This window comes from Anolis sagrei, chromosome 5 (genome assembly GCF_037176765.1).
Source record: "Anolis sagrei isolate rAnoSag1 chromosome 5, rAnoSag1.mat, whole genome shotgun sequence".
Taxonomy (NCBI): Eukaryota; Metazoa; Chordata; class Lepidosauria; order Squamata; family Dactyloidae; genus Anolis; species Anolis sagrei.
This window is the reverse complement of record NC_090025.1, coordinates 160,492,202-160,613,624: the sequence shown is the minus strand read 5'-3', so window position 1 is coordinate 160,613,624 and position 121,423 is coordinate 160,492,202. Positions and strand designations below refer to the sequence as shown.

Here is a 121,423-nt window from a genome sequence, read left to right as displayed (position 1 = left end):
ATATATATAGAGAGAGAGAGAGAGAGAGAGAGAGAGAGAGTACCTATAAGGGCCCTTCCAAATAGCCTATATCCCAGAATATCAAGGCAGAAAAATCCCAGAATACCTGCTTTGATCTGGGATATCTGAGTGCACACTCAGGGTGCATTGAAACAGCCCATTTATTGTGGTAACTCTCACAATAAAGAAGGAGCTGTCCAGATGGTGTCCTGGACAATCCCGAATTAATTTGCTGTAAACCAGGAAAACCCTGGTGTTCTGTCGCACGTTGGGCCTGTAATAGCTGTCGTTTAAGCCCAGCAGGAAGCCAGGGGGCCTCAAAGAGAGATTCTCGGGATTTTTCTGAAGTCTTTAGAGTCTTTAATGATACAACAAAGTCTTTATTATGGAACAAACAACAAATCTTCAATGGTTCAAACAACACTTCAAGGTTTTCTTAGTCTAGTCCTCAATGGACTGGTATCTGACTTTGATTAACTGTACTTTCTCTGTAAGAAAAAAAACCCCTATTTAACCTCTCCCAGGCTGTTTACCATCTATGCCTCATCTGTGTGGGTCCTACTACCAATTCCAAATGCAATTGGGTATCAAGTAGACCTACCAGCCGAGGCTTGTAGATATTTTAGCTGGAGTTCCATGGATGTGTAATGCTGTCCTCCCTCCGAGAATTCTTTGAAAACTTCAGGGCTGTTTTCCCTCTGATTGCTGTGAGGCTGAGAGGCTGTGGGCTCTCAGCCAGAGCCTTGAGACCTTTCCCCTGGAATTTCTGTTTCTGTTTCCCTGGATGTTCTTGAGAAAAGAAGCTTTTCTATGGGACAAGCTGGTCTACGTCCTATAGTTTAGCTTCCTTATGTGAAACTAACCAAAAATGGCTCCTTTCCTTCCCAGAGCCCTGAAGAAGGGGCGGAACCAAAGCTGGCCTGCCCTATGACTGCAAACAGATAACAGAAAGAAAATAAAGTTGGAGCTCCTGGTACAGCCATACCAGCACACCTGGTTTCTGGCAAATTAATTATTGGATTTATTCTGCACCTTCTTGGAAAGTGCAGGATAAACCCACTATTTCCAGTGTCTGGACTGCAGTCCAGACACCATTCTCACAGAGGGTGGGAATAACCACTCTCTCCCCCAAATCCCCCAACCCCTTTTAAAAGTAAATAAAACTTACCTGCCTCCAGTACACTGTTGCAGCCTCTCTCCTGGTGTGTAGAAATGACGTGCCAGGAGAGCGGGGGGGGGGGGGTGTGAGCAATTTTCCTCCCCCCTCCTCCCATCCCCCGCTGTCCGAGCATATAATTTCTACACACCAGGAGAGTGGCTGCAACAGTGTATTGGAGGTTGGGTAAGTTTTCTTTACTTTTAAAAGGTGGTTGGGGGCTTTGGGGGAGAGGGGAGGGTCCCCCTGATGTTCTGCTGGGCTAGTCCCGGCAGAACATGTGGACACCTGTTGGCCCCAATATAGTAGGCAACCCCTGGCAGTGAGACCAGGAAGAAATCTGTGGCAGAAACCCAGACAAGTGATAAGCCTGAGCTGCCCCTTTTTTGTGAGTCCCTGCTGTGGCAAGCATACAGATCACCCCCAATTAAAATTATCCAACAGCAAGGTGAGAAGGTAAGTTCAGCCAAGGAAGATTTTATTATCTGCAGATAAGATCCTAGCTTGTGATACATTCACAAAGAAGCTAGAATAACAAATCTCTTTTTATCCACAATAATTTCAAATTTCCTACCGCAGCAACATCAGCTGTAGCAAAGCCTATTGGATGAGTCTCCCAATTCTGACCAATCACAGAAAGGGGGCTTGGCTGAGCAGTCGGCTTGTGAAGTGACAAAGGGCATTGAGTGGCAGTGAATAGGTTTCCCTTTATTCAACAGGAAAGATAATAAAAATGATTGAGGGCACTTAGCCCTACCCAGGAAAAGTTTATTGTGTGCAGGATGGTCATGGCAGAGCCCCATCAGGGGGCCAACCCAGTGGCAGTGGTTCTGGATCATGGTAGCTCAAAACAGAACATACTGGCACAATCATACAAATGGTAGAAGAGAAGGTTACACATTGCAAGGATGGGAACAGATAAGGAAAATAACTTTAGAACATGTGAGTATTCAGCTGGTAAAGAGTTCTTTTTAACAGCAGTCCTGGGAGACATAGTTTCTCAGGCTTGGAAAACATAGTTTTCAGAATCCCTGGGTTGAGTTAGGTCCCAAAAGAGGCCAGAGAGTGTGCTCTGAGACAGGGAGGGTGGCAGGAGAGAAATATAAGAGAGCTTAAACTATCAAAGGCTTTCTAATGGGGAAACCAGCTATCTGGAAAAAGAAGCAAAGAGAAAAGGCTGAATTGCAGCAAAGAGAGGTATATGATGGCTGGGAAAGATACATTACAGCAAGGACAGGCAAGAGAAGCACAGAGTTCAGGGTACCCAGTTTATTAAGGGATTATAGGCAGTCTATAGCTAGTTTCCTGATTGTCTGAACATGCGCAGAACCAAACAAGTATACCTTTAATGCCTGTGGTCTTTGGAACTCCCTGCTGCAGGTGCAAAGGAAACAAATAATAATTTTGTCCTGGGGGTTTTATGCAAGACACCCACCCCAGAAAGCGTGCGCTTTCTGGGGTGGGTGTAGACAGCCTCCAAGGAGCATCCGCATTTTTAAAACATGAATGATCCTGGGATATAGGGCTGTCTGAAACTGCCCTCAGATAATGTGGGATTTTCTGCCTTGATATTCTGGGATATAGGGCTGTGTGGAAGGGCCCTGAGTCAGTACCTAATTATTTCTATCTATATACTGCCATCTTGTGGTTGCATCTGAGAACTACATACATTTTTAAGGTCTTGGGATGGCTTTTATTTGTAGTTGAATCTCCCAATTATTTTAGGTTGGCAGGGTAAAACCACCCACAATGGAGGGACAGTTCCTGTAATATGTCTTTTTATAAAATGAAATCACAGCTGTTAATTCAAAATGTTATAGATACAAGTGAGGATGAGCTCGCAGGCCCCTGCTTTCAATCTGATTTAAACCGCAGCAGGGAGTTCCACAGTTCCTGAGCATCTGGACTGAATGAAGACACAGGGGCTGCGGCTCCAGCACCAGCTCCAACAGCAGAGACCATTTTCCTTTCCTCCTTTCTCACTGAACTGAGCTCCCCCGTTTCAATGTAACAACCCTTAATAAAGAAGTATCTTTTATTCCTAACTTTTCCTCTCCATAGTGATACATTGTGTCCCTTTACTGGCTCAAATACTAACTAACACAAACCTTCCCCTTCCCGAGCCACAGATCCCTGCTGGCTTGCCTAGGATGCTCTTACAGCATCCCGGGGAGGCCGAAACTGCATTCCTCTGAACCACAGATACGGAGACCCATTGGGCCTCCGTATCCGTGGATCAATGGAGCAGCTCCAGACCAGTGCCATCTTTTTTCTAGACTAATTTTAAGACTAACTGCTATCTTACTTTTTTGCATAAAGGACCCCTGCACTTCGGGAAAACCATTTTTGTTCCAAAGACCTTATGTGGGAACCAGCTGGCCTCAATCCATGGCTCCATGCTGCAACAATGTTTGGGCCTCCATTTCATGTGCATCCAGAAGCCTGTCGACCCCAGGGAGTCCACTGTGGTCATCCCGTGGGACCCCCGGATGGCTGACAGGCTGTTTTGCCCTTATGAAATTGGATCTGTAGTTTCCCTTTTCCTTTTATGAATGGACTCTGACTTCCCAGTGCTCCCATTGACTTCAGTATGCACTTCATGGACTTTTATGAACTTCTCAAGAACTTTTGGGAACTTTCCCCAACTCTCATGAACTTTTTAGGAACTTCTATCAACTTTTAAAGGACTTTTAGAACTCTTAGGAACTGTTCCCCAAATCTCTATGGACTTTTTAATGATTTTCACCAACCTTTATGAATTTGATGGACTTTGGAGGGAGGGGGGCTGACATGATTTCCCCTTAGACCCTGCATAATTTCCCCTTATGAATCATTGTATATTCCCCTACCCCATTGACTATTTCCTATATGTGTGTGTCAATATTTTTAAAATTGAAGGAAAAAGCCACTTTTTCATGAAACCAGCACTTCATGGCTCCTGAAAGTTTCTCAATTTCTTAAGCCTGTAAATCCCTAGACAAAGGACACAACCAAAACTCATTTGCGTGAACAATAAATAAATGGTTCTTATCTGACCAGATCTCGGAGGGCAAAGCTAGGCCATTTGGAATGATGGGACCTATGGACATTTAAATCACTCAACACAAAGGTATCTTATCTTCCTATCTACGACGAACCAGGAATTTGGCTAGAGAACTGAAGCGGGGCAAGTGCTCTGATTGGACAGAGCACAGCCTAGCTGAACATGCCTCCCAGCCAGCTGATGACTCCAATCAATCAGCACAAAGCCGGCTCAGGGGATGGCCACAGGAAATTTGGATTTAACAGCTCTGTATTTCCTATAAAAACTGTGTTATTTTCCCCAACGAGTCATATCAGCTACTAGGCAAATGATTGCAGCCGTTATCCTTTCTAGCTGGAATGAAATAAAACAACTCGGTGGCTTTCCTTCAACTTGGTGAGATTTATTGGGAAAATTAGGGAAAATCCTTCTGGGTGTCTTCTGTCTCGCCAAGTGTCCAGAGCCTCTTTTGGGTCTGGCCGGTCTCTGCCTTGGCAGCACCTTCCAAATTCGTGTTCGACATCACAAGTAAGATTGTCTGATGCTTTTAGAGAACTAAAGACTTAATTAATAGAGAGAACTGAATTTCATGAATAGGGTTTTAAAAACAGATGCTAGAATTCACACTGAGAACATAATCTCCCTGTTCTTCAAGTGATTTCCAACTTTTAGCGACCTTTTAGCAAACGCATGATTAAGTTTTCTTGGTTTGAAGGAGGGATGCCTTTGCCTTCCTCTGAGGGGGAGGGCCATTCTACACAGACCTATAACCCAGAATATCAAGATAGGTAATCCAACATTATCTGCTTTGAACTATATGGCAGTGTGGACTCAGATAACCCAGTTCAAAGCAGATATTATGGGATTTTCTGCCTTGATATTCTGGGATATAGGGCTGTATGGAAGGAGAGATACTAAATTGAAGTATCTGATTACAGTCTTCTTTTTCTTCTATTTCTTTTCTTTACTTGAGAGCAAGGGAAATAGTTACAAAAAGGATATTGTCTTAATTGTCTTCTTGTGGTCATAGCATAATCAATTGTTTTTCCAAGGTGAAAGCATGGTTCATCAGAAAAGCAGGCCACAAGTAGCATGTGGCTTGACAAAAAAGCATGCTTCTCCTTGCCACTCTTGTAGGAGAGATTAGGAAGGACTCTTCACAAGGTAGATCTGCTGCCTTGCAATATTTTGTTGCTCTCGTTATTCTCCCTCACAAAGGATGGGAAGGAAAGAAATAAGAAAATATACCTTGGAGAAATCTTCTATTGAGAAGGAAAAGGAAAGGTCAGAGGGGGTCCTGAGAAGAGCAAACTACAGACCACCTGCTGCAATGCAACCTGAGCCCTGCTACATGCACAATGGAGGACCTTCTTGCGGCAACACTAGAGGCACTCCAAGTGGCCAGATACTGGTCAAAGGACATTTAAATAACTACCAAGCTTGCAAACGTTGTGTTTTGTCTGTCTGTCTGTCTGTTTGTTTGTTAAAAATGCAATACAACTGTTTGGTTGCTCCTGATATGATAAATAAATAAGGCAGAAAATCCCACAATATATGCTTCGAACTGGCTTATCTGTGTCCACACTTAGGGCCCATCCAGACAGTACCTTTATTGTGGTAACTCCCACTATAAAGAAGGGGCTGTCCAGACAACGTCCTGGACAGTTCTGAATTAATTCGCTACAAACCAGGAAAAACCTCCAGAAGCGACCAGAAGTGCAGGATAAATCCACTATTTAGGTGTCTGGACTGCAGACTAGACATCATTCCCACAGTTTTCTGGACTAAATTAGTCCAGAAAACTGCGGGAATACCCACCCCTCCCCCAAAGCCCACAAATTTCTTTGAAAAGTAAAATAAACTTACCCAGCATACAGTGCACTCTCAGAGCACTTCTCCTGGTGCGTCATTTCTAGGCACCAGGAGAGCTGCTCCGAGAGTGTACTGGAGGCCGGGTAGGTTTATTTCACTTTTCAAAGGGGTCTGGGGGCTTCAGGGGAGGTGAGTAGGGCCTCCAGATGTTCCCACGGGCCAGTCCTGTGAGAGCATCTGGACACCCACTCCAGAAAGCGTGTGCATTAAACATCATGTGCAGTCACCGCTTGTTCAAAATCAAAAGCTTAAAAAAAACCAACATCCCACAGACAAGTAGTTAATGCAATTCCAATAGCACAATTTTAGAGGGAAATTTATTACACTTGACTTGTATTAGGATTCTTCCACACCACCATATAACCCAGAATATTAAGGCAAATAATCCACAATATCTGCTCTGAACTAGATTATCTGAGTCCACACTGTCATATAATCCAGTTCAATGTGGATTGTATACAGCTGTGTGAAAGGGGCCTTAGTAGTAGTAGGAGTAGATTTATACCCCGCTTCCTCTCTCACGAAGGAGACACAAAGTGGTTAACACTAGAAGTCAAACTCTTCAATTGTACAGATTGAGTATCCCTTATCTGAAATGCTTTGGACCAGGCATGTTTCAAATTTTGGAATACTATGTCTGTATTTGCATATTTGTACATAATGAAAAATCTTGAAGACGTAACCCAAATCCAAACACAAAATATATTTAAGTTTCATTTATGCTTTACAATGAAAGTAATTTTACACACTAGTAGTTTTGTCCATGAAACTATTGGGAAGCAAAAGTGCCACAATCTCAGGCTGGATGTACATTGCAATATAATCCAGTTCAAGGCAGACAATCTGGATTTAGAAACTGGATCATATGGGAATGTATATGGAGCCTCAGACCACCCATGTGGACAATATGGGATTTTGTAATGTTTTGGAATTTGGAATTCTGCAAAAGTGGTGCTCAACCTGTATAATAAGTGATATTCCACCTGTGTAAAAATTGAGAAACTACTCTCCAGTTATGCAACTGTATAAGGTGTTGCATTTCTCTGATTTCGAAAAATCTAGGTCACTAGAAACTCCTCCTTGTTCCCTAGAGACAAAGGGTAGAGCTGACATTACGTGCGTCAACTCTCCTTTAAGAACATCTTAAACTATCGTTTAAACAACATCTGAAGCAAGATGCAGTTCTGAACACAAACACTCTCTCTTCTTGCCCTTTATGTGATTTTAACATCTCTACTTGATAAAGTTATCACCATGACCAGGCCAGTAGACAGGATTTTGATTTGGGGGGGGGGGGGGGGCTGAGTCTGCGTGAAAGAGGGTCTACCCTAGCACCTAGCAAACCTTTTGTATCATTACCCCAATACTCCCATGCATATGAGATATATTGAGCATGATGATCAGATCATGATATGAATAAACATAACTGTTTAAATAATGTACCAGTAAGGCCTTTTTGCAGACCACCATGAGAATTTGGGGGGGGGGGGGGTTAAACCACCCAAGCCCCCCCCCCCCCCCCGGCTACATGCCTGACCATGACGTTATTGTGGTTTTGTTGAACTTTTCTTCATGCCCAACTTAGCTCCCACCCAATAACCCTATTTTGAATGACAATTGTGTACTTCTTTTGCAGTATGAAAGGCGCTTTATGTATCTACTTAGCTGCTTACATAAACTTAAATTGCAAAGTGTAGATGAATTGATAGGAATAGAAGACAACAGTCATGATGAGCAAACACATAACACAGGAAGAATCAATATTGTGAAGTTAATGAAACATTAGCAGTTACAGTTAAATGTTTGCCAAATTTTTACCTTTTTCTTTTAAAACATCTTTAAGCATCAGTTTGTATAAGGGGTCTCTTCAAAACATATCACATAAACTCACATCACTTCTGATTATTCACCATGCAGACTGGGGATAACGGGAATTGCAACCCACTAGCACTAGTGGCTCTGAGGTTGGGGAAAGGTTAAAGGAAATTTTAAAGTAAGACATCATATTAACAAGCTTTGTATCCAAATTTAAACCTCACTATCCTGACTAAAAACACACACACTGCAGCCTTCCAGATGTTGCAGTATCACAATTCTATTCAACTCTAGTCCTGATGTCTAATGATAAGGAATACAGAAGTCCAGCAGCTGGAGGACCAGATTAAATAAAGTGGGATCAGGCAACTTAGTAGCTGACTCAGCATCTGAAAAACTTGAATATTAGGGAAGTCAACAAGAAATTAGGGGAAGAGTTGATCCCCCACAAATCCCCCTCCCCCCAAGATACAATAAATTCACCACACTAGATTATTTTCTGGTGGGGAATAATAATTTTCTTCCCATAAATGTCCTAACAGTGGGAGGACAGTGGCTAGGGGACCATGGCCCCTTGTACCTAAAATTAGTATTTGACATCCAAAGACCAGAAAGAAAATGGAAATGTAAGCCATTAGTTACTCCAAAAGATGATGATAAAAAAGGTCAATGGGAAGAAATAAACTACTATTTCAGATTGAACAGAATGCCAGAATTAAAGAAAACATAATCTGTGGTGCCTTTAAGGCAGTCATCAGAGAAATGCATCTCAAAGCAAAGTGGGATTAGGAAAAAAATGAAGAGGAAATTAGAGATTATAAAACAGGAGGGGGGTAAATATTCCAGTAATTCCAAAAGAACTGAACAGGAAAAAACCCAAAAATATTGTGGGAGATGAAAATGCAAATAGAATATTTAGAGAGCATTGAAGTAACAAAAATACATGTTTGTTAAGAACAATCTCTATATAAATTCTACCAACAATTCTAAGAAATTGGGAAGATATCTTTAAAAAAGAAAGGTTGCAATAGAATAGTAAAATGGTCAACCAAGATATATAAAGGGAAAATAACTATTGAGAAAATCAATGAGGTAACCAAGAATCTTAAACCAAATTCATCTCTCGGACCAGATGGTCTCACCACAAACTTCTATAAAACTTTTCAAGATGAAATTACTAATATTTTTCAATGAGATAATGATACACAAAATAATTCCTGAAAAATGTAAAAGATCAGAAATAATAACAATATTAAAACCAAAAAAAGAAGGAAGATCACCCCAATTGATATTGACCAATTACATTATGCAATGTAGATTATAAAATCTTTACAAAAATATTAGCTAACAGACTGAAAGAGGTTATTCCAAATTTAATTGAAGAAGGCCAATATGGATTCATTTTTTTAAAAAAGGATGCTGGCTGACCCAATTGGGAGCATAAAAATGTAATCAAGCAAGCAACATTAAAGAAAGAGAAATTAAAATAAAAACTGAATGTCTATAAAGGTTTTAACTCTGTAAATCATAAGTACCTATCCCAAGAACTATGAAAACATCAAATTGGGAAATAAATTTTGTGAGGTAATAACAGAATTGTATAAAAATAATCAGGCAGAAAAAATTGTCAATTGATCCAAATCAAGAACTATCAGGATCAAAAGTGGCACAAAACATGGTTGTCCTCTCTCCCCGAGTTTATTTGCTCTGGCAATAGAACCCTTAGTTAATTTAATTAGAAAGGAAAAGATAATAAAATGTTTGAAATTAGACAGGGAAGAAATCAAAATTGATTTATATGCTGACAACACTATGATAATATTAGGGTCACCAGAGGAATCCATAAGTGAAATATCAAATATAATTTAAAAATGTGAAGAGATCTTGCAATAATCTTTAAAAATCAGACATATTTCCTGGCAAGAGTTAAAGTAAATCCAAATAATCCTGGGAAATAACAAATAAGATCAAAATAATTAAGACGATGATTCTTCCAACATTTTTCTCTTCCAGGTGATCATTCAACATACCAAATAAAAAATAAAAAAAATGGGACACCTGAATAAAAACTTGGATGGTGGGAGCCAGAATAAAACAGAATATCCAATTTGTCATTTTATTCCCTGCAAGAAAATGGAGGATGGGGAGCTCCCAATCTACAAAGTTACTTTGAAGCATGCCAACTAATGAAACTATTAGAATTAGAGTTTGATGATGCAAAAAGATGGATAAAAATTGAGAAGTCAGTAAATGGGTGGAACCACTGATGAACAGTCAAGAAATAAAGAAAATAAAAAGAAGTCTGCTATCTTGAACATGAGAATGCTGGGAAAAATGGTGATATAAATTCCCATTGAAAAAAATAGGCAGACTCCCAATAGGAATATTAGATAATAAAATGACCATATGTATGAGGAAGTGATAATAACTTTAAATAAAAACAGTATAACAAAGATAGGGAATTTTATAAATTCAGATACAAAAATAAAAGACTGGGCGGTGTTAAGAGACAAATATGGGTCAAACAATTGGCTGTTATGGCATGGAATGTCACAAACGATTAGAGAATGGAAAAAGAACGAAGGTCCCGAGACAGATCTAGATCAACTATTACAATGGAAAACTGAGAAAGACAGTCCTCTATACAACAGTGAGACTTCTTCCCAAGCTGGACACCTTCTTTTAGCTGTTCCGAATGCTGTATTTGTAGTAACTATACACATCCCAGAAAGCTTCTGTCATCATCCCTTCAGCTTAGCAAAACTTTACAAAGAGCCAATATTAACATATTCTGTAGCCTGCTGCAACATGTCCATGGTATCTTAGAAAAAACCAGGGAGATGCGCACAAAATCTGTGAAAGAATTTCAGAAGATCTTTGACACAGCAAGATCAGTGGAGTGTATGGGTGGAAAAGTTATGCAGACTTGTCAAAGCAGCATTCAGGCGACATCGCCAACACCAATGGAATATTATAGGCTAAATGTGTACATCCCAATTCTGGACTTTTTCTGCAGTCAGCTTCAAGAAAGGTTTGCAAGGCACAAGGAAGTTGTTCAGGAACTACAAGTGTTCTTCCCTTTTAATTGTGGCCATTTAAAATCCTACTGGAACAAGTGCACCGAACTTTGCAATGAATGCCTTCAAGATACTGACACATTGATGGAAGGGTTTGACCTGTCGTGTAGAAAATGGAAAAAGATTACGCCTGCAGAAAAACCATCAAATGCACTGGAAACATATCTTGTCTGTAATAGACGCTTTCTTCGCAATATGAAGAAAGTGTCTTCCTGGAAAGAAGTGATGAGCGGAGTGCCGCAGGGTTCCATCCTGGGCCCGATCCTGTTCAACATCTTTATTAATGACTTAGATGAAGGGTTAGGAGGCATGATCATCAAGTTTGCAGATGACACCAAATTGGGAGGGATAGCCAATACTCCAGAGGACAGGAGCAGGATTCAAAATGATCTTGACAGATTAGAGAGATGGGCCAAAACTAACAAAATGAAGTTCAACAGTGACAAATGTAAGATACTCCACTTAGGCAGGAAAAACGAAATGCAAAGATACAGAATGGGAGACACCTGGCTCAAGAGCAGTACGTGTGAAAAAGATCTTGGAGTCCTCATGGACAGCAAGTTAAACATGAGCCAAAAATGTGATGTGGCAGCAAAAAAAGCCAATGGGATTTTGGCCTACATCAATAGGAGCATAGTGTCTAGATCTAGGGAAGTAATGCTACCCCTCTATTCCGCTTTGGTTAGACCACACCTGGAATATTGTGTCCAATTTTGGGCACCACAATTGAAGAAAGATATTGACAAACTGGAATATATCCAGAGGAGGGCAACTAAAATGATGAAGGGTCTGGAGAACAAGCCCTAGGAAGAGTGGCTTAAAGAGCTGGGCATGTTTAGCCTGAAGAAGGGAAGGCTGAGAGGAGACATGATAGCCATGTATAAATATGTGAGAGGATGTCACAGAGATGAGGGAGCAAGCTTGTTTTCTGCTTCCCTGGAGACTAGGACATGGAACAAGGGCTTCAAACTACAAGAGAGGAGATTCCATCTGAACACGAGGAAGAACATGACTATGAGAGCTGTTCAGCAGTGGAATTCTCTGCCCTGGAGTGTGGTGGAGGCTCCTTCTTTGGAGGCTTTTAAACAGAGGCTGGATGGCCATCTGTCAGGGGTGCTTTGAATGCAATATTCCTGCTTCTTGGCAGGGGGTTGGACTGGATGGCCCATGAGGTCTCTTCCAACTCTATGATTCTATGATTCTATGAAGAAATTTCTGCAGATTCCTGAAATATTGCTTGTGTCAACAGCTGCAAATGAAAGCTCGTTTTCAACTCTTAAATGTTTGAAAACATGCGTAAGAAGCACAATGAGAAAAGAAAGGCTGACTGGACTTGCATTCTTGAGTGTACCAAAGTTTATCGACAGAACATGATTTCTGTCAAAGTGTATTGACACAGTTTTCAAGTGATACCAACAGGAGTTGTGGTATTCTTTTGTAATTACTAGATTACCAATTAAGGGTAATTTTACGGTTTTTAGGCTTCAAACTTTGTCAAATAGAAATTTGATTTAATTAGGTCTACATAAAATATAGAATGAGTCATATAATTTAAATTATTTTGTGTTATGAACCTACTCTTCATGAGTCACCAAATTTTTTTTTCAACAACTCCCATTTTTTTCTGGCTATGGGCCTGAGTGTGATGCAGGAGCTAAAAATCAAATGGGATTTTGGGCTGCATCAAAAGGAGTGTAGTGTCTAGACCAAAGGAAGCCATAGTGCCTCTTTATTCTACTTTGGTCAGAACTCAGCTGGAATACAGTGTCCAATTCTGGGGCACCATGAAATTGGCAGGGGATTATGCTCATCTAGCTTTTCCTATATGAGGATCATTACATCGGTTCTTCATATTCACAGATTCTGCACCCATGTATTCAACCATCCAAAAATTCCAAAATGAAAATGTTGAATTTGCCATTTGATATAAAGAACACCATTTTACTTCATATAAAGGGCACTAATATATTTGGAGTATTAATTCTTTCCCAATGATAAGATTTGCAATTTCAATGGTACCTTCCCGAACTTGCTCAATGGATGTTTATGTAGATGAAATCTATATATGTACAAATCAAATAACCTATTAAATCTACAAAGGTGATTGAAAAATAAATCTCATAATTAGGCTTAATTCTCCTCCCACCAATAGGATTTAACTGTGTCTTTCCTAACTTGTTCATTTGATACTCTTATGTGGTCTACATATGTACAAATCACAATGTTGAGATTGCAAAATATCTGGCAACAGTAAAAGGTTTCTGACTGACACCTAGATATTTACATTTTGCACACCTGTAGTCTATATAGCCTGGCCACAATATACAGTATCAGTCCCTGATTTGACTCGAGGACCACAAAAAACACCATGGTGCCTCACCTCTGTTTATTGGTTGTATTTTTTTAAGACAGCATAGTTTCTCTCCTGAAGGGCATGAGTAAAATTAAGACTCAGCATAGTTTTTCTCCTGAAGGACGGAGTCATTCCGTTTCATTGGCAGAACACTCTGTCAGAAACATTTTATCAAGTCACTCAGCCAGGCACTCACTGGCTTTCTGCACTGCTGTTGGGGAATCGTCCACACCATAATTTGCCACAAATTCTTAATATTGCATTCTGTGTCAAGACAAACTTTATTTTGACACTGTTATAGATCTTTTGATTGGCAAAACTCTTGTCACAAAATGCATTCAGGCAAGTAGTGTCTGCACTGCTGCTTTGAGAATCGTCTCTCCCCCAAATCATACTTTATTATGCACTAGCCGTCTCCTGCCACGCGTTGCTGTGGCCCAGTCTGGTGATCTAGAAAATAAAGTAAGGTGAAAGTGTTGATTACTAATATATGTAATTTCTTTATGCATGTGGGTAAACAACAGTATTTTTGTTGTTTTTTAATCAGTGTGGATGTGGAGATTGTCTGATTTGCCTACTCTGGAACATGCAACATATAATTGTCCTTCTTTAGGGGTCACTTTCAAATCTATGATGCTATATCTCTCTGTGTGTGAATCATATCTATCTATCTATCTATCTATCTATATCTATGGTTGGTTGGCTCTTTGTCAGGAGGCCTTTAATTATGTTTTCTTGCCCTGGTGAAGTGAGTTGGACTGGATGACCTTAACTATTTTCTGTTGGTTATGGGGGTTACTGCAGACGCGGACTGCAGCCAGGAAATCAGGAGACACTTACTTCTTGGGAGGAGAGCAATGACCAATCTTGACAAAATAGTGAAGAGTAGAGACATCACAATGGCAACCAAGATCCGCATAGTTAAAGCAATGGTATTCCCCGTAGTAACCTACGGATGTGAGAGCTGAACTATAGGGAAGCTGAGCAAAGGAAGATAGATGCTTTTGAACTGTGGTGCTGGAAGAAAGTTCTGAAAGTGCCTCAGACTGCAAGAAGATCCAACCAGTCCATACCTCAGGAAATAAAGCCCGACTGCTCATTGGAGAGAAGGATAGTAGAGTCAAAGATAAAGTACTGCGGCCACATCATGAGAAGAAAGGAAAGCTTAGAGAAGACAATTATGCTGGGGAAAATGGAAGGAAAAAGGAAGAGGGGCTGAACAAGGGCAAGATTGATGGATGGTATCCTTGAAGTGACTGACTTGACCCTGAAGGAGCTGGGGGAGGTGATGGCTGATAGAGAACTCTGGCCTGGGCTGGTCCATGAGGTCATGAAGTGTTGGAAGCGACTGAATGAATAAACAACAACAATGGGGGTTCTGTGTGGGAAGTTTGCCCCAATTCTGTCATTGGTGGGGTTCAGAATGCTCTTTGATTGCAGGTGAACTATAAATTCCAGTAACTACAACTCCCAAATGTCAAGGTCTATTTCCCCCAAACTCCATCTGTGTTCATATTTGGGCATATGGAATATTCGTATCAAGTTTGGTCCAGATCCATCATTGAGTCCACAGTGCTCTCTGGATGTAGATGAACTCTAAAACTCAAGGTCAATGCCCACCAAACCCTTCTAGTGTTTTCTGTTGGTCATGGGAAAGTGCCTCAGACTGCAAGAAGATCCAACCAGTCCATACCTCAGGAAATAAAGCCCGACTGCTCATTGGAGAGAAGGATAGTAGCCACGTTTGGTTCAATTTCATCATTGGAGTTCAGAATTCTCTTTGATTGTAGGTTAACTATAAATCCCAGCAACTACACTTCCAAATGACAAAATCAAATTTTTGAGTGATTGTCTTTCCTTGGGTTAGTAGGTGTCTTGTGGCCAAATTAGGCAGTTTGTCCAGTCATTTTTGAGTTATGTTAATTCCACAAATGAACATTACATTTTTATTTATATAGATTGCAGCCAGGCAATAACTGGCTGCACTCCTGTTTGACAATTGTCTGCCACTCCACCAGTGTGAGTTACATTCATTATTTCATCAGTCAATTGTTCTCTTGATTTGATTCTATATTCTAGTATCACTCAACAAAACCCAATCTTTTAAACAAACTTTTAAACAGCAAGCAGTGAAATAGAAGTTCAGATTAGGCTCGCTTAATCCACCCCTTTCTTTTGCATCTTGTAGTACCTTAAATTCAATTCTTGGCTTCTTTCATTGCTTTATAAATTTAGATATATATATTTGCCATTTCTTAAATGGTTTGTCTCTTGCTATCACAGGTATTGTTTGGAAAAGGAGCAACAGTTTGGGCAATACATTTATTTTTATCACAGAGAGTCTTCCCAGAAGTGACAGTTGTATTTTATCCCATCTTAACAGCTCTTTTAAAATACTGATCCATAAGGTTTCATATTATTTTGTAACAGAAGATAGTTTTTATTTGTCAGAGTAATGCCTAGGCACTTTAACCTTTTTTCTATTTTGTAACCTGTTATATCTGAGTGTTTCCTGAGCTTTTATGTCTGTATTTTTAGTTATTTTTTGTTTTTTGACCCTTAATTTTAAATTCTGCCAAGCGCCAAAATCATTCAGCTTTCCCATCAAGGTTTCTACTGCCTTCAATGACTATTCTAAAGTATTTATTTATTTATTTATTTATTTATTTTCAGGATTTTATATCCCGTCCTCTCTCAACCTCCGCAGAGGGACTCAGGATGGCTAATTACCAAGTCACAGGCAAATACTCATAATTTATAATTTTCTTTTAAAATCCTTATTCCAGAAATCTTTTCCTCACTTCTTATGTCCCTTAACAATACTTTAAGAACTAGTATAAATAGAAGAGTTGAGAGTGGGCATCCCTGCCTAGTCCCTTTTTGAATTTCACATGGCTTAGTTAGGTTTCCATTTACAATCACTTGTGCCATCTATCTAGTGTAAACTGATGTTATCAATTTTATAAAATTATCACTTAAATCCATATGTTCTAATACCTTAAATGGCCAATTCCGTTTATGAAAGGCCTTTTCTGCATCTAAAAAGACTAAAGCTGCTTGTTTTTCATCATGTTTTTTCCAAATATTCCAAAATATCCAATACATTCCTTACTTTGTCTCGTATTTGTCTTTTGGAGAGAAATCCAGATTGGGGGCGGTGTTACTCCCAGGGGGTGTTAGTCCCAGGCTCGTCTCTCTGCCGAAATATAACTAATAAACCCTATAAATTCAACTTATAGCCATCTAAGAGATATCTACTAGCCTTTTTCGAAAGCTCAGTGCTGAAAGTTGGAAAGCTTTTGCAAGCTTTTCCCTGTGCTTAGAGCAAGATAGGCATAAATCAGCCAGGCACACTCCTGACTCCTGACACCATCATGCCAGAGCCATCATAAATCATCATGGATAAGGCAGGAGGAAACTCTCACACCCCAAAGAAGGTAATGTCTACGGATGACAAACTGGACTATTTAATGGCATTAATGAATGAAACAAATTCTTCTATTAAAAGTTTAGCATTGGAATTTGTAGAGATTAAAGCAACTCTGTCAGAAATTAAACAACATGCAGATAATAATGAATCAAGAATTGAGCATTTAGAAAAAGAGACAATGACTTTGACATCTAGATTGATTGATTCTGAGAATAGTCATCGCAGAAGAAATATTCATCTGAAGGGGGTGCTGGAACATATTAAGAACTTAAGCCAGTTTATGTTAGAACTGTGTCCTAATTATGGCACAAGCCTTACAGAAAATGATATTGAGAGAGCTCATAAATCCTTCCTCCCCCCCCCCCCCCCACCTCCAGTTCAAGAATTCTCAGGTTTCATCCCCAGCCCTCAGGGATATTATCGTGCTTTTGGCAGGGAGAAGACTAGAGATTTTGTCTTTAAAAAGTTAAGGACTATCTGGAACTTACATTACAAGGATTACAAAATATTTATTTACCCAGACTTGGCAAAAGAGATGAGGAAAGACTGAGAGGCTTTACGACTGATAACTAGATGTCTAAACAAGGCTGGAATTAGATTTATGTGTAGTTTCCCTGCCACAATACTGTTTTATACAGCCGTAAAATACACAGTTAAAACTTTGGGAGAAGGCTCTGAACTGCTCAAACAGCTAGATCTCTACCAAGACATGGCCAGCGACAGGACATTTGGCAGAGGTCCAGAAGATGGACGAGATGAGCTGAAGGACATCCCATGGGAGGAAAGAGGAGGAGGAGGAAGAGGAGAGCCAGGAAGTTAAAACCCCCCATAAAACTGGAAAGAAAGATCATCAATGACGTATCGTAACTAGACGCACAGTCAATCTGCCATAATTAACTTTTAAGTCTAAAGGGGCAGGAGAACTATGCCACCCAGTAACAGGTGTTTAAAGTGAGGAATGTGAATAATTATAAGGATTCACAATTAGGGGTGGCTGGGTCTGTATTCACAATACTGTTTGTGACTCTTGGTTTAGCATTTTGTAGTAAGTTTGGTATTATTTGATCATTTTGTGTGTCTAAGCTTTGTATTCACCTTATAAGTATGGAAGGGGAGGTGACTGTATTTGAGCTATTGGGAGTTATAATACTGGGAGGACAGTGCCCTTGAGCCTGAGATAAGAGATACATGGCATTGTTCTAAAATAAGTAAGGCAGGGAGGGGGTAGGGAAGACACCGGCCCTGAACAATCTGTCTGGAAAATGGCAAGAAGTAACTTTTTCTTTGCCATTCCTCCCATGGGTAGCAGGGAGGAATCGAAATCCAGATGGGGAGGGGGGGAGGAAAAGGAGGAGAGGAAGTGATGGGAAGGGAGGGAACAGTTACTCAGATTTATGATATAAGGGGAATGGAAAGCACAAAGATTTATAAAGTGAATTAATTAAATGTTGATGGCAGGATTACGAATTATGACGGTGAATATCAACGTTCTTAAATCAGAAATTTTAAAAGATAGACTACGCAAACTGCTAACGGAAAATCAGATAATGGTGGCTTTTTAAAAAGAGACCCACCATGAAAAGGGGAGATCAAAACTTTTAAACTTTACTAATTGGGGTGCTCAATATGAATCTAAGGGCACAAACAAATCTCAGGGAGTTGCCATTATAATAAAAAATGACCTTGATTTTGAAACTGGGAAAACAATTACAGATGGGGATGTGAGGTTTATAATGGTATGTGGGAATTTAAATAACTAAAGTTTCTTTTATTAGTGTTTATGGGCCCAACCAGGGGCAAAAAAGATTTATTAATAATTTGAAACAAACATTGGTAGAGATATGGAAAGAGGACCTAAATAACAATGATTCAGACATTGAATACTGAATCAATTCAATCAAAATATGAAGTATATAAGGATTAGAGAAACACAAAGGAAAATACTGACTAAATTGTTTGTTGTTGTTGTTCATTCGTTCAGTCGTTTCCGACTCTTTGTGACTTCAGGGACCAGTCCACGCTAGAGCTCCCTGTCGGCCATCACCACCCCCAGCTCCTTCAACGTCAATCCAGTCACTTCAAGGATGCCATCCATCCATCTTGCCTAAATGGTACAGAACCCCAATTAAACTAGAGCACATAACTAAAACAACAACAAAATTGTGTTGGCACAGATGTGGAAAAATTGGCTCCTATATACATATGTGGCGGGAATGCAACAGAGTACAAGATTTTTATAATAAAGTAATGAAGGAAATGGAAGAATTAATAGGGCATAAATTGGTTTTGAATAAAAAAGAAGTTTTCACCAAGAAATTAAACAAGAACAAAAACATCAAATCTTAGGGGGTAATTATAAAATACATGATAGTTGCTGCCCAAGCAACTATGGCCTTGGGGTGGAAAGACAATAGAAAGTGGGAAGTTAAAAAATGGTATGCTGCCCCAGTTATTAGCCTGGCTGCCTCTCATTGGACTATCTGAAGCTTCCAAACAGTCTTCAAAGGTAATCCCATGTAGAGGACTTAGCAGTAGTCTATCCTGGACATGGGGGAAGGGAAACATTCAGCCTATAGTAAACTAACTAAACTGTTCCTCATTGAGGTCTGGATACTTAGTCAGTGTTGGGCAATTGTTGGACAGTGTTGGGCAAACAGTGGAATTGTTCGGAAATTCCAACAATAACAAATTAATTTTTCCCCTCAACTGGAAAAATTCATTTAAAGAAAGGGTGTTGGCAGTTCTCAACTCTCCACCTATTTTATCTTACTTTTCACTAGTGAAAGGAGAGCTACCTTCAAGTTAATTACTCTGTCCCTACTCCATTGTGGTTTCCATTCTCTTCCAACATTCACCACACTGCTGTTTTAATTTCTCACTGGATAAGAATTAGAGCAATACAAAGCCTATAGAGCCCCCTGCACCTCATTTTGGCTGCAAAGGATGTAGTCAATCTGATTTTCTATTTTGGGTTAAATTTCCTTCAATCCAGTTCCTCAATTTGTATAATATGCAAAAGGTACATATAATGATGATGATGATCATTTAGTATTATTGGGAATGCCACATTTATGCTGCATGGAAAACAACATACATTATTGAACTTCATACTCAAACAAAGATTTCAGTAGTTATATCACTTAGGTCTGGAGGAGTGAATGAGGCCATAGTGTAACAAAAGAAATGTAGCAGCAGAAGGAACATGACATAGATGTGAAATAAGGGATAATGCTCCTTTAATTGAAGAGGAGAGCTGGTTTTAATCAACACAGTGACGACTGTGAGCATTGTTTCATGGTGTTTGGTATTTATGCCTTTCTTGCCATGGAATGTATTTAAGAAATCTTCTTGAACATCTTTAATCCATATTACACCTTACAGCCAGATTAATTCAATAGATTTGTAGCCATCTTTTAAAGATCACCCAGATAAATGACAACATGCTAATTCTTTTATGCTTCTTTCAACACAACACTGATAGAGTCCCCATATTTCTTCTATTCCAAGATGCCATAGATAGTAAAACACACCCTGATTTCATAACACTTGCACATACAGTTCTAATACACACACTTATTTCTGGAGATGTCTACATGAGGAAGTGGAGAGTATGTCAGAGTTAAAGAAACAGTAAAATGTAGAGAGGACAATAATTTGCCACCTTCCAAAGCTTTTGGATGAAGTGGCAGTGATTGTTTCTTAGCAATTAACATCTGAAAGGTGTTTATATCCTGTGACATCAAGGATTTACAGTCAGAGAGTTTCTGTGTAAGCTCTCTCTTTTCCTCTGAGGGTCAAATCAAACATAATGGCTATTGTGGCCCTTTAATAATAACATTTCTCCTTGTTTGTTTTTAATTTAATTACAAGCCTGTGAGGAGAATTGGGAATAGTAATGAAATGTGAAGACATGGAAAGAGTATCCCGTCTCTCCCCTGCATCTAGGCTATGAAGTTGCCTGTCAAGCAATGGTGAAAGTCTTTATGAGAGTCATGCCTATGCAGACACAGCTTTTATGGACACAATAAACATGATTCTTCACCCAACTCGAGCATCTGTGATGGGTGTGGTGCGTTTTCCTCAAGGGCACAGCAGAAGAAGGAAGGAAGGAAGGGCTGTCCTTTCTTGTTTTGCCCACCATCAATAGAGATTTAGGCTGCAATCCCCTCAAACAATTGTTTGGAAATAAAGTCAATTGATTCATTACTCAGAGCACTGCAATGTCAGAGGGATAATGCATGTGAACCAAACGTTTAGTCATTTTTCATCAACATGGAAAGCAACTGTTTCTAGATTTTAGATCTTCCTTGAATGCAGGTAACCCACCTTTAGATCCCATATAACCAGCTGTCCCCATCATAACAAATTTCATACATCAGATGTTCAATGTGCAAAAGTGGTTGTTGTTGTTCATTCGTTCAGTTGTTTCCGATTCTTCGTGACTTCTTGGGACGTAGAGCTCCCTGTCAGCCGTCACCACCCCCAGCTCCTTCAAGGTCAAGCCAGTCACTTCAAGGATCCCATCCATCCATCTTGCCCTTGGTCGGCCCCTCTTCCTTTTTCCTTCCATTTTCCCCAGCATCATTGTCTTCTCTAAGATTTCATTTTTCTCACGATGTGGCCAAAGTACTTCATATTTGCCTCTAATATCCCTCTCTCCAATGAGCAGTCAGGAATTATTTCTTGAAGTATGGACTGGTTGGATCTTCTTGCGGTCCAAGGCAATCTCAGAACTTTCCTCCAACACCATAGTTCAAAAACATCTATCTTCCTTCACTCAGCCTTCTCTATGGCCCAGCTCTCACATCTGTAGGTGACTATGGGGAATACCATTCCTTTAACTATGTGGATCTTCGTTGCCAGTGTGCTGTCTCGACTTTTCACTATTTTATCGAGATTGGACATTGCTCTCCTCACAAGAAGTAAGTGTCTCCTGATTTCCTGGCTGCAGTCTGCGTCTGCATTAATCTTTGCACCTAGAAATACAAAGTGGTACCTGCTGTCAATATTTTTGATAATTCTAATCACTGTTGGGGGGAAAGTAAAATAGAAGAGGGGAGGGGTCTATTGGATGGAACACATTATAAACACGGCATTCATTGCACATTCTTCTGGTGAAAAATTCCTTCAAGTTTAGATGCCAACAATGGAAAAATATTCATATTTTCAAATTCATTTTCCATAGTTCAACAGTGTCTGTCCTTAACCAGATACACATTTTAACTGTACCAATATCACCAGAGGACAAAGTCTCCTTTGTTACAATAAGCTGTGTGTTAGTTACATCTGATCTCAAAATGCTGGCATAGATTCAACTTATGGCTTATCTTACCTACCAATCAATCCCTGTTTCAGCCTACTTGTTAGAAGAACTAGTAGTAATGCTGGAAGAAGATTCCCACTACAGTGTGAACTCCTGTGTGAAGCTGGCATCTGCCGAGTGAGGTTGGTGTCTGTCCAAGTGGTCACACTAGGGTTGTTGTCATCCAGTGTGGTAACTTATTGTGTCATTCCCATGGATCCCTTCCCATTCCAAGACCTTACCCACAATTTTGTGGCTAAAACAAAAGTAATGCAAACAAGAGTGTGTATGTATAGTGCATGTAGACAAAAACACATGATTTGAAGCACCATTAATTAATCATAAAATCTCTGACAGGATCACATGCACATTAGAAGGTTCCAAATAAATTAGCATTGAGGTTTAGACTTGTAACCATATAAATATGAAATAAGTAAACTAAAGCTGGGATATTTTATGGTTTTTTTTTTTAAATCTGCCACAGAAAGCATTTATAGACTGTCATTTTGGTCCCACCCACCACCCCCACCCCCACCGCCATTGATGTCCCCCAGTGCTCTCCAATGCTAGACACTGGATTAAGTATGCTACTCCAAGGTCCTAAATGGGCATCCTGTTTTTGGGAAATACATCACTTGCCCACCTACATCAGATAGGATGCTGACTAAAGGGATGTGGGGAAGAGGTGTGTGCATGAACAAAGCATAAAAGAAAGCCAGATTTGCCAAAGATGAAACAAAACCCCTGAACACGCAGAAACAAATAATCATTCAAGTAAAATCTCTTCCTCGGTGCACTGGCTGGTGTCTAACAGACATCATGCTAATGTCAAACTAAATCAAATCAAACAATTGAACATAGGGAGAGTAGGAATACCTAAAGGGTAGGTGTCTGAATTTATCCTCGCTCAGTCTGAAAGTTTGCCACCAAAGATTTATCTTTCCCAGTGAGCAGATGCCTTGGGCACACCTCTAGTGCTCTGAATAGCCACACAAAGGCCAAGCCATGATACATCCCAGTCACTCACATGGTACAAACCAGGGCCCTCTGAGAACCAGGGACTGAGGAATATGAATGGAAATCCCTACGAGAATCCCTAACAACAATACTGCAATCAAGCAAAATAGAACATGTTTTATTTAACTAGAGGTATCAAAACAATGGAATAGTGTGTCTGTAAAAATGTATCATGTTTTGGAAAATGTGAATCTCCATAACTGTTTGGGAAATGGGATTCATAACTTTTTTGGAAAGTCACTGGTCACTGGAAAGGCATGACCTTGTTAGAAGTCACAGCCAAATTGAAAGTGATATTCACCAGAATTCATGCAAAGCAACTAGGTCTCTCAGCTGTTAAACTGATGGATCTAGGTATGTCTTTGAGCTGCCAGGGACAAAGATATGCCAATCCACAAAAACATATATTCAGCAGAATTTCAGAAGTGTTCTTTTAGTTGCCCAAAAACATCTACTCTCCCTTAAAATATATTTGCCTTTAAATCATGCTCTCAAGAGACAAAATAAACAGTCTTCTTTAAAAGTAACATAGGTGATTTACTCACAAAACTTCATGTATACAGCATACAGACAGTTTACTAATGAATCCAGTTACAATAGGAATTAAAGTAGTTTCTCTGTGTAGGTAATGCAGGGCATCTTCTTTAGAAACAATAGTCCATAGTCCAATAGAGACTAATGGCTTCTGTATAGCATACTGTTCCTTTTCGGAAGTGTAAACTGTTCTCACTGTACTCACTGCTTCTGATGCAAATAGATGGCTTCATGATTTTGAAGTGCTTGTGGGTTCGGATTTCATAGTAGCACAATCAGTGCACAAAACCCATTGGTTTTCTCCCTTTTCTTCACATTACTTTGGTTTCTTCCTTATGGAGTTATTTTGGCAAAACACCAGTCTATTGCTTGTGCACAAATTCACATAATAAAGATACAAAAACATAAGCAGACATACAGTATATGGGCATGATTAATAAATAGCAGTGAATACATTAATTAGCAAAATTAATTAGCTTCTGCCTTCTATAGATGCCCAGGAGAAAGATGAGTTATATCCAGTGTGTGAGCCTAGAACCTTGTGACCTGTCAATGAGCCCTAGCTCGTTTGATAGAGAATGAATTAGTGCTGGCATTGAATACTTCCCTTAATCTTTTAATGGCTATATGACTCCCAGGATACACCCTGGAAATTATGTTATTTATCTGCTTATTTAATTGTTCACTGGCAAATTATGTAAGATGAATGTTTGTGATGTAAAGTTATTTTCTGCCCCAATATCCTAATCCTTCATTATATTCGTTGGAGCAATCTTAGGGCATCAATTAGCCACAATTTCTATAGAAGCTTGGACTGCAGAGATTAAAATTTTAAGTCTCTTAGATCTTGGACAAAAAAATATCCATAAGTCCTCCTGCCAAAAGGCAATCATGCTGCAAATACTTTTGTTCACATATGTATATATGTGCCATCTTTGCTGAAATAGGCTGGAGATGGGTTAGATAAGATTAACTAATACGTTTCGACTTGATTGAACTATTATGACAGGTGACCCCTTTAAGGAAACAGAGCTAAGAGGACAAGCAGTACATTATGAGAATATTTCACACCTGTTTAAAGGGATATAACATTAGCCCCTTTATCAGACATATTTATTCCACCCACTCCCCCCCCCCCCCCAAAAAAAAATATACCAGCAATTTCAACTGCACTTTGCTAACTTCCTCATTTGATGCACACAGATGAATAAGCAATAAATGAGACCTATGCACTGGCAAAGTTAGCCTACACAGACCATGTCGAAGTTTCATAATTGCATGAGGGCCTCATGCAATCATTCCACCGTTGCATTGTTAAAGCACCTCTGTTGAGGCCACCCTATTAATAAAAGGCCACTGCAGCAAGAATCTGAAGCATAAGAGAAAGGGAAGTGTATAATGAACAGTCAAAGTTGGAACAAGTGCAATCTGCCCCACAACGATTGATAAGGAAAAATGTGGACTTCAGTGGTCGTGATCCCAACAGCGTTCTCTTGGCTGTGGAACCAGATCCGTTGGAACAACCTCACAATCTTGTTCATTTCTGTCACTCTGCTTGCTCTTGCCCTGCTGTTGGATTCTATGAAGCGGAGGAAGAGATGTAGTCGCTATCCTCCAGGACCTACCCCTCTGCCTTTCATTGGGAACTTGCTGGAGTTTGACAGAAGAAATCCACACAAATGCGTTCTAAGTGTAAGTATTGACTTACCCAATTTTCCAAGCAAGGCATCCTATGGAATGACTTAAGGAATTACTGTGTTTAAAAAAGCTCATGCAACATGTCTACAAAATAAAATAATAATTGTACTTCTATGATGCTACGTGTTTGTATGTTTTTTTATCTTTAATCCATTAGATTACCTCATCGTTATAAAGTCTACATGTGTGTATTTTTGTGTCTGTTAGAATAATATGTGGGTTGGACTTTTTTATTAGCTAACTCAAAAGCATCTCTTACTCCCCATTTATTTAATTTTATTATTTTATGAGTTATATTTAAATTGAAATACCCTGTTAAGATAGTTCCTCCTTCATAAAAAATTGGAGTTTCTGCATAAAATATGAACCCCTTCTGCCCTAGCGAAGCTTTGTAGTCTATTTTTTTTAACATTTGACACCAGTTTACGTTTAAAGATATTATCTTAATAATACTCATAATCATTTGGACCAAGTTTTATTTTGTGTACATGTGAGCTATTTTTATTTATCCTTTAGTAGTTTCCCCCTCCCCTATAAGGTAGAGACCTTGTGTTTGGGAGAAATTCTCCTGCCTCTCCTTGTACATTTGATTCCTGTGCTTTCGAAAGACCCCCCCCCCCCCGCGCTTTCTTAAACATTCATTATCAAACTATACACATTTTCAGCCCAGCCACCCAAACACTCTTTCCCTTTACTTCTGTCAAATTATACCAATAAATACTGATTACATGATTTATATCACAATTTAACATTTTTTACTCATTAAGTATTTCCCTTGAACCATCCTGCCAGCTCTCCCCCCCCCCCACCGCTTTTTTTAAAAAAAAATTGCAAAGCAAGTCCTTCCAGACTCTGAGAAGAGCCTTCTTCTGGATCCTCCTCCACCTCCATGCTGCTTTGATCTTGAGAGCTCATTCCTTTGGCAATTCCCAGCTGCACCATCAGTTTTTCTCCTTCTTCCAGATTCCTTGCTTTGTACCTCCTCCTGTCCTTGAAGATAATAATTGTTGAATGATAGCCCCAAGATAATCAAATTTCTTTTTTGAACAGTCTCTTAATGAAAGAAGCATTTTTCCTTTTTTAAAAAAACAGTCTCTGAAGAAAATTCTTGTTTCACTTTAATCTTACTGTCCTTAAACTTCAAGTCATTTATCTTCTTAAGCTCCCTGTAAATAAAGTCATTCATCCTCTCAGTTGTAAAAGCAACAATTATCTTTCTTGGATATCCAACACTCGCCCCAGTCTATAAATCCTGTGAGCCTGCTCAATGTCTGTCCCATTAATTGGTATATTTAAACTTGTAAGCCAACTTGCCAGATTTTCCCCCCAATGTCCTTTGCTTCCACATTCTCAGGAATTCCAGTTTCAGATTATGTCTCCTTAATCAGTCCTTCTGTTGAGCCAAATGTCTTTTCAGCTGATTTATTTTAGTTTCTTTTCCTCTGATTTCTTCTGGGCTGCAAGGGCAGGGTTTGTTTGTTTTTTTGCCACCCAAGTTTCCTCCTTTGTCTTCTCAATTTCATTCTGAAGCAATCGAATATCACTTCTAATATTCTTCTCTACCGAGGCTAGAGAGTCATTAATTTCCATGCTCAGTTAACAAAGACTACACATCATCTTTCTATCTTTTCAGGGCACCTGTTCAGATAGAGAGTCGTCTCATTCGAGTTATGGATCAGTCTCCTTCAGAAGTCTTGACCTTTCGGTGCCCTGCAATTAAGAATAGCAGAGTGACTTCTTATTTTGTCTTCTTAGCCTTCGGCTGAGCTGTAAATCTAATGTTTAGCAGAGAGGAATAATCAGGCATTTTGTTACTCCTTACGCATGTGCATGGGTCCTCCAAGTCATCCTATTATCAACTGTTCCACCTTCACCTTTACACTGTATCAATATTGCTCCTTGACATCAATCCTTTCTGAGGACACTTCTATATGTTGATTCCCCCCTTTCCCAGTTTACACTGTTAGATTATATTCTTTCTTATGCACATATAACCTAGTAGGATGTGTGTGTGAATAAATGGTTCAAATGTCCATACTATACTTCTAACACTAATACATGTAGAATTAGTCCACCAAAAACACATTGGAAGTTATAAATGTCTAATCACCATAGTTACGTAGCTACACAGCGATTCCTGGCCCAGCACTTCCAGTTCTCATTTACTGGGCAGCAAGATTCTCCAACTTCTAATTCTAACACTATCCAAAATCAGGGCACACATTTCCAAGAAAGTAAATTATTTCATAGATGTGGACATTACTCAAGCCAGAATTTAATGAGTTTTCATCTTTCCCAGAAAAAGAATTAGCACTCTGAGAATCGACTCCTAATCCAATATGCTGCCCATCCCATGATGTGCCTTTCAGTAGCTTCTTGTGTGCTGATGACACTGCTTTTGTCTTGTGCGTGGCTGCTTGGACCACTCATTCTTGCTTCCCTCGTGTATGAAATTCATGAGTGAACTTTCTCATACACGCACAAAACTGACTGCAGAGTGACCACATTTCTTCCATACTGTATGTTTGAAAGCTAAAAACTTATTCTTTTTTGTTTTTTACTGAAAGCTTGAGATCTCTGTCAAATGATGGTCCAAAATGGGCACCAGGTGACATGTTTAGAATGTGGGGCGAAATTCAGCTATTCAGGTGGGGGAAAAAACCCAACATAAGCTGAATTAGAAATGGAAATCATGCAGCTCTCCAAATGTTGTTGGGTTGCATTTAATTGTTGGGATGGATTTAGAGCATAGAGAGTAAATATGACTATCTAAATCAGTGGTTCCCAACTTTTTTAAGACCAGGACCCACTTGACCAGGCCCCACTTTGACCAGGACCTACTTGACCAGGCCCAATTTGACCAGGGGCCATTTGACAACATTAATACCAAAAGGGACAGGGCTGGTCAGGTCTGCAGAATGGAGTGGAAATAAAAGAAAGAAATAAAGAGGAAGGAGGTTATTCTCACGATTTTTGTTCATCAGTGGGCTGCAGACCACAGGTTAAGAATCACTGATCTAAATGAACTGGCCTCAGAAAGAGGAGATGTTACCTAATGAGGATTTAATTATTCTGTCATTTATAGGTTATTGATATCACTGCAGAGTTTCTGGATATAGTTGTCATCCAGAATGAGTTCCTCTGTCTTTCTCTATTGTTTTCCCCCCTTGTTTCCTCTTTTTGTAGTTGAGCGGGAAAGATAAATAGCAATGACTTTGCTGGTAGGGATAGGAAACTATGTGATTCAACAAGGGAACGTAGCTTTAGAAAAGGCAGATGACATTCTATGAAATTTCTGTCATTTCTCTTTAAATTAATATTGAAATTATCTTTGAAAAGGGATTCTAAGTTTAAAATATATTCTATCTTTTGTGTTTTACAATATACTGGTTTCAACTTCTCTGTGTTTTTCTTCTGTATTTTAAATTGATCCCCCACGGTTTTCTTTCTTTTTTTCTTTTTTTTTGTCACAGCTGGTGGAAAGATATGGACCAATCTTATCAGTCCAGGTTGGATGGAAAAAAATTGTGATACTTAGTGGGTTCCAGACAATAAAAGAGGCACTGGGACAAAAAACTGAGAACTTTGCAGAGCGATCATCAATACCCTTGCTGAGCATAATAGGCCGTGGAAAGAATTGTGAAGGTAAATCTTCCTTATGCTGTGATGGAATTAACTATATATGGTAAAGCAAAATGATTGACAAGTCCATAGCTAAAAATTGGTCTTTCCATAGCAATATTGGTAGGCACATAGGTGGTAACAAGGTGGCAACTGTCATCAGCAAGAGCAATATGACTTATAGCACAGGGAATGACAAGAGTTGATGCATGACTGCTGCTCTTGTTGACGCAAAAAATTAAGAGTTATCTCTAACCTGACATTTGGAATATTAGAACAAAAACACAGAGATGATTTTCAAGAAAATGTTCCCGAAATTATTTTATGTCTTTTAGGAATCCTTATGGCCACAAGTGACAATGGCTGGAGGGAGCAGAAACGATTCTGGGTCTCCAACCTGAAAAAACTTGGAATGGGGAAGAAAACACTTGAAAAGAGAGTGTGTGAAGAAGCTGGATATTTGTGTGCTGAGTTGAAATCTCAAGAAGGTACAACTTATTCTTGTGGACAAGGGGAATTTATTTATTTATTTATTGTGTCAGTAGCAGCCAGACAGTTGTATTACATTTTTAACAAAACAGACAAACAAACAGACAAAACACAAAGTTTGCAAGCTTGGTAGTTGATTCAATGTCCTTTGACCAGTAGCTGGCCACTTGGAGTGCCTCTGGTGTTGCTGCAAGGAGGTCCTCCATTGTGCATGTGGCAGGGCTCAGGTTGCATTGCAGCAGGTGGTCTGTAGTTTGCTCTTCTCCACACTCGCATGTCATGGATTCAACTTTGTAGCCCCATTTCTGAAGGTTGGCTCTGCATCTCGTGGTGCCAGAGCACAGTCTGTTCAGCGCCTTCCAAGTCGCCCAGTTTTCTGTGTGCCCGGGAGGGAGTCTCTCATTTGGTATCAGCCATTGATTGAGGTTCTGGGTTTGAACCTGCCACTTTTGGACTCTCGCTTGCTGAGGTGTTCCAGCGAGTGTCTCTGTAGATCTTAGAAAATTATTTCTTGATTTAAGTCGTTGACATGCTGGCTGATACCCAAACAAGGGATGAGCTGGAGATGTCTCTGCCTTGGTCCTTTCACTATTGGCTGCTACTTCCCGGCGGATGTCAGGTGGTGCAATACCGGCTAAACAGTGTAGTTTCTCCAGTGGTGTAGGGCGCAGATACCCCGTGATAATGCGGCATGTCTCATTAAGAGTCACATCTACTTTTTTAGTGTGGTGAGATGTGTTCCACACTGGGCATGCATACTCACCAGCAGAGTAGCATAGCGCAAGGGCAGATGTCTTCACTGTATCTGGTTGTGATCCCCAGGTTGTGCCAGTCAGCTTTCGCATGATATTGTTTCTAGCACCCACTTTTTGCTTGATATTCAGGCAGTGCTTCTTGTAGGTCAGAGCACGGTCCAGAGTGACTCCCAGGTATTTGGGTGTGCTGCAATGCTCCAGTGGGATTCCTTCCCAGGTGATCCTCAGAGCTCGGGATGCTTGTCTGTTCTTGAGATGAAAAGCACATGTCTGTGATTTAGATGGGTTAGAGATCAGCTGGTTTTCCCTGTAGTAGGCAGTAAGAGCACCTAGAGTTTCGGAGAGCTTCTGTTCTACCATCTCAAAGCTCCGTGCTTGAGCGGTGATGGCACGATCATCAGCAGAGATTAAACTCTCTGTCCCTTCTGGCAGTGGCTGGTCATTTGTGTAGATGTTGAACATGGATGGAGCAAGCACGCTCCCCTGAGGCAGGCCGTTCTTCTGTTTCCGCCATCTGCTTCTCTGGCCCTGGAACTCAACAAAAAAACTCCTGTTTTGTAGCAGATTTCCTATGAGGCAGCTGAGGTGGTAGTCCTTTGTGATATTATGCATTTTTCTCAGGAGGAGGCGGTGGTTCACAGTATCATAAGCTGCTGACAGGTCTATGAAGACAGCTCCTGTGATCTGCTGCATTTCAGAGCCATCTTCTATGTGCTGAGTCAGGTTCAGCACTTGCGATGTGCGGCTTTTGCCTTTCCTGAAGCCAGCTTGCTGTGGAATCAGACAAGGGGAAGATTTTGGGTGACTCTAAGAAAAAACATTGTTCTTATACCTATGCTAAAAATTAGGGAAGATAATTATGATTTTGAGTCATTGTGATGAGGAAGGATGCCACATATGCTAGATGGTATTGACAACAAAGGAAATTATGGAAAATGCTAAAATGAAGAGCTTCTTAAAGCTTTCCCCACAAAAAAGTGAATGTCTATGAAAGTTAATAATGGAATTGAGGTCCATGCTTCCTTGTTTGGATTTGTTGTTGGGATTATGCCTGAATAATACTTTGTTGTTGTGGAATCAGTTCACCAAAAACTCTTGGGAAGTGATAGCATAACTCGTATTTGTTGTTCTTTATCTCATATAGGTTTTCCTTTTGATCCACATGACTTCATCTACACTGCAGTTGGCAATATTACCTGTACATTAGTATTTGGTGATCCCTTTGACTATCACAGTAAAAGCTTCCTATCGCTTATGCATTTGACTGAAGAGATCATGCAGGGAGCAACCAAGATCTTGCCTCTGGTATTTTTCTGAGTTTAATTGATTAAAGGGGAGTGGCTACTTGAGATCTGGCTGAGGAACAAGCGAGACACCCGGGTCATCAAAGTGGCCTGTATGAATCAGTGTTTCACCACTGTCAATACATAGATACTAACTAGTTCTTTGGGAAAGATTCGGGGATTTATTTGTTTATTTACAGCATTTGTATTCCAACCTTCTCACCCCGAAAGGGACTCAGGACAGATCGCTCTCACACATGCACATACACGGCAAACATTCAATGCCATTTTAGACATACAGGACAGACAAACAGATAGAGGTATATTGGCATTTTCCAGCTTCGGCTCCTGGAAGTTATGCTCAATTCCGGTCACGGGGGAGGGGGGGGGTGTCGCTCCATCCGCAATGACAATGAGCTCTTTGATCACAGACTTTTTCCTCCTTGTTGTTTGATTGCTGGCATTTTATGGTGCTGTAAAATACCTCCCAGCTTAAGCAGTACCTAATTTCTCTACTCACCGCTCAGCTGTTTTCAAATTGCTTAGATGGACACCGAGCTGGACTGACGGTTGGGTGCTCACTATGACTCTGGCTTCAAACTGCCAACCTTCAGGCTGGCAATGATCTATTGCTGCTGGTGATTAACCAGCTGTGATAAAGTCTGGGATTCTGAGGACTTAGACACAAACAGGTAATGACTGTCATTACTGCGTGTCTCTCTGGCTGGATCTACATTGCCCTATATCCCAAGATCTGATCTACTTTGAACTGGATTATATGATAAACAGATAACCTGAGATCAGAACCTGAGAGACAAGGCAGCCTCTGTGGAGTCAGGAAACACAAGCATCAACGCTGACATTCATTCCAAGACAAGGGGCAATTTGAATGGGTGCTTTTGATCAGTTTTTTTTAAAAAAGTAGACACTTTATCTGGCTTTTTAATATAGTTTAGGCATTAGTATTGTCATACGAATACATTGTATCCTCCACCATATTTTAAACTAAATTGTATTCAGAGATAAAGAAAACATAGTAAACATAGTAAAAGAGAAGAAATACTATAACGCAAAAGAGCAGATTTTATAATATATGTTTATAGTCACTAAAAATAAACTGCTGTCTAACTAGCCATTACAGCAGAGCTTTCCAAACATTTAAGTTGGTGACACACTTTTTAGACATGCAGCATTTTGTGACATAGTAATTGAGTTTTACTAGCAAACCTGAGCTTAAACCAACCCCTTATAAAATATATGTACACATACATACATTTTGATAATGGAATTTATGGGAATAAGGTAAGCATCCCGAATCCCTCCAGGGAGATGTGGTGGGGTATAAATAAAGTTTAGTAGTAGTAGTAGTAGTAGTAGTATACAACATCTCTCATGAAAACCTTTTATTTACATTTGGAAAAATATATGATTGCTTATTTCACATAGATATTTACATATCTCACCTACACAATGCAGATGATACACAAATTGGTTGCAACATACAGTTTGGAACGCTCCGCATCACAGCCTATTACAAAACTAAAGCCCTTTCTACATTACCTTATACCACAGGATCTGATGCCAGATTAACTTATTCAAACAGGATTATAACAGTCTCTGCTACCAGATAATTTGAGATCAGATCCTGAGATATAGGGCACCGTGGAAGGGGCCTAAATCAAAGGCAACACACGAACCTAACACAAAACTACATTAATGTGCACATGCTAACCTACAAACAATTAGTTCTACCAACTGCTCTATCTCACCCTGAAGGGAACTCAGAGCATCTTACAATTTTGGCAATAATTCAATGTCACATTACAGTACCAATTTATTTATTGACCACACTTGTACCCCACCCTCCTCACCCCAAAGGGGACTCAGAGAGCCTTACAAAGGCAACAATTTGATGTCACATATACATATACATATTGATAAATAAACCAAGCAAACAAATACAACACATTTAGCATTAAAAACAAAATAAAAATATAAATACAATTAAAACTGCTGAAACATAGCAACTAATCCCACAATCTTCTCCATTCTGCTTTGCTTATGTTGATCCTTTAAATGAATAGCGCACTGTGGTTGTGCTACTCCCCAAATGTCTGGTTCCACAGCCAGGCCTTAACCTTTTTTTCTGAACACTAGGAGGGAGGAGGCCGATCTAATATTGCTGGGGATATTGTTGTAAAAAAGTAGTAACAGTAACAAATTAATAAAAGTAACAAATCCCAATCTTTCTTGAAGCCCATCAAAGATTACAGCTTAATCAGCATAATCAGTTTGTCCATCTCGACTAATCCACAGGTCTTGGTGAAATATTAATCTATGTGCAGAATCGTCTATGTGCAGTTCTCCCAATGGATAACTGTTCCATTCCATTTCTGCACATGATGATTCTCACTGCAGTTATCATATATTGTAGTAATCTTCCATGTTTTCTTTCTACTTGATTGTCCAACATTCCCAATAAATAATACTCTGGTTTCATCATGATTTTTACCTTAACAATTTTGTCCAGCATCCTTATGTATTTGAGTCCAGTATTTTTTACAGCATCCTATGTATTTAAGTCCAGCCTTTTTGCAAGACCACCACACATGTTAAAATGGCCCAATGTTTTTTTCACATTTCCACCATTTACTAGAACTGTCTTGTACATCTTAGAAAGTCTCTCTGATATGTGATCCTCCAGAACAACATTGATTATAATGACCTATGCTAGTGGAGATTGGGATGGAAACAGGGATAAAATAGGTCCTATGTCAAAAGTGTTACACAAATGCGTTATTATACAGATTGCCATAATCATCATTTACAATTGTAACGGTGGTGTGCTGAGGAAAAGAATGAGGAATGGGAATAAAATGTAGATAAAGATGCTCTGCAATAATGATGATGATGATGATGATGATGATGATGATGATGGATGATGATTTATTTATATTCCGCTCCATCTCCCCGAAGGGACTCAGGGCAGATAGTATGAAGTAGTAAATATTTAAAAACTTTCTCCCACCATGCAATGTATTTTCAGCAAAATATCTGATAAATATCCCATTTCAGGAAATACACTCATGTACTTTTTTTCCTTCTTTTCATTGATATATCAGTTTTTTATTTATACATCCTGGTTCTCGTATCTTCCTGGACCTCAACAAAAATTGAAGAAAGACTGGGATGATTTCAGTACAATTATAAAAGAGATTGTGAATGAACATAAGAAAACGAGAGACACCAACAATCCAAAAGATTTGATTGATGCGTTTTTGGAGGAGATCGAAAAGGTAGGAAAGTTTTTATGGAAAAGACTGTCCATCATTTGTATAACTTAAAAAAAACAGCAACCTATTGATAAAAGACTTGAATTATAGTGTCACAGTCAAAAAGTGAACATTATAACCAGAACAAGCAGGTGAGGAGGGGGAATAGTTTCTAGTGCTCTACTAAGAAGATTTATTTGATAATATGGGTTGCTGATTCACAAATATGGGTCACCCTGTACCTGTACCACATATTTGTGGAAATGTATAGAGCTAAACTATCCTCTTGGCAAGAATCCTGTTCTGCCATTGTCCATGCTTCAGTATGCTTCCCATTTAATTCAGTATGCTTCCCATTTAATTAATAAAGTGTTTTTATGTAATAATGGGGAGGAGAGAGGGTTGTACTGTTTTAATATTAATATATAATTGTATGCTGATGTTTTTAGGTTAAGCCGCTTTGAGTCTACTGTGGGAGAGATAAAGTGGGGTATAACAACAACAACAACAACAACAACAACAACAATAGTGTGACTTCATATATGATCTCTCAAAGAAGCAGTTACTGGGAGGCAACTCTTTCATCTCCCTAACTTCTATGACTCACACCTATAAGAGATTAGTGAGCTACTACATGCCTTTTATCTACTTATACATGTCTTATTTCATTATTATTATTATTATTGACACAAAAGCACAGTATGTCACAGCAAACGAGATCTATATGCTGGATTTCATATCACAAAATCACAAGTCGAACACTTCCCAAGCGTCTAGGACTGTGTGATGTATTTTCGAATGATGCACGCAGATTCAAGTAAGGTGGCCTTTTGCAGTTGACACATCATGATTTTGTCGATGTTTATTGTTTCCCAATGCCGGCTGAGATCTTTTGGCACGGCACCCAGTGCGCCAATGACCACTGGAACCACCTGTACTGGTTTATGCCAGAGCCTTTGCAGTTCGATTTTGAGGTCTTGATGACGACTGTCACCTGGTATGGCGACATCAAGAATACAGACTTCTTTCTTTCCACAATCGTGATGTCTGCTGTATTGTATTCCAAGACTTTGTCAGTCTGGATTCAAAAGTCCCACAGTATTTTTGCATATTCATTTTCCACAACCTTTGCAGGTTTATGATCCCACCAATTCTTTATTGCTGGCAGATGGAACTTGTGCCATAAGTTCCAGTGAATCATCTGGGCCACAGAGTTGTGTCTTTGTTTGTAGTCCGTCTGTGCAATTTTCTTGCAACAACTGAGGATATGATCCATGGTTTCATCAGCTTCCTTGCACAGTCTGCATTTTGGGTCATTCACTGATTTTTCAATCCTGGCCTTAATTGCATTGGTTCTGATGGCTTGCTCCTGGGCTGCAAGAATCAGGCCTTCTGTCTCCTTCTTCAGGGTTCCATTCATGAGTCATAACAAGATCTTCTCCTTGTCAGCTTTTCCTTCAATCTTTTCACGGCTTTGTTGTGCCAGCTGTCAGCTCTGGTTTGTAGTGCAGTTTTCTTGTACTGACTCTTTGTCTGCTGTGCTTTGAGAAGTTTCTGATTATTGACTTCAATTAAAGCAGGTTCTTGGCTTTCCTTGACATATTCTGCCAGAGCGTGTTTTTCTTCTTCAACTGCTTGTTAGACTTATAAAAGTCCTCTGCCACCATACTTTCTAGGCAGATAGAGCCAGTCAACATCACTGTGAGAATGTAATGAATTATGAATGGTCATGAGTTTTCTTGTTTTTCTGTCCAAATTGTCCAGTTCTGCCTGTGTCCAGTTTATGATGCCAGCAGTATATCTTATGACAGGTGTAATGGACTCGTACCTTTGCTGGCTAGGCCACAGCCTTCAAAGTCAGTAAGACGGCCTCCGTGTTAGTGAGGGAATACAATGAGAGTCAGATCAGCAGAGGGGAGGAGCTTAGCTATCCCAGGATTGGCTAGGACAGATGGGAGGAGCTGGAGCTGTGAGTGTAAAAAAGGCAGGCAGCTTCTGACAGAGAAAGAGATTGGATTTTTGATCTGAAGGGAGTGGGTGGATTTCGAGTTAGCTGAAGTTTTCCTGAGGGAGAGTGTTTGAAGGCAGGTGTGGCTATAGAAAGTGGCCTGGAGGGTCGATAGCCGCCTGTGAACTGGTGTGGGTATTAACACACTAGTTGTTTTTACTCTCTAAGGGACAGGGTATTCTAGGGAAGCTAGATACTCTGAGGGGACAGACAGGATTGGTCTGTCAGAGGAAATTTGCTCACGTTGAAGAAAAGATGCCCAGTTGGGGAGTCCAGCAAGCTTGTTAGGACTCAGAAACCGTTTGAGAAGATTGTGCTGTGAGAACCATATATGCTTGTGTAACTCTAAGAAGAATTTAGTTGTTTGTTCCAAATTCTCAAATCTATTTGAGTGGTGGCAGTAATTCTACCAATACACATTCACGTTTCCTCAACACACATTGAGCTTTGTGACAGGATTGTGTTGGTGTCCAGTTGGAGCCTTAGAAAATAAAATCCTTTACTCTGTGAGCAATATAACAGCTGAAGGAATGCGTGAGTGTGTGTGCTAGGGAATATATTAGTTATTATTCCCCTGGGCCCTGGCTTCGTTACATTTGGTGGCAGTGGTGGGATTGAAAGGTTCCCCCCTGTCACACATGTGTTAAGGGACCCCTCATTCCTTTAGACCTCGTTACAACAGGTATGGCCCAGGTGTTTATGGCCTTGATGGTATTGCCTCCATTGAGCTTGCTTTTGAGAATTTTTCTGACCCTTTGAATGTATTCCAACCAACTCATGTTGTTTCACAAGTCCAACATTTCATTGCTTACTTTTCTTTGATTAAAGCTATACTCAATAAATTTTCCCCATATTTTCCAAAACCCTGTTTGTTTCCATATTACCTTTTTAATTTTAATATTGCAAGTTAGCTTATCATTAATAGCTATATTCTAAATTTCCATATACCATTCTTCTAAATGAATTTCCTTTTCTTCCTTTCCATTTTTTTGCTATTAGCAATTTTACTGCCGATATCAAATTTGAAACCAATACTTTCCCCTCTTGTGAGGGAATTGTATTGTCATGCATAAGTAATAATGCTGATTTTGGTGTAATCTCTATTTCTATTTTTATTATTGCTCTTATTTCTTTAAATATCTTTTCCCAATTTTTTTGGTATAATTTTACAGGACCACCACATATGACAGCCTCTCCAACACTGATTTGAGTATTTTTTTTAATCAGTTTGATTTAATCTACTGGGAATTAGATACCATCTCCATACTGTTTTGTAGTAATTTTCCTTAAATCTTACAGACATATTTTTTAGTAATCTCATATTCCATATCTTTGCCCATTCTTGATTATTCACTCCCCCCCCCCCCCCAAGTCTGCTTACCATACTTCCTTCAAATGAACTTGCTCCTTTTCATCTATTAATAATAGTCAGGGGCGGCTCAACCCATTACGCAAAGTAAGCATTTGCAGTATAGTTTATTTTGTCCAGGGGCGCTCTTAAGGCGCTCTTGGGGGAAAATAGACCTTGACATATGCAAGTTGTAGTTACTGGGATGTATAGTTCACCTACAATCAAAGAGCATTCTGAACTCCACCAATGATGGAATTGAATCAAATATGGCACACAGAACTCCCACAACGAACAGAAAATATATATCAGTGATTGGTTGGGGGGGGGGGGGGACACCAAAATACTGTTTGCTAACCATTGAAAATTACCTAGGGCCACCTCTGATAATAGTTTATAGATATCACTAACTGTACCTTTTAATGATACATTATCTTCTTTAATCTCCCTTTGAGTTATCGTATTTTCTATTTTTGTATATTCCCTACTCACATTATACTTTTTTCTTTTTTCTTGACCATTTATCCAGTTGTAGATACTTGTACCAATCTAAGTCTCTTCCTCTTAATTCTTCTTTTATTCTTTCCATATTTACCATTTTCAAGTCCCAGTCTTTTACTTTCATTAAAACTCTTCCATTACATCCTGCTTCAAATTCTTCTTTTAGATTTGCTGGGAAGTTTTCTGTTATTAGAACTGGCATGATAGAAGAAATACCTGGCATTAGGGTTTTTTTATATCTCCCCCAAATCTCCAAAATATATACGATACAAAATGCCCATACACACACACTTACACACACACACTTATACACTTGTAGATTCAACCTGTTTTCACCTGTGTAAATAAAAAAATTATTATACGATTTCCTTTTACTCTTTCTTCTATTACCCCTATAAAAATATGTTGTAATTTCAATTTTAATTTTTTATCGTCTGTCTTCTTTCAACCACTCCAAGCTTTTTTGCTTTGCTAAGATTTCTACTATATATCTTATTTGATTGGAATGATAATATAGCTTGAGGTTTGGTAGTCCAAGACCTCCTTCTTTCTTTGGTTTATACCATAAGTTTTTATTTAGTCTAGCTTTTTTGTTCCCATTACAATAAAGATTTAACATGTTTTGCCAGTTTTTTATTACTTGATCTGAAATTTCTACAGGTAGCATTCTGAATTTTAAAAAATAATTTGGGAAATATCTTCATTTCAACTAATGCTATCCTATTGAACCATGATAATTGGAGTTTGTTGTATTCCGATAATTTCTTATTAATTTCCTTTCTTAATTTGGTTAATTTGTTTATTTCTAGGTTTTTTAAAAAACAATTCTTTAGTTATATTTTTTCCTAAATATTTAATTGTTTCTTTAATTTTTATTTTCCCCTCCTATTTTTATCTCTTTTTCCCGATAGTTAAAAAAATCATTTCTGATTTGTTCCGATTAATTTGTAAAACTGTTATTAATCCAAATTCTGTTATATGAGCATCCATTTTCTCCCATTGTTTTATTAGATGTTCTATTGATAAAAGTGTATCATCTACAAACAAATTTATTTTATATTTCTCTTTTATTCCTATTCCTTTTTTACTACTATCTTCTTTTATTACATTAGCTAATAGTTAAATTACAACTGCAAATAAAATTGGGGAAAGGGAACATCTCTGCCTTGTGCCTAGTGTTATATTTATTTTCCCCATTAAACCATCATTCACCATTACTTGGGCATAACTTTTTGAATATAATTATCAATTAGGTTCCTAAATTTTTCTCCAAATCCAAATTTTTCTAGTATCAATTTCATTGTCTGCCAGGATATACTGTCAAATGCCTTATAAATATCCCAAGCTAATACTCCAGCCACTAAACGTCTTTTTTGATACTATGAATTATGCCCTAATACTCTACCTATTAAATTTGACATTTACCTTCCTCCTATAAATACACACTTATCCTCCTTGATATCTTTATATATAAATTTATTCATCATTTTAGCCAGTATGGCCATTAATATTTTCACATCTTTGTTTATTAATGAGATGGGTCTGTACAATCCTGAGTCTGTAGGGTCTTTGTTGGGTTTTAAAATTAAAGTGATCAATGATTGTTCCCATGGTGGTGCATTTTTTCTCTTTTTATTATTCTATTATATAGATCCTTTAATTTAGGTATCAATACTGTTTTATATTTTTTTGTAATATTCTGGTCCCAACCTATCCATTCCTGGGGTCTTAAATTATCTATAATTTCCTCAATCTCTTTCTCTAATATTGCTTGATCCATAATTAATTTGTCTGTTTCTTGATTCTTTATTTTCCAATGTTATGCTCTTCAACTTTCTTTCTATGTCCTTCATTTGCTGTATATAGATCCTCCCAGGATTCTATATTAAATTTGTATTTTCCCCTCCAATTTGTTTATTTTTATTTCTAAAGTATTACTTATTCAGTATAAAGGTGAAAAATCTATTCAGATCTAGATCTATCTATCTATACCCAATTATCTTCATTGTTATTGTTACAATTCTAATCCTCCACTTTTTTTATCCAATTAATCAAATTATTCCTTTATATTTCTTGTTGTTATTATTGCTTTTTCTTTAAGTTTATTAATTAGGATCACTGTCCATACAGTGCTTATTTTCTTCGTGTTTTCTTTTTGTTTCTTCTTTTTGTCTTTTCTTCATTACTTCTTTGCTTAATCCTTTTGTTTCTCTTTATCTTGAGTTTCTTCCTTCTTTTCTCTCTCTTTTCCTTCTGCATTTCTCAACTTTCCATCCAGGGAGTATTGTGATTCTTCAAATAATTCTTCAAGTAGTTTCATTCCTTTTTCCATGGATGTTATATGTAGCTTTTCCCCATGTATCTAAATTTCAGGAAGATAGGGTATGCCCATTTGTACAATATACCCTTATCATGGAGGATTGTGGTACAAGGGTGCATTATCTTTCTCCAGCTCACTGTTTCTGGACATAAGTCCTGAAACATTTGTATTTTACTTTCTTGAATTGTTTATGAAGTGGATTGGTTCCTGGTAGCTTGCATGAATTGATCTTTGTAGTAGTAGCTTGAGAATCTTATTATAATGTCCCTTGGATTGGAGGTTGTTTTCCTGGGTCGAATACAGTCAAACTGAGACTGCTGCTAGTCCTCTTTCATTATTTGCTGAATCCATTTTATCATTGCTTCTTAGATTTTTGAAAATCTCTGCTTTGATTTCTTAGAAGTTTCTGATTCTGACATTCAATTGTCTGTCTCTATCTGCCATTGAAATAAAGCCTAAATCATGTCTGTGGGAAACAATTTGTAGCTGATTGTCGAAGGCTTTCATGGCTGGAATCACTAGGTTCTTGTGGGGTTTTTCGGGCTATAGAACCATGTTCTAGAGGCATTTCTCCTGACGTTTCGCCTGCATCTGTGGCAAGCATCCTCAGAGGTAGGATGCTTGCCATAGATGCAGGCAAAACGTCAGGAGAAATGCCTCTAGAACATGGCTCTATAGCCCGAAAAAACCCACAAGAACCTAATTTGTAGCTGATGTAGATCTTTAGTGTTGGTTGCCACCTGTTGTTCAACTGTTTCAATCTTTGATCCCAGGGAGTACGTCTGCCTTTCTAAAGAAGTTGTTTTGTCAGCCTGCTCAGCAACACCAGATTCTTAATCTTTAATGTGCTTTAAAGAATCATATTTTAATCATGACTTGTTTTCTTCTATTTGCTTTCCGCCAACAATCTTAGCAGAGTTGTTGTGATCCTGTCATATTTTGGAATCTTAACTCATTATATTTTCCACCCTCTGGAGCCAGTGAATTTAGTTGCCGTCCATAGAGAAGTGACTCTGGTCCTCATCTGTGCCAAGTTTTGATTTAATCAATGTTAAAAGATGAATTAAGCCATTTTAAAAGCATTCTCTCTCTCTCTCTCTCTCTCTCTCCCTTTACCACCCTTTTTCTATTCCTTTCTTTTGGCTCCTTTTCTTTCCTCAAGTATGCATTGCCACACCAATAAATACATAGCTGTATGTCACAAATATGAGCATTATGCAGCACTGTACCATTTACATTTTCATTGTCTATTTCTTTAATGTCCTTCAGGCTGAAGGGAACACAGAGACCAGTTTCAATGAACAAAACCTCATTCACCTTCTTCTTGACATATTTGCAGCAGGCATTGAAACCACAGCTGCCACCCTCACCTGGGGGATTCTTTTCATGGTCCTTCATCCTGAAGTTCAGAGTAAGTAACCATTCTCAACGGAAATGGGCATCCTACCTGACATATGGATAGATCAGTCATATAAAATATTATTTTCCCAAGAAATATATATATTCCTCTACTCAGAAATAAATCATACTGGTTTATAGAGTGGTTATTGTCACAAATATTAATAATTAATTAGATTTTTTTTTTACAATAATGTGAATCAAGCACTGAAAGAGCTAGTAGGTCAAAGCCTGTTAGAGTAAGTGGGCCAAAGCTAGCGTCGCCCTGAGGAGAGTGAGTAGGCTGATCTCCTACTCACTCTCCTGATCTCTGTGTGAGGAAGCATCTATGTGAGGTCTGTGTGAGTGACTTTGGTGAAAGAAGACTTAGGTTAAAGGCCTCGTTTGAACTGCTGTGTGTAAAGCTACTATGTGTTTGTTCATTCATGTTGTGGAAACCTTGTTATTGTAAATAATGCAACTATACTATTTTACTACAAAAAGCCTCATATGGAAGAGATAACATTGGTCAGTGTGTTTTGTTCTTTTTACCACTTTGGGCGACTGGTGCTGGGTCACGCTGGTGCTGCTGCTCGCGAATGAGTTGCTCTGCTGTACATTTATGGGGAGGGTCTTTTGTTATTAAGCCCTCTCACCCAACACTTGTTCCCAAATTATGGGGAATAGGATCATAGCCTAATAATGCTACATGAATTAACGTTTTTAGAAAAAGTCCATGAAGAAATTGATGCAAAGATTGGTGGAGTGAAATCAGTCGTGATGGAGGACCGGTCAAATCTACCATATACTACTGCCGTGATCCATGAAATTCAGCGTTATGCTGATATTGCACCAGTTACATTTCCTTATGTGGCCTGCAATGATACTGAAGTTGGCAGGTTTCTCATCCCTAAGGTATAGTCCTTGATTTTTATCTTTTTATTTTTTAAAATCACAGTTACAAAATCATAGTTTGATTAATGCTTGAGGCCTGTAATGAACCAGAAACAACATTCAACTACATTTCATGACAGCATTAAATAAAAATGCTAGAATTCATACAGGGATATTATATTTATGCATCCATTACAAAGGGAGTATGGCAACACTTAAATATCGACTGCCTTTGTAGTGTTATAGGACATTAGAAAAGCTTAATTAATGCAGAATTGCTTTTGACCAAGAAGTATCACTGAGAGCTTATATATTCGATTGATTGGTTTCTATACCCCCATTTCATGGGCTGTATTACATTTGCAGTGTAGCTTTACAGAATGCAGAAAGGTAAGTATAAAGTACAATGAAAACTCCAACTGCACCTGCTGGAGGACACTGGAATAAATGTGTTTCTTTTGAAAGGCCACAATGAAAGCTTCTTCTTCCTGGGGCCCAAATAGGAGTGAAAAAGAATGCACTTGGATCTGATAGTGGTCCCATCTACACTGGCATATAATGCAGTATGGTAATGCAATTTAACAGCACTGAGCTGCATTATATGCCAGTGTACAGTGTAATGTTCTGTTGTTGCTCATTTGTTCAGTCGTTTCCGACTCTACTTAACTTCATTGACCAGCCCACGCCAGAGCTCCCTGTCGGTCGTCACCACCCCCAGCTCCTTCAAGGTCAATCCAGTCACTTCAAGGATACCATCCATCTTGCCCTTGGTTGGCCCCTCTTCCTTTTTCCTTTCATTTTCCCCAGCAGCATAGTCTTCTCTAAGCTTTCCTTTCTTCTCATGTTGTTGCCAAAGTACTTCATCTTGGCCTCTACTATCCTTCCCTCCAATGAGCAGTCAGGTTTTATTTCTTGAAGTATGGACTGATTGGATCTTCTCGCTGTCCAAGGCACTCTCAATGAAATTAACCTGCATTATAAAACTGCATTATGAAGCTGCATTACATGGCAATCTCAATGTTCAATGTTCATTGTAAACTCACAGCATTAGTTTGTGTGTGTGGGTGGTTTACATGAGTGTGTGTTTTTTTGTTTTTGTTTTTGAGAAATAAAACACATATTTTGTCGATTTTGTGAATTTTGGCAAATCTGGCAGCCTCAACAGTTGGCCCAGGGCTTCACATGTTTCCCAAATGGCACACTCTCCATTCTTGATATCATATACTTTTTAAAAATGGTCAAGCTTTTCCCATGTGAAAAGCTACTATGTATTTGTTTATTCGTGTTGTGGAAACCTTGTTATTGTAAATAATGCAACTATACTATTTTACTACAAAAAGCCTCATATGGAAGAGATAACATTGGTCAGTGTGTTTTTGTTCTTTTTACCACTTTGAACGACTGGTGCTGGGTCACGCTGTGCTGCTGCTCGTGAATGATTTGCTCTGCTGTACATTTATGGGAAGGGTATTTTGTTATTAAGCCCACTCACCCAACACTTGTTCCCAAATTATGGAAAATAGGATCATAGCCTAATAATGCTACATGAATTAACATTTTTAGAAAAACTCCATGAATAAATTGATGAAGTGGTTCCCAAATGAAAGCATTCCTTGGGTGGTAGGTGTTTGGGGAAGACATAGGCAGGGGTTGGGCTACACATTCATGATGCTCACTATAACTGCAATGTCAGTTGAGGGAGTGCCTTTGGAGGCTTCTCAGCACTTGGAACTATAACTTGTTTGTGGAGGCCAGAGGCTGTCTGTGTAAGTGGACACCTCCATACACACATTTTCACTTTTATTATGTACTAGCTTGGGGACCCGGCGTTGCCCGGGTTATTAGAGAAAGTGGGTAATTGCGGTTCTGTATGCCAAGTTTGGTCTTGATTGGTCATTGGATAACGGCTGCATTATTTTCAGGAAGTGAGTGAAGGTACTTGAAGTCCCATCATCCATGGGCCATCCTCCTACAAACAGCAGCAGGATATAGAGTGGGTCATGGGGGCTCTGTATGCCAAGTTTGGTCTTTATCAGTCATTAGATGAGGGTGGCAGTGGTGTCAGTAAGTGAGTGAAGGTACTGCAAGTCCCATCATCCAAAGTCCATCCCCTTTCAAACTGCAGCAGGATGTAGAGTGGATCATGGGGGCTCTGTGTGCCAAGTTTGGTCTTGATTGGTCATTAGAAGAGGGTTGCAGCAATCTTTGGAAGGGAGTGGAGGTACTTGAAGTCCCATCATCCATGATCTGTCCTCCTCCAAACTGCACCAGGATGTAGAGTGGGTCATTGGAGCATGTGGCAAGTTTAGTCTTGATTAGTCATTGGCGAGGGTCTCAGTGGTGTCAGGAAGTGAGCAAAGGTACTGCAAGTCCCATCATCCATCTCCAAAGTTTTCCAAACAACACCAGGACATAAAGTGGGTCATGAGAGGTCTATGTGCCAAGTTTGGTCTTGATCCGTCATTGGATGAGGTTTGCAGAGGTCTCACAATGTGAGTGAAGGTACTGGAAGTTCCATCATCCATGGTCCACCCTTCTCCAAAACTGTAGCAGGATGTAGTGTGGGTCATGGGGGCTCTGTGTGCCAACGTTGGTCTTGATTGGTCATTAGATGAGTTTTGCAGCAGTCTTGGGTAGTGGAGGTACTTGAAGTCCCATCATCCATGGTCTGTCGTCCTCCAAACAGCTCCAGGATGTAGAGTGGGTCATTGAAGCTCCATGTGCCAAGTTTAGACTTGATGAGTCATTGGCGAGGGTCTCAGTGGTCTCAGGAAGTGCGTGAAGTGACTGCAAGTCCCATCATCCATTGTCAAATTCTTCCAAACCGCACCAGGATGTAGAGTGGGTCATGCTGGGTCTCTGTGTAAATTGTAGTCCTGATCCATCATTGTTAGCAGTTGTAATGGTCTTAGGAAGGGAGTGCAGGTATTGCAAGTCCCATCGTCCATGGTGCATCCTCCTTCAAACTGCACCTGGATGTAGAGTGCATCATGGAGACTCAGTGTGCCAAGTTTGGTATTTATTGGTAATTGGATGAGGGTTGCAGTGGTCTGAAGAACTGAGCAATGGTACTGCAAGTCCCATAATCCACGGTCCATCCCCGGCCAAACCACACCATGACGTAAAGTGGGTCATGAGAGGTCTATGTGCGAAGTTTGGTCCTCATCAGTCATTGGATAAGTTTAACAGCGGTCTCAGAATGTGAGTGATGGTACTGCAAGTCCCATCATCCATGGTTCATACTCCTCCAAACTGCAGTAGGATGTAGAGTGGGTGATGGGGGCTCTGTGTGCCTATTTCGGTCTGTATTGGGAGTGTTCTGACCCAGCCCCCGGCCTTTCCTTTCCTCTCTTTGTCATCTCGGAATGTTGGGTTTGAGGCTGGCCAATCAGAGACCATATGCAAATTTCCTTCTCATGACTCCGTTTCTGTCATGAACTCTTTTCTCCACCAGGGGCTCCTCTTGAAGCTGGCCAATCAGAGACCATATGCAAATAGCACCGCTGCCCAGCCAATCGGAATCTTTGAACTTTCAGGCTGGCCAATCAGAGACCACAGTGGCAGCCAATCAGAAAGCGAGCACATACACCGCCACACTTTTGCCCTCCGCATACAAGTTTTGACTTTTATTATATACTAGCTTGGGGACCCGGCGTTGCCCGGGTTATTAGAGAAAGTGGGTAATGGCGGTTCTGTATGCCAAGTTTGGTCTTTATTGGTCTTTGGATAACGGCTGCATTATTTTCAGGAAGTGAGTGAAGGTACTTGAAGTCCCATCATCCATGGGCCACCCTCCTACAAACAGCAGCAGGATATAGAGTGGGTCATGGGGGCTCTGTGTGCCAAGTTTGGTCTTTATCAGTCATTAGATGAGGGTGGCAGTGGTGTCAGTAAGTGAGTGAAGGTATTGCAAGTCCCATCATCCAAAGTCCATCCCCTTTCAAATTGCAGCAGGATGTAGAGTGGATCATGGGGGCTCTGTGTGCCAAGTGTGGTCTTGATTGGTCATTAGAAGAGGGTTGCAGCAATCTTTGGAAGGGAGTGGAGGTACTTGAAGTCCCATCATCCATGGTCTGTCCTCCTCCAAACTGCACCAGGATGTAGAGTGGGTCATTGGAGATCCATGTGGCAAGTTTAGTCTTGATTAGTCATTGGCGAGGGTCTCAGTGGTCTCAGGAAGTGAGCAAAGGTACTGCAAGTCCCATCATCCATCTCCAAAGTTTTCCAAATAACACCAGGACGTAAAGTGAGTCATGAGAGGTCTATGTGCCAAGTTTGGTGTTGATCCGTCATTGGATGAGGTTTGCAGAGGTCTCAGAATGTGAGTGAAGGTACTGGAAGTTCCATCATCCATGGTCCACCCTTCTCCAAAACTGCAGCAGGATGTAGAGTGGGTCATGGGGGCTCTGTGTGCCAACTTTCATCTTGATTGGTCATTAGATGAGTTTTGCAGCAGTCTTGGGTAGTGGAGGTACTTGAAGTCCCATCATCCATGGTCTGTCGTCCTCCAAACTGCTCCAGGATGTAGAGTGGGTCATTGAAGCTCCATGTGCCAAGTTTAGTCTTGATGAGTCATTGGCGTGGGTCTCAGTGGTCTCAGGAAGTGAGTGAAGTGACTGCAAGTCCCATCATCCATTGTCAAATTCTTCCAAACCGCACCAGGATGTAGAGTGAGTTATGCGGGCTCTCTGTGTAAATTGTGGTCCTGATCCATCATTGTTGGCAGTTATAATGGTCTTAGGAAGGGAGTGCAGGTATTGCAAGTCCCATCGTCCATGGTGCATCCTCCTTCAAACTGCACCTGGATGTAGAGTGCGTCATGGAGACTCAGTGTGCCAAGTTTGGTATTTTTTGGTAATTGGATGAGGGTTGCAGTGGTCTGAAGAATGAGCAATGGTACTGCAAGTCCCATAATCCACGGTCCATCCCCAGCCAAACCACACCAGGATGTAAAGTGGGTCATGAGAGGTCTCTGTGTGAAGTTTGGTCCTGATCAGTCATTGGATAAGGTTAACAGCGGTCTCAGAATGTGAGTGGTGGTACTGCAAGTCCCATCATCCATGGTTCATAGTCCTCCAAACTGCAGTAGGATGTAGAGTGGGTGATGGGGGCTCTGCCAAGTCTGCTCTGTATGGGTAGTGTTGTGACCCAGCCCCCGGCCTTTCCTTTCCTCTCTTTCTCATCTCGGAATGTTGGATTTGAGGCTGGCCAATCAGAGACCATATGCAAATTTCCTTCTGTCATGCCCCGTTTCTGTCATGAACCCTCTTCTCCACCAGGGGCTCCTATTGAAGCTGCCCAATCAGAGACCATATGCAAATAGCACCACAGCGGCAGCCAATCAGAACGCTGCCACATACACTTCCGCCCTCCACACTTCCTCTGTCCTTCCCATACAAACACTCTTCTTTATTATATATACAGATATAGAATATAGAATAAAAGATAGATGTTGACTGTTGTTTGACTTTGTACTGTATTTTAACATGTTTGAAGCCACTTTCTGTCCCCATTGTGGGAGAAGAGTGGCATATAAATAAAGATGATATTATTATTATTATTATTATTATTAGTATTATTATTATTATTTCCCAAGCCATTTCAGGTACAAGCTATTTGCCCTCCATTGTTTTCTGCTGATCCTCTGGCTCAAAGGAAAATAAACCTACCAACATAAAGCAGATGTCAAATCACTGAAAAAGTCTCTAGAACAGAGCTTCCCAAACATTTCATGCTGGTGCCAAACGTTTTAGACAGGAATCATTTCACAACACAGTCATTCAATTTTATTAGCAAATTAGAGGTTAAACCAACCCTTTATAAGAGATAGAGACACAAACATAAATCATGGGGGCCCAACATATCTCATGAAAACCTTTCATTTAATTTTGAAATAAAGGATTTATTGCTTATTTCACAGACTCAGAGGTGCCCTGTTATGTTCACGTAACACATCTACAAAGTGCAGGTGACACACTAAGGTGCAGCAACACACGATTTGGAAAGTTCTTCTCTAGAATAGCAAGTCATCAAGGCCATGTGTTTCTACTCCCTTCACAAACTGCTATTTAGAAGGACAATGTTTCCCAAAAACCTCTTGTATCAAAATGGTACTCTGGAAATAAAGACAGAGTACCATTTTTAATGTAATGTGTTGATTAGATTCCATTGTGACAAAAGAGACATCTGATATTATTACCACACAATTCTAACCTTTTCATTTCTATCCCATATTAGGACACTGTGGTCTTAAATCATTTGTCTTCTGTGCTGAAGGATGAAACCATGTGGGAGAAGCCACATGAATTTTACCCAGAGCATTTCCTCGATGCAAATGGACAATTTGTCAAGCGAGAAGCCTTCCTCCCTTTTTCTCTAGGTAAATTCAAAAGAAGAATATTTGAGATATAGAGAGGAAAAAATTAAATTGGTACTATGGTAGGTGGCCCACTTTCACAGGATTTAAATGTGAAGTAGGATGTGAAGCAGAAAAATGCAATATTAGTACCTGAGAAAATGCCTCTTTGGGAAATCACCCATAAAGTCACACTAGAAGACAGATTCCTATAGAAATGTTCTTTTTAAGGGCCCTTATACAAAAAACTGAGAGGAAACGGGTTAAAAGGGCAAGTGGCTAAATGATGTATAGCCAAAGTGCGGGAGGAATCAGGAGTCGGTAGAAAACAACTGTTTAAAAGGTGCCCTTTAAACCCGATTCTTCCTGGGAAACATACACTTTTCCATGTCTGTGTATCCCAGCAGTCATGGGAAACATGTGCTTTCCTATCCTCCCTCCCCCCCCCCCCCCCAGTGTGGAATCTTCTAGAGGACGTGCATTTCTGAAAAGCCCAAAACAGATAATCAGCTGATCAGCTATCAAACAGAGACACAGAGAAGGCTCAGGGAAGCACACATGGAAAGTAAATACAATTCTCTCAAATTCTATCTTTTACACTTTGCAATGTTAAACAAAGCTTGAATTAATACTTGGGGGAAGACAGAGATCTGAGGAAAGTTTCTTTTTAAAAAAATATTGCATTATGTGCTGGATCTCATATGTGCATATGGACATCCCTGGAGTGAATTTTTTTAAAGAAAATTCTGTTGGATGTCTCCCATATGCCCTCCCTCTTAATCTGCTTCAAAAAGCAGCTGTGGGGACAGTGGGGGACTATGCAGCAGGACTGACAGGTCTGAGTTTAGACTCCCTTTGAGGTCCCACATTTTAATAAACCACCTCTTTGTCCCATTTTTTGGCTCTGTCTGGAAGTACCCTCAGAATCCCTAGACCTCAAGCCCATCGTTGTGGTCAACTTTCAGTAGAAACTGTGCATAAAATCTCATTGCTGGGCTTGAGATTCCTAAAGAATCTATATTAATCAAATCTGCAATCAAGTACACAAAAGTTAAACTCACAGCAGAGAACCAATTGTATTGATTGCTGTTACAAAAGTTTTAAGATAGTGTTATTCAAATTATGAAATCCAGAATATTTTTTTTTCATGATTAGTTGCTTTGAGAAGAAAGTATCCTGTATACCATGGTGGTAAGATTGCATCTTGGAGGTGGCATGCGGCACCTGGACCCCACATTTGTGGCTTCAAAATATCCAAAATGAAACTAAGAGGGAGGATGGGAAATTGATTCTGTAATGTTCTTTGTTTTGTTCTCAGGCACATAATATTCCATTTCTATTTCTCATAGGTCGCCACGCTTGCTTTGGAGAACCTTTGGCTAAAATGGAGCTCTTCATCTTCTTCACCAACCTTATGCAACATTTTACTTTTTGCATTCCTGAAAACGCCCCTAGACCCTCAGAGGAAAGGATATTTAGATTGACAGTCTTTCCATTACCATTCCAGATCTTTGCATTTCCCAGATAATGGTCAAGATCCTGTGATGTTGCACATAACACAATATTTTGGCACATGGAATTGCCCTACAGCTTCCCCATCACCAGCCCTGAGACTCACCCTGCCATTCTGATAGACCTTCCCCCAGCTATTCCATTATTGGGGAAAAATGGGGAGGATCTGAGAAGCATTTGGCAACGTTCCTATTGCTAAATTCAAGGAAATCTTATGCTAAGCTCCGCAGGAGTTTTGTGGACCTTTGATGCAGATGATGTCATTAGTTTGCATCTGGCTATGGAAACAGGGTCAGATACTTCTCGGATCACCTCCAGTTTCCACCAGCAGTAGATAAGGATTGGTTTCAGAATAGCACAGTGAATCCTGTAGCGACTTTAATTGTTGCAGAGGGAGGAAGGGAATACCAATGACCTCTACATCGATCAAAGAACTACATACAAAAGTATAAGCTGTAGTTATTTATTTGTTGAAGTTAACAATATTAAAGATTGGTAAAATATGTGTGTAGTGGTTTTTCTAATAACTAACTTTAGAAAATACATGCTTTGGCAATGCTGTTTTTATATAATTTTATATGTTTACATACCCGGGGTTAAGCTGTATTGAGTGAAAAAGGGTTGCAAGTTGAAAAAATCCTGTCTATTTTGTTTGTCAATAATTGTTTCTATCTATTTACTGCTCTCTTGTGGTTGTATCTGAGTGCTGCATACATATATAATATATTGTTCCTATAAGTCAGTACCTAATTCTTTCTTTCTATCTATATACTGCCATCTCGTGGTTGCATCTGAACACTATATATATATATATAGTTGAAACTGCAGGAGCCCCCCGGTGGTGCAGTGGGTTAAACCCCTGTGCCTGCAGGACAGGTCGCAGGCTCGAATCCAGGGAGAGCGCAGAGATGAGCTCCTTCAATCAGCTCCAGCTCCTCATGCAGGGACATGAGAGAAGCCTTCCACAAGGATGGTAAAACATCAAAAAACATCTGGGCGTCCCCTGGGCAACGTCCTTGCAGACGGCCAATTCTCTCACACCAGAAGCAACTTGCAATTTCTCAAGTCACTCCTGGCACGACAAAAAAAAAAAAAAAAAAAACAGTTGAAACTCTCAATTATTTTAGCTTAGCAAGGTAAAATCACCCACAATAGAGAGCCAGTTTCTGTAATATATCTGTTTATGAAATGAAACTACCGTTGTTAACTCACAATTTTATAGATACAAGTAAGATTGCTTGATGCTCACAGAGAACTAAGGACGGAATTAATAGAGATAACTGAATTTCATGAATGGGGATTTAAAAGCAGAAGCTAGATTTCACATTGGGAATATAGTCTCCCTCTTGTTGTGTGCCTTCAAGTGATTTCCAACTTTTGGTGGCCTTACAGCAAACCCATAATTAAGATTTCTTGATTTGGGGAAGGGATGCCTTTGCCTTCCTCTGAGGCTGAGGGCCCTTCCACACAGCCATAATATCAAGGCAGATATGTTGGGCGAGAGGGATTTCAGTGCTTAACATGTTTTTGTAATTTAAAATACCAAGTTGTAAACTAGTTGTACTTGTGAACAAGGGAAAGAGTTACCAGAAAGGATATTTAAAAACAGTTTTCCCCCCTTCATTGTCTTGTGTTCATAATATAATCAATTGTTTTTCCAAGGCAAAAGCATGGTTCATCAAAAAAAAGCAGGCCACAAGAAGCATGTGGCTTAACAAAAAAAAGCATGCTTCTCCTTGCCACTCTTGTAGGAGAGATGAGGAAGGGCTCTTCCCAAGGCAGATCTGCTTCCTGTACAGTATTTTGTTGCTCTCATTATTCTCCTTCATAAAGGATGGGAAGGAAAGAAAGAAGGAAAAATACCTTGGAGAATTCTTCCATTGAGAAGGAAAAGGAAAGGTTAGAGGAAGAAGGGAAGTGCCAGCACCTTTTCAGATTACAAGGTTCATTTTAACATGAGTTTTTGTAGATTTCAGACTCAAATCTGCATTTACTGCTTAACCAATTTCATTTAAAAATCTTTATAATGTGCTAACAGCTGTTACTGTTCTTCTCTGAAAGAGGGATGAAACTGAATAGACCGGGAGCTGTGTCTGAATGCCTTAGGGTCCTTACACACAGTCCTATATTCCAGAATAAGAAGGCAGAAAATCCCACATTATCTGAGTGTGGATAACCCAGTTCAAAGCAAATATTGTGGGATTTTCTGCCTTGATATTCTGGGATATAGGGCTGTGTGGAAGGGCCATTAAACATAATGTGCAGCCACCACTTGTTCAATATGAAAAGCTCAAAAAACCCAACAACCCACAGATGAGTAGTTAATGCAACTCCAATGGCACAATGTTTCTAGAGAAATTTATTACACTTGAGTTGTATTATGGCCCTTCCACTCAGAATATCAACCCAGAATATCAAGGCAAATAACAACAACAACAACAACAACAACTTTATTTATACCCCGCCACCATCTCTCTGAAGGGACTCAGGGCGGCTAACATGAGACCAAGCCCAAGCAATTACAATAAAAAACATACAAAACAGACGATAACATCAAATAAAAATACTTAATAGTAACATAATAATGCAATAAAATAGTGACAATAACACAATAAACAAAGTATGAAATGACAGAAAGATTAAACAAGGGTGATCTAGGTCAGATGCGAAGGGTAAAAATTGTAAAACTCGTGGGTGAGATAGATAGATGGAATGCTGTGTCTAGTGAGAGACTCGGGTGGGACAAACAGAGGGGTGAGATAAAGTTCATCATTGAGGGGTGAGATAAAGTTCATCAGAAAGACAAATTGGCACTAGGACAGAACCTGGCATGGGAATTAGTTTCATTCTTCAAAAGCACACTGGAAAGCCCAAGTCTTTAAACTTTTCCTAAAGGCTGCTAGGGTGGGTGCTTGCCTAATTTCCCTGGGGAGTGAGTTCCAGAGCCGAGGGGGCACTATGGAGAAGGCCCTCTTCCTTGTCCCCACAAGCTGTGCTTGTGATTATTTATTTATTTATTTCGAGTACTTCTACCCCACCCTTCTCAACCACCGAGGGGGGACTCAGGGCAGCTTACAAAAAGGCACAATTTGATGCCTACACAAAATACACATACGTACAAAACAGCAGTTAAAACAATTATCACAGTTAAAAACAATCAGTATATAACACAATCAATAAAACTATTGATGGAGGCAGGAGCGAGAAGAGGGCCTCTCCTGAAGATCGAAGGGATCGCGCAGGTTCGTAGGAGGAAATGTGATCAAAAAGGTGATCCCAAACCGTTTAGGGCTGCACCTTGAATTGGGACCAGAAAATGAATGGCAGCCATTATGGAAAAAAATTCAAAAAGACATGGAAAAATGGAAATATGAAATATATCATTCCTTGGCCGTATAGCGATAGTTAAAATGACGATTCTTCCTCAATACTATTTGTATTCCAAACCTTGCCAGTGATCAGAAATATTTTTTTATTCAAAAAGTGGAACTCAGGTGTAACAAAATTTATATGGAAGAATAGAAAACCAAGAATAAGTTTAAAAATATTGACGGATGAAAGAAAAAGAGGCAGTTTGGAACTTCCAAATATTAAGGCTTACTACGAAGCCTGTAATCTAGTCGCGATAAAAGAATGGGCCTCTTAAATTTGGTCGGCTATTAGTAGTTGGTATGATGATATCTGATCTAATTAACATATCTTTAAAGTTTCTGGTGCGTTTGTATGCTATCATAGGTGCATTTTGGCAGACTGGAATGTCCTTGAGCAAATACCAGTGTTTCTTTACTATTTTAAAGATGTATTGTCGGAGGCTTTCATGGCTGGAATCACTAGGTTCTTGTGGGTTTTTTCGGGCTATAGGGCCATGTTCTAGAGGCATTTCTCCTGACGTTTCACCTGCATCTATGGCAAGCATCCTCACTACCTCTGAGGATGCTTGCCATAGATGCAGGCGAAATGTCAGGAGAAATGCCTCTAGAACATGGCCCTATAGCCCGAAAAAACCCACAAGAACCTATTTTAAAGATGTCTGAGGAGAGTTGTGTGAGTGTAAGGGGCCAAATTATCCACTAAAAGTCAAACACTTGAATTGTACATATTGACTATCCCTTATCTGAAATGTTTTGGACCAGACATGATTGTGCCTGTATTTGCATATATGTACATAATGAAATATCTTGAAGATAGAACCCAAGTCCAAACACAAAATGTTTGGACTTGGCATGCTATACATAGCATGAAAGTTATTTTTACACACTAGTTTTAGTCAGTCCATAAATCTATTGAAAAGCAAAGGTGTCACAATCTCAGGCGGGACATACATTGCCATATCATCTAGTTCAAAGCAGACAATCTGGATTCTTAAACTGGATTCTATGCCAGTGTAGATGGAGCCTCAGTCAGCCCAAGTGGACAATTTGGGATTTTGGAATATTTTGGAATTTTGAATTCTGCAAAAGTGGTGCTCAAGCTGTATAATAAGTGATATTCCACCTGTATAAAAATTGAGAAACAGCTATCCAGTTATGTAACAGTATAAGGTTAGCATGTAACAGTATAAGGTCACTAGAAACTCCTCTTTGTCCCCTAGAAACAAAAGGTGGAGCTGTCATTATTTGCATCAACTCTCCTTTAAGAACATCTTAAACTATAGTTTAAACAACATCTGAAGCAAGATGCAGTTCTGGACACAAACATTCTCTCTTCTTCCCTTTTATGTGATAAAGAGGTCTGTGAAACTTTCAATGCATGCATTGCACACATTTAGTTGGTAAAATAAAGTTATCACCATGACGTTGTTGGGATTTTTGTTGAACTATTCTCCAACTTAACTTAACTCCCACTCAATAATCCTATTTTGTACGTTCTTGTGGGTTTTTTCAGGCTATATGGCCATACCATATACCAACCTCACAGACAGACAACTCTCTGAAGACCAAATATCCATACTAGCGAAAGGAGGAAATTTTGCTGTAACTGCCACCAGGATCCCAGTAGAAAACATCATTGCCAATGTCGAATGGCATATAGCCTGAAAAAACCCACAAGAACTTAGTGATTCCAGCCATGAAAGCCTTTGACAATACAATCCTATTTTGAATGACAACTGTGTAATTCTTTGGCAATATGAAAGATGCTTTATGTATCTACTTTGTTGGTCACATGAACTTAAATTGCAAAACATAGATGAATTGATAGGAATAGAAGACAACACTCATGATGAGCAAACATATAATACAGGAACAATCAATATTGTGAAGTCAATGAAAAAATTACCAGTTACAGTTAAATTTTGACCAATTATTTACTTTTCTCTTTTAAAAAAATCTTTAAGCATCAGTTTCCATAAGGAGTCACTTTACAGCATATCATATAAACTCCAATCGCTTCTGATTATCCACAATTGGGATTGGGGAACAATGGGAATTGCAGCCAACCAGCACTAGTGGCTCTGAGGTTGGGGAAAGGTTAAAGGGAATTTTGAAGTCAGACACCATATTCACAAACCTTATATCTAAATTTAAACCCTACTATTCTGACTAAATAAAACACAACACACTCAGCCTTCCAGATGTTACAATATCATAACTTCCATCATCTCTAGTTCTGATGTGTAATGATGAAGAATACATGAGTCCAGCTTCTGGAGAGCCACATAAAATCACATGGAGGAAGGTCAGATTTAGCTTACAGGCCTGAGTTGGGATTAATTTCCCTCCAGATATTGTCTGAATTTGCCTGTTATTATTCACCTCCATAGTCTACTCTGAATTAGTCCAATGGAAGTAGCACATCTGGAAGGACACGAATCGCTTGTCCCTTCACCAAACCCTCCATTAGCAGCTGTATTCAGAGAGTAAACTAAAAGCTTATAACATAAGAAGAGTTAATCCTTTTAGCACTGTATAATAATGTGAAATTATCATCTGATTTGACAGTTAATCTTATTAACATGGAGATTACTGGAAGTATTTCTAGTTTGCTGCTATTATGATTACGATTATGATTATTATTTACCCACCAATCCTCATGGCTTAAAAGACATAAATGTATTTATATTGTTCTTCCCCAAGCTGTCATTCAACACATTTAGTAAATTATTAATCTCTTTATATTCTTTTAATCCAGAATACTTCTTGCTATATATCACAGGCTGACTGTTTGACTTTATTCATATAAGTGATTCTCTTCCCAAAGTTTGTCATCTCAGGGCCTTCCAGACAGGCTCAAAAATGTGGGACCTGTTGCACTTTTACCTAAGGCAGCCAAACATCTGTTAAGACCTGGATCTTAGGTAAGATACGGGTCTTACCAGCTGTGGGCCCTGTGTGGCTTGGGCCCGGGGACTGTGTCACGCGATCCCCAGGTCCAATCCACACAGCCATCTCAGTTCTTGGGGTTCCATATCCCTATTTTTTAGCCAGTGTCCTCTTTGCCAGTCTCCTAGCCTACTGAGCATGTTACTACACCATACTGGATCTCAGTCAAAACATACAGGTATCTAAATTCACACCTTCCCATCCCTTCCGCAATAAAGGGATACATTATATTCTCTGCCACTAATCATACAAAGATCACATTTTAATTATGTATATGGAGATAGTATACAATGATTCAATTGTGCAGAAAAATGTTCTGCATATAACTGAAGGCACTCAGGACATTCCTGATTAAGAATCCTCTGCCCTTGATTCACCTTTTGGCCACTAACATTGCTATGCATGAAGAGAACCAGTGTTGTCTACTAGGCTTGGTTGATCGTGTTCGTTAGTTTCGAATCTCGTTATGAATTCGTATTTAAATTAGCTTTCGATCCAATATTGAGCCATGCAGGAATAGTGTGAGGAGTAATTAAGAATCGAAACAATTTTTCCAATTTTCGTAATTATTTTCGTATGTATTATTATATTATATTATTATTATATGTTATAATTGTATGTTATTATATTATATTAATATAATTGTATATTATAGCACCCCTGACAGATGGCCATCTATTCTTAATAATAATAATATAATATAATATATAATAATAATAATAGTTTTAAGCTGCTGGGCCAGGAAGACGTTTAGCTGGGTTAAGACAAACCGTTTTAAAGCGTTTTAAAGACTGGATTCCTGTAAGTGCAGACTCCATTCTGACTTAGGATTGTTTTTGGCGGGACATCTCATTCTGACTTAATCTTCTGCTTTTGGACGTGCTATGGGCTTGGGACAGTTTTTTGATAATATAATATAATATATATAGTTGTTGTTAGTTTTATCACACCAACAGTCAACAACAGAGGGAGAGGGAAACTTCAGAAGTTCCCCCTGTCCCATTTGGAGGTTTTTTTCGCGTATTGCGCAATCGTGTCCGCCATTAACGAATCGATTCGTATATTTACAAAATTTCGTAAATATCGAAATTTTGAAATTTGAAATTTTGGAAATCCTCTCAGATTAGAAACGTGGGTGCCCCCCAGATATGAAACGAGTGTAGAACCAAATTTTTTCTTGATCAACCAAGCCTATTGTCTACATGAAATTAGCACATTGCTCCATATTACCTAACTTTTCCTTTAACATGGGTAGGTTGGTTCTTTTCCTAATGCCAGCTTGGATGCCCTTTCCCGATGTCAGCAAAAGTATCCATGCAACTAGGAGAAGGCAGGGGGAAGTCCCTCTCTCTTCTCCAAGGACTTCATCACATTGAAGGAGGGAAGTGTTTGGCAGAGTAGAGATCCGTTTTGAAATAAAACAAATGATTTCCTGACCTTCATCACACTGTTAAATTGATCAGTGTTACTTAGTAGTACTTAGAATTCTTTGAGTGTATTTGCCATCACGTTCTAAAGATTTGGCCCTGCCCGTCATTCCTCCCCATGTTCTTTGTTGGAAAAAAAAACCCTCCTCTCTTTGAAATGTCAACTGTTACATGTCTTCAATTATGGAAGCAAGGAGGCAGGGAAAGAGGGAAAGCGGCGATGGACTCTCCTCCCTCTCTCTCCCTCTTTCTCTCTGTCTCTCCTGCCCCACCTTGGGAAACTATAACTCCCAGTACTGCATAGTATGGAGCTATGGTAGTTAAAGTAAGGTCAAGCTGCATTCATTTCACAGTGTAGATGAACCCAGGGAAGGTTCATGGATCTCGGGAAACTGCAATTCCCAAGACCATCTCATGGAGACATGGCATTTAAAGTAATTGCATTCATTCCAGTGTAGATGCACCCAGAGAAGGGTATGGACCTTGGGAAACTATAACTCCCCGGAGGACTCCATCACATGGAGCCATGGCATTTGAAGTGGGTGCAAGGGCATTCATTTCATACTTTAAATGCACCAAGAGAAGGATTTGGACCTTATAATACTGGCATTTAGAATGTGTCCCGATTGCTTTTATTCTCCAGTGCAGATGCACCCAGACATTGGCTTGGCTCCTCCCACAATTTCCCCTCCCAGAAATTGGGGAAATGTTTCATTTTAAACCTGAGAGCAATGAATGCCATCACATTACAGAACTGGCCAAACGTCTAGATCAGTGGTTCTCAACCTGGAGGTCGCGAGGTTTGCCATTTGGGTTTGAGGTTTGCCATTTAGCTCCCCTGCCATCAAAGAGGACGCGGAGGGCTGCCCTCACAGCCTTGCCATTTGGGCAGCCTTTCTGCCCGGCCCCCGTGCCTTTCCGAGTTCGGAAAGGCACGGGGGGCAGGCAGAAAGGCTGCCCTCAAGGCAAGGCCGTGAGGGCAGCCCCCCGTGCCCTCTTTGATGGCAGGGGAGCTATACATCTCAGTAGCTACCAAATGCCAAGGTCTATTTTCCCCAAACTCCACTAGTATTCACATTTGGGCATATTGAGTATCCGTGCCAAGCTAGGTTCATATCCATCATTGTTTGAGTCCATAGTGCTTTCTGGAGGTAGGTGAACTACAACTCCAAAACTCAACGTCAATGCCCACCAAACCCTTCTAGTATTTTCTGTTGCTCATGGGGATTTTGTGTGCCACGTTTGGTCCAATTCCATCATTGGTGGAGTTCAGAAAGTGCTTCGATTGCAGGTGAACTATAAATCTCAGCAACTGCAACTCCCAAATGTCAAGATCTATTTTCCCCAAACTTCATCAGTGTTCACATTGGGGCATATTGAGTATCCGTGCCAAGTTTGGTCCAGATCCATAATTGTTTGAGTCTGCAATGCTCTCTGGATGCAGGTGAACTACAACTCCAAAACTCAAGGTCACCTTTCCAGTATTTTTCGTTGGTCGTGGGAGTTCTGTGTGCCAATTTTGGTACAATTCCATCATTGGTGGAGTTCAAAATGCTCTTTGATTGTAGGTGAACTATAAATCCCAGCAACTACAACTCCCAAATGACATAATCAATTCTCCCTCCAACCCCACCAGTATTCAAATTTGGGCATATTGGGTAAGGTAAGGTAAAAGTTTTCCCCTGATGTTAAGTCCAGTCATGTCCAACTCTGGGAGTTGGTGCTAAATTTCTAGGCCAAAGAGCCGGTGTTCTCCATAGACACCTCCAAGGTCATGTGGCTGACATGACGGCATGAAGCGCTGTTGTTGGGTATTTGTGCCAAATTTGGTCCAGTGAATGAAAATACATCCTGCATTTCAGATATTTATGATTCATAACATTAACACAATTACAATTAGGAAGTAGCAATAATAATAATTTTATGGTTGGGGGTCACCACAACGTGAGGCGCTGTATTAAGGGGTCACAGCATTAGGAAGGTTGAGAACCACTGGTCTAGATCATTACCAAAAATCCACTTTCCCACCACCTCCTGAAATGTTTGAAAAGAATGTTGTCCCCCATGCTTAAAATATGCAAAGAATGCTATAGCCAACATTTGAATGCAAACTAATGTGATGAACACAGTGGCTTACCACATTTTAAGTGTAGCACTCAGTGGAGTTTAGTAAATGTGATGAAGTTGCAAGTCATGCAATTGCCTTTGCTGCCATTGGTAGAAGAGCCAAATGATGGATAAGAGCTCTTTCAAACTCCGTAGTCAGCACTATGACAACAGAAAATGATACAAGTAAATACTGCCTCCTTTCACCATGTGGCCTACATGTGCATAAACCACAAATCTACATAGGCAACCCATATCACCTCCCAATTGGAATTAAATCTTAATCCAAGTGTAAAGGATTGTCACACCTGCAAGATCTTATTTACACTGGACCTCATTTACAGTATTAAAGCACACTTCTGAGACGCCCCGATTTACAGTGGCCGAACATTGCAGCAATAATTTGAAGCAGAAACAAAAAGGAATGGGAGTATAAAAAGGCACTAAAGGCTAAAACAAGTGCAAGAGAAATAGTAGTGAGGAAAGTCAAGTGGAAGGACGATGTTTACTCCAATGCCTGAGATCCCAGCTTCTGTCTCTTGGCTTTGGACTCAGGTCTCAACATGTTGGGAGAACCTGACAACAATGTCTCTTTGTCTCATACTATTTGCCCTGGCCTTGCTGCTGGATTACATGAAGCGGAAAAAGAAATGTAATCGCTGTCCACCGGGACCCGCCCCTCTGCCTTTCATTGGAAACATCCTCTGGTTTAATAGAAAAAATCCAAGTGCATCTTTCCTACAAGTAAGTAGTGGCTCCATCACTTCTGAAATCAAAGTGTGTTATAGATTACAGCATTAGCTAAGTTTTGGGAAGCAACAGATAAAGTTAAGTCTTAAAATGTAAAGGTAAAAGTTTCCCCTAACATTAAGTCTAATCATGTCCGACTCTAGTGCTCCTCTCCATTTCTAAGCCAAAGAGCCGATGTTGTCCATAGACACCTCCAAAGTCATGTGGCTAGCATGACTGCATGGAGCGCCGTTACCTTCCTGCCAAAGCAGAACCTATTGATCTACTCATATTTGCTTGTTTTCGAACTGTTAGGTTGGCAGAAGCTGGGACTAACAGTGGGAGCTCACCCAACTCCCCAGATTCAAAGCATCAGCCTTTCGGTCAGCATGTTCAGCAGCTCAGCAGTTTAACCTGCTGCACCACCAGAGGGTCCTAAAAGTTAAGTGTTACTGCACTAAAGTTTAGAAAGCTAATAATACATTTTTCACGACATAAAAATATTTCACTTGCCCCAGAAAGTAATAGCTAGTAAATACAGCAAAACATCTGTCAATAAACCTGTTAAATCAATATATCTCTCTCCCTCCCCCCTCTCTCTATTAGCTTTTGATTGGACTAGCTTTAAAAGTGGTAGCACAATGCAGATCCTGAGAAGTACTGTAGGCTTCTACTTCACAGGAGTCAGAGGTGCAGGATCCCCACAAACGAGAAAAGAATGCAGCTTTTAAAAAATCCAAGAGGAAATTCCTTTCGAAATCCTTTGACCTCATCAGGCAGGTTAACCAGATGTACTTCCAGTGGGGCTCTGTTTCACAAATGGAGAGGAACCGGCATATGCCACCACAGTGGCAATATGGGAGACCTCCCATGTTGAATAGGGATCAACAGGGGAAGCCAGGCAGCAGACACTTCCCCCCATGGGATGGAGTAAAGGTGAAGCCGGACGAAGCAGGGCATGGGGTGATGGGTTCCCCATGCCCCCTGGCAGGCATCACGAGATTCACCATGATGTGTGACAATTCCAGCAGCTAACATGATAGTTCTTTAGGTCCTTCAGTGTGATTCTATGTGAACTTAATCTTCTACCAGCTATCACCTCCAGTGTGGAACTGTGGTGGCGCAATGGGTTAAACCCTTGTGCTGGCTGAACTGCTGACCTAAAGGTTAGTGGTTCAAATCCACGAGATGGGGTGAACTCCCATCTGACAGCTCCAGCTTCTCATGTGAGGACATGAGAGAAGCCTCCCACAGGATGGTAAAACATCCAGGTGTTCCCTGGGCAATGTCCTTGCAGACAGCCAATTCTCTCATACCAGAAGCGACTTGCAGTTTCTCAAGTTGCTTCTGACACACACAAAAACCCAGGTTCTGTCACTACATCCATGTTTTTAGCAATGTCGTTCTCTCTCTTTTTTTCCACAGAAAAAAGGGTGTAACAAACTATATAATAACAAAAATAATGGACTATATTTTAACAATACAGTTTTATTTTTCTTTCCATAGCCAAACACTGTAACACACCAAACCAAAACAAAAAATAATAGACATTATTTTTGCTTCTCTACATTGCTATGTCATATCTTGATTTGCATTGTGAATGGATGACAAAACTGACAAAAACAGAATGGGAGATACCTAATATACAACATTGCTGATTCATATTTGAATTACCCTAATACTCATGGGTAATACTAATTACCCTAATACTCATTTCCAGGAGTTAGTGTGAGCATTGTACCGAATTTACCTTATTTAAAATGTACCTTATTTAAAAAAGAAGCCATCATCACAATTGTAAAAGACAAGAGCTTAGTCCATCCTGGAAGAACCTAACAAAAGCACTGATCCCCTCTACTCTCTCCACCGTGGTGCTGCTTCTGGCCTTTTTGAATACCTGGATGGGGAAATGGCAACAGCAGCCAGACACCATTGGCCCCCTGAGATGACATTAGTGGTTTCCCCTCTCCAATGAAGAAACCTCAACTTATCCACAGGTCATATCAAAATCTATTCACTTGGTACCAAAACCTGCCCTTGACTTATGCATGAGTATATATGGCAATTTTCCCTTGTACTTAGCCAGCGAGAATTATTTGCCCTCTGTAGAAATAAACATATCATCTTATCTCCACCACTTTTTGTCTGAGGACAAAGGATGCAAAGATCAGGATCCTACATGTCATGGAATTCTGCATACACAATGTAATACTTTCCCATCTTCCCTCTACCCTGCAACTGTCAAGCCCTTGGTGGTGGTGGTGGTGGGTGTTCCCCATCCATTGTCGCTTACTAGTGGAAGGAGATGAAGTGATTCAGACCATAGAAAAGCAGTTGGTCTCAGCTTGGTGCAAGGGACATAAACGAAAATTCTCTGTCAAATAGAGTAAATCCACTTTTTTACTTTCCCAGGACCCCATAGCAGCCAAATTATCATTGTCTAGCTCATCTCCCCAATTGCTCCTCTTTTGTCTAGTAAAAAGAAGCAGCAACAGGCTTGTACCCAACCTAGACAACTGAGATCCTGGACACTTTTTGTATGAAACACAAGGGCAAGAAAATAGCCCTCTGTGTATATCCCAAAAGGGACTTACAGTCTTTAACAGAATGCTGACCAAAAGGAGGAAGGCTACAAAATAAATTATGGTATATGAAACTTCCTAATGATGTGACCCCTTAATAGAGTTCCTCATGTTGTGGTGACCCCCAACCATAACATTATTTTTGTTGCTACTTCATAACTATAATTTTGCTACTTTTATCAATTGTAATGTAAATATCTGATATGCAGGATGTATTTTCATTCACTGGATGAAATTTGGCACAAATACCCAATATGCCCAAATTTGAATACCGGTGTAGTTGGGGGGAGGGTTGATTTGGGAGTTGTAGTTGCTGGGATTTATAGTTCACCTACAATCAAAGAGCATTCTGAACTCCACCAATGATGGAATTGAACTAAACTTGGCACATAGAACTCCCCTGACCAACAGAAAATACTGTTAGGGTTTGGTGGGCATTGACCTTGAGTTTTGAAGTTGTAGTTCACCTACATCCAGAGAGCACTGAGGACTCAAACAATTATGGATCTGGACCAAACCTGGCATAAACACTCAATATGCCCAAATGTGAATACTGGTGGAGTTTGGGGGAAATAGACCTTGATATTTGGGAGTTGTAGTTGCTAGGATTTATAGTTAACCTACAATCAAAGAGCATTCTGAACCCCACCAGTGATAGAATTGGGCCAAACTTCCCACACAAAACCCCCATGAACCACAGAAAATACTGTGTTTTCTGATGGTCTTTAGTAACCCCTGTTGTTTTTGTTGTTGTTCATTCGTTCAGTTGTCTCCGACTCTTTGTGACCTCATGGACCAGCCCACGCCAGAGCTCCCTGTCAGCCGTCACCACCCCCAGCTCCTTCAAGGTAAGTCCAGTCACTTCAAGGATGCCATCCATCCATATTGCCCTTGGTCGGCCCCTCTTCCTTTTGCCTTCCACTTTCCCCAGCATAATTGTCTTCTCTAGGCTTTGCTGTCTCCTCATGATGTGGCCAAAGTACTTCAACTTTGTCTCTACTTTCCTTCCTTCCAGTGAGCAGCCGGGCTTTATTTCCTGGAGGATGGACTGGTTGGATCTTCTCGCAGTCCAAGGCACTCTCAGAACTTTCCTCCAACACCACAGCCCTGTTGTTTACTATGCTTTAATTGTTTTAATTTGCTTAGGTTTTGTACTGTTATATTGTGTGTTGAGGCCTTGGCCTTTGTAAGCCGCATCGAGTCCTTCAGGAGATGCTAGCGGGGTACAAATAAAGTTAATAATAATAATAATAATAATAATAATAATAATAACCCCTCTGACACCACCCTTGTGACCCCCCCCCCAGGGTTCCCGACCCCCAGGTTGAGAAACACTGCTGTAAAGGAAGGATACAGTAATGAAGATGAGACTGAAATAATAGAGAAGGGGAAGATTAAGAAATACATTCACACATATTAGTAGGAAAATGTGTATGTCGCGTATTTTTTAAAAATAAAATCTGCTGGAAGGAGAGGAGGGAACTGGAACGAATGTTCAGCCAATGCCCAATGAGACACGTGATCTCCTGAAACACACTAAGCAGATAATGGATGCTATTACTTTTCTCTTATTTTAGAATATTTGTTAATGAGATGGAACAGAAGAAAGAACAACAGTTTAATTTCTTTGCAGGGATAGCGGCGCAGTGGAGGGAGTTGGCTCTCTAGAAAAAGGGGGTGCTATTTGGGGTCTTTTCTTTTTCTTTTAATTTAATCTTGACAAGTTAGTCCTTATAAAAGGACTTTAGGGCTGGTATTTATTTGGATTTTGTGTTATATATTTTGTTCATCGGATTTCCGTCTTTGCTTTATAATTTCTTCTTAATTCTAGACCCTCCCCATCCACTCGTTTTCTTATATATTGCAGGTGGAGAAAATGTTTGGACCCATCTTCTTAGTCCAGGCGGGCTGGCAAAACTTTGTTATAATAAATGGGTTCAAGTTAGTAAAGGAGGCACTGGGATCGAAAGCTGAGGACTTCATTGAGAGGCCGGCACTCCCATTATTATCTTTAGTAGGTCGTACAAAAAAGTATGAAGGTAAGTGGCTTATTTGATCCCTTGAAGTATTTAAACTTCCCAGTTCTTTTTTTTTTTTTTTTGAGAGAGCAAGAGAACTAGGAGAATAGTATAAGAACTGGCTTGTGAGTTTTCAGGCTGTATTGCCATGTTCCAGAAGAATTATCTCCTGACATAACCTCTGAGGATGCCTGCCATAGATGCAGGTGAAACGTCAAGAGAAAATGCTTCTGGAACATGGCCATACAGTCCAGAAAACTCACAACAACCCAGTGATTCCAGCCATGAAAGCCTTTGACAGTACAAGAACCCATCAGTGGAAGGAGGAAAAAAAAACTTAATTAAGCAGCTAGGAAAATGAGCCATGGTCCTAGATGTCTTTCTCTACACTAATGCATTAGGAATAAGCATGGTGGCCTTGTACAATATAACATAAAAAGCATCACTGAAACCTGGTGGGATAAGTCTCGCAACTGGAATGTAGTAATAGAGGGGTGTGATCTAATACAGAGAATTAAATAGGAAAAGAGGAGCAGTTGCATAATGTGTCAAGGATGTTTACACTTCTGAAGAAATCATGATTTAAATCCTGGGAGACAGGTTGAGAACATCTGGATAAAAGTTAATGGGGAGAGAAACAAAAAGGATCTCCTTGTGGGGCAGTGCTACAGACCTCCAAGCCAGACTGAGGACTTGCATGATACCTTCTTGGAACACGTGACCACACATTCAGAAAGGAGAGGTGTGGTAATGGGAGATTTTGTCAATGACCTGTACAAGGAATCCCTGCCACAGCTGCCAGTCATCTATCTCAATGTCAGTCATTCTAGGGTCATACACATTAATCAGTTCTGCAGAGGCAAAGCACAAAAATAGTCAAAGTTCAGCCCAGGGTTCAAACCAAGCAATATCAACTAATCCAAAGATTCCAAGGCGTAGTCAATCCAGCAAGAGTGACAGTTCAAGGCAAAAGTTCACCATCAGGGATTCCGACTGTGCAGTTCAAGAAAACTTGCTGCCAACAAAGAACCAGTCCAGCCTTCAGCTCTTTATAGCACTTTCCCAAGTGCTCTCACTGGTTGATCCAACCAACAAGATCTTCATTGTCCAGAAGGATGAAGGGGTGACAAAGGGATCGGCTATTTTAGATCTGATCCTAACCAATCATGATGACCTAGTTAAGGGATGGTGAGTTCCTTAGATGGGAGTGATTATGTTCTCCTATGGAAGTTGTGGTGGAATGAAAATCACTTGTAGTTCACGTTTTTACCAATCCACACACTGTCTTGCTAGAGAAAAGATATGTCATGCAGATAACCAGTGAAGAATAAAGTGTTTACTCTTTGTTATGCAGAGCAACATATATACAACATATGTGAACAGTTGCATTGGCTCACACATGCTCCAACAGAAGTCAAGGATGCCAGACACACATTCTAGAAAATGGTTCTCAATCTTTGGGACCCCATGTGCTTTGGCCTACAACTCCCAGAAATCCTAGCCAGTTTACCAGCTCTTAGGATTTCTGGGAGTTGAAGACCAAAACATCTGGGAACCCACAGGCTGAGAACCACTGTTCTAGACTTTAAGAAGACTGATTTGTGGTTTTTAACTTTGAATGTGTTTTAATAGTTTTTAACTGTGTTTTTTAAATAGCAGTTATATTTAATTCTGTTTTAATGTTTGCACATTTGTATATTTTAAATTGTTTGCTAATGTTTTTATGTTAAACGACTTTGAATCTCCTTCGGATACATGATACATGATGATGATGTTTCAGCAAACTTAGGGAAATACTGTGTAAGGAATGCTACAAGTGAAGAAAGATCATGATGGTTGAAAGTTTCTTAAAAGGGAGATATTGAAAGTACAATTTCAAACAGCTTCGATGTGGGGGGAAATGGAGGTGTCTAAAGACCTCACCAAATGGGCTAAAATCAAATACACTGGTTCCTCTCATTTTGCCACATGGAGCCCACCGGCTCCCATCCCATGACTTAGAGCTACTTCCAGTGGGGCTCCATGATGCAAATTGAGAGGAACCAGCGCATGATACTGCCACGGCAACACACAAGACTTCCTATGTTGCATAGGGATCAACAGGGAGAAGCCAGACAATGGATACCCCCCCCCTCCCTATGGAATCAGGTAAGGGGGAAGCAGAGCATGGGGTGATGGGTTTTTTGAAATGATAATAAAAGTTGGATGGATTACAGCCATAAAGTAATTAGTTTATTTACATTATATACATGAACATAGCACACAGCAAGCACATCCGTACTCAAGCAGGAACATTGCGGAAAGATGGCGATTGCAGTCTCTTCTTATCAGTAAAGGCACACCTCTCAAATTCCATTCTGATTATTTAAGTCCATTCTCATCAGAGGAAACAGAAAAACATTATACTGTCCTTCTAGGATAACCTAAACCTCTGTGGTCTGTTAACTCTACACATGCTAGGCAGCTTTACAAAACACTTAGTCACAGCTTTAAAACATACACTTTGAAATCTCCCAATAAATCAAAACACAGACTAACAGGGTTTCCCCCCCCCCCCCCCCACCCCATGCCAGGCACTGCCGGATTTGCCACAATCCAATGTGAAGAAGTCAAGATTGGTGTCTCAAGAACTTTAAACTGAGCTAAGAATTGAAACGTTATGCTCAAAAATGAGGAAAGGGAAAAATCATGAGGAACTGAAATGAATAGCCAGCACAAGAGGAAAAGTCAAAACGTGCAAGATGAGCTCAACCTTGCTAGAGAGGTTGAAAACAATTAAAATACTTTTTTGTTAAGGAAAAATAAGGAAATGATAGGGTACTGTATGGTGAAGATGTTGGGTTGCCAACAGGGAACAGAGAAAAAGTAAAACACCTCAACACCTTCTTTGCCCTTGCTTTCTTCCTGAAGGAAGAAAGCAAGGGCAACAGCTAAACTGGGTTGTTGTAAGTTTTTCGGGCTGTATGGCCATGTTCCAGAAGCACCCTTTCCTGACATTTCACCTGCATCTGTGGCAGGCATCCTCAGAGGCAGGCATCCTCTTTTGACCTCACAACCTCTGAGAATGCCTGCCACAGATGCAGGCGAAATGTCAGGAGAGAATGCTTTTAGAACATGGCCATACAGCCCAAAAAACTAACAACAACCCAGTGCTTCCAGCCATGAAAGCCTTCGACAATACATTCAACAGCAAAACTGCTCACGGGAATTCCATTCAGATACTAGTTCTTAAGGAATTGCACTGGCTGCCTGAGAACTTATTGGTGGGACCAAACTGTTTTCATCAGGGCTGTGCATATTTTATGGCTGTAATATGCAAGTTTCAACCAGTTTTAAATCATTTATTTTTAAGAGGGAAACTAATTAATGTATTCTAAATGCAACTTTCTAATTATTTGTGAGAGGAATTAAGAGCTGAATAATGAAGAGCTCAATAAAGAATTTTTAAAATATCGTTTAGGCATCATTTTGGCAACTTCGCACAGTGGCTGGAAGGAGCAAAAGAGATTTTGTGTTTCCGCTCTTAAAAACTTTGGAATGGGGAAGAAAACACTTGAGAAGAAAGTGTGTGAAGAAGCTTGGTATTTGTGCTCTGAGCTGAAATCTAAAGAAGGTATGTCTCATTCCTGAGGATCAAGTAAAGGCTGAGGACAATGATAGTGTTGTGCTTGGTATTGAGGGGAAATAATTCTGCTTCTTATTCCAGTCTATTGCGATATAAAGATACAAGGTATGTGAAAATGTCTTGATAACAAGTAAACTAAGTAACACTGAGACATTGGCCTAAGTTCTATTGTTTATCCCAACTACAGTAGTCAAATGAAATCAATGGTTAGGTGGTAGGTCAACATTATGTCATTTCTATTGATCCATGTATTTGATCTAACTACAATTTAACAATCTATATATCTGTCTGTCTTCTTTAGTACAGTGGCCTATCTTTCCCTCCACTGTGTATATTGAATGTGGGCTGCTCAGGATGAGTTATGTCACATGGGCCACCAGAATCGCCATGTGGCATGGTGAATCATGATGATGATGATGATGATGATGATGATAAAATTCTAATATAGTTGTCATTCTTGGCTCTTCTACAGGCTCTCCTTTTGACCCCAAAATTGCAATCTTTAAGGCAACTGGCAATATTATTAGCACATTAGCATTTGGCGATCGCTTTGAATACCATGATGAAAACTTCCTGAAGCTGATCCACGGGACAGAAGAAATACTGAAGGGTATAATGAGGATGGTGCCTGAGGTATCTTTCTGAGTTTGACCAGGGACATCTGGATTTTCAGTGCAAACAAGTGAATAAATGAATGAAAGAGACTTTATTTCTATGCCGCCGTATCTCTCCAGTGAGGACTCCAGGCGGCTTACAACATATAGAGAGGCAAACAATAAATGCCGTATAACAATACAAAATAATATAAGCCAAAAGATAAAACTCAATTTACATATGCAACAAAGTCAATCAGACAATTGAATACAGACTAACAATTATTATTTATTTATTTATTTATTTATTTATACCCCGTCCTATCTCCTCATGAGGGACTCAGGGCAGCTTCCAAGATAGTAACAGGCAAACATTCAATTCAAACAAAATACCATAAAATTTTAAACAAAAGGTAATACTAAACATTGTTTAATGAGTAAAAATAAACAATTACATTAAATAACTATAATTAAAATGATTTTAAAAAACAGCAGTGGTAAAGTGTCATATCAGTTCCCTTTCGTCTTCTCTCAGGCTTCTCCTGTTGAAGCAGCCTAGAATGGCAATGGCCTTTTCAGCTGCAGCATCACACTGTTGGCTCATGTTTGGCTTGTGGTCAACTAAGACTCTTTTCATAGAAACCTCTAAAGGCCATCTTGTCCAACCCCCTTCTGCCTTCATGCTGGGAAAGCACAATCAAAGCATCCCTGACAGAAGGTCATCCAGCCTCAACAAGAACAACAACAAAAACAGAGTTGGAAGAGACAAAAAGAATAGAGTTGGAAGAGACAAAAGCACAATTAAATCTCCCCCCCCCCCCCCCCGGTCTTGACCTTGCCTTCACTTCCGCAGCCTCCTCCTTGGCCGCGTCCATTTCATATTTAACAGATTTTTTTTAAAAAAAATTAGAGTTTAAACATTAAATTAGAAACATTTGAAAGCCAAATCTATATTCCACTTCTTCTAGTCCATTTGTGCAAAGTATTTCAAGTGGAAAAGGACTTTCTGGTCCCTTTTTCCACTTACCAGACACGCTCACCAGGAAGGCCTGCCTGAGGTAGCCTCCTATCAATCTTCAGAATCAGCTAACACCTTACTTTCTTAAAAAGGGATTTGGATTTCTGAAGCTGTGGCACTGATATTCAGTTTTTATTAAAGCATGAAAATGTGTCATTCTTATAATCTATTTGTCTATTTTGAATGGACTATGTTGCTGTGTATGTTGTGTGTTGTCTTGAAAATCAGAACTGGTAGAAAGGTAGGGCTTGAATTATTTCTGGAATTAAAATGCACTTGGCACCTGAGAAAGTAAAGCATGAAAGTGGTGAAATGGACAGCAGAATGCAGACCTCTGCTTCCTATATATCAGTGGTTCTCAGCCTGTAGGTCCCCAGATGTTTTGGCCTTCAACTCCCAGAAATCCAACAGCTGGTAAACTGACTGGGATTTCTGGTAGTTGTAGGCTAAAACACCTGGGGACCCACAGGTTGAGAACCACTGATATATATACTAACAGTATTAAAATTGATTTGTTACACTAAATGGGCCCTGAATCCCACCAGTGGGCTTCTCTATCCAGAGGCAAAAAATGAACAATTTCTAAATCAAGGATGCACCTGAGAGGGTGGTCATCAGAAAGCAGTTAAAAATTAAATCAAAAGGAGACACAAATTTTAAAAAGACATTCCCTATATGAATGTGAAGAGGAAAGTAGTTGAGAACTTTCCATTACAAAGCAACTTAATTTCACGTGAACTATCTGGAAAAAAATGCTATTGTTCTATTCTAAAAGATATTCATTCGTTTCTTTTCCTTCTGTTATTCCAGTTTGTGTTTGTAAGACCATGGTTCTCGTATCTCCCTGGACCTCATCAGAAAATCAAGAAAGGTTATGATAGTTTCACCACTGTCTTAAAAAATATGGTGGATGAACATAAGAAAACCAGAGATCCCGCTTTTCCCAGAGACCTAATTGATGCGTTTTTGGAGGAGATAGAAAAGGTAGAAACTAAGCTATTTGTGCAAACAAGTTTTCTGAATTTATTTACCATTTCTTTAAAACTGATTACTGATGAAATTATTTTTGCTATTCTGTGTAATGTTTCTAGAACAACAGCTAGCTACGTTGTGTTAGCAGGCCACAGTTATGGTGTTTGTTGTGTGCTGTTATTTCCAATATATTATGACTGTAAAATGGACCTATTACAGAGTTTTTTTAGCAAGATTTACTGAGGGAGGGTTTGATGCTGTTTCCTCAGATACTGAAAGAGGATGAACATTATCACACCGTAGTGTTATATTGTCATTGCAATGAATTATTCCCACTTATGCCTCATTCAGTCTTCATTTCTCTTCCAGCATTGTTGCATTGAAAATGTGTGTGTTTTTTCACACTGGAAATAATCTTATAATGACTCCCTTTTCAGACAACAATTTGGTTGACTGTTTAATGGAGGGTCCTGAATGGATCTATTTGAGTGCTTAAATGGTAGAGTTTTATGGTTTAGATTTATGGGGAAAAAAATGATAAGCATTAGTGAGTTCTCAAATATACATATGCATTGATTTTATATACAGGATGACTATCCCATATCCTAAATGCTTGGGATCAGGAGTGTTTTGGATTTTAGATTTTTTTTATTTTGGACTACCTATATTTGCATATATGTACATAATGAGGTGTCTTAGAGATGGAACTGAAGTCTAAATACAAAATTTATTTATTTATTTATTTATTTATTTATTTATTATTCGAACTTATATGCCGCCACTCCCCTGGGGCTCGGAGCAGCTTACAAGAATGGCTAAAATCTAACACAATTTAAAAACAATTTAAAATAACTTAAAAACAGCAATATCAAAAATGAAAGTCCTGTCGAAACAGGTATATCTTACATGCCCTGTGGAAAGCTGATAGGTCCCGCAAGGCACGGACTTCAGGTGGCAGAGTATTCCAGAGTGATGGTGCCACTGCTGTAAAGGCTCTGCGTCTGGTTGCTGTTAGATGCAAGGTCTTGACACTGGGAATTTCCAATAGATCTTGGTCCTCAGAACGGAGGGATCTCTGGGGTTGGTAGGGGGTAAGGCGGTCCCTCAGGTACATCGGCCCCAGACCATGCAAGGCCTTAAATGTGAGTATCATCACTTTGAAAGTGATCCAGTGCTCAATTGGTAACCAATGCAGCTGTAGGAAGATTGGTGTTATGTGGCATCTCATCGGAATTCCCGCAAGAAGCCGACCAGCTGCATTTTGTACCAACTTGAGCTTCCGGATCACTGACAGAGGAAGGCCAATGTCGAGGGTGTTACAGTAGTCCAGTCTTGAGATGACCATAGCCTGGATTACCGTAGGTAGGTCGTCCTTGGACAGGGAGGGGGCCAGCCGTCTAGCCTACCACAGGTGAAAAAAGGTGGTTCTGCTAACGGCGGAGACCTGGGCCTCCATCGTCAGCAGAGGGTCCAAAAGGACTCCCAGACTCTTTACCAATGATGACGGGCAAAGCGCCTCGCCATCCAGGGTAGGCAGCTGGATATCCCCACTGCCCAGTTGACCCAGCCATAGGATCTCCGTCTTTGCTGGATTCACCCTCAACCTGCTGGTATGCAGCCATCTAGTAACTGCCTAGAGGCACTGATGAAAATAATTGGGTACAGAGTCTGGTCTGCCCTCCATCTTCAGCACCAGCTCAGCATTATCGGCGTACTGATAACACTCAAGCCCAAAACCTCGAACCAGCTGAGCAAGTGGTCGCATATAGATGTTAAACAACAGAGGGGAGAGAATGGCCCCCTGAGGAACCCCACAAGATAGAGGGGATCTCTCAGAGACCAGGCCTCCCCTCTCCGCTCGCTGTCCACAGTTGTGAAGAAAGGAGGACAGCCAATTTAAAGCTGTCCCCCTGACTCCAACAGCAGCAAGGCAGTGGGTCAAAAGATTGTGGTCGACTGTGTCAAATGCTGCTGTGAGATCCAATAACACAAGCAGCGCTGACCCGCCCTGGTCAAGCTGGCATCGAAGGTGATCCGTGATGGAGACCAGCAGAGTCTCTGTCCCATGCCCCGCACAGAAGCCGGACTGGAAGGGATCTAGTCCGGCTGTGTCGTCTAGGAATTGCTGCAACTGCTCCGCTGCTGCCCTCTCAATCACCTTGCCCAGGAACGAGAGATTTGAAATTGGGCAGTAACTGGAGGGAACCGAACAATCTAAGTCTGGTTTCTTCAGCAAAGGAGAGACCACCGCCTCTTTTAAACCCTCTGGAAAAACTCCTTGCTCAAGGGAGCTGTTTATGATCTTCAACAGAGGGTCATGTAATCCCTCCAAGCAGGATTTTACCAAACAAGAGGGACACGGATCGAGGGAGCAAATGGTTGGTCTAGCTGCAGCTATGAGCCTATCGACAGCCTCTGCGTCCAGCGGGATGAACCGGTCGAGGACCGGGATTCCTGGGAGTTGCAGGCCAAAACACCTGGGGACCTACAGGTTGAGAACCACTGTGTTAGGCCAAGGTCATCAGTGTATGAAAAGCTCCTTGTGAGTGGTAGTTGTGGCTGATCGTTAATAAAGATGTTAAACAAGGCCAGTTGAAGAATGCTGCTTTGGGATAAATCATTATTTTGCCTCATCCATCTACTTGAAAGATCTCTCCAGCTACAACAACAACAACAACAACAACATTTTATTATGGTCCAAAGACCATCATTGCACCGTAGGTTGTTAATCTCATTACCTGCATACTTTGTACACTTACGCAGCTGCTACAAAGATAATCACCTGAAGCCTAACCCTTGCCAAGATATAAGTGTGTGCTTTCAATCTACATAATCATGAAACCAACAGAAAGCTGAAGGTTACCTGGGAAGGCCAAGAGTTTGAACACTGTTCCCACCCTAAATATCTCAGTGTCACCTTAGACCAAATGCTAACATTTAGGAAATACTGTGCAAACACCAAGCACAAAGTAGCTGTACAGGATAACATCCTGCAGAAACTTACTAATTAATAAGAACATCATTCCTGCCCTTGTCTTACTCAACTGCTGAGTATGCCTATTCCATCTGGCATAAATCTGCTCACATGAAGCAGTTGAATATAGCAGTAAATGAGATATGTGGAATAATAACAGGACGTCTTAAACCTACGCCTGTTGATAGACTCTATAAGTTAGCTGACATCCCCCCCTCCCTCCGATGTGCAGTGGGAAGTTGCTGCCAATTGTGAGAGAAATAAGGTTGAACACTGTGAAAGCCACCCACTATATGGCTATCAGCCTTCTCCCAGTAGACTTAAATCAAAGAAAAGTTTCATGGAAACCACCAACCCTCTAAATGTTCCTCCAGCACTTTATTTTAATTTGTCACTGGGGGGAGGAGTAAGCAAACACTTGGAGGGGAGAGAGCAAGCAACTTTGGACCACATTTAATCATTTTATCTTTGTTTATTAATTTAAAAGTGATGTCTTTTAAATTACCAGCTTACCTATCCAAATGTATCTCTCCTTATGAACCACCTAGGAATCTAAGATCGTCTGGGAAGGCCCTGCTCTTGATCCTGCCTTCCTTGCAAGTGCATCTGGCGGGGACGAGAGACAGGACTTTCTCAGTGGTGGCCCCTTGGCTGTGGAACTCCCGCCCTAGGGATATTAGATCAGCCTCCTCCCTCCTGACCTTCAGAAAGAGAGTAAAAACTTGGCTCTTTGAACAAACGTTTGGAAATGCAACAGAATAAATAATTATGAATTAGGAAGAATGAACACAGAATGACTAGACGATGCTGTTGGATAATGATTTAACAGGATGACACTGGGGATGATATGTTTTAATGGTTTTAATGGTTTATATCAGGGGTCCTCAAACTAAGGCCCGAGGGCCAGATACGACCCTCCAAGGTCATTTACCCAGCCCTCGCTCAGTCTCAACAATCAACCTAAGTCTGAAACGAAAGCATACTACAACAACAATCCTATCTCATCAGCCAAAAGCAGGCCCACACTTCCCACTGAAATATGAATAAGTTTATATTTGTTTAAATTGTTCTTCATTTTAATTATTGTATTGTTTTAAAGTTTTTTTGTACTACAATAATATATATGCAGTGTGCATAGGAATTCATTCATGCTTTTTTTTTTTCAAATTATATTCTGGCCCTCCAACAGTTTGAGGGACTGTGACCTGGCCCTCTGTTTAAAAAGTTTGAGGACCCCTGGTTTATATGGTCTTTATAATATTAGGTTGGAGGTTTTTAACTGTATTTTATAAACGTATGGCATCAAATTCTGCCAAATTCTGTAAGCTGCCTTGAGTCGCTGTAAGACTGAGAAAGGCGGGCTACAAATGCCATAAATAAATAAATAAATAATTGCCTTACTAACAATCAACATAAATTAATGTCCATCATTTTCAATTTAATGGCTATCAGTATTTACTATTTAGTAGTAGTGTTGATACTAATGTTTCCAAGCTCCAGCTGTATAATCAATGTGTATATATAATTATATAAATACGTCTCATAAGCACTGCTTTCTTCTTTTGTTTGCTCTGTTATGTCTTGGAACTATCACAAATGCCACTATATTGCAATCATGATGCAACATTGTGCCATTGACAAACACATTGCTATTTTGTTTAACCTCCTTCAGGCCAAGGGCAATCCAGAGACCACTTTCAGTGAAGAAAACCTTATTCATCTTATGATTGACCTGTTTGCGGCAGGCACTGACACAACATCTGTCACCCTACTTTGGGGGCTTCTAAAGATGATCCTCCATCCTGAAGTTCAGAGTAAGTCGTCGTCATTGAGAAATATGGTGACTGTGGTAGGACGCCAAAGCTATCCCACGTAGGTTTCCTTTTCTGTAACTCTGAACAAGTTTGAGTAGACATGTGAAGGCTGGGAGTGGAGGATGAAGACAGAAAAATTAGGGGAGAAAATCCTTTTTATTGTTCTTATGATTTTGAAGTATTTTTCCCCAGAAAAATTTAAATAATAGATGGTAAGATTCTTTCTTTTAGTTGTGATTGAAATATAGGACTTGTACAGAGGTGATGAAGAATAGGATCACAAGCTAATAATACAAAATAAATTAACATTTCCAGAAAGAGTTCAAGAAGAAATTGATATGGTGATTGGCCGAATAAAATCACCCACGATGGAGGACCAGTCAAAACTGCCTTATACCAATGCTGTGATCCATGAAATTCAGCGTTGTGCCGATATTGCACCAGCTTCAGTTCCTTATATGACATACAGAGATACTGAAGTTGCCAATTTTGTCATACCCAAGGTACAGTCCCTGAAAAAAAATGTTTTAATAAATGAGATCACAGTTGCTAAATCACAATTTCATTGATCATATAAGGCGGTTTCATGCTCATTGTGAACTAGAGAACTAAATTTTGTGAATAGGTTTTTAAAAATGGGAATATATGCCACCTGGACATCTATTGCAAGTGTTTATGTTCAGGATGAGTCAGTAAGAGCTCACATTTTGCTTGCTTGTTTAATATTTTCTGTGGTTTACTGACAGTTGACAAAATTAAAAAAATATTGGCATAAAAGAACAACAAATTAAGTTCAGCAACATCACCAAATGTAGCTGGGGAAAATTGTGTTCTTGGGGCATGGATGGACAGGGGTGAAAGGGCCACATTGTCCCCTCCTGGACATTCATAGCCCTGCAATAAAACTTTTGTCCCCAAATGTTCTCAAAAGGACACAGGAGCCTTTTTGCCACATTGTTTGCATCCAAATCCACATAGAGGGACACATTTGAAAAGGGTTGTTATCTCCTACATCCAAGCAGGAGGTAAACATGTTTGAAAAAGGAAAACCAAAATATTAAAAATCCCCAGTCTTCCTTCTGAACCAAAGTATGCTCTTGATTAGTTAGTTAGTTAGGCGATCCCTCATAGCCTGAGGATAATGGTCCTTCAAGTGTAGTGTCTTGACAGTGAATCCATAAGTTACTCTGGAACCTTATTCTTGATCCGCATGTTCTCCTGCAGTGAGGACATTGGTTTCCAGGTGGAAGGCAGTCCCAGTAAGGGTTGGCTTGATATGCCTTCCTCTTGACACATTTCTCCCTTTCATCCTCCATTCGTACCTCTTCGAGGTCAGCTGTGACCAGCAGTGCTGCAGAATTCAAAGAGGTTTCTTGACTATACTGAAGTTGGAGTGCATCTTTTCAGTTTTTGTGCTTTTGTTTGGTCAAAATGCAAAGGCAAGCAGTTTTGTGCAAGTCCAATAAACTACTAAAATTTTGAAATTGTGCAAATCAAAAAGTGGGCCATGTAAATGCAGTATCTGTTTGAGATGGAGGTCTTTAAACAAAGACTGAAATGCCATCTTCCAAGAGTGCTTTACTTGTATATTCTTGTGTAGCAGAGGGTTGGACTCTTTCAATTCTGTGAGATGAGCAATATCATATATATCAAGGGTCCTCAAATACCTAGTCATCCAGGCGTCCCCTGGGCAATGTCCTTGCAGACGGCCAATTCTCTCATACCAGAAGTGACTTGCAGTTTCTCAAGTCACTCCTGACACGATAAAAAAAAACCTAGTTAATTTTCAATGTTTGTGACACGTACTATATAAACCAGGGGTCCTCAAACTTTTTAAACAGAGGGCCAGGTCACAGTCCCTCAAACTGTTGGAGGGCCGGATTATAATTTGAAAAAAGCATGGCTGAATTCCTATGCACACTGCACATATCTTATTTATAGTGCAAAAAACATTTAAAAACAATACAATGATTAAAATGAAGAACAATCTCATATGCTTATAAATATAAATTTATTAGCATTTCAATGGGAAGTGTGGGCCTGTTTTTGGCTGATGAGATAGGATTGTTGTTGTTGTGTGCTTTCAAGTCATTTCGGACAGGATGACCCTGAACGAGGGCTGGGTAAATTACCTTGGAGGGCCTTATCCAGCCCTTGGGCCTTAGTTTGAGGACCCCTGATATTTATCAACATCATCATATATATTATCTATCAACATCTTTGGGGGTTTTGTTAAAGAAAGGGCACAAAAATACCAGTGGCTCCAAAAGTCATAGCAATAATGCAACAAGAGAGGAGCCCCTGGTGGCACAGTGGGTTAAAGCCCTGTGCCGGCCGGACTGAAGACCGACAGGTCGCAGGTTCGAATCCGGGGAGAGGCGGATGAGCTCCCTCTCAGCTCCAGCTCCTCATATGGGGACATGAGAGAAGCCTCCCACAAGGATGATAAAACATCAAATCATCCAGGCATCCCCTGGGCAATGTCCTTGCAGACGGCCAGTTCTCTCACAACAGGAGTGGTCGCTCCTGACACGACAAAAAAACAAACAAACAACTAAACAAGAGTAACTTTCTTCAAAGTACTTTTTTGCAAAATTTTACAATAAGAATCTGGAACAAACTTTAGGAAAATGTGAGGCAAAATCTTTTTAGTCATCCTCCAAATGCCCAAGGAAAGTCTTGACTGGTGACAAAGAACATATCTAAATCATCACCATCATCAATCATATGTGTGAAATTATTTCATATCCCTTCTCTGAACTCTGATCGAAAAATTGTTTAAGATTATATTTTTCTGGTTAAGTACGAGAGAGAGAGAGAGAGAGAGAGAGACTATTAACCTTATACGTCTCTAAATAATTGAGTAAAGCATGTTTCTAATAATAAATAATAATAAAACTTTATGTATCTCCCGTCCCCTCTTCCCAGGGCTTACAACACGACCACTTCATCACGCCAGAGAATGAATCCACTCTAAATTCAGTTTCTGCTTCCTGCAGAATCCACTCTAAATTCAGTTTCTGCTTCCTGCAGAATACTGGGATTTGTAGTGAGGCTGTTAAAGTCTTCTCCCTAAACTACAAACCCCAGAAATCTGAAGGAGGCAGAAACTGGATTTAAAGTAGATTCATTCTCTAGTGTGATTAGGTAGTTGGAGCAGCCTACAATTCTCTTCGTAGACTAATTTCCAGAATTGCTATGAATTGCCATGAACCCAGAGTATCTTGTATATAGGAACTGAAATCTGGAAAGCAGGCAACCTCTCTAATAATTTTCAACTTATTCTTTTATCTATGTACTTTACTGATTATAACATATAGGGATAAAAGAAGTATCATATTCACAACACGATTCAAACCTTGATTTGTTTCTATTCCACATTAGGGCACTGTTGTCGTCTGTCATTTATCTTCTGTGCTAAAGGATGCAACTATGTGGGAAAAACCCCACGACTTTTACCCAGAGCACTTCCTGGATGCAAACGGGAAGTTCATCAAGCAAGAAGCCTTCCTGCCTTTCTCTGCAGGTACATCTAAAAGAAGGATGGTTGAGACGCATGGAGGAAGTGTAAAAGCAGTAATATTGAGTCTCAAAAGGATGGGATATCAGGAATGAGCCTCCGTATATGCTGCCATATAATCCAGATTATCAAAGCAGATAATCCACATTATCCGCTTTGAACTAGATTATCTGTGTCTACACTGCCATATAACCCAGTTCAAAGCACATAATCTGGATTTTATACAGCTGTGTAGGAGAGAACTGAGTTACCTCAAGGACAGAAAGGCCTCCTTCTACACTGTCATATAGAATCCAGATTATATGCTTTGAACTAGATTATATAGCCGTGTAGACTCATATAATCCAGTTCAAAGTGGATAATGTGGATTATTTGCTTTGAAAATCTGGATTATATGGCAGTGTAGAAGGGGCCAAAGTTGTAAATTCTTATATTAAAAGCACATCAGTAACTCTCCTTCCCAAACGAATGACCAAATAGTTACAAGCACCTTTCCTAATTTTCTAGCTATCTTACAATGAGTAAAAAATACTTGTCCTATCACTCATATGTTTCTATACATGTGTTTGTGCAGTGTCCATTAGGGTTGGATAGGTTCGTTCAGAAGAGCCTGAAACTCCTAAAAAAAACCTTTGGACTTTTGACTTTCAAAGCAGTTTTGGACCATGCAGGAAAGGTGGGGTGGAGGAGGAATCCAAATTTGAACCACTTAACTTTTTTAAAAAAAAATCAGAAGTGACTTTAGAATTGAACCACCAGCGCCCCCTACATCCAAAATGCGTTTTGAACCTCTTTTTTTTTTTTTGGCTCAACCAAGCCTAGTGTCCATTCTTATCTGAGATCCTAAACTAAATCTTATTTTTAGTTTTTAGTTTTCAAAAAGGTAAACCCATGAAGTAAATGGAATTGGTAAAGCCAATATGAACGTAAACCCTATTTTTGAATGGGTCAATCTAGTTATTTAGTTCCATGTAACCGAGCTAATTTATATTTTCTGCTCTCCTCCCTGGACCACAAAGGCTCATGTTTGCTGAGATATTCACCTAACCAACTTGGCCCAGATTTTGTAGGATCCAAGCAATGTCAGTCAACTTGTGTCTGCCCATTACTGTAAAAAGCAAGGCAGTTTTTGTGTGTGAAATAAAGGTGAGACAGAGATTTGTGGCTGTATTTCCTAGTAGTGTTCTTTTTGTTCTCCTGTAAACAACATATAACCTCTTCTTCCTTTAGGTCGTCGATCTTGCACTGGAGAACAGTTGGCTAAAACAGAGCTCTTCATCTTTTTCACCACTCTCCTGCAACATTTTACCTTTTGCATTCCAGAAAACTATCCCAAACCAACAGAGGAAAGAATATATGCTGTGACAGTCACCCCAGCCCCATTCCAGCTATGTGCCATTCCTAGATAGAGAACTCTTATGAGTTCCAATTAAAGCAGAGCCATTGAATCAGGTTAATTCAATTGATCTACTCTAATTGTGAAAAACCGTTCGGACCGAGGCCACTGTTTCCAGTGTCTCTGTTTCTTTTTCTGAATTTGGGGGGTTTAAGCAAGGAGTGGGAGTAGGATGTAAATGTTTTAGCCTTCTTGTAGCCTTGCATTTTCTTGCCAGAGAATAATTATATGCCCCGTGATAGAATACACAAGCAGGCCCCGAGTTGCAGACATCTGATTTACATCCAACTCTTAGGACTTCATCCTACTTACCAACTCAAGCATTCTAGGATGCTTCCCAAACCCGTAGCCAGGATTTTGATTCGGGGGGGGGGGGGGGGGCTGAGGATCTGCCCTAGCAAACCTCTTGTATCGTTATCCCAATACCCCCATGCATATGGGATATATTGAGCATGGTGATCAGATCATGATATGAATAAATGTAACAGTTTAAATAATGTACCAGTAAGGCCTTCTCGCGGACCACTTTGAGAATTCGGGGGGGGGGGGGGGGGCTGAAGCCCTTCATGCCCCCCCCCCCACTACATGCCTGATGCTTTCGGTCTGCTTTGGGAATGGAGCCCCACACCTGCCATCACACAACATCATGTGACTTCTTGTGGAGGCTCCGTCCCTAACCAGTGTAAAAGCAACCTTGGATGCTTCCCTCCAAATACAGGAGCCTTCCCATGTTGAGTTGGGTCCAATGGAGCCAGAACACTTCTGCCCAGTTTGAGTTATGTTTTCCCCATGTAATGAGGGAAGCGTTGCCATACCAAAACATTGACCTCTAGACCTCATCCTACTTACCAAATCAAGCATTCACATCATCCTTATATGTTCATTTAGAATACCAGCAACTTTTCTTCAATTATTTTTGTAATCCCCTTTAAAACACATCTTATTGTAACAGGTTATATACATTAGCTATAATTATACTCATTGGAGGATCATTGGAGGATTCTCAGATTTTCTAGAGAAGATAAATGCTCCTTATCGATTTTCTCACCCTTCCTCATGCATACTTTTAAGGATCTCTGTGATTTGCTCCACATTAATATTTGACTTTTTCCTAAGCTGCTTTTTGCCTCCTCCTGAGAAATGCAGGGAAATTAAAGTTTGGAGCTGCAGAAGCAGCAGCAGCAGCATAGTCCCAGGGCACAGATCCTTTCTCCTCTACCTCTCTCCTTGCTCATGCTCTTTCCTTGCCACCTAGACCCTTTCCCGACTCCTTGCCTTCCAAGATCCTCCCCTATTTCCATTCCATCACTCAGGGAGTGCTTTGATTGTGCTTTTCCTGCATGGCAGAAAGCAATTGAACTGGATGGTCCCTGGAGTCTCTCCTATTATTATTATTATTATTATTATTATTATTATTACTACTACTACTACTATTATTACAACAAAGGTTGAGTGGCCATCTATTGGGGGGGGGGGGTGCTTTGATTGTGCCTTTCCTGCATGGCAGAAAGAAGTTGAATTGGATGACCCCTGAGCTTTCTGCTGCTGCTGCTGCTGCTGCTGTTGTTGTTGTTGTTGTTGTTACAACAAAGGCTGGGTGGCCATCTATTGAGGGTGCTTTGATTGTGCTTTTACTGCATGGCAGAAAGGTATTGGACTGGGTGACCCCTGAAATACTGTTAAGTTTATGTTGGTTAAAATTGTTCATTTTAAATATGGAGCCCCCGGTGGCGCAGTGGGTTAAACCCCTGTGCCCGCAGGACTGAAGACTGACAGGTCGCAGATTCGAATCTGGGGAGAGGCGGATGAGCTCCCTCTATCAACTCCAGCTCCTCATGCGGGGACATGAGAGAAGCCTCCCACAAGGATGATAAAAACATCAAATCATCTGGGCATCCTCTGGGCAACATCCTTGCAGACAGCGAATTCTCTCACACCAGAAGCAACTTGCAGTTTCTCAAGTCGCTTCTGACATGACCAAAAAATTAAATATTATATTGTTCTTTCTTTTTTTCTTCTCTTTCTTTCTTTTTCTTTTCTTTCTTTCTTTTCTTTTCTTTTTTTTTTTTGCACTACAAACAAGATTTGTACAGTGTGCATAGGAATTTGCTCATTTCTTTCAGTTGGTTCACACAATCATTTGGATCGTAGGTTCCTCCAAAATATACTACATAGCAACCAATCAAAATCTTAATTTTTGTACCAAAATTTGAAAAATGTTTTTCAAAATCCTCACCAGAAAATTGTACAATATAAAAATCTTGTCAGGGTTTCTCAGCGTATTGAGGATGAGCAAATGTAAATATTCTTTTTATCCATAGTTTACACATGATCAAAATATGTGATTTAGGAATGAGATAAGAAGAGCCTAAAAGTAAATCTGCCACCCAAAACTCTGAATTACTTGTTTTCACAACAATGAGAATATTACATTATTTTTGGTGATGCTATGCATCTTCTTAAACATGATATAATTAGGACATCAGCTTAGGACATCAGCATGTCTTAATCTGGCCCTGAGGGACAATATATGGTTGTTATGAGTCTTCAATTAATTTCCAGTTTATGGCAACTATAAAACTAATCTGTCACTGGAGTTGTGTGGCAAGATTTTTTTCAGGTTTTCCCTTACCTTCCTCTAAGGTTGTGTGTGACTTGCCCAAGGCCACCAAATCTTATTATGGTAAAAATAATGATGTAATATCAAAGAGACAAATTACATCCTAGGCATATCGTAATGGACTGACAGAAATGCAGAGGTGTTTTGTGGTTGCTGTCAAGCCCTGTAGATGCTACAAAAATATTTGGATTATGCAAGTGAGCAACATAAAGAATACACTGAAGCAATCCGGGTTCTTTTTGTCATTTTTTCTTGTCATATATTGTTTATCTTATATATGAATACAGTGTTCCTTCGCTCCTTTTTTCATGGACTTGCTGTTTCGTGGGTTTTTGCCTCCTGGCAACGATGGAGTGTGGAAGGGGGGTTCCACCCTCCCCCTTGGGAGAGAGGCAGCCAAGCATAAGAAAAGAGAGATACAAAGCAATATGTAAATCACAGCCTTATAGCCCCTTCCTTATAGCTAGCAACATGTTTAGGCGTTTCTAGGCTCAGGGAAATTAGTGGAGTCAATTCTTTAAAATCTAACTATTTATATGCTGCAGAGACAGAATCCTACGAGCAACCCATGAAACAAGTTGTGTGTCATTTGATGGGATCTGTGGGATTTGTGTGTGTGGAAACAGAAGTCAACCTCCATATGATGTTGTCCCCTGTACAGCTGGGTCTATTGAGCCAGTAGAGATGGGCTGGCCCCAAGGGTGATAGGTGCTTGAGTCCTTTATTTCTTAAGATGAGGCCCAGGAAAACACTTGAGGGAATTTCCCAGGTCATGAAGTGCTGGTGAAAGGTCCGCCAAAGGTCTTGGTCAGTGGCTTACTTCTCCTAAGGGTTTTATAACAAGATATAATATATAGCAAATTAATACACAAACACGAGGGTTCGTGGATACTGAGGGGAATCCTGCGAATGGGTGTCTGGGTATCCACAGGGGAGTTCAGAATTGACACAGGGTTTATTGGGGCAAATGGGAAGTTAATATAGGGATAATGGGAAGGAGAACCCCGCTCCAAGAGCCAGGGAGGGCCATGGGGGCTGTGAGAACCATGTGGCCACTGGGACCGGCTGTGGAAGGTGGAGAGCATGATAAAAAGACTCAAAAGACAGAAAAACATACAAAGGAGCAGAAGTAGAGGATAATGCACTGAGGTGCATGTATATATAGGGGTTAGGTAACAATATAACTAAAAAGAGGACACTCGAGTACTGGTAGCTGCTGCTGGGGCTTCTCCAGATGTCCACAAACCAATCTATGCAATTACAGGTTCCCACTGTTACTGAGTTCACTAATTTGATATTTTGACCGGGGGGGGGGGGGGGGGAGGGATCAGGGCTTGACAACATTACGAGAAAGCTCAGTGAAGTCTAGTTATTAGCCAAACAGAAACCTTAGTTTTGTAACAAAATGCAAAACACTTCAAAAGCCTCAGAAGGGGAGTGGGACTCAACATGCAGATCTTCTTCTAGGTATGATATAATTTCATAGAATCATAGAATAACAGAGTTGGAAGAGACCACATGGGCCATCTAGTCCAACCTTCTGCCATGCAGGAAAAGCACTATCAAAGTATCCCTGAAACTTTAAAAACTTCCAAGGATGTTTCCAAATGTCTCAGGAAATTCCTCAGTGGGATCAGCAAGGGGAGCTGACCTCTGTGGCTGGCCTTGTGCAGAATCATATTTATACATATTGGTTATATTTCATTGAAGAGGTTAAAAATATTGTTTTCATTTTCTGGTTAATGCTTTGCTTGTGCACACGTGCACAGATATGGGTAGGCATATAGGTACAGGCATACGGGCAGAGATATGTGGGAAGGGACAGGGTAGGGATAAAAGTATGTAAAAATAGACACATTGGAGGGGGGAGATAATACATGTTTGCTGTGCAGGAGATCTGCTGCTGCAGACTTAGTTTGTATGTCTGCTGGTACCAATCAGCGCATCTCTATGAACTTTTAATAAAATCTATATCAAAGGTGGAGAGGGAGCATGGAGGGGTATTGGCTGCTGCTGGCCCGTCATGTGATTATGGAGGCCTCACAGAGGAGGAAAAAGGAAATAATTTTATCTCTTTTGCTTTAATGTCCTAGGCAAACTATAAATCTTTTGGGGTTGGGATGCCGTGTTTGACAACAATGACAGGATAATAATGAAAAAAATATATAAAATTGCATTCCCTTATTATTTTGTTATCAAGTTTTCTCATGTTCCATTAAAATCTAATTTTGTTCTCACTCTGTATTCAGTGCCAAATTATTCACATGTCTAAATGCCCTGCTCTTTGTTAAGCCCTGAGATAAATATTTATTTTCTAATGTAAGTTTCAATTTATCAAATCTGTAGCTGACACAAAACTGGGGAAGGTAGCCAAACTAATAGTGTGTCCACTTAGAAACTATGCACTCAAATGTGACTGTTCCTCCCACAAGGATCTTCTCTATGATGTCATTTTCATTACGTCAAGGCCCTACTTCGCAGAGGAAAAACTGAATTGGTCCCTTAATTGGAGATACCATATGGGTTCTTCTCAAAACATTTCTTAGTTCCAAAGCCTTCAAACTTCATTCAACGTCTATTGAGTCAGTTCCATCAAGTCTCAAGAATGGCACATAGTAACCCTTCTCTCAATTTTCTAATGTTGCATCAGGAAGATTTTGCCATTTTAGAAAACTCAGTGGAGGAAAGAGCCAAATGGCAAGTCAAAGCTGGTTTAAGTTCAAGCACAGGGAATCACCTGACATCAACACTTCAAAGAACATAGGACCCCCGGTGGCGCAATGGGTTAAACCCTTATGCCAGTAAGACTGAAGACTGACAGGTCAGAGGTTCAAATCCAAGAATGGCATGGATGAGCTCCCTCTGTCAGCTCCAGCTTTCCATGTGGGGCCATGAGAGAAGCCTCCCACAAGGATGATAAAACATCAAACCATCCAGGAGTTCCCTGGGCAACATCCTTGCAGATGGCCAATTCACTCACACCAGAAGTGACTTGCAGTTTCTCAAGTAGCTCCTGACGTGGAAAAAAAAACTTCAAAAAGCAGGCAGAATAATTTGTCGAGAGTGGTCCAAGTTCCAAACCAAAGTGCAGTCCTACCAGGTTCATAAGCAATCAAAAAGCAGACTGAGAGGATTGAAAAAAGTATATTGAGGTCAAGGTAACAGAAGGTGATTGAGGAGCAAGTAATCACAAAAAATAGAACACTGTTGAAACTAACAATTTTATTTCTCCAATTTGGATGTTTCACAGCCACCATGGTGGGAATGTAGCTAATGCTAAAAAGCCCATCATCTGCCTTATTATACTCTTCAGTCTTGACAGTCTTTTGCAGTCACTTTCCTGCTATCATTTTTGCTGGTGTCTTTCACAAGGGGAGGAGGGCTCAACATCCATATCTATTTCCAGATATGATATCATTTCACAGAAACACTGAATAATAGAGTTGGAAGAGACTACATGGGTCATCTAGTCCAACCCTCCGCCATGCACAATCGAAGTATTCCTGACAGATGGCCATTCAGCCTCTGTTTAAAAGCTTCCAAGGAAGGAGCTTCCACCACACTCTGAGGCAGAGAGTTCCACTGTTGAACAGCTCTTACAGTCAGGAAGTTCTTCCTAATGTTCAGATGGAATCTCCTTTCCTGTAATATGAACCGATTGTTCTGAGTCCTAGTCTCCAGGACAGCAGGAAACAAGAATGGTCTTGTTCTTGGTCTATTTGGTTTTGCATTCAGACTGTTTGTATTCTACAGACTTGAACATATTTTGAGCTTTCTATCCTATTTGAGGAATTTATCATTTGTAACCCCACTGTTGCGCAGCCACAGAACACCAGTGGGTGACCTTGGGCAAGAGACTCTGTCTCAGCCTCTGGGGAAAGCAAAAGCAAACTCCCTCTGAACAAATCTTGCCAAGAAACCTCTGGAATAATCCATTTTAGAATTGCAGTAAGTCAGGAACAACTTGAAGGCGTGCAACAACAGGCGTCCTGGTTAGTTGTATAAGTGACAGCTACATTTGCATTTGTTCGGCCACCTACACATTTCTTGAGGCTTACTAATCCATTGATCAAGACTTCCTTAAAATGTTTTTAAAGTACTTAATGCTCCCGTTTTCTCTTTAATCCTGTTAAAGCTGATGAGAAAATCTTTTGAGTCTCTTGCTACCTGTGTGGTTAGATTCTTGACTGGGTGAGAATATTGCTAATAGAACAAAAAGGAGGATAGCTCTTCCCAATATTAAAAAATATTGCGAAGCAAATAGATTGAGATTGGTTATTGAAGGAATGACAAATAAGAGGATATAGAATGGCTAAAAATGGATTCAGTCTCCTTAAATGTGAACTAGCCAGAGCCAAGCATGGATCTCATGGAGCTGGGTCCACTCGAGAATCTCTCTCGTTGGATCCGGGAATCTTTAATGGGTGCCCGGTCCGACTCTGCCCCGCTTGCATGGAGCTATCCCTGGCTCTTTAATCAGTGCTAGTCTGCACCAGCGCTTGTCTCATGGACCCTAGCCAGGGTGTGAGGTCTCTCTAAGGACAACAAGGTATCCAGTTAACCAAAATGAAGCATATTCTTATGATGCTACATTGTGTCTTCCCTTATGGACTTCATAATACCTTCTTTATTTTACTCTATTATTATTATTATTATTATTATTATTACATTATTATTATTATTATTATTATTATTATTATTACCTCCTTTACATTATTCTAACCTTCTTTACATTGAAGAAGGTTAGAATAATGGTTCAATCAGAGTTGGACAGTCTTATCTTAAATTACAGTTTTATGTAAATATTCAAAAGCATTTAGTCTACTGATGCCTCAATTAATGTAATTGTATTGGTATCTATTTTTATTTTGAAATCTACCAGTAGCTGCTGCATTTCCCATCCTCGGCTTATACTCAAGTCAATACATTTTCCCAGTTTTTTGTGGTAAAATAGGTTCCTCGGCTTATATTCAGGTTGAATTATACTTAAATATATACGGTAGTTTATAGCAAGTTCGCTCCCAATTTAAGTTTCAATTTAAAATGATGCATCCCCACTGTCTAGCAGCATGCACCAGAATGATAAGTGTCACAAAAAGGCACTCCAGCACTTTCTGTCAGGTCTTAGCTCCTACTTAGTTCATTTGATGCAATGTGGTGGGATCCACAAATAAAAACTTATTCAAGTCTTCAAGGGGGGTTAAAAAGTATGTTGTTTTTGCTACAGGATACAGAGCTATATCACCCAGAAATCTGGTGGCTGTCATTTTAGAACATGAGTGGGAATCACCCTCCCCACAACTCCCAAGTGGGGCTGCTGGGACTTGCAGTCCAACATCATTCTACTTCTACTTTGCAAACCCATCTGCATGTGCTTCAGTTTGAATTATGGTGGCAACCCTATCACAGGGTTTTCTTGAAAAAATTATGCCTAGCAGATTTACCATTGCCTTCCTCCAAGATTGATGGAGTGGGACTCGCACAAGGTGGGTTTCCATGGCTTTGTTTGTTTTTTGTTTTTTTTTCAATTTACTTTATTTTTATCCCATCTTTCTTTTGATATAGAGACTCAAGGTGGCTGAGTAAGCATTTGAATCCCTGGGTTCTCATCCAACAGTCAAACTACTACCTATTTACTTGCTACCTATAATTCCTACTCCTTTCTATTCCCCTTCCATTTATCACAAAAACCTCTTGTTTTCATGATTTGGTATTTGGTATTGCCTTCAACAAGATAAGCAGTTAGCATCTTCCCAGTTCCACCTACAACAACATTGCCTTCAATTAATTTCTGTACTAAATAATGCCTCCTTTAACATGCCAACACATTAAATAAAGGTAAAGGTTTTCCCTGACATTAAGTCTAGTCATTTCCAACTCTGGGGGTGGTGCTCATCTCCATTTCTAAGCCAAAAAGCCGATGCTGCCCATAGATGCCTCTTAGGTCATGTGGCCAGTATGACTGCATGGATCACCGTTATCTTCCCGCCAGAGTGGGAAGGTAATACATATTATTGGTATCCAATTGTAGTTGTGACATAAGGAACCACAAATAACTATGAAGTTTCCTTGTTATAAGATTGTGTTATTTATTGCTTCCTAGGGGTGAAAAAGGGATTCAGAGCCATTTCCATTTGGTCTACTATACAGTGACAATTGCATGGATGCTTGTGCAGACATTTGTGCCTATTGTGAAACAACCTGGAGCTTATAGGGGTGTGGGACAAGTGTAAAAAGAAAGCATCCATCTTCTCTTGGCCTCTGCTGGTTCTGTGAAATATAGAAGGTGAAACATTGAAGGAGGCTTGTGAAGAAGAGGAAAATCTCCATCCTGGCCAGTTGTTCTCCTGGACAGGCACATTGACCTGAATGGAGACAGAGTACCAAGACAAATTGTCAATCTCATCCCAATCCATTAGTGATTTTTTTAATCTTATCCCCCCACCTGGCCCTTGATTTGATACAGGTTGAGCATCCCTTCTCTGGAATTCCAAAATCCAAAATTGTCTACATTAAGATAGTGACATTTCATTTCATGTACAAAATTATTAAAATTACTGTGTACGAAATTACTCTGAGACTATTTGCCTAAGGTAATATGAAACATAAATCAATTTCAAATGTAGACTTGGATCCCATCTACAAGATATCTCATGATGTTCATATATGAAAATGCTGGTATTCCACTACCCTCATGAAGCCCACCTGTCACTTCTTAATGGGCATTATAAAAGTATTAAGATTACTTTCAGAATATTAAGATTAATTTTGAAAAATCAAATAAGAATTTGACTTAGTCCTTTTACACTACAGATGGAAGCAGGGATTCAGAAAGCATAATATACTCTAAATCAGTGGTTCTCAACCTGGGGGTTGGGACTCCTGGGGGGGTCACAAGGTGGGTGTCAGAGGGGTCGCCAAAGACCATCAGTATTGGGAAGTTTGGCCCAATTGTATTGCTGGTGGGGTTCAGAATGCTCTTTGATTGTAGGTAAACTAAATTGCAGCAATTACAACTCCCAAATGTCAAGATCTATTTACCCCAAACTCCACCAGTGTTCACATTTGGGTATACTGAGTATTCATGCCAAGTTTGGTCCAGATCCATCCTTGTTTGAGTCCATAGTGCTCTCTGGATGTAGGTACTACACTACATCTCCAAAACTCAAGGTCAATCCCCACCAAACCCGTCCAGTATTTTCTGCTGGTCATTGGAGTTTTGTGTTCCAAATTTAGTTCAATTCCATCACTCAGAATGTTTTTTGATTGTAGGATAACTATAAATGCCAGCAACTACAACTCCCAAATGACAAAATCAATACCCCCCTCCCCAAACCCCACAAGTTTTCATATTGGGGCATATTGGGTATTTGTACCAAATTTCATCCAGTGAATGAAAATGCATCCTGCATATCAGATATTTATATTATGATTTATAACAGTAGCAAAATTACAGTTGTGAAGTAGGAACAAAAATAATATTATGGTTGGGGATCACCACAACATGAGAAACTGTATTAAGGGGTTTCAGCATTAGGAAGGCTGAGAACCACTGTATTCGAGTGTGGCAACAGGAAGAATGTCATAAAGCCATGCTGGACATAGATTCTTAAAATGCTAATTTTTAATCTTTGGTGTCACATTTTCTGGAAATAAAATCTTTAGTACTATTTCATATAAGAAGCAATCCCAATCATATGCAAACAATCTAGCTATGTCGCAATGAGATATTGAACAGAGGGAGTTAACACAGCAAATCCATTGACTCAGGAAACAAAAATGCAATCCACAAGGTAAACGTGCCCTCTAGTGTTGGATATTATTTTAACTTGTGCATTTAGCTGACAATATAATTCTGCAGATTTAATCAGAAAGCATATTTATAATTGTTTGCTTGAAGAGGAAACTGCTCAGGCTTCATTTCCATAAAATATAGAGCAGCAGGAGCAATATTAAACTTGGATTAGGAGAAATTCAGTGGGGAAAATGTAGCAGTATGAAGAAATGAGTGAAGGCCAGCAAGAGAAATAGATTTAAGATGAAAGTAGATATAACATCAAAAGGTCAGCAACTGGGTTTTACACCTACTGAAATCAGCGAGCTTAAGACGAATCCTCCAAAATCTATAGGAATACAACATTGAAAGAAAGAAGTGAACATAAAAGAAACAGCGAAGTGTTAAAAGAAACTAGGGGAAGTGGAAAGTAAGGGCCCTTCCACACAGCCCTATATCAAGGCAGAAAATCCCACAATATCTGCTTTGAACTGGGTTATCTGAGTCCACACTCAGATAATGTGGGATTTCCTGCCTTGATATTCTGGGATATAGGGCTGTGTGGAAGGGTCCTAAAATAAATAAACGTGAAAAGATTATTGGGTGGAATGCATGCTTTACCAATAATATAAGCTAGGCATGTTCTAAACAGTTCAACAGTTTGCTACTGGAAAAGATATAATGGTGTCTGATTGTGGAAGATAAGCAGGATAACTCTGGTTAGTACTTGGATGGGTAGCCTCCAATGAATACCAGGTGTTGTAAGCTACATATAGTTCAAAGGATAAAAACTAACAAAACAACCTCTGAAAACCATAAGAAAACCATGAGAAATTAATGGGTTCATTTTAAGGTGGCAGGCAACACACAGGAAGAGAATATGGTATAATGAATACCTAGGAGAACCAAAACACACAAATGATATCAAAATAAATATCAACAGATGCTTTAATGTATTCATTAGATTAACAAAACTACCTCTGAATTAACAAATTGGCTAAAATTTATATATTAAGGTATAAACTACAGAACAGTTGAGTATGCGTTATTTAGATACTTGAAGAAGGAGAAATTATTTGTTGACCTACATGCATCCATAGCTCACTATGAAAAATAAAGTCAGCCTTTGAACATGATGGGCTTAGTCCCACACACAAGCCATTACAGCACATTGGCTGTCACCAACAGTTCTAATGACAGCAGAGGTGGAAAAAGACTTCTCACCCGACTCAGAAGTGGGAAAATTTGAAGAATGGGAGCTGAATCCACACCTTCAGTCCCTCTGTTGGATGGGGACACATTCAAGCTTCAGATATTGACCACCAATCATCCTTGCTAAGTACTTGCTTCTCCTTCCACAACTTGCCCAAAGGCACAAGAAGAAGGAGAGAAAAACTGTAGTGTTCTCAGCTGACTTTTCAAGGTATTAGGTAAACCCTGGCTCTTGGGCTAGCCACTAGGTGAAGAGGGAAGCTGTAAGAGGTTGCCTTAATTATTTCTCCTGAAGGAAGAGAAGTAAAGCATTATCAGCAGCCTTAACATTCACTCACCACCAAGGCCCCTTCCAAACAGCTGTATAAAATCCACATTGAACTGGATTATATGGCAGTGTGGACTCAGATAATCCAGTTTAAGGCAGATATTGTGGATTAACTGCTTAATATTGTGGGTTATATGGCTGTGTGGAAGGATCCCAAGCACTGAAAGTTTTGCTCCACTTTCCTACATAGAGGGAAGGGATAAATGCTTTGTATTGGTGTTTGGAGTCACCAACTGAATCACAAAGTTGAGACTCTGCTAGCTTCAGCAAATGCCAGCTAGGTGAAGGGCCAGCTTCATGCACCACTTTCCCTCTCAGTGCATTGTTAGCTTTAATCACTGATCAGAAAAAATAGCAGAGATCTCTCTCCCTTGGAGCATATGAGACTTGGGGAGGCAACAAGATTGACTCAAGAACATCTGCAAACCAAATGTCTCTCTACTCTGCTGTACCTGATGGTTGTTCGCAGGCATGTAGCCGGGGGGGGGGGGCTTGAGGGGCTTCAGCCCCCCCCCCCCAAAATTCTCATGGTGGTTCACTCAGACTCAGCCCCCCCCCCAAAACTCAGCCCCCCCTGAAACCCCCCTGAAAAAAATTCAGCCCCCCCCCCAAAAAAAACGATATCCTGGCTACAGGCCTGGTTGTTCGTGTTCTACAGATAGCATCTCTACTTGTGCAAAGCATCTCAAGAACCTTCTATAGTTCTATGAGAGGAAGCTCCCCTCAACAAGAAAGAACTGATCCTCAGAATTGATCCTTGAATTCTAGGACCATATCACTAATTCCCTTCTATTCAGCAATACCAGTACCCAAATGAGAGAGACTAAAAGGAAATGAGTGAAAATATTCAAAACAATCAGTTTCTTTTCCTTGTGGCTCTCTGCCATCCTACAACTAGGTGACTAATATTCAACATATCTTGAGGAGAGGGCTGATGAGTGCAAGAGACTCTGAAGAATAGTATTTCCAGCAGGTTGCTTAGTCTTGTTTAAATACCAAGGGTTTTGTATTTGCTTTATTGTGTATGTTTTATTTTCATGAAACCTAATGATTTTGCACATCCCAAAGAGAGATGTTTTCCACCCCACCAAAAGCTAATACAGTGATTAAGATCCTATACCATTTCAGGGCAGAGTAAATGTATCCCAGTGTAGTTATGCTGTACTCCACACTTGCGCAGTTGCTTGTGCAATGGACACTAAGGCCTTGAACTCACTTCATTGTGAAATGGCCAATTAGATACCCACTCACCAAGTCAGTAAGAGGTGTGTTTTAATGCTTGTGCAACTCTTCCCAGCATCACATTAGGGACAGTACTTATGCAACATCTGGAGAAAGGAAACCATTCACACCGGGTTTTTTACATAGTGCCCCAGTCAAGATTCCAAATAGTAGTTCCTTAATCTCAGTGGCAAAATGTGTTGTCAAATTAACTCAGATTTATTGCAACCTTAGCTTTGGGTTTTCTTAGCAAGACAATGAAATACTTCTGAAAGGAGACTGGGAAGAACATATTTGGCAAGAATTTACAATCTGATCAAACGGGTTTTAAGATAAACCTTCCAGGAAAGAGATGCAAAGTCCAGAGCTAAGTACTTAGCTAAATATTAGGAATGTGAATATGTGTGACAAAGGAAGTAGAGGTGCCAATTCAGAGGTACATATAATGGGAAGCCTCCATTGTATCTAAATAAAAGCACGTAGGAAGCAAACAAAATAAACTTAAGCTTCTAATATAGAAAAAATAATTGATGTGTTATTATATTATAGATATGAATTGGTTGGATTGGATTCATGCCCTGAGTTCTCACTGGTTGGTGGAAAGCATGAACACACCTTCATGGAAATCCATGGATCTCATAGCAAGAGTGGTGTTGAAAGCATCTAACAAAGCTAAAAAGGAAGAAAAAAAACAGAAGGTGTATATTACAAACTGCTGGAAGCTATGCAAGATGCTTATCTGAAATTATTGCAAAAGATTTCACAGAGGTGGCACAAAATAGTATTGGCACCTACTGGCATTCAAAGTAAGGATTGCCCAAGAAAGGACTGTCTTGTTGACAACTTTGTTATGGAGGCAGAGAAAGAAATGAGGTTTGGCAAACATTGGCAAAGAGAAAACTGGCGACATGAAAGTGGTTAAGAACCTAGAGAGAACGTGATCTTGCCATTTTAAATTAGTGATAAAAAAATATGAAACCTGTGCAAAGGACATATACTCTGGGCTTTAACAAACCCATTTTCAAATTGCTCAGTGAAAAAAAAGGGCATGGTCCCTTCAATATAAATTCTGTTAGGAATGAAACATTCTGAAAAGTGGAAGTACTAAAGACACCATCAAGGGCTATTATGGGGGGGGGGGGATATTATGGGGGGAATAACAAGATACTATCATTGCAAACAGTTTTCTGATCAGCTGTGACTTCAAAAAGGACATGGATAAGGAGGTATGTGACCAAGGATGAATACAGTCGTCTCACCTGCTCCTGTAAGGAAGGTAAATGCTGGAGGAGCTAATGTTCCTCAGAGCTGCTACAATAACCAAGTGCTCATTTTTTCCTGCTGAACCAGAAAAAGGGAGGTTTAAGCTTGAGGACAGTAGAACATTAACAGAGATATGGTTAATTGCTAGGGATTGGGGGCTGCATGCCCATGAGAATATAGAGGGCAACCTTTCTCCTTTTTCACTGCTCACTTTTATCAACGGAAAAGGATCCCCTCGGCCTGGACATACTATTGGTCATTCTATTGCAATCTGGGGCATTTGGGAAGAGCACAGCTTTTTCTAGAATAGTAATAATAATAATTTGTAGACTGCTCTTTCTTTTCGAGGGGACTTAGAGTGGTTTCCAGCACAGGGCAAAGCATTCAATTACCAACACAAAATCATACAAAATAACGATTATAACACATAAAAGTAAAGGTAAAGTCCAGTTGTGTCCAACTCTGGGGGTTGATCCTCATCTCCATTTTGAAGCTGGAAGTGGATAAAGTGTGGAGTAGGGTCCTAGCTGATGGTCAGGGTAAAGCCTGGGGCTAATCATTTTCAAAGACCTGCTGGAGCCACCGGATTTTCAGGGCTAGTGCAACGAAGTAGCATATGGCCAGGGAAGTGGATAAAGTGCAGAGCAGGGTCCTGATGGCCAGGGTAGGGCCTGGGGCTAATCATTTTCAAAGGTCTGCTGGAACCACCAGGTTTTCAGGTTCCTGCGGAAGGAAGATAGTAATGGGGCTTGTTTTATTTCTCTAGACCCATACGCTACTTTTATTCCAAACAAAAAATGTTTTTTCTCTGCACCCACATTTTAAGAGGTAATATTAATCCAAAACTTTAAACATGTATGAAACAGCCAGTTAGGAAACATCATCTAGAAAAGAACACAGACTATAGGAGCCACCATGATTTTATTCAGAATGAAATATACCACAACAACCTCAGGTCCATTTTTGTTTTCTATAAAGTTGCTATTTTGAAATCAAGATATGTATATTGTGATTTCAGCAAAACATTTGAGGTCTTTTATATCTTTGTTGACAATTTGGTAAAATGTAGAAGGAACAATAGTACTGTTAGTTGAAACCACAATTGGTTGAACAGTCATATGCAACAAATGTTTATTACTGCATCAACTTGGAGGAGGATGGGAGATAAAGTGGACCAGCAAAGAGCTGTCTTAGCCTCCATGTTGTTCAAGGTTCTCTTTGAAAATTGTTAAATCAGAATGTAAAGAAGATGCACAGCAAGTCTGTAAACAACAAGACACTGGAAGGGGCAGCTTATCCAATAGAAAACAGATTCAAGCTTCAAATTACCCTCGTCAAGCATTTAGAACTGAGCCAAAACACAAAATTATGAAATACAACAAAGATAAAAGTCCTTCTTTTAGGAACAAAAAAAAAAAATCAAAGGCACAAGTATAGAACAGTGTATGCATGTGACTTTACTTAATCACAAGCTGAATATGAGTTAGCAGAAACACAAAAAAGGCAAACACAATTTGCATTAACAGCCTAAAGTCCAGATCACAACCAGTATTTGCATTCTGTTCTTCACAAACTTTGCTGTATCTGGAATATTGTGAGTTCTACATTTTAAGGGGTATATTGACAAAAAAAGTGTGTGCTCACGAATGGGTGGCCAGGATAGTGAGAAGTCAGGAAAACAATTTTTATGAAGAATGCTTGAATGAACTAGACAAGATGAAAAGAAGACATAGATGTGGCCTTCTAATATCTGAAAGGGTGTCATGCAAAAGGTGGGGTGGTTGTCTCTTGTTGGCCCAGAGATCTTGGCTAGAATCGAAGGGTAGAGACTGAATCAGGAGAACTTTCTTAACAGAAAGAGTTTTTATTTTTTTGGCAATGAATCAAATTGCCTAAGAAAGCGATGAGCTCTTCATTGCTGGAGGTATTTAAGCAGAGGCTGGATGGTCATCTGTCAGAGATGCTGTGGTCGCATCTTGCAGTGCACGTCTTGCACCAATTGGAAGTTTGACTAGGATCTCTTCCAGCTCCTATATTCAATGACTTTGGCAATTTCGTTATACACAAATCACTATTAGATAACACTCAAGGAACATGCTGGTTTACAGAACAAAATAATTAAAACCTTTTTTTAAAGTAAAGTCAAAATGTCTTAGGTCCCTGTTAGCTTTTGCTTCATTTGTGTTGTTTATTCATGGGCTATCTTTAACAGAGAATGGCAGATCTTAGTTATTTGTAAATCATCAAATCTTGGCTGACCTGTTGGCATCAAACCTATGAATTATCAATTGTATTGGGATTTACAATAATTCCAGTAGATAATCCCACTCCCAATGCCACTGAATTGCTGTGGCAGGTGTATGTATTTAAAAGTGTTGGGACAAATATACAGAATAAAAATAACTTAAATACATAATATCTCTTTTATTTCTTGTGGTTTCAGATTCCCTCCATTTATAAATACAAACTATAAAGTCAATTACAATTGCTTCTTCCTAATGAAGTTTGTAGGGGACGTCAATTTATAGGTGACTCTCAAAGAGGAAACACTGAGCTTTACTTTTCACCAACTTGCCATTTTTGGAAAACATCTGGTCATAAACATAATTCCTCTGCCTCACTTTTCATATTTTGCTTTCCATTACCATATTCTGTGCCATATAAAAAACAGCCCCATTTTCTTCAGTGATACAAGGTAACCAATTGTTTGTACATAGCTGTTGACTTTTTATTCAGTCTTTTCCCTAGTGTCTTTAGATGTACCAGGGGCAAGGAACACATAGACGTTTACAAAATGTGGAAGGTAGTAGTTTGGCTTAAATCCAGTGTGACACTGACATTGCAATGTAAACATGGTTTCTCCATATTACTTTCTTCTTCTCCCTTTCTCTTTGCAGATCTTCTCAATGGCTCTGGCTTCCCACCCCTCCAGAACAGGGTCCTGGGGAGATTGCCTTATATTCATCTCATGATATAGAGTTGATGGGTGCTGGTGGAATTAGTCCCTTGTTATGTGCCTTCAGTTCATTTCTAACTTATGGCAATCCTAAATAATTCTAATAGGTTTTATCATGTAGTTTTCTTAGCAGAATTTTACAAGGGCTTTGACTTGCCCCAAATCATTCAGCTGGTTTCCATGGCTGAGAAGGGATTCAAGCCCTGGTCTCCTCGATTAGTACCTTATCTGTGACATTCTAGAACAATGGTTCTCAACCTGTGGGTCCCCAGATATTTTGGCCTTCAACTCCAAGAAATCCTAACAGCTGGTAAACTGGCTGGGATTTCTGAGTTTTGTAGGCCAAAACACGTGGGGACTCACAAGTTGAGAACCAATGTTCTAGAACAAGGGGGGGGGGGGGAATTGATCAGCAGTAGAATGAGCAAGATATTAAACCACTAGCTTTAAAGTAAATTCGGCAAATTTAAGGAGCCCCTGGTGGTGCAATGGGTTAGATCCTTGTGCCAGAAGGACTGCTGACTGAAAGGTTGGCGGTTCAAATCCGGAGAGCGGAGTGAGCTCCCATCTGTCAGCTCCAGCTTCTCATGCAAGAACATAAGAGAATTCTCTCACACCAGAAGTGACTTGCAGTTTCTCAAGTCGCTCCTAACATGAAAAAGAAAGCAAATTTCTAGAAGATGTATCTGCTAACCACTGTTTATTACTGATAGTTAAATGGAATCCATAGGTCTGGGCAAACAAATAGGAAAGATATGCTTCTATATCTGGCTTGGGTAGCATTTGGTTCATCACTTTCAAGATGGGTTTCAATATATCCATGACCCTTTGTTAACAGCACTGCACTTTTCTTATGAACATGGATGTAGTAAAACACATCTCTCATACACTTTATACAGGATTTGAAGAAGCAGGGAACATTTTCTTGAAATAATTGGGTATTATGTAGAACTGTTCCTTCTGGGAGTGTTTTTAAGAGGCAACATACACTTCCTGAGTAAGACTGTGATTGGAAACAGTGCAATTATGAATTAGTCTGCTTAAAAGCAAACCCCATCGTTATTTCCTATTTAAGGGATAAGCAAATGCTATTAAAATTAAATAAAGTAAATGCTGATAAAATGAAATTAAAATAAAGAAAATCTGCTTGGAATCTAATTAAGTAAATACTATAGTAATTTGTGTTTCTGACTTTTTAACATATCTAATAACAGAAAATGAATTTTGGTTCAAGATACCATACTGCATTGCAGATATGCGTTTTGTTTATCATGCTGATTTGGACTGACTTTCTTTCTCACACACAAATGCTTGGTTGTTCTATAACTAATGGCAAGCAGAATATGCGTTTAAAACTCTAGCAAAGGAGCCATCAGGAAAGTAGATCTCTCTTAAGTATTCTAGTGCCATCCTTTGACCTGAGTGGAAAACCTTTTTTCTCTCAAGGGCTACAGTCACCCTGGAAAAATCTGGCAGGGGCTTCAGTGATAAGCAAAAGAGCCACCCTACCATCAGCCTCTCACATACATACCTCAAGCATACATATTTTCCATTCTTTCTTCTTTCCTCTTCCTAGCCTTCCTTCTTTCCTTCCTTCTTGTTTCTCTTTTCCTCAAAAAGCCATTTGGCCTTTTTTTAAATGCCTCTTGCTCCTAACTGTAGCTCCTTAAAAAGCTAAAAAGGCGTCAAGCTATAGAGCAGAGTCAAAATATGAGGTGGTTTCATAGGTTTTAAAAATGCCTATATGCTGTATAGAACCAGATGGAGATGGCCAATGTACCAGTTTTCCCAAACGTTCTAGAAAAAGAACCCAAGAAAGGATATTGCCTTTCAGTATAAGTAGTCTCTGCAACCCACCCAGAGGACTGTGGAGGAAAGCTCATCTTAAATCAATATTGTTACAATGATGTGCAAACTACACAAAAGGCAACCACAGAAAACTGGTTTTGTTCAAGGTTGGGAAGAAAAATACATTAAATTGCACAGATAAAACAAGGTTAAAATGAAGTTTATTAGGTTTTTTGTGGGTTTTTTTGTTTTGTTTTAGTTTTTTTATATAAAACTGTTTGTGAAACAGCTATTTTATTCCCATGGCAGAGTGACCCCTGAAAGATGCACTAACCCCTTCTTAAGGCCTTAACAAGAGAAAAGGTTTTCTTTTTTAAAAACTCAAATGTTTAAAAATTACACAATGTACAAACAAACAAACAAACAAAAAGTAACCATGTGGTGTAGGCTGCTATATTAACATTCTCCCTTCCTTCCTTTGGGAAACAAAATACAGAGAAGTGAAGGGTTAACTGGATTTTCCTTGTCAGCTTAACACACACTGATTATGTCAACATTCAGACTTTCTGTTGAATGCCCCTTTCTCCTAGGCAAGCCAACATCTTCCTCCAGACTGCCTTTTTTTAAAAGGCAGCAACTCCTTGGAATGATTTGGGAGTATTTATCAAGGCCAAGATTGGCCCCAACCCCCCACCTTTTGGTACAGACAGAGTCGTATATATAAGGTCAGAGTATCTGAATATGAAGCGAGTAGAAGCCACTCTTATTTCACAAGCCATATGACATAGGAGTTTTCCGATGCTTCTCGGGCTTTCTTTCTTAGTAAAAATAAATAGTGTTTCTTAAAAAGAAAAATCCCCTGTTCATACGTACACAAATACAAACATTCTGTCCCCTGCAACCATTCATTCCCACCTCCCCCCTGCAGATAATTTGCCAGCAACAATAACAAAAAAAAATCTGTATTCTTTGAAACCTTGGTTTCCTTTGTGGAAGCTGGAGTGAAGAGACAAGTTTGATTAAGCAAGCTCATTAACTCCATATCCTTTTCTGAAACAAGATGATTTGCAAAGGCCTTGTTTGAATTTTACTTATTATGAGCAACTTGGAACATACATTAGTCCTAAAAATTGAATTTAATGCATAAAAAGGGATAGCGCACCTTTCATTTAAAACAAGTCTATCAAGACTAAAAATAGAACTTTTAATATATATATCTATATATATATATTTTATCCCTCCCTCTTTAATTCCCCCCACCTTCTCTTCTTTACCCTCCCTTTCCCAAAGTCAATATGGAGATTGTGTCCATGAAAACAGCTGGTTCAGACTCCTTGATCATATTCTGTGATGTTTTCGGTCGGTTGTGATGAAAGAGTTGATGAAGGAAGTGCTGGCATTGGCAGGCACATCAAGAGAGGGGCATGACTGCACAGTGGGAAAAAATCCATTGAATCTTGAATGTCCACCGCTTTCTTATCTCAACAGTCTAACCTATAAAGGGGAAAAATGTAGATAGGTGCTAAAATTTTCTGTGTCAAAATTAACACCATGGCTGAAAGGAAACATTTAGTAGCAATTCTTTTAAGAGCTCTTAAACCTAACAGAACTTTTTTATGAAAGTCAATGATCATTATTGTTCTGCAGACAATAATCTTGTTTTCTAAGGTCATCAAAAAGTCATCATGCAATGACTACATGATAGCTATATAGAGCAATGGCTTTTTCTTTTCTGTCTGTGTTTACATATCAGAATGCTCTTCATTTATTGCTGAGAAACCAAAGCTGTTTCTCAGCACTGTGCTGGAAGATACAATAAGGCACTACAAGGAGGGGGCTCTGTTTTAGCCTGAAAACATTTTTCCAATTCTATGAAGAATTTTACAATTACTTAAAAACAATTAGTAACTACAGAAATTTATTTCAACATAGGCAACAGGAAAATATATATCTTATTTATTTACAGCATTTATATACCGCCTTTCTCACCCCTGGGGGGACTCAATGGTTCATATGAATCTGTGCTATATTCAGACAGTGTTCTTAGTTTTGCTGAAGTTTGGATTATAAGTTTTGAGATCTAATAACCAAATTTTGCAACCATTGGTATGTTTTATGGAAAAGAGACAGATATTAGTGGTTTACTTATGCATAATTGGAAAATCTCTTTAAAAGATTGTGTAATTGTGTTTACATATCAAACAGTATCCTAGAAAGTCAAGTTAGTTTTTTAATGGAAATTGATTCTGCATGTCTACTTGCTTCTTGCTTTGGAGCCTACTTATTCTGGCTATCAGTCATCTACTCCTACAACCCTTCCAGACTGTAAGCCAATTCTGTAGATGAGACTTTGACCTACTCATCAACCACGTATGTTTCTTGATTTTGACGACCTTAAGATAGCTTTTAAAATTAAATACTTCAACTGGAGATACCCCTTTCCATTCAACACTGCAAAATATTGTTTTCCATCTATCTGTCTATTCAGTTGTAAATAATTTGTTTTTTTCCACAGGAGTGACAATTATTTGGAGCGAAGACAGAAACACAGAGAGACAGAGGAAGAGACAAAGAGAAAGAGATGGGAATTTTCATAGTTGGTTGAAAATCTGTGATGACACCAAATCATACCTAAGATGTTGAGACACCTCCCCAGGCAGGATGTATTAGCTGAGGAAAGGTAAGAAGGGTGACAAAAATCCCTTCTTAACTTAACTTTCTATAACATCAATATAGTAGACTTTCAGTAAACTGGCACCCATGAGGTTTGGTAGATGCTGGTTACTTAAGTTATTAAAAATATGAATACTATATCTCATAAAATACTATATTGACTTGATATTAATACTGAAACACAGTATATAAAAGCAAATAAAGATCAATAATATCGAACGTTACACAATTTTACAGTTCTGCTGTATTATAAAAACAGCTTTTCAAAATATTTAAAGTAGTATTTGATTTTTTGCTGGTTGCTTTTAACTGAAGTATACTGCACATCAGTGCTTTTTATAAAAGAAATCAGCACTGAAAATATAACTTCCACCATTGAAATAAACACAGGATAAAAACATGGTTCACAATGCTGCCATTTCCTTCATGTAACATAGGAGCAACAAAACCCCTGCTCTAGGGAGAATACAGATAAAGCAGCATTTGTTGTGCTTTTGATGCTTAAACCTCCCTCAACTCACCTGTGCTTGCTTTTTTCCCATTCCCAGGACACACTTCCCCCCTCACCCCCGCTCGGACTGCTCTGTGCTGAGGCTGCCTTTCACCATCTTGTTCTGCAAGGAGGGAAGAGAGCAAGGAAGGAGGGGCTGATGTTCATTAGGCCAATGAGGTTAATGAAAGGGAATGAGAGGATAAAGAAAAGTAGAAGGAAGGAGATAAAAAGAGGAATTATGGAAGATGACAGAGAAAGGAGTGTCAGTAGTAGAAGCAAACAGGCAAGTTTCTGCAAGACAGCACAGGTAGTTTTGTGAAGTAAGAAATATACAGAATTCAGGAAGAAACTAGAGCTGAACATCATGCATAATCACAAAATTTTCACACTGAGCATAACAAAGCATTAAAATGACCTTATGGGTTTTTTAACCCTTGTTTTTTTAGTGTTCTGAAAAGACACTAAAAAAGTTTGAAATGTCAAGCTATTTTTATTTTGTGATGGTCTCAACTGAATATAGCTAGTATTCAAACATACATGGGTGTTATCTTTGAAATAAATGTTTAAGAAGTATAGCTGAACTACATTTCCATAACTTCTGGAACAAGCAACTTTTCAACACTTAAGACCATTATTAGAGAATAAGACATGCCTTTTCCTATTGGAAAGAAAACCCAGACAAATGCAAAAATGATCAAATATTGATACTGGGCACAAAAATCAATAGCTTAAGAATGTCAACTTTACTTTTATTTTTGTTAAACTATCCCTCTTGTCTGTTAAAACTGGCTTGAAAGTTTATACATAGGTACTATTTGATAAAATCTTCAACACCAGAAAGAAGCTCTGCAGGATTACAAGTAATTAATGGACAGAGCTTGAGTAGCTTCCTTTCACCAATTTATCCTTAGCAGACAAAGAATAAATAATACAAAGCAAGCAAATAATATATGTGTTTTCCTGATGCATGAAATTTATATGTACAAACTTGATTTTTATGGCACATGTTTGCTTTTTAGAGTTCAAAGTATATACAATCTTACTGGTGAATTTTAAAATGAGGAAATTGGATTTTTATTCAAGTAGTGGTTTCTTTATCCATTTAATCAGTATCACAAAGAAGCAAATGAAACAGATTCACAGATATTCTTTCTAATTTATTGCTATAAAGTGCATTTTTTTTCTCTAAAGATGAACAGCTAGATCAGAAAATTAACTTATGATTATGATATTTTTGTATGTATGTGTGAAAATGAAAAGGCTTTTCCCTTCTTACATTATATTGTGGTTTTTAACTATCTTCTGCCACCTTGTGGTTCAAATATCAAAAGACAGTATGTATGTGTGAAAAGGCTTTTCCCTGCCAAAATCAATGTTTAAAGCTGAATATTTTCTTCTGAATTCTGCTAAACTTTGTTCTGCAAAAATCTTATTATAAAATAATCAATTCTGTGTATTTTATGGGACATTTAGTTTGAAGGGTCAAGTTCAAACCAAATGATCCTGGAGGTAAATCTATCTGGTTTTATCTGAGATTTGGCTGCTTTCTAAAGTCTTAATGTCATATGATCTCTGTGTTAGAAGTGACCTGCATTTGTAGCACTGCCATTGAATGAAACTGAACTTTTCTCTGACAAAGGTTTCTGCTCAGAGAATATTATAGGTTTCATTCACGTAATAGGTCTTTGTCCTTCAAAACACTCCAAACATCTTGTTCTCTACTACTTCCCTGAACTTATCTCTGCATCTCAGAACACTTAATTTAACAAGTTAAATAATCATGCTTTTATGATTATTCAGAGATACTGAAAATGACATTGTGTGTGTGTGTATGATTCATAGTGTAACTTGTGGGTCCCCAGGTGTTTTGGCTTACAACTCCCAGAAATCCCAGCCATTTTACCAGCTGTTAGGATTTTTGGGAGTTGAAGCCAAAACATCTGGGGACCCACAGGTTGAGAACCACTGGTGTTATTTATGTCTTACAGTAAAATCAATTTTGCCCCACTTTAGATTGCATAGCTTACTGCAAAAACCGATGCTTTTTGTCCAGAAATGGAGCTGGCTAACTGCATTCAGCACATAATTATTGCTCATCTGCAGAAACACACACTTATCTACTAAGATGAGCCTTCTAATCAGTTCACCATCATTCATATATTTATCTGTCTGAGATTACTTTCAAACGAATTTTAACATTCTATTTACTACACTTTGAAGTTTTAGTACCAAGTATTTTTCTTTAGAATACTACAGCCAAAGGAAAATACTCAGTACAAAGGTTTTGAAATGTAGACTTCAAAAGTGAGCAGTTATAATGCATTTTTATTCCCCCCCCCCCTCCTTTATAACTTTTTAAAAGGGTGATATGTAGACACTCATGCTTTCTGATCGGAAAACAGTACTATCCAGAGAAACACACACATATACAGAAATTTCACATAATGAAGAAACAGCCTGAGAGAACATATATTTAGAAAGTATCTAGAAATAAATTGTCTAAAAATAAAGAATTGTGAATCCAGAAAGGGGCAGTGCCAAATTTGTAGCATTTCAAATTACCTTGTGCTTGGGGCACCTCACTGAGAAATTCTCTTCATTTAGTAAACAATCTGAAAGAGAAAAATAAGCAGAATAGAAAACTGCTTTGACAGAAAATGGAAACCACCAGATCTACAACCTTTTGGTCTATCCCCTCCAATCAAAACTTCATAAGCTCTTTTAATACCGCTATCTCATGCCCAAAGACTGGATAATAAAATACATTTCAGACATTTTCATCTACTTGCCTTTTAGTTCAAACTGTACATATTTGCTTTTACTGTGCTTTATATTATTTCAGTAGACTTTTAAAGGAGGAAGTGAATTTGACAAGATGGTATAACCTGGTCCTCCTACCGGTGCAATATGTTGGAAAAGTTTTAATAGCATTAAACTAACAAAAGTGAAATCTTAGCCACTCTTTGAATTTTGCTCAGCACCCTTTGCCACATGGCAACGTGATTATTCCACATTGAGCCTTCTAAACCAGATAAGATTTTTTTTGCATAAGGAACAAAAAATTCAGGTTAATGAACAAAGGGCCTGTCTAAATGGGCATTACAACTCGGACTCCTGCTACCTCACAACATTTCTCAATTTCTAGCAAGTATTGCAGATAAACACAGGTTAATCCAGTTAAGCCCCATGTTATTAAATGGGAGGGGATGCTCGAGAGTTTGCTTGAAACTCTATAGTAACCCCGAAGCTACAGGGCACTGTGCGTAGCAGGATCACCACCGCTATCTCCTTTCCGCTGTACTAATCAGTGCAGAGGAAAGGGGACAGCCCATGCCTATGTTGCTGTTGTCGCAGCTCCCAGTTGGCTGCAAAGCTCCATGTAACCTCCTAGCTGTTGAAGGTACCCGGTGCTGACATCAGCAGAGGCACCCGTACAAGCAGGAAGAATCTGATTAATTATTATTAATATTCTGCAAATATTAATGATGCTGATTCTTCTGCCTGCGGTCCAAGTGCATGTTGTATGTGTGTCCTGATCCTGTAGTAGCAGAATTCTCTCTCTCTACTTGAACTATAGCTTGCCAACAAATTTGCAAAATGCTTATAAGCCAATAAAAACAGTGTAAAAAGTAGAAGACACAAAGCATACTGCCACAGAAGATAACTGAAAGAAAGAACTAGAAAGAACTAGCAGCTAGCTTCAATAACAATTCTCACAGACTCCAATCCTATTAACTAGATCAAAAATGCAATGATATAGATCTGAAGAAATTTCATCTCTTGCACCCCAAATGGCTGATATGACAACATATATTTATATTAAGGATGTTATTAATAAGTATATTGTAATTCAAATGTGAGTTTCACATAGACAGAACCAACATAAATCATGTTTCTCAGTTCTGTTTTTAGTGGAGTATGGTAAAATCTGTAATTTGAGGATGGGGAGAGAGCCAATGGTTATTGGAGATCGGCTCTCAAAATGTTGTTGAAAACTGTTTTTCTTGGCTAGTATTTGCAAGTGCGAGTCATGAACATCAACCTCTTCTTACCTCCCTGTAAGGAAAGGATAGAGGGGAAGCAAAGCTAGCTGCTTTCAGAAAGCGTACAATGTTCTGCTTTTACAGGTATGATTCCACTCTGTCTCTCTTATAAAATGTTCTGTAAACAGTAAGTGAAAAGTTCCTTTAAGATTACTGGCTGGTTCTTACCTGCATCAATGGCACATGGATAATGATATCGGAAGGAGCAGCCTTTGTTGTAGCAGCCTAAGGTGGCTCCTGGCTCCTGGCAATGAGAACATTTCTGAAAGTAATGGAAAGACAGATTGGTTTACACTCAAAGTTTAATGTTTTCTTCAACCTCCATTTCATACAATTTCATCACTATGGCTCTAGTTGATCAACATCAATAAAGCATCCCTAATAATTTCATATACTCTGTGTTTACTCGAGTCTAATGCACCATCTAATCTAATGAACTCTGAAACAAAAAAAAAGTTTTTGCTGATGAATGTAATGCACAGCAGCAAAACATTTACTCTTTGTAATTTGGCCCAAACAGGTGCACATTAGAGTGGTTGCATGCTTATAATTCCTCCTTTAAAAACAAAAGTGTGAGAATACCAAAGTTTCCAGCAATGCACGCCAAGGAAAACTTTGGGATACATCTATGCTGTAGAATTAATCCACTTTAACTGCCCTGGCTCGATACTATTGGGTCATGGGAGCTGCAAAAGAATGCTGATGCCTCATCAAACTACAAATCCCAGCATTGCAAAGCATTGAGCTATGCCAATTAAATTAGAGATGACATCCCTCAAATAGGAGCTCCATGTGCTCCTGAAGTAGTTTCCCCTTTTCTTTGGCTCAGCACTAAGATTACCATATTACGCAACTCTAATGTGCACCTTAATTTTGGGAAGGTAATTTAGCCCAAAAAAAGGTGAACATTAAATTTAAGTAAATATGGCACTTGAACTACAATAAGAGCCAACTCTGCAAAGGAAGATGAGCCTGTCTGAATGTTGGCATCTTCTGAGGATTTTTCTTGATGCCCCACACTTCAGAGGTAAGACTGGCTGCAAAGGGTTTTTTCATTTCTAACCAGGAAGGCTTGCAAATGTATTGCATAATGAACATTTTTAGTCAACTTATTTATTAAAATGTCTCTCATGCATTCATTTAAAAATTATTTTAAACACTGTAAGTCATTCCATTTATTTTCACTAACCCATGTGTGGAGAAATAAATACTATAATTAATAATTAACACTACATGGATTTTTTTCACTCTCACCTATCAATGAAACTTTGGCTTTGGCTTACTAAAGAAGCAAAAAAAAAAAAAAAAAGACAAAGACTACAGCAAGAAAAGGCAAGGGGTTCTAGACTCCCTCCTGTTGTGAGGATTTTTCTTTTCTCTTGGCAGTGTGAATCAACTTCCTCTATAAATTAAACCAAAGCAGGCTCTAACATGCCACTTCTTTTTGGTCTTGGATTGCACTTTTACCACCCCTAATTCATATAAATTCCTTCAACTGCCTTTTCTCACTGCTGGTTAGCTTTTTAAAACCAAAACTTAAGAATGCCAAAACAAAATAAGGATAAAGAAAGAATGCAAAGCTGAGGGATTGGATGCATCATTTCAGAAAGCATAGCGAGGGTTCAAAACTTTTCTGTTTAAAAAATCCGCTGCAGATAAAGAGAACTGCACAGAAAGTAAAGAGCTATACCAGAACCTTTTTTATGTAGATGCACTAGCCTTTCTTTTTTTCCATATGGGAGAATAAGCCATGTAATATTTAAAGACAACAGCACAGAAGTAGCAGGTGAAACAAAGAAAATCAAGTTGAGTTGTTGTAGATTTTTCAGGCTATATGGCCATGTTCTAGAAGCATTCTCTCCTGACGCTTCACCTGCATCTATGGCACAGGAAAAGGGGATGCCTCATACTGTGACATCACTGCTCCTAGCCAGCCACAGAACGCCATCTGAGCACCTGGTCACCATAGTCACATTTGTGATGTCATAATGGGGTATCCATGTAAACGACAAGAAGGGAAGACTGACCACCATATCCCATAATTATTACATGGCCAAATAACAATAAAAACACAACGAAATGAAGGAATATTTAAAAGAGATGAAAAGGTGGCAGATTCATTCAAAGAAAAAACATCTGAAGCTGAATCTCCAATTTTAGAAACTGAAGAAGTGGCACTAAGAGCACTTGCCCAGCATCAAACCAGAAACAGACGGAATACCAACAGAGCTGCCTCAAGCTACAAAGAAATAATCCACTCTAGATTTAATTAAAACCTGCCTACAAATATGGAAAACAAAACAATGACCCATAGATTGAAAATGCTTAATAATGTGTTTTATATTTTGTGTGTGTGTGTGTGTGTGTGTGTGTGTGTAGAGAGAGAGAGCGAGAGAGTGCGTTGTCATGTGTAGATTAATATAGTACTAGTTGGAAAGTAGATTACTAAATGTATAACTTTATAATGTGTTTGCTCAATTTATTATTGTTGTAGTATGTATGGCCTTTCCTTTCTATCAATAAAAATTAATAGCAAAAGAGAAGGAGAAAAAAATAAAAGAAAATGCCCAATAGATATTCCAATCCTCCCAAAGAGTAGCAGTAAACAGAAGATTGCAGTAACCACAGGACCAGTGCATTAATATCCCATATAGTTCACTTTGAAAGATAATGCTGGGAAGATCATAATAACTAGATGGTATTGGAGCTATTGATATTGAACTGGAATTTATTCTTTGTCTTCTAACATTGCAATCGTTTCATCTAGGAAGATTCCCCAGAAAATTTACAGAAGCCGTAAAATGATTTCATGAGACTGAAAGAAGGTCTGAAAGAATTTCAACAAGTTTTGAAGTAAGTGGCTGAGGTGTAATACAAAGCAAAGACAAAGTGCTATGAAAAGTCCCAACTGAAATCATAAGTAAAAAGAATCGAAAAGATCGGATTCTTTGATTCTGTACCCTTGTTTTGGAAGATAAGGAAATGTACACAAAAACTGAAATCCAATCAGAGTGAATGTATGAAATGTTGAGAAAAAAATACACATTGTGATGAAATTAAGATGACTATGCATGTCTTGTTATAAGAAAATTGTGCTGGGGGGGCTGTTGAGGAGGGGAATAGAGAAAGAGGAATTTTTAAGTTTATAAGAGTTTAAGTTAAGTTTCTCAGGTTCGAGAAAGGCAGGATAGAAATATCATAAATAAATAAATGATGAAGCCAAAACGTTAACTATAGGAGGAATAAATTGGAGAGTATGTGGTATATGGTTATGAACTCAGGCTGCAACATATTGATGTTATATTGATGTTATTTTTTAATGAATATATATAAGATTAAACACCCTGATGGAGGATAAGGATATCAATAGTTAGTAGTCACGATGCCTATACATTTGCTCCAATATACTTGTTGCTAGCAGGCAAATGGGAGGCACTGTTACACTCATGTCTTGCTAATGCATTTTTAAAATTTCAGTTGGTCTCAATGGAAAGAAAATGGAGGACTAGTTGGACCTTTGTTCTGATGTAACAGAGATCATTCAGATAACTGAGAATTTTAGACAGCCACCTAAGATTTCTGACCCTGGAGCTCTGGAAATAGAAATGGGACACTTTTAAAAGTGTTTACCAAGACAAGCGTTCTGCAAACATTAGCTTGATTCACGAACTACTTTCACCTTGTGCCCAGCATCAAACTCTTCTCCTCCCTTGTCTTCCAGGAAAACAAAGCCCTCTTCTACAATGCCATATAAAATCCAAGCTATCTGCTTTGTACTGGGATATATGGCAGTGTAGACATATAATCCAGTTCAAAGCAGATATGCGGATTTTATGATTTGATTAAATGGCAGTGTAGATGGCGCCAAAGACTTGAGGCAGAGGCACAGATGAGGCTCTCACTTGTATTGCGAGATGAAAATAACAATATGAGGATCACCTTATTTTTTACATTCTCTATACTGTGCCATAGGAGAGAATTCAAGGAGAGAGAAACCTTAAAAATAAACTTGTGTAGGACCGGCATCTAAAAACGAAGAAGTATGTAATGATTTCAAATATTTTCTCCAGTTTTGTAGACTTTTACACAGCATGTACTAAAGTATTTTCAGAATTACAAATGAAAATATTTGAAAACTCTAAAAGCCAGCCCTAATCTTTTGGTATTAGCTCCTGAAAGAATATTTCCCATTCCTAAACACCAGCATCGTATTTCTTTTTAGTTATATTTTCATCTCAACTTTCCTCTAAATAACACAGTATGGATATACTGCTACTTTCTATACCCCATTTTATCTTAGCAGTCCTGTGAAACTTGTTAAACTGACAGACAGTGAGTGCATTCATTGACCTTGCAAAGGCATTTGACACAGTGCATCACAGTGCTCTCTGGAACATCCTCCTGAAAATCAGATGCCCTAACAAAACTGTGAACATCCAGTGGCTCCATCACGACGACAACAGTCTTGGATAGGAATGGTTCCCAAAGTGACCCATTAAAGGTGGAATCAGGTGTTATTGCTCCAACCTTATTCTCCATCTTCATCGCTATGATATTGCACCTTGTTGGTGGGAAGCTATCCACTAACATGGAAATCATCTATAGGACATATGGCAAGCTATTTAACCTTAGCAGATTGAAAATCAAAACCAAGGTCACAACAACATCTGTTGTAGAACTCCAATATGCTGGTGATAATGTAGTCTGTGCTCATTCAGAAGATCTACAAGTCACTTGAAGCACCTTTGCAGAAAGATAGAAAAAGCCTTTCACTGAATATAGAGAAAACCAAAGTGCTCTTTTAGCAGGCACCAGTCAATCCCTCTGCAATGCCAGAAATACAGCTTAATGGTGTAACATTAGAAAATGTTGACCACTTCAGCTACCTTGGCAGTCAACACTTCACAAAAGTCAACACCGGCAATGAAATACAACACCTTCTCAGCTCTGTGAGTGCAGCCATTTTCCGAATGAGGCAGAGAGTGTTTGAGGATCAGGACATTAGTAGGAATACCAAGATGCTTGTTTAGTGTCCTCCTAACCCTGATATACCCCCGCAAAACAGACATCATACTCAACTTCTGGAACTATTCCATCAGCGTTCCCTCCGAAAAATCCTGCAAATCTCTTGAAAGACAGGCAGACAAATGTCAGCATTCTGGAAGAAGCAAAGACCACCAGCACTGAAGCAATGATCCTTCGGCATCAACTTTGTCCAAGCCACACTTATACGAATGTCTGATCACAGTCTCCCAGACCAGTGTTACTATATGCTCAACTCAAGAATGGAAAATGGAATGTTGGAGGACAGGAAACGAGATTTAAAGATGGGCTTAAAGCTAATCTTAAAAACTGTGGCATAGACACCGAGAACTGGGAAGCCCTGGCCCTTGGCGTTCTAACTGGAGGCCAACTGTTAGAAAACAGTGCTGTGAAATTTGAAGAGGCACGAATGAAGAGCGAAAGGGAGAAACATATCAGGAGGAAGTTGTGCCAAGCCAATCCTGACCAGGACCGCCTTCCATCTGGAAAGCGATGTGCTCACTGTGAAAGAATATGCAGATAAGAGTATAGGTCTCTAGAGTCACCTATAGACCCACTACCAAGACCCTACACTTGGAAGGCAAGCATATTTTTGATTGAAACTGAATCCAGACAAGACAGAGGTGCTCCTGGTCAGTCGTAAGGCAGAATAGGGTATAGGGTTAAAGCCTGTGCTGAATGGGGTTATACCCCCCTGAAGACACAGACTCACAGCATGGGAGTTCTCCTGGATTCAGCGCTGAGCCTGGAACCCCAGGTTTCAGCAGTGGCCAGGGGACCTTTTGCACAATTAAAACTTGTGCACCAGTTGGCCCATACCTTGGGAAGTCAGACTGGGCCACGGTAATCTACGCTCAGTTGCATCCAGAATAGACTACTGCAACACGCTCTACGTGGGGTTGCCTTTGAAGACTGTTTGGTAGCTTCAAGTGGTCCAACAGGCAGCAGCCAGATTTCTCACCAGAGCAAGGTACAGGGAGCGCACAACCCCCGTTACACCTGCTCCACTGGCTGCCAGTCTGCTACTGAGCACAATTCAAAGTGCTATCTTTATAATAATAATAATAATAATAATAATAATAACAATAATCCTTTATTTATACCCTGCTACCATCTCTCGAAGGACCTGGTGCGGCTTACAAGAGGCCGAGCCCAAATACATCAGTAAAAACAGCAGCAACAGCAATACAGGCAATGCATAAACTCATAAACAAAGCAATAAACAGTAACAATAAGACCACAACACATTAAAAACCTATGGCAGGGCCAAATGTAATAATTAAAATTTTAAAAAATGCTGGGCATGACAAGGTGACTAAAGCCCTAAATGGTTCCAGCTCAGCTTATCTGTCTGAACATATCTCCCTCTAAGAATCATCTCGGAGATTAATATAATCTGCGGAGGCCCTGCTCTTGGTCCTACCTCCTTCGCAGGCACGATGGGTGGGGATGAGAAACAGGGCCTTCTCAGTGGTGGCCCCTTGTCTAGGGAACTCCCTCCCCAGTGAGATCAGATCAGCCCCTTTTCTCCTGAACTTCAGGAAAAAACTTAAGACGGGGCTTTGGGATCAAGCTTTTGACAAGTAATTGGAGCAGTGCAATAAGTGACTATGAAACAATGTGATTGACAAATGGAACGGACCTGGATTATGTTTTGGTTGGTGTGATTTTAATTGTTGATTTTAATAATTCTGGTTTTGTTTGTTTGTTTTTAATTGTAATCGTTTTTTGATATATGTGTGTGTGTGGCATCAAATTGCTGCCTGTTGTAAGGCCGCCTTGAGTCCCCTTTGGCGTAAGAAAGGCGGGATATAAATATGGTAAATAAATAAATAAAAATAAATATTGGACATGAGGGATCACCGATGATGATGAGTGGGTGCATTTATACTGCATGCTTGATGCAGTTTGACACCACTTTAAATGTCATGACTCAATGCTCAGGAAGCACATGAGTTGTAGCTTTCCAAGATCTTTAGTCTCTTCTGTCAGACAAAACTACTAATCCCAGTGACAGGTCATAAGTCACCAGTGAAGTTAACAGTTCAGCTGGGATTAACATGCTCAGACATAAGGACTTTTAACATGTTCTATAAGCATGAGACAAATTATTCAGGCTCTTACGTTATCCCCATAAATTCAGCTCCATTTTATTAAACCTTTTTGAAATACAAGAACATTCTTAGCTGTTCCAAAATAACATACAACTTATGTAACAAATCAGATGAAATCCTAATATGAATCTCTCATATTGTTCAATATTGAGAGATTCTCTCAGAAAGATGGAGTAGCTATGGGGAGCCCTCTCAGCCCGGTCATAGCTAATTTCTACATGGAACACTTTGAAAAACAAGCCCTGGAAACAGCAACAAAAAAGCCCACTATATGGTTCAGATATGTGGATGACACTTTCACCATTTGGAGCCATGGAGAAGAAGAACTAAAAAGGTTCCTGGACCATCTTAACAGCATCCACCCAAACGTCCAATTCACCATGGAAAAAGAAAATGAAGGAAGACTGCCTTTTCTAGATGTCTTAGTCATCCATTAGCCAGATCAACAATTGGGTTACACCGTTTACAGAAAACCCACACACAGAAATAGATATCTACATAAAAACTCCAACCATCACCCAAGTCAAAAAAGAAGCACCATTAAAGCCTTGGCAGACCGTGCAAAAAGAATCTGCGAACCCCACCTCCTCCAAGATGAATTGAACCACCAAAACTAGACTCTACAGGCCAATGGATACTCCACCTCAGACATCAGAAGAGCTGCAAGACCGAGAGCAAGCCACAAGAGTCAAGACAAAGATCCCCCCCAGAGGAAAAGTGTTCTTGCCATATATCAAGGGAACCACTGACCGCATAGGGAAGCTGATGAGGAAACACAACATACAAACTATCTACAGACCCACCAAGAAAATCCAATTAATGCTACGTTCAGCAAAGGACAAGAGGGATCCTCTCACTTCTGCAGGAGTCTACCATATACCATGCAGCTGTGGACAAGTCTACATAGGGACCACCAAATGCAGCGCCTAAACATGAATCAAGGAACATGAAAGGCACTGCAGACTACTTCAACCAGAGGTCAGCCATAGCAGAGCACCTGATGAACCTGAACACAGCATATTATTTGAGAACACAGAAATGCTGGACCACTCTAACAACCACCATGTCAGACTACACAGAGAAGCCATTGAAATCCACAAGCATGTGGACAATCTCAACAGAAAGGAGGAAACCATGAAAATGAACAAAATCTGGCTACTAGTATTAAAAGAACTCTAAAATTACAACAGCAAAACAACAGAGGAAACAATTTGGGACATCTAATCACCTCTCAACAAAAGATTGCACTAACAAGCCACACCAAACAACAGCCAGGCCATCAAATGCTAATCAAGGTGGTCAGTTGAAACATTCACATCTAGCTCCAGCAGACAAGAGTCCTTTGACCCACCCTGGTCATTCCACAGATATATAAACTTTATTTTACAACAGGCCTTTATCATTCACAGAATTTAAACAGAGAATGTCATCTTTCATTTGGATCTCTCATATGTAAAAGAATATCTGTTAAGGAAAGAAAGATGGAAGTGCTCCATAATGTGTTTTGATCAAGAGTGCTAGGAACCATCTGTTTGGAAGCATCCTAAGCCTAAAAAGTTTCAGCAGTGCATTACAAAGCAATAGGATACTGTGATAATAAATGTAGTTCTTCTTATTCAACATTTTAGAATAAGCTTTCCAGTTTGTTTGGAAATACTAAAATATACTGATATTTCACTTTGAAACACAATCTACTATCTTCCTGTTTATTCAATTATTTGCTTTATTACTTGCTCAAATTCCAAAAATACTACTTCCAAAAATACTACTATCACATTCTCCTTAGAACATATTTCCCCCCAAATTTAATAGAAAAACTAAGTGCAGGAAGCTGTGATTTTCTCAGTACAGTCTGTTCAATCTGTGAGATTATTAGTGTTATCTTCAATAACCCATACAAATGTGATATCCTACTAACTGCAATTCCACTGACTAAGCCAGGCAGAGTATGTCTGCTACTGCTGCCAACTCCCCTACCGTCAAACACGTCTCCAATCTGGCAGATGTTGCTGCTTTCCACAGTCCACTGGTGATATAATAGCTCCAACTTCACCACCTCCTGGGACTGAAAGCCATCTGCTTCTTTCAAGAATAAAGAGGGCACAACATTCACTCTCTTGGCAGAAAAAGAAGAAACATTTCCAGAAACAAAGTAACCTAACCCTTGCTTCATACCAGATTTGTCACTTTTTTCTCCACAGCTTTGTTCCAGAGGTGGGATTTCCTTCAATGAAGGGTAAGTATTTTGACTTTCCCCTTATCTGATCACATGCCAACCAAACACCAGATGTGCTTCCTCCTTCATGAAATCCTAGAGCAGGAATAGTCTTGTACTACACTTTCAAATCAAGGAAACATCACCATCAGGTTGGCTACATAAAATTACTTGTCTGGCCCAAACAGTATCTCCAAGTCCCATTCCCACAAGGCGCTGAAGAAGTACACCGTGGTCTATGGTACTGAAGGCTGCTGAGAGGTCCAACAGAGATGCACTCCCCTTGTCCAGTTCTCTATGAAGACCGTCCACTAAGGAGACCAAGGCTGTCTCAGTTCCATGACCTGCTCTGAAGCCTCATTTAGGCTTGCTGGAAATTTACCTTCTTGCAAGAATGCATTATCCACTACCTTTACTCACTCCACCAAATCCCCTCTGGCTTGCTTTATCAGCCAGGATGGGCAGGGGCCCAGGTTGCATGTAGTCGCCCTCATCTCTTCAAGGATCTCATCCACATCCTCGGGTTGCACCAATTGAAATGAATCAATTAAAACCAGACAAGCAGATGATCAAGTTACATCTTCAGGTATTGCAGTCAAAGTAGTGTTCAGGTCAGAGTGGATCAGAGCGACTTTATCTGCAAAGAACCGAGCAAATGTTTCATAGTGAGCTGCCTAATGGTCATGGGTCCCATCTTGCGAGGCGGGATTTAACAACCCTTTGACTGTTCGAAACAGCTCGGCTGGGCGGTTCCTTGCAGGTGCAATGTTGGTCACAATGAAAGCTTTCTTTGCGGCCCCCACTGCCACAAAGTAAGTCCTTAAATAGGCAAAAACTCGTGTTTGGTCATAAAAGTATTGAAATGTTAATACTTCCCATTTCTTGTTTTACTATTTTTGGTTCCTGTGATTAATGCTTTTCAGTATATGTTTCCACAAGATGTGCTGAGCATTTTTAGACTTTCTTTTAATTTCTGAGCATGCCCCTTCAGCTTGAATTATAATAACAATAATAATAAAAATAATAATAATTCTTACCTGCCTCACCTCATGGTTCGAGGTGGGTTACAACATTTTAAAACACATAATCAAAACACATACTTTCCCATTGTACCATTATTTTGTAATTACCCATATTTTGTACATATTTTCCCATTCTAAAGAGTTTAAAAGCCCCCCAAGCCATAATAACCTACAATTGGAAATTTAATCTAAAATATATTATCTTTGATTCCACCTTTTCATGTCAGTCACCACCACAGTACAGTCAATCAAGGCTTCTCTAAAATCAAATTCTGTTCTCAAACTGAGAGAGGTTTTTCACCCTTGTTCTCCAGTGAAGACATATGAAAAAAATGTTTCTCTAAAGATTCTCTATTATTAGTCATCAAACCTCTGTACAGGTTGAGTATCTCTTACCAATGCTGTGGACTAGAAGTACTCTGGATTCTGCACCATCTATGTGCACAAAATATCTTGAGGATTGGACCTGCTATCTCCGTTACCCAGCTCTGAAAACTTGGACTACCTCATAACGTCTTCATAACCATGTTCTGGCAACAGTGAGCATGTCCTCTTTATGTCTCTTTCCTTCCTTCCTTTTCACATACATCTTCTCCCTGTCTCTTTTCTTGCCTTCTTCCCGTTTTCACTTGCTTTTCCTCATGCACGGTACCCCTTGCTTTCTTTTCCCTGCTTTTTATTTCTTCCCTTGCTTCCTTCCTCTGCCCCTTCTTTCTTGCTTTCCTTTCCCTTCTTTCTCCTTATTTCCTTCCCTTTACACATACTTTTCCTTTCTCGTCCTTTCTTTCTTGCCCTCCTTCTCTTCCTTCATACTTCCTTTCTTCCCTTCTTTTTTTCTCTTCCTTTCCCATCATACCAATCCCCTTTCTTTTCTCTTTCATTTTTCCCCTTTACTCATACACAAAAAAATCTAGCAACTGCTTCACTCCCTTTATTTCCTGGTCACATGACAGAGGGCCACTTCATCTAACACAGCCAATCTGCATTGTTTCTTTTATTTCCATCTGTTCTAAGTATGGGAGTTTTTGTTCAAACTGCTCAATTGTTCTAAGTTGGCTAATGAAGGGTATATGTATCAAGTTTGGTTCAGATCCACTAAGCCATGTGGTACACGCCAACATACTTTAACCTTTATATTAATTTAATCATGGTATTATTATTTGTTGCTTTTTCTAAATTGCCTTACTGTCAAACATTCGCCTTAGCACAATTTTTGTTCTATTTTATTTTTTTCTTTTAGCAAGATTTCAATTTTTTAAAAGAAATCAATCTTCTACTTTACTATTTCTATACCTCTCTCTACTAAACATTCTAGTATCCATCGTCCTAATTTGGATATACTGTACATATAATCTAGGCTTCTATTATAATAGTTTTAAATAACATCCAAGCATCCTAAGAGTCTGGACCTTTCTAACTTTTCCTTTCAAGTCTTTAATGAGACAATTCAATGCTTTTAAAAAACCCTTTATGTTCAAATTAAATGGGGAAAAAACCCTGGGTTTTATGTGAAACTCCAAAGAACTGCAGGTAATACTGCCAGCCATGACAGTTTGTGAATCTAACAGCATAGCTGGAATTCTAGCCGCAACAAAAATACTAGGACAAACTCTGCCTACACTGTGCCGATTAAATAGCATTAAGTGATCTGCATAGATAGCCTTATGAAGTCGTCCATTTGAATATTTTTGACAGAAAGTCCAAGAGACACCCACAGTCAAATCGATTTTAAAAAAAACTCTCCTGCGCCCCCCTCCCCTAATTATATTTTATTATAAGCATACACTTTAAGGGTAGGTACAGTAAATTAGATTACCATAACTCTGATGCCACTTCCTGGCCACCATGGCATTAAACAACAGCCACAGAAAAAAGTTAGGTCCACTATTGATTTAACTGCCTTAAGAGAAAAAAAGAGGTGTGTTCGCTCAACCTTTTCTGTGGAAATTCACAGATTAAAAACTCAATGTTCCTTCTCCATGACACCTTTCCTTCTCTTATGGTAAGTAATAAATGATGCTGATTAAAACACATCCTGAATACACACATCTGCATTGGCCCAATCACTTCCATGTACAGCAGAATTATGTAAAATATGCGATATTTAGTCACTGTGAGGCTTTCTAGGTATTCACATGTTTTAAATGGCTCCCTGTATGGCAAAATTAGGTCTAAGGGCCATAATATATGTTGTTGCTGTTGTTGTTAAAATATGCAAATCAAATGTACTTTAGCTTCTAATACTTTAACTTCGAAGTGCATGGCATAGTTTACTTTTATATAAAACTGGCATCATGTAACCAGTATTGCCTGAGGGTTGGACAGCCAATAATGCTCATCTACTTTCTTTCTTTCCCATCTCTGAGAAGACCTACTTCACCAGTCTTGATGACAACAATGGGGGGACTCTCTTTATGGCTCTTTCTTTCTTGCCTTCCTCAATTTCCCTCATACACCTTCTCGGTCTTTTCCCCCCATCCTTTCCTTTCCTTGCTTATCTTCCTTCCTTCCTTTCATTCATTCTTTTCTTTCTTCCCCTCACACCTTTTCCAC

The 121,423-nt window shown here is 39.6% G+C and overlaps 3 protein-coding genes across 10 annotated transcripts in view; 2 read left to right on the top strand and 1 right to left on the bottom strand.

Moving 5' to 3' along the window:
* The first annotated feature begins 24,857 nt into the window (after positions 1-24,857).
* On the top strand, positions 24,858-51,512 carry LOC132776006 (cytochrome P450 2D14-like). The gene is made up of 9 exons (XM_067469163.1): positions 24,858-25,270; positions 28,750-28,921; positions 29,233-29,385; positions 31,286-31,446; positions 34,547-34,720; positions 42,143-42,284; positions 42,978-43,165; positions 49,382-49,523; positions 50,849-51,512. The coding sequence occupies exons 1-9, from the start codon at positions 25,034-25,036 to the stop codon at positions 51,025-51,027; spliced, it is 1,548 nt and encodes a 515-aa protein (XP_067325264.1). The 5' UTR covers positions 24,858-25,033; the 3' UTR covers positions 51,028-51,512.
* A 9,937-nt stretch (positions 51,513-61,449) lies between these two features.
* LOC132769716 (cytochrome P450 2D14-like) lies at positions 61,450-82,622 on the top strand. The gene is made up of 9 exons (XM_067468501.1): positions 61,450-61,608; positions 66,043-66,214; positions 69,654-69,806; positions 70,291-70,451; positions 72,240-72,413; positions 77,048-77,189; positions 77,505-77,692; positions 80,574-80,715; positions 81,940-82,622. Exons 1-9 carry the CDS (start codon positions 61,450-61,452, stop codon positions 82,116-82,118), a joined length of 1,470 nt encoding a protein of 489 aa, XP_067324602.1. The 3' UTR covers positions 82,119-82,622.
* A 15,761-nt stretch (positions 82,623-98,383) lies between these two features.
* The window catches only part of TCF20 (transcription factor 20), a 213,710-nt gene continuing 190,670 nt past the window's right edge, over positions 98,384-121,423 (bottom strand). For 6 of the 8 annotated variants that reach the window (XM_060777154.2, XM_060777157.2, XM_060777159.2 and 3 more), the window contains 4 exons: positions 108,645-108,738; positions 106,996-107,045; positions 104,462-104,587; positions 98,384-102,761 (listed from right to left, as the gene is read on the bottom strand). In XM_060777154.2, the coding sequence (XP_060633137.2) occupies positions 104,504-104,587; positions 106,996-107,045; positions 108,645-108,738 (228 nt within the window). In that variant the 3' untranslated portion in view covers positions 98,384-102,761; positions 104,462-104,503. The remainder of the gene's footprint in view (positions 102,762-104,461; positions 104,588-106,995; positions 107,046-108,644; positions 108,739-121,423) is intronic. The other 2 variants (XM_067469158.1, XM_067469159.1) reach the window with 2 other exon arrangements.

Excerpts from the sequence above, each read along its gene's own strand:
- LOC132776006 (XM_067469163.1), top strand. The coding sequence starts at position 25,034 with ATGTGGACTTCAGTGGTCGTGATCCCAACAGCGTTCTCTTGGCTGTGG. Across the intron at positions 29,386-31,285 it reads TGAGTTGAAATCTCAAGAAG|GTTTTCCTTTTGATCCACAT; the intron begins GTACAACTTATT and ends TATCTCATATAG. Across the intron at positions 49,524-50,848 it reads CTTCCTCCCTTTTTCTCTAG|GTCGCCACGCTTGCTTTGGA; the intron begins GTAAATTCAAAA and ends TATTTCTCATAG.
- LOC132769716 (XM_067468501.1), top strand. The coding sequence starts at position 61,450 with ATGTCTCTTTGTCTCATACTATTTGCCCTGGCCTTGCTGCTGGATTAC. Across the intron at positions 61,609-66,042 it reads CAAGTGCATCTTTCCTACAA|GTGGAGAAAATGTTTGGACC; the intron begins GTAAGTAGTGGC and ends TATATATTGCAG. Across the intron at positions 77,190-77,504 it reads CCTCCATCCTGAAGTTCAGA|AAAGAGTTCAAGAAGAAATT; the intron begins GTAAGTCGTCGT and ends TAACATTTCCAG.